General features: G+C 32.4%; 11 protein-coding genes and 4 pseudogenes across 19 annotated transcripts; 7 read left to right on the forward strand and 8 right to left on the reverse strand.

Annotated features, from left to right (window-relative positions):
- The first annotated feature begins 41,985 nt into the window (after positions 1–41,985).
- Positions 41,986–49,104, forward strand: LOC149516579 (DExH-box ATP-dependent RNA helicase DExH18, mitochondrial-like). Of its 3 annotated transcripts, XM_089766984.1 has the most exons (13): positions 41,986–42,300; positions 42,867–42,997; positions 43,336–43,418; positions 43,538–43,636; positions 43,851–43,917; positions 44,235–44,310; positions 44,427–44,493; positions 45,117–45,334; positions 45,447–45,514; positions 45,715–45,794; positions 46,123–47,339; positions 48,015–48,080; positions 48,805–49,104. In XM_089766984.1, the coding sequence occupies exons 1-12, from the start codon at positions 42,143–42,145 to the stop codon at positions 48,067–48,069; spliced, it is 2,319 nt and encodes a 772-aa protein (XP_089623110.1). In that variant the 5' UTR covers positions 41,986–42,142; the 3' UTR covers positions 48,070–48,080; positions 48,805–49,104. The 3 variants fall into 3 exon arrangements, with proteins under 3 accessions (XP_089623110.1, XP_089623109.1, XP_089623111.1); XM_089766983.1 differs by lacking the exon at positions 48,805–49,104 and having other exon boundaries at positions 48,015–48,592; XM_089766985.1 differs by lacking the exon at positions 48,805–49,104 and having other exon boundaries at positions 42,871–42,997; positions 48,015–48,592.
- A 357-nt stretch (positions 49,105–49,461) lies between these two features.
- LOC111293397 (uncharacterized) lies at positions 49,462–55,307 on the reverse strand. Of its 4 annotated transcripts, XM_089766980.1 has the most exons (13): positions 55,181–55,307; positions 54,209–54,672; positions 53,919–53,985; positions 53,350–53,754; positions 52,766–52,896; positions 52,582–52,690; positions 52,312–52,457; positions 52,108–52,181; positions 51,877–51,976; positions 51,509–51,708; positions 50,248–51,395; positions 49,903–50,168; positions 49,462–49,795 (listed from the first exon to the last, which is right to left on the reverse strand). In XM_089766980.1, the coding sequence occupies exons 1-13, from the start codon at positions 55,187–55,189 to the stop codon at positions 49,747–49,749; spliced, it is 3,168 nt and encodes a 1,055-aa protein (XP_089623106.1). In that variant the 5' UTR covers positions 55,190–55,307; the 3' UTR covers positions 49,462–49,746. The 4 variants fall into 4 exon arrangements, with proteins under 4 accessions (XP_089623106.1, XP_089623105.1, XP_089623108.1 ...); XM_089766979.1 differs by having other exon boundaries at positions 49,522–49,795; positions 52,582–52,896; XM_089766982.1 differs by lacking the exon at positions 55,181–55,307 and adding an exon at positions 54,830–54,860 and having other exon boundaries at positions 49,522–49,795; positions 52,582–52,896.
- Positions 55,308–56,781: 1,474 nt separating this feature from the next.
- On the reverse strand, positions 56,782–65,264 carry LOC111291716 (uncharacterized). 2 transcript variants are annotated; one of them, XM_022883640.2, is made up of 5 exons: positions 64,237–64,374; positions 61,700–63,874; positions 61,171–61,442; positions 60,170–60,763; positions 56,782–59,422 (listed from the first exon to the last, which is right to left on the reverse strand). In XM_022883640.2, exons 2-5 carry the CDS (start codon positions 63,860–63,862, stop codon positions 56,986–56,988), a joined length of 5,466 nt encoding a protein of 1,821 aa, XP_022739375.2. In that variant the 5' UTR covers positions 63,863–63,874; positions 64,237–64,374; the 3' UTR covers positions 56,782–56,985. The 2 variants fall into 2 exon arrangements, with proteins under 2 accessions (XP_022739375.2, XP_022739374.2); XM_022883639.2 differs by having other exon boundaries at positions 61,700–65,264.
- Positions 65,265–66,202: 938 nt separating this feature from the next.
- Positions 66,203–69,377, forward strand: LOC149516580 (uncharacterized; annotated as a pseudogene). The gene is made up of 2 exons (XR_016345859.1): positions 66,203–68,515; positions 68,855–69,377. The product of XR_016345859.1 is annotated as an uncharacterized LOC149516580 (transcript).
- Positions 69,378–69,589: 212 nt separating this feature from the next.
- Positions 69,590–71,435, reverse strand: LOC111293391 (cullin-3A pseudogene; annotated as a pseudogene).
- Positions 71,436–71,706: 271 nt separating this feature from the next.
- On the forward strand, positions 71,707–79,871 carry LOC111291767 (uncharacterized; annotated as a pseudogene). The gene is made up of 6 exons (XR_016345860.1): positions 71,707–72,247; positions 72,359–73,418; positions 74,994–75,050; positions 76,156–76,509; positions 76,682–79,063; positions 79,406–79,871. The product of XR_016345860.1 is annotated as an uncharacterized LOC111291767 (transcript).
- Positions 79,872–80,083: 212 nt separating this feature from the next.
- LOC111293392 (cullin-3A pseudogene) lies at positions 80,084–81,889 on the reverse strand (annotated as a pseudogene).
- A 5,799-nt stretch (positions 81,890–87,688) lies between these two features.
- Positions 87,689–88,667, forward strand: LOC111291923 (uncharacterized). Its single transcript, XM_022884055.2, has 2 exons — positions 87,689–88,270; positions 88,472–88,667. The coding sequence occupies exons 1-2, from the start codon at positions 88,013–88,015 to the stop codon at positions 88,592–88,594; spliced, it is 381 nt and encodes a 126-aa protein (XP_022739790.1). The 5' UTR covers positions 87,689–88,012; the 3' UTR covers positions 88,595–88,667.
- Positions 88,668–89,365: 698 nt separating this feature from the next.
- LOC149516581 (uncharacterized) lies at positions 89,366–94,004 on the forward strand. Its single transcript, XM_089766986.1, has 7 exons — positions 89,366–90,517; positions 90,637–90,767; positions 90,911–91,095; positions 91,330–91,457; positions 92,032–92,309; positions 92,695–92,932; positions 93,188–94,004. The coding sequence occupies exons 1-7, from the start codon at positions 90,451–90,453 to the stop codon at positions 93,766–93,768; spliced, it is 1,608 nt and encodes a 535-aa protein (XP_089623112.1). The 5' UTR covers positions 89,366–90,450; the 3' UTR covers positions 93,769–94,004.
- Positions 94,005–94,439: 435 nt separating this feature from the next.
- Positions 94,440–96,782, forward strand: LOC111291922 (small ribosomal subunit protein uS4y-like). Its single transcript, XM_022884054.2, has 3 exons — positions 94,440–94,597; positions 95,511–95,892; positions 96,351–96,782. Exons 1-3 carry the CDS (start codon positions 94,570–94,572, stop codon positions 96,532–96,534), a joined length of 594 nt encoding a protein of 197 aa, XP_022739789.1. The 5' UTR covers positions 94,440–94,569; the 3' UTR covers positions 96,535–96,782.
- Positions 96,783–98,351: 1,569 nt separating this feature from the next.
- On the reverse strand, positions 98,352–100,473 carry LOC149516582 (tubulin alpha chain-like). Its single transcript, XM_089766987.1, has 4 exons — positions 100,141–100,473; positions 99,809–100,043; positions 99,331–99,701; positions 98,352–99,236 (listed from the first exon to the last, which is right to left on the reverse strand). The coding sequence occupies exons 1-4, from the start codon at positions 100,231–100,233 to the stop codon at positions 98,583–98,585; spliced, it is 1,353 nt and encodes a 450-aa protein (XP_089623113.1). The 5' UTR covers positions 100,234–100,473; the 3' UTR covers positions 98,352–98,582.
- A 7,911-nt stretch (positions 100,474–108,384) lies between these two features.
- On the forward strand, positions 108,385–109,908 carry LOC149516583 (ABC transporter B family member 19-like). Its single transcript, XM_089767324.1, has 3 exons — positions 108,385–109,021; positions 109,156–109,210; positions 109,646–109,908. The coding sequence occupies exons 1-3, from the start codon at positions 108,776–108,778 to the stop codon at positions 109,681–109,683; spliced, it is 339 nt and encodes a 112-aa protein (XP_089623450.1). The 5' UTR covers positions 108,385–108,775; the 3' UTR covers positions 109,684–109,908.
- A 1,839-nt stretch (positions 109,909–111,747) lies between these two features.
- On the reverse strand, positions 111,748–113,114 carry LOC149516584 (ribonuclease 1-like). Its single transcript, XM_089767323.1, has 2 exons — positions 112,751–113,114; positions 111,748–112,396 (listed from the first exon to the last, which is right to left on the reverse strand). The coding sequence occupies exons 1-2, from the start codon at positions 112,985–112,987 to the stop codon at positions 111,974–111,976; spliced, it is 660 nt and encodes a 219-aa protein (XP_089623449.1). The 5' UTR covers positions 112,988–113,114; the 3' UTR covers positions 111,748–111,973.
- A 6,854-nt stretch (positions 113,115–119,968) lies between these two features.
- LOC149516585 (F-box protein CPR1-like) lies at positions 119,969–121,286 on the reverse strand. The gene has a single exon (XM_089767326.1). It carries the CDS (start codon positions 121,152–121,154, stop codon positions 120,030–120,032), a length of 1,125 nt encoding a protein of 374 aa, XP_089623452.1. The 5' UTR covers positions 121,155–121,286; the 3' UTR covers positions 119,969–120,029.
- Positions 121,287–122,765: 1,479 nt separating this feature from the next.
- On the reverse strand, positions 122,766–126,405 carry LOC149516586 (F-box protein CPR1-like). The gene is made up of 4 exons (XM_089766284.1): positions 125,195–126,405; positions 125,040–125,114; positions 124,924–124,986; positions 122,766–122,916 (listed from the first exon to the last, which is right to left on the reverse strand). Exons 1-4 carry the CDS (start codon positions 126,403–126,405, stop codon positions 122,766–122,768), a joined length of 1,500 nt encoding a protein of 499 aa, XP_089622410.1.
- Positions 126,406–143,019: the final 16,614 nt, after the last annotated feature.

Here is a 143,019-nt window from a genome sequence, read left to right on the forward strand (position 1 = left end):
GATGGATTTAATTGGTTTTATTTGATATTTAATTTACTTTCTTTTATTTTAATTTTTCAAAAAAAATATATAGAAGTTAATAAATTATGCGTTACTAATAATTGATGGATTTAATTGGTTTGGATTTTGTGCTTATGATTTATTTATGATATTTTGATTAATATGTCACTTTGCACACTTTTGCATATGCATTTACATGCACAAGCTCTAGACTCGAGCTCCATCCTTTTTAAGAGGAAGTGAAGTACTATGTTTTCATGAGGTGATAACCTCCGTATTTGCTAGCGAAACACTTTCACTCATATCGAACCTTTTTCATTAGTAGCCTACAATGGGTGAGGATCGATGAGTCTTACTAGTCTACAATGAATGATGATGTAAGGAATAGTCTAGGAACCTTAGATAAATAAATCCCAACGTAGCATATTGAGAGCCATAGGAAGCCTACTTAAGGTAGAGCCATGCCACCTTTTTATAAAATTACCAAAAGATAGGACATTATATACATTATATTATTTCGTATGGTTGTTATATTGTTTATATTAATTGTTTGTTTTGAATTATTAAGTCATTTCATTTTCTTATATATTATTTGATTGTGTTGCTTACATTGCATAGGCATTATATTTTAAAAGGTTGTATTTGTTTTAGGTCAGTCATCGACAAGAAAAAAAAAAAGAGTTGTCATAGAGCCATTAGTGATGCCGACCTTTTGTAAAAATTATTTAGAAGTCCAAAGCCATGCCATTTTTCTTTCATAAAAATTACCCAAATTAGGATATGTGGGGCACTTTGATATAGTTTGTGTTTAAAGGAAATAATAGTGCAAATAAATTTAGGATTAAAAAAAAAAAGAAAAAAAGATTTAGGATAGGTAAGAAGTTTTTTTTTTTTTTTGGAATTTAGTCATTCCATTCATTATTAGGTTGGTTTGTATATTTTTAGGTTATTGTATTTTTGTATATATCTTTGCATCATTATCATATTCAAGCATTCATAAATATGTCATATGCAACTTAGGAATTGTGTCATTTATTCAGCAAGAATAATAACATAAGCATTGTTGGTATTAAACCCTTGAGATAATGTTTTTGTTAATGGGTATAAGAAGCCAAAAATATGGAAGATCAATTAGAGGCTTAAATTAGTGCATTAGAACAAAATCAAGAGGAGTTTGGTTATGACATTCAAAAAGCGACAAAATAGCTCACTGAGTTAACAAAAACCATGAATAGATTCAAAAAATTTATTTTGATGCCTTCTCAAGAGTCCTTACCAATTTTAGCCCAAGTGAGTCCTATGAATTCATGAAGTCATGATCAACCGATTCCTCATAAGGCCAAGTACACTTTTAGAGCATGCTAAATCATTCAATGATTTGAGCAATAATGAAAGTTTGGACAAGATCATGAAAAGGATGAGTGATCTAACCATTCAAGTGTTTGAGCTTTAAAATTTGACTTGCAGGATGGGGTTATTAAGTTCTATATAGCCTTCACTAATTGTTTCAAGCTCAACTTGCATTCAAATCCTTCTTATAACTATTTTTGACCTATTTCCAAACATCTACGATCAGGCCCAAAAACTTCATACAATCTCTGATAAGTCCATATTTGAACCAAAATCTTCGACCTTTCATAACTCGACCATCTGTTCAGCCAATTGCTTAAGTCTGAACCTTTGCACCACCATTGAGTCCTAGAACTCCTAGTCAACCTATTACTTGAAATTACCCAAGAAAAAGAAATAATTAGATCATTTCCCCATTTTATATGGAAAACTTTTTCCCTATTTGTTTGAGAGACACCTTATTGTCCCTATGCCTTCAGAGCCTTTGAAGCCTCCATACTCAAAATATTTTAACCCAAATGCAAGATACGAATACCATGATGGGAGTACGAAGCATTTTATTAAAAATTGTTAGGTCTTCAAGCACAATGTGCAGTCACTCATAGAAGTGAAATGATTTGATCCAACTACAATAGGGGATTAAAAGATCTAGGAATAATGAAAAGAGGATTGCAAGATGATTAACATGGATGGGACTTTTATTTAAAGAGAGTCTTCAAGTGATAGGTTGTTTAAAAAATAAAATGCCTTATGAATTTCTTATATTTGAAAATGTTTTTTTATGTTAACATGACCTTATCTATTGTACTTTGATATGTGAATTATGGTTCATCTTTCATTCTCGCTCTTCTGCCAATTTTCATACTTTTCACTAAAGAGCTTTGTCATTTGTGCATTCATTCATTCATTCATTTATCCATTTATGTAATCATTCAATAGAATGCAATTTTTATGTGCTCTAAAAGAAGGAATTTCTTCAAGAATAATCTCTATGATTTCTTCTAACGATCTGGAGAATATTGATTGAATAAGAGAGACAGAAAATATTATTGACGGACTTTGTGCTCAAGAAAATGATTAACCCGAAGGATCGAGTTTAGGACCCATAAAGGAAGAGTCAGGGAACCTAAATGAAAAGAGAACGTATAACCTCTTAGAAGAAAGAGTTTGAGCTATTGAAGGTAAGGATGAATCTTGAGATGTAAAGGAATCCCAGCTAGTTCTAGATGTGGTTTTTTCACTCAAGTTCAAGGTTTTGACATTTGAAAAATATAATGGAATCGAATGTTTTGAGACACATTTGACTCAATACTATCACAAAATGGTTAAGTATAGTAATGATGAAAAGCTGTTTATTCATATTTTTCAAGAAAGTTTGATTAGGGTAGCTACCAATCGGTATTATAGTCTAGAGAGCAATCAAATTCATATTTGGAGGGATTTGTCATGAGCATTCTTGAAGCAACACCAGTATATGTTGGAGTTGGCTCCAGACTGATTAACCTTTCAAAGTATAAGAAAGAGCCCTATGAGAGCTACAAAGAATATGCTGTTAGATGGAAAAAGATGGCATCTCAAGTACGACCACCTTTTACCAATAGGGAGCTGAAGTCCTTGTTTAGGGATACCCTTTCTTCTTCCTATTCTAATAAGTTGATCAACAATACTTTGTTAGAGTTTACAGATTTATTGTTTGCTGTGAGCAGAATTAAGGATCGGATAAAAAGTGAAAGAATTATAAATGCTAGTGATGAAAGAAAGAGAGATATTTTTGCTGAACAAGCCCAAGAAACATTGTTAAAAGGTGAAATGAGAGAAACATCACCATGATATAGGAAGATTTAATGGATGACTATTCACAATGGTTACCATATTATCCCCAGTCGATATTTCAAACTGGTGATTTTCCTCAACCACCATATCTATGTGCTCAAGTTCTTTCACCATAAATATTTACAGAACCAAGAATCAACTCAAGCCATTCACGAAACTGTAAAAAAAAGAGAGTCAAGGTATATTATTCACTTCCAATGCCTTATGCTGAGCTCTTTAAATTACTTATCAAAAATCATATGATCTCTGTTGTTCTTATAAGACCAAAAAAACCTCTCTACCTAAAGTGATATGATCCCAATGCTAAATGTGAGTTCCATGATGGGGTCGAAGGGCATTCCATAAAAGATTATACTACCTTCAAGGATATAATTCAAGCTTTGAACAATGCATATGTTGTAAAGTTTAAAAAGTAGGTTGATGGTCTTCATAATTGATAGCAGTAGAGTTGCAAATTAGTTGAAGCATCAAGTGGAAAACTTTTATTTATGTAACATCGAATGTCATCTTAAAAGTACCATTAGGATGGTAAATTTTTGGGTCAAGTCCTAAGGTTTGCATAACATGAGTGAACATCATGCATCATAGTGTTTTATGGATATATTATCATTTTTCATTTCGTATAAATTTTAGATATATTATAGGTTTTCTCTTTAAAAATTAGTAAAAAAATAGAAGATGTTATATATGAATAACGCCCTATATAGTTAAGTACTGAGGCTATAGAAACACCTTTTGAAAAAAACAAAAAAAGGTAAAAAAGTAAAAAAAAAAAAGACAAAAAAGAGAAAAAGAAAAGTTTTGAGTCTATGATGGTTTGGCGATCTCTATTAAGAATTTTTCAAATACCTAAACACTAACTTTCTTAAATCATTCAGTTGACCCCATTCCTCAGCCATGACCCCTCAATAGCCTTGAATTTGAATTTGTGAACCTTGCTTTCAACTAATAAAGTTATGATACCAAAAGGTGATATTCTTTTCCAAGGCAATGAACAATGAAATAGCCATGTAAAGAAAATGTGATTCCTAGCAAATCAAGTATATATGACATTTTTAAAAATTCAAATGCGATAAATTAATGTGTCAAGATTATACTATAGTTCTAAAATTTCCAAACCCAAGTTTTGTAAAATGAACTTAAACATAATGACTTTTCAGCTCTTTACCTCAAAATTGACCTGATCCTTTGTTTGTCAAAGAAGAAAGACGTCATTACCTCTAAGACAACTTAAGTTATGATCAACCCTTTTACTTTTTTTTTTTTGTGGAGTAACTTAGATCATTTGAGACCTTAAATAGGTTTACCTCACATGATCCTTTTCTTATTCATTCCATGTGACCATTTTCTTTCATTAAGAGTGGTTTGTTAAAATGGGGCATCTTCCATGAAATGCATTACTAGCAAAATAAATTTAGGTATGAGTTATGAAGGCATGTAAAAAAAGCAAACAAAAAAAAACAAAAAAAGAGAAAAAAGAAAATTGGTTATGACATCATGCACTTGAAAATTTTGAGTAAATCCAAATAAAGTCCTGATAAAGTCAAAGTTTTGAAAAAAGGACAAGAAAAAAGCCCAAAATAGAAAAGGCCAATAATTCAAAAAAATAAAACAAAAAAAATACAAACTTTTGAAATGAAAACTTTTCTTCAAGTTCATTTTTCCTAAAGGGAACTGCTCTTCAACTTAAGTGTTTATACTTGAAATGACAAATGATCATTTTTCATTATCCCTTCACAAACATAAAAATTTATCCCTAGTTACCCTTTTGAGCCTGATTGAATTTTTTCAAAATAAACTCTGACTAAGGATCACCCTTCACATTGGAGGCAAAAAAGAACATATTTAGAAGGTTAAAAATGGAGCTATCCAAAAGAAATCCCGTATGATGGGGGCAAAAATTGAATATAAAAATTCATAAAAGTTTTGAATCCTTCAATGAAAGAATGCAAAAGAAAAGAAAAAAAATGAAAGAAATTGAAGAATAAAAGAAAGAAAAAGAAAAAAATGAATAGGTGGAAAGCAAAAAGGAATAGAACTCCTTCGAATGAAAAAATGATCATTGGTTTTAAATACCCTTAAATACTTGTTTTGGACCTTTCTATCCTTTTCTTTAACAACCCTGAACCTTAACTTACATTACAATCTTTGAAAAGTCCATATTGGATCAAGCATAAAGGCTTAAAATTGAAGAGTTTCTCTTAAAAAAATAACCACAAATCTTTTAAGTCCCCATTTATTACATAATGTCCTATTTGGACCGTTAACCCATTTCAAAAAAAAAATTTTCCTCTTTCAGATTAGTTTTGAATTTTTAAGTGTATGGTGTGTTAATAAAAAAAATAAAAAAAAAAGATAGAAGAAAATAGAAATAAGTGTGGCTTTAGGGTGAAAACCCTAAAAATAACAGTCTAGAGCAAACCTTGAAGGCCACTCTTAATGCTAAATATGGTAGATACTGAACAAAGGTAAAGCAAAACCTTTTTGAAAGGTTTGAAATATCAAAGTCATAGAAGTCTAAGATAGGTTGATTTCAAAAATCTCAACTTTTGTCCATTCTCAAATAACCTTTCAAAATCTTAAGCCCTTGTAGCTAACTTTGACATATATTAAAATGTCACATTTGTAGACTAAGGAAAATGTTGAATATGTTTGGTTTTCAAGGAATTCATGTTTTTAAAAAAGCTTATGTTTCATCTGTAAGCTTGCATGAAAAATTATATGCCTCTTTTATTCCCTTCAAGTGTTGAAACCTTTTTGAATAAATAGAAATCCCCATCTACAAAACCATTCAACCCATTTGGAAAGAAAATTCTTACCTCTTTCATTTTTTCTAAGGATTGCCAAATTTTAAAAAAATTCAAGCCCAATTTAGATGGCATCAATGAAAAATTAAGCACAAATCATCTAACGTCAAAGGAATCTTAAGCCCAATTTAGCTGGCACTTAAGCCTAGTATAGTTGGCAAAATAAGTCTAGATTAGTTGGTACAACAAGCCCAAATTAGTTGGCACCTAGTAAAATTTTAAGCCTAGTTTATCTGACACCCAATTTTAAGCCTAATTTATCTAGCTCTTAAGGAAGTTTTAAGCCTAGTTTAATTGGTACCATAAAAATTTAAGCCCAGTTTAGTTAGCCCCTAATAAAATTTAAGCCCAATTTATCTGGCATCAAAAACTTTTAAACCCAGTTTATCTGGCCCTCAAAAAAAGATTTAAGTCTAGTTTAGCTAGCACTCAAAGAAATGTTAAGCCCATTTTAGTTGGCTCCAAATGAAGTTTTAAGCCCAGTTTAACTAGCACCATAAAAATTTAAGCCTAGTTTTTGTGGCATCCAATCTCAAGCCTAGTTTAGCTAGCCCCCAAAGAAAGTTTTAAGCCTAGTTTACCTGGCACCCATATTTAAGGCCAATTTATTTGACCCTTAAGGAAATTTTAAGCCCAGATTAGTTGGCATGCAATTTAAGCCTAATTTATTTGGCCCCTAATGAAATTTTAAACCCTGTTTAGTTGGCTTTCGATGAAAATTTAAACCTAATTTATCTAGTTTATCTAGCACTAAATAAAAGTTAAGCCCAATTTAGTTGGCACGTAAACCCAGATTAACGATCATTCTATTTGACATGAGACGTTATCCTAGTGATTCTTTACTTTTTAACTTACAGTGTTGTCCCTATCTTTATTTATAATTCGACTTGTGATGCTGTCCCAGTCGATTCTTTATTTTTTGACTTACGGTATTATTCCCAATCGATTCTTTATTTTTTGACTTATAGTGTTGTCCCAATCAGTTTTTTCATTCTTTAACTTATAGTGTTGTCCTGTTCAACTTTTTGTTTTTCAATTCACGGTGTCATCTTAATCATTTTTTATCACTTGACTTGTGGTTCAAGCCCAAAAAAAAAAAACAAACAAAACAAAAAACTTTTGAAAAATCCACGATTTCCTTCTAGATAAAATTGTTGTCTTTGTCTTTGGCCTATTTATGATTCTTAACAATGTGCATCAGTCCCTCTCACTACTAAAGCCTCGACCTCCATTAAAACACTCAAAGCCCTTTAACACCTTAGAGCCCTAGCCCATCATTTTCCTTTCATTCACACAATCAGTCACTTTTCATCCCTGACACCAAGCTCTATTGATCAAACAACACCTTGTATTTTCATAGCTAGTGCCCAAGCCTTCACTTGTGTGAAACCAAGCTTTCATGCACCCATGTTCCATAAACCCAAGCAACCCAGTGCCATACCAGCCAGGCACCAGCCTTTATACTTCCATACCTGTACCTACAGAGACACCGACTTTCAAACTTGGCTTTTTCTAGATCGAAATTTATCCTTTTGATAAACTTTAAACCCATTTTTATAATTTATTTAAAAAATAAACTTTTAGGTGGCCAATCATACCCTAAAAAAGATTGGTGGTGACTCTTTCTATTTTTCTTGATTTTAAAATTCTTTTCATCTAATGTTCCCAAAACCATTGTGACATGGCTAAGTCCAAATCATACTGTTTTCTAACTTCAGCTTAGACCAAGTTATTTTCCTTCAACTTTGGCTAAGACAAAGTCATTTCATTTTTTTACTTTAGTTAAGTTCAAGTTATATCATTTTCTAATTATGGCTAAATCCAAGTCATCAAGTTTCAATTGTTGGCTAGGTCTAAGTCATTTATTTTTACTTTTGGCCTTGTCAAAGTTATTTCATTTTGATCTCTGGCCATGTCCAAATAATTTCATCTTCAAACTTGGACATAATTGATGTTTATATTTTTGCAGAATTCTTGTTACACAAAAAATGTGCAAAGATGGATAACTATTGACATCCTATTTTGTCTGAGGTCCAAACCCATATGTTGGATTTTTTTATTTATTTTATTTTATTTTATCTTTATTGAATTTATATGTACATATGTGATTTTTTGTTTCTTTATTCATTTTTATTTTTTTAGTTATTTTTAATTTTTTTTATTATCCTTATCTTCAAATTCTATTTATATTTTCTTTAAATTATCTAATTTATTCAAAAATAAATAAATAAAGTAAACCGAATAGATGAAGTCTGGGTGAAGTTATCTTAGGTGACAAATGATAAGATTGATTTTGAGAGATAATCTGAGCGTTTGTTTTAAATAAATTTAATCCTAATTGAATTGGGATTTTACTAAATCTCCCCCTATAAATAGACTTGAAATCATCATACAACAATTACACACACAGTAGCAAGCACAGAGAATAATAAGAGATGGCATTTTAACAACAAACACAACAACAACAAATAGAGAGAAAAAAAAATAGCATCAATAATTTTGAGAGAGAGAGAAAAAAAAGTTTTTACCAGAAGGATTTTTTTGGAGTTTTGGAGTTGGGAGAATTTTATCCAGTACCTTTTAGGGATTCCAATAGCCAAAAGTTTGATTTGGTGTTTTGCAGCGAATTTTTCTAAATTTTTGAAATTTTTTATAGAAATTCTAGAATTCAACGAAGATTCCAACATACTTCAAAATTTTCAATGACTCTTCAATGATTTTTTCCAATTTCCAATAATATTCTCCAAAAACCGATGAAGCTATCAATTGACATTGATAAGCTTTAAAGAGAAAAGCATCAAAAAGGGAAAAAAGAAATTTGAGGAAAAAAATTAGATTTGAAAACTTTTATTATGTCCCAAAACAGTGTTATTTTGAGTAGGGCTAAACCCCAGGATCTACGCATTTTGCATTGACCTAACCCAAATTGTATCGCATAACCTAATGATGTGCAATACTCTTAAGCCAAGTCAGTTACCAAGCTAAGCCAACTAGCCTTGAGCTGTGCCACATCCTGCTATCCTTTGTGCCTCTAGTCGTACCTTTTCAACCGCCAAATCGAGAATATCCTTTTAGTATATTTTCATGTTTTTGATTTTTTAATTTGTTTATTTGTTTATTTTAAATTTATTTGTATATTTTCTTTATTAATCTATTTATTTTATTTATTAATTTGTTTATTTTTTCTTCTTAATTTTATTTATGTTATTTGATTATTTATGTATTTATTTGTAAATATTTTTTATAAAAAGTAAAAAAATATATGTTAATAAAAAAGAACCCTACTGATATATTGGAAGGTTCAAAAAAATGAATTTTCGAATAAAAAATGAACCTTACTAATATATTGAAGGGTTCAAATTTCCAAAAATGAACCTTACCAACATATTGGAGCGTTCAAGTTCCCAAGAATTGAATTTTTCAATACAATAAAGTCTTACCGACATATTAGAAGGCTTATGATTTTAAAAACAAAGTCTTACTAACATATTGGAAAATCTTATAAATTTTTCAAAAAATTAAATTTCAAGGTAAACAAAGAAAAACAGTCTTCAAAAAGCCTTACCAACATATTGAAGAGCTTATGATTTTAAAAATAAGGTTTTACCAATAGATTAAAGAAACTTATGATTTTTAATTAAGATTTAAAAGAAAAAGGAAATGGTTTTTGTAAGATCCTACCAACATATTGGAGAAAAAGTTTTGATAAAAAATTTTACCAACGTATTGGAAGATATTTTTGAAAATAAAGTGATTTTACAAAAAAAATAGTTTTGAATCTCTGATGATGGAATTACAAATAGTGTTGCAAATAGCAACTTCTATGTAAATTCCTTGGTAAGAAATTCTTTCTAAATTTTAGCAACATAATAGAGATTTTAGAAAAGATTTTCAATATCAAGATTCTTGCAAAAATTTCATTTACACAAATAAAAGTATTTACATAAATTAAATGATGCCAATGTATATTATGCAAGATGATGAAATGAATTTTTTTTCAAAATGGATTCTTAAATATAATGAGACCACCTTAACTCTCCAACATCTAAGCAAAGTTTAAGTGCGACTATTTATATTTAAGATCCAATTTTATTAGTATACTTGTTATTTATTAGTTATCATTTCATTGTTAAAGCGAATTAAAAACTCATGAGAAAAATTTAATGGAATAAAGTTTCTTAAATACCACTTCATTTAAGCGACATTCGAAAACAAATTACTCTATTTTGAGATTTATGCACATATCCTTAAAGTCTCAGAATGGTTTTGAACCTGGGTATAGATCGAGGTTTTACAGTTATTGACTTTTGAGTGACGATTCATGATTATGTACCAAATTTATGGTTTTAGGTTTTGAGGTTTGGAATTTTGGATTTTAAGATTTTTAAATTTTAGGGTTTTGAGGATCTATGGTTTTTAAGGTTAGGTTTTCGAGGTTTAAGGTTTTGACATTTAGGGTTTAAAGGGTTTAGAGTTTTAATTTTAAGGTTTAAGGGGTTTAGGTTTTTTTTATTTTAGGGTTTATGATTTAACGTTTTGATTTTCAGGGTTTAGAAGGTTTGGAGTTTAGGATTTTGGTTTTAGGATTTTGAGGGTTTAGGGTTTCAATTTTTGAGTTTGAGGTTTAGGGTTTCGATTTTAGGATTTAAAAGGGTTTAGGGTTTTGATTTTAGGTTTGGAGTTTGGGGTTTTGATTTTATGGTTTGGGGTTTAGGGTTTAGTTTTAAGGTTTGAAGGGCCTAGAGTTTAGTTTTAGGGTTTAAAGGGTTTAAGGTTTCAATTTTGGGGTACAGGGGGTGTAGGATTTCAATTTTGGGGTTTAGAGGATTTAGGGTTTACTTTTTTTTTAAAAGTTTAAAACAAGAATATCTCTAAAAAATCTCCAACATCTAAGCAGACTTTCGAAACAAATTCGATTTTTATAATTTTCAAAAATTAGTAAAAAAAATTTCACATATCTTTTTGTTGTAACAACTTATTATTAATAAAATTATTAATTTATTTAGTGATTTTTTACAATAATTCCCTAACATCTCGGTGAAATTATTATTATTTAAAATACGATTGTATTCCCTCCAACATCTAAGCAAGAAAATTTTCCTTATTACTAGTTCATTTTATAATTATTTTTATTATTATTTAACACTTGGGTTATTAAAAAATATTAAAAGGATTTAAAAGTTTTGAAATCATTTTTATTATTATCATTATTATTGTTATTATTAATAATATTATTATAAAACAACAAATATTTATTCTAGTAAATTCTAAAAGTTTTAAAACATGCATAAATATCAATAATAATAAAGTTAAAAATGATATAACTAATATATAAAAAAATAAAATAATTTTTTTTACCTAAACCAGACCGATCAAAGATCTGGTCAATGTCAGTTCGACTGAATCGAAAAAAAATATGGTTTGGTGAGCAGTTCGATTGAACTGGATGAGGCACAGTTCGACAAGCGGTTCAGTTGAACAAGTTCAAGGCTGGTTGAAAGACGGGTCACCAAGTTGGGTCGCACGGATCCCAAGTCGAGTTCAGTTTCACATGTGGATCCTCTTTGGCCTAAAACGGCATCATTTTGGGCTTTAGTTTTCTATATAAAACCATAAATTCTTTTTGAGCTCATTTTATCCTTTTCACCAAAAAAAAAAACCTCAAAAAAATTTCTCTAGCCTCGCCAAAATCCAACATTGTGCCATCACGTCAGTCGCCAGTTGAGGTCATCATCGACAGTCATTACCAATGGTCGTCGGTGGTCAAAAAATGCAAAAATTCTTTAAGAAATTCTCCTCAACATCTTCTTTCTAGATCCAATCTCCTTTTGTCAAGATCAACTCTAATAGGAGCAAATAGAGGCTTGAAGTTTTTCATCTTTTTTTTTTTAAATAAAACCAAAATTGATGACTTTTTTTCTTTTTTTTTTTTTTTGCAGACAGCTCTTTGGCACTGGTGGTTCCTCCTTATGGGGAGAATTATCTTTTTTTTTATTTCAAGTTTTTTCTAGCATTTTTTTGGTTTTCTGGTGGGTGGAGAGTATGAATTTTTAGGTATGGAATAGCTTGAGGTTTCTGAGTGTGGGAGCTGGGGTTTATTGGGTATAAGAGTTGGGGTTTGCTGGGTCTATGTCCGAAATAGTGGGTGGAGTAGGTGGTGGTTGTAGGGGCTGTAGAGACAGCTGGTCTGGTGGCTGCAAGGGTGTCTAAAGGTATGGCTAGGGTAGGCTATAAGGGTGGCTGTATGGGGTGGCTAGTCTGGTAGCTAGTGCCAGTGGTACCATGCACGACACTTAGGCATTAGCCCCTTGCCCCCTTTTTGTTATGTCCTTTTTTTAACAATATTAAACCAATATTAATATTTTATTATTAAATTTTTCTACTATTTGTTTCTTTTATAATTATTAATAATTTTAATATTAATAAACAAAAAACATAAATGTGATTTAAAGCTTTGATAGACCCGGATAAAATTTAATGCCTACAGCTGCCCTTCTTTGTATATTTTTTAAAATCAAGAATAAGGCAAAGATAAAGATAATAATTTTGTCTTGAAGCAAATCAAAGTTTTTTCAAAAGCTCTTTTTGTTTTTGGATTGAATCACACGTCAAGTAATAAAGATTGATTGAAATGACACTGTAAGTTGAAAAAATAAAGATCGATCGGGACAACACTGTAAGTTGAATACCAAAGAACAACCAAGATGACACCATAAGTCAAAAAGTAAAGAATCAACCAAGACAACATGACAAGTCAAATAATAAAGAAAAAGATCGGGATAACACACAAGTTGAAAAGTAAAAAATATACTGAGACAACACTGCAAGTCAGAAAGTAAAGAATTGACCAGGATAACATCGCAAGTTGAATAAAAAAATGATCGGGACAACACTGCGAGTCAAAAAGTAAAGAATATACTGGGACAACACCGTAAGCCAAAATTATGCTTAAAGGTCTTAGAGATTATGCCTAGAGGTCTTAGAGATTATATCTGGAGGTTTTAAAAATTATACCCGGAGATCTTGAAAATTGTAAAATTTTTGAATGCTCCTCTCAATCAGTGGCAATGAAACTTTAAAATATTTTGTTCAGAGGTCCTGAAAATTGTGCCTGGAGGTCTTAGAGATTATGCCCGGAAGTCTTGAAAATTGCAAAATCTTTGAATTCTTTTCTCAATCAAAGGTAATGAAACTTTAAAATGTTTTACTCGGAGGTCTTGAAAATTATGCCCAGAGATTTTAGAGCTTTTAAAATCTTTGAATGCTCTTATAATCAGAGACCATAAAACTTTTAAAATTTAAAATATTTTTGCTCAGAGGTCTTGGAAATTGTGCCCAGAGGTCTTAGAGATTTTAAAATCTTTGAATGCTCCTCTAATCAGAGGCCATGAAACTTTAAAAATTTAAAATTATGCCCAAAGGTCTTAGAGATTTCAAAATCTTTGAATGTTCCCCTAATCAGAGGCCATGAAACTTTGAAAATTTAAAATAATGCCCAAAGGTCTTGAAAATTATGTTTGGAGGTCTTAGAAAAATTTTAAAATCTTTGAATGCTCCTCTAATCAAAGGCCATGAAACTTTAAAAATTTAAAATTGTGCTCTAAGGTCTTAAAAATTATGCCCAAAGGTCTTAGAGATTATACCTAAAGGTCTTAGAAGTTATGTCTAGAGGTCTTATAGATTTCAAAATCTTTTAATGTTCTTCTAATTAGAGGCCATGAAACTTTGAAAATTTAAAATTGTGCTTAAAGGCCTTGGAAATTATGCCCAGAAGACTTAAAGATTTCAAAATCTTTGACTACTCCTCTTAATTAGAGGCAATGAAACTTTAAAAATTTAAAAATCTTTTTTAAAATGGCTTTCCCCTGATTAGAGATTTTTTAAACTCTAAAGGTTTTGTTTGAAAAGGGTTCTTCTAAACAAAGGCTTAAAATCTTGTTTGAAGATAGTTCCTCTTAAATAGAGGCTTTGAAGCTTTAAAATCTTGTTTTACTTTTCTCCCTTTTTCCTTTTTTATTTTTTCCTTTTTTGAAATATTTAAAAAGTTGATAAATGCAATCATGATATAACTATCTATTCTCATCAAATGATGCTAATGGAAATGTTGATGTGAATGCAAATGTCAATACAAATGCAAGAATGCAAATGCTTGATACAAATAAATTTGCTTTTTTCACAATGCAAACGACAATGTTCTTTTCATGTAAATGCCCCTACAAATACCTTTTCTTAGGATGCAGATGCCATGATGCAAATGCAAATTTTTTTTATGGTCCAAATGCAAATGTCTTATGCAAGTGCAAATGTAAGTGATGCAAATACGAATGTTTTTCTTATGATGAAAATGCAAGTGATGCAAATGCAAATGTCCTTTTCATGATGCATAGACAAGTGATGCAATTACAAATGTCTTTTTTTTTTGTTTTTTTTGTTTATAGGTCAAATGTCTTTCTCATGATGCAAGCGATGCAAATGCGAAAACCTTTTTTACCCCTTTTCTTTTAAAAAATCTCTGTTCAAATTTTCAATGTTTAATTTTCAATAAAAAATGATCTCAATATTATGTATAAAGTGCTCAAATAATCTTTAAACTTTCAAAAGTATCACAAAATTGCCCTACATAAAGTATCTTTGCAATCAATAAGAAAATTTAAAACTTAACACTTCTAAATCTCTTGGAAATTGATTATTACTATTTAGAATACTTGTGGATGAGGGGTAATTGACAATTCAATTATTTTCACTAGTAGGCAAATCTTACGAAAAGCTTAATGAGGGTTTAAAGATTTCTCTTAGGCTCACGAAAAAGATAATTTTCTAAAGTACTTTTCTTTTATTGAAAACGTGATACTTCAATGTGTGTCAAAACTAGCGATTATTTTTTTTTAACAGATTTGGAAAGAGAAAAAAGCTGGCTTTTTTTTTTATAAAATGCAAAGTCTTTAATGAGTTATGATCTTTTAAAAATTTTTTATTCTGGATAGCACCTTCGAACTCTACAAGTTTTTTTGGGGCCTTAAGAATGACTTGAGCTCTAAACTGCACTTTTGGGATTTTCATCTTAGAGCTATATTTTCTATCAATGAAGAACTTTGTGAATCTTGCTAAATACCAACAAGTATATACAAACTTTCAAGTACATTGCTCTTTAATCCAAGAGTCCACATTTGATCAAAATAGACTTTTTAAGGTATGTAATGTAGGTCGAGGTTCGAGCTTATGAAAAAATGGATAAATAGGCTCAAAATATGTTTTTCAAGGGAATTAGCCAAAGATCCTAAGGAGTATTCTCTGGCTTTCTTTCTTTGCTTTTTTTTTCTTTTTTTTTGAAACATCCGGCTTTAATTTCAGCAACTTTATCCACTTTTTTTACCCTGAATTTTCATTTTCAAGGTATATGTTTTTTTTTCTGTATTTTTTTGGATTTTTTTTGGGATTCTAACTAAAGCTTCAGATTTTTATCCCTAAGATTTCTTTGCTCTTCCTTGGAAATACCAAACTTCATCTTTAATTGTTTACTCTTTTGAATTCTTGGGATTCCAATTAAAATTGACCCAGACTCTCATCTCCGAAAGGCATGTTAGATGCTTTTAATATCAAACACTTTCATTGAAGTTGGTTTCTTGAAGGTATCCTTATTTTGCCCTCCAATATAGAAAATGATCCTTGCCAGGGTTCATTTTGGAACAAAAATTTTAACAGGCTCAAATGGGTAGTAAGTGGATAATTTTTATGTATGAAAAGAATAGAGAAATATGGTCATTCGTCACTTCAAACATGATCACTTGGTTCAAAGAGTAAGTTATTGAAGGATGAGATAAAAGGGATCTTTTATGGTTTTTTTTTTCTTCATTTTTTTGCTTTTTTTTTCTCTCTTTTTTTTTTATGCCCCAAATGGTTTTCCATTCAAGGTTCTCATGATAATAAAAATCAAGTTGTATGGGATTGATTGCATAGTTCAAAAAGGCTCTTCAAGCTCTAAATTGTTTAGCATTTTCTTGGTGAAAAGAAGAGAAAATGTATAAAGGTATGAAACAAATTGTCTTAGACAAAAAGGGATTCTATTTTTTTTAATCAATGTGCCTTAAGACATGAAACAAGGGTTACTTAAGAGAAAAAGTTAAGGCATTTTTGTGTTTATAGTCATAGTAAAATTTTGACACACATTGAATTACCAATTGAAAATTTGAAAGAGCCCCTTGCTTATTTATTTTTTAAAACTCAAAATAAATTTTCAAAATTGACCTTTTTTGCTCATTGCCCAAGAAAAGATTATCACCCCTTTAAAGTATGAATTCAAACTCACATTCCCTGAAGGGTTATGGTTGATGAGTCAAATCATTTAAGTGATCAGGGGCCTAACGTATTCAAAAAGGTGTAAAGGTATTTAAGAAACTTTTTCTTAATAGTAATCACCATTTCCTTCAAGAATCCATCGATCTTTATTATGGAATAAAACTCCTTCTTTTTTTCTTTTTTTTTATTTTTGATGTATTTTTTTTTATCTTGAAAATTATTTATGTGGGACTTTTTATTCAAACAAATGCATAAAGAGAAAATTTCATAAAAAGATCCAAATAGTTAATTCTTCGAAAATAAGTTAAATAACTCCTAGGGACACTATACACATGTCATACATAAATAGTGAAAAGATTCAAAAAGAAATCATCCTATCTTGATTTTTCAAAACTCAAGACCTCATTCTTCATCTCAACTCCTCACATTTGGCAATTGGATGGAGTCAACTTCCATTATTCTATCACCTTTGGAGTCAAAATATCACTCTTGATAAGATCTTCAACCTTTTTTTTTAACTATCTGTATTTTTTAGTTGAATGGTCGATTGTTCTCATATGATAATCACACTTACCATAGGGATCATAACTCCTTGTCAATGGATTTGGTGTTATTTTTAGAGGCACAAAAGTGAGATACTAACCTTCTATTAGTAAAGATAAAAGGTGAGGAATAGAGATTGACAGTTTCTCTATATCATTCTTTAGTCTTTTTCGGCTCTTTATTGGTCGGATGGTAGGTTCAAATGTAGGGACAAGATCATGGATGGTTATTTGAGGATGGAAATTTGCTGGAAAGCCCAAATGCTGGCTTAGTTGGCAAAGATATGGGTTTCGAAAGATATTGCTTGTTATAGGATAATAAGGTTGATAAACAAAATAAAGATTGTACGGAATGAAACTCTTGGGTAAATGCCCTTCCATTGTGATTGCTTGCACTTCTTTTTCATTCTTTTTTTATATACTTCTTTTTTTAATATCTGTCACATTTTTTAAATTAATCCTACCATTCTTAATTGCATTTTCTATAATCTCACCAAAAATTACCATGTCAGAAAAGTTTTTGGAGACATTCACGATCATTCTTTCATAATAGAAAATGCTCAAAGAATTGACACACAGAACAATGACTTCTTTTTTTAACAAGGGTGGTTGTACTTAGGCTACTATGTCTCTCAATTTGTATACATATTCTTTAAAAAATTTTATTGACTTTTTTTCATGTTTTGTAAGGACAACCTATCTGGCGCTATATCTTCAACATGTTTATATTGTGATAAAAAGGCCCTAGCCCAACCATTCCAAGAGCAAATCTTATTTCGGTCCAACTGAGCATACCATCTTACTGTAAACCGAGTGAGACTATCTTAAAAGCAATGGATCAACAACTTATCATCATAAGTGTGGCCTATCATCTTTTGACAGTATATGGTAATGTGTGTTGAAGGGCATTTCACTCCATCATACTTCTCAAAATTTAGAGCTTTAAACTTTAATGGGATGACAAGATTAGGCACTGAACTAAGCTTATTGGCATCAGCACTCTTGTATATATCATGGCCTTCAATTGCTTTCAATCTCTTTGTCAATGTATCATATTTATCCTTCATCATCATATCTTTTGATGGATCAGGCATTTTTTCAATTCTTTATAATCATCCACATTAGGCATAGCAATGGAGTCAAAAAAAGTAGGCTCGAGATTGACATTTGTCTAACTAATGATAACTTGGCAGAAGGGCCAATATAAGGTTGATGGTTTGTTGGAGGTGTTTATGGCATATGGGGGTCTTGAACATATGTAAACCCAGATGAATATGATGGTGTAGTTGTTTCTTTCTTTGTCCTATGTGTTTCAATAATTCTTTTTTCTTTTGTCAACTCTACTAACATCTACTTTAATTTTGCCAACTATCTATCCATGTTCTATTGTATTCTTGTGACTGTTTTCCTTATCTCTCCTTGGGCCTTTTCCACTTTGTCCATCCAACTTGCATTTTCATTTTTCATGATTTTGGTATAAGCTCGAGTGTTATAAGTGTGCAAACTTATCTGATCTTACTTCTTAGAATGCACTATCCTTCAACCTTTTATTAATTACCAGAAATTAGTAATACAAGGCATGAATTCTATTATAAAAAATATCTTTTTGCTTCGAAGGTTTGACGAAAGTATATTTACAATCATCATTCCTTGCCTTAGCTGGTATGAAAACAATGAATTCACATATATGATGCATGATATGCAAGTTAGATTTGATTATTATTGTTAAAGAAAACTTGAGTTTCATCCTATATTAGGTTGGGTTATCTAAAGACATTCATTCTACCTCAAAAGTTTGGTGAAAACATATTTGCAACCATCATTCTTTCTCACACTATTTTAGGCACAGCATTATTAAAAAATAAACAGAGGCATCAATTCATAAAAAATTAAGGTCAAAAAAGGTTTTCATTCATTCCTAAAAGTATCAAGTTTACACATCATGAACCATTCCAGGGCTAGGGCCAAAAAGTGTTAGACTTGCTCCCACTCTCTTTTATCTTGCCTAAGAAATTAAAAAGCAGTTGACTATGACTACTGGTAAGGATAACCCTTTGTTTTAAGGCTTTTTATTTTCATTCATCATTTTGGCCAATTTGACTACTACTAACAACACTACTTGGTATCTCAGCATGGATCGATGAAAGATTCTTACAAATATCTGGCTTCATTTTAACATGAAAATCTAAATATCTGACTTTTATCAGTCCTTGTACCCTATGTTTCAAAGCCATACTGTCTTTCAAAGAATGGCCCATGACACCAAGATGGTATTCACATCGAGCATTAGGGTTATACCATTTGAGGAAAGGTGGTTTACGAGGTTCAGCAGGGATAGAGGCAATAAGTAGTTTTCTATGAGCAATGGGTATAACTCTATGCAAGACATGGGTATTGGGTTGATAAGGATTTTTCTTTTAGCATTGCGAGAGTTTTTTTGTTCTATGGTTAGTTTGCTTTGCTAAAAAAATGGTGGTATAGTTAGTCTTGAAGTGAATTGAAAAACTTTGGGTCAAAAATTAGGTTCAGAAGGTGGTGATGGGATAGTGTGCTAAACAAGTGATTGTGAAATGTGAAGCGGTGAGCATGACTTCAAATGTGGAATTCTCGAAGTTTGCATAAAGTTTAGGGGACGAATCCTAAGTGCTTGGCAAGGAGGTTGAAAATAGTTATGAAAAGAACTTAAGTGTGAGTTTGGACTCGGGATAGCTAGTAATGGTTGTTTGAAGCCGGGTGACTCCTTCTTGGAAATCAAACTTTTGAGCCTAGTCATTTGTGTGGCTAGTTCACTTATTCCTCTCTTAAGTTCACCTAAACTTTGGTCATTATTTAGATTACCCAATTTCTTAATATGCTCTGGAAAAGTGCTAGAACTAACAAGAACCGATTGATCTTGACTTGATGGAATCGAAAGTTACAACGATCCTTGAGGAGCAACAAACTCAACCATACCGTTAGTTGTAACCATTTCTATCAATTGAGCAATCTGTTATTTCATCTCCTAAAGCTTAAGCCAAAATTCCTCTTAATTCAACTCCAAAGCACTAATCCTTGCTTTCAATTGATCTCCCATTTTTGTCACTCTAATTCCCACCAAGACAAACATTTTATTCCAAGACTTAGACCAAAAATTCTAGATTAGTACCCTTATTGAATGAATGCCATAAAAACAATTTCTAACTTACATGACACACAAAGTATCTTTATGAATACATAAATATGATGACTAAAGAATGTCATGAAATGCATATATGCTTATGACAATGGATTTTTATATGTACAAGGACCTAAATGAAAATTTTCATCAACCATGAATGTGTATGCAAGGAATGTAATGTTAAGGATGGTGTGATATTAGATGCAATGTATGTTCTATAAAACCATACCATTCATGAATCCATATGCACGAAATGTTATATGAGTCATGAAATATATACGTATAATTAATGCAACATACTTGCATGGAATGCATAAACCTATCAAGTGCACATTATATTTTTACATGGAATGCAATGCTTGTGTTATGTCAACCTAATGAAACTGACACTACCTTAAAATATGTAATGAAATGGAATGTGTGAACTACCTATTAAGATGTATATGGAAGGCATGTATCATTTATCAACATGTGCATAACATGGGATGCATGTACTATCCATTGACGTGGATAAGATGTAATGTATCTATTATCTTATTATGATGCAAATAGGATGGGGTACATGAAAGATGAAACAATATTCAAAAAAAAATTTAGAAGGAAAAACACTTTTTTTTTATCATATAGAATAACTAGAACTTGAAAATTAATTTTTATTTGGCCAATAAACAAAGAATTTAAGAGAAACCTTAATTTTTGAAAATTTTATCTTTATTTTTTTGCTTATTCGATAATGCTAAAAAAAATCATTCTATTCTAAAATATTTTATGAAATGAAAATTTTGGACAATTACCAAATGAATAAACTACATGTTCAAAGAAAAAAATTTCTAATACAATGCTTTTTTTTTATTGTCTATTTAAAAAAAAACATATTTAGGTTATTTCTATAAAAAGGTCAGTAGGGCTCTACCCTAGGCAAGCTTCTTATAGCTCAAGATATGCTAGGTTAAGATTTATATAACTAAAGGTTTCCAGACTATTCCTTACATCAATGTTCGTTATAGAAAGTAAGGCTCCCACATTCTCACGCATTACAGGCTACCAACAAAAAGGGTTCAATCTGAATGGAAGTATTTCACTTGCAAAAACGGAGGTTATCAACTCACAAGAGCATAATTACTTTACTTCTTCCTAAAAGGAATGGAGCCCGAGTCCAGAGCTCATGCATGTAAATGCATATACAAAAGTGTGCAAAGTGACATATTAATCAAAATATCATAAATAAATCATAAGCACAAAATTAAAACAAAATAATAACTAACATACAATTTATTTTATTTATTAACTTGTATATATATATAAATTATAATAAAGGGAATTAAATTAAACATCAAGCAAAACCAATTAAATCTAATAATTATTAATAGCACATAATTAAAATTTTTGAACTGACTCTCAAACTGTCTCCATTGGAGTCACCAAGCTATTGTAATGGTTTTGAGACTGCCAGATGTAAATAATTTTAAAATTGAGAAAAAACAAGAGAATTGCAACCAATCTTTTTTAGAGTGTGATTAGCCACCCAAAAGTCTATTTTTTAATAAGACTATAAAAGCAGGTTTAAAGTTTCTCAAAAAGATAAATTTCGGTCTACGAAAAATTAGGTTGGGCTTAGGAGTCGGTTACGTGTAGGGAAAGATTAGCACCCCCACAACACCCATAAAGTGGTACCAATTAATCATGCATTATTTTTTATGTTGGATAAAATGGTTTTGATTTGAAATCTAATACTAACTCCTTTCATAAAAAAAATAAATTTTTGTTAAAACTCTTTATTTAGGAATATTAAGGAAATCCTTAAGTTAGAGAATTATCTTAAAATTCTCTAACATCTAGGCATAATTTAAAATAACTCTTTTCGTTTAAGATTTAACAAAATACTCCTTAAAATAAGAATAACACTCTTGGTGGAAGATAATTATTGGTGACTCTTCAACATCTAGGCAGAGTACAAAGAATTATTTCCTTTGGAATGTTATTTTTGTTTTATTTTATAATATCACAATTTTAAAATATGTATTTTCTGTTTTTTTTTGTAAAACATTTTATATGAGAAATTAAATAATGGCATTATTAGGTAACAAATAAAAATTAAAGACAGAGAAATGCAAAATGAGTGCCAACAATAATATAATGATGCCAATGTATATTATGCAAGATGATTAAATGAAATTTAAAAAAAAAATGGATTCTTAAATATAATGAGACCACCTTAACTCTCCAACATCTAGGTAAAGTTTAAGTGGGACTATTTATATTTAAGATCCCATTTTATTAGTATACTTTTTATTTATTAGTTATCAATTCATTGTTAAAGTGAATTAAAGACTCATAAGAAAAACTTAATGGAATAAAGTTTCTTAAATACCCCATCGTCTATGCGGCATTTGAGAACAAATTACTTTACTTTGAGATTTCGCAATCCTTAAACTTTCAGAATGGTTTTGGACTTGGGTATAAATCGAAGTTTTAAAGTTTGGTGACTTTTGACTGATGATTCGGGATTGTGTACCAAAGTTGGGGTTTTAGGTTTTGAGGTTTGAGATTTTGGATTTTAAGATTTTAAGGTTTTAAGGTTATGGTTTTGACATTTAGGGTTTAAAGGGTTTAGAGTTTTAATTTTAGCATTTGAGGGGTTTAGGTTTTTTTTTAAGGTTTAGGGTTTTGATATTAAGGGTTTAGAAGTTTGGGGTTAAGGGTTTTGGTTTTAAGGTTTGGAGGGTTTAGGGTTTCAATTTTCAAGTTTGAGGTTTAGGGCTTTGATTTTAGGGTTTAAAAGGTTTAGGGTTTTAATTTTAAGATTTGGAGTTTGGGATTTTCATTTTAAGGTTTGGGGTTTAGGGCTTAGTTTTAGGATTTGGAAGGCTTAGACTTTAGTTTTAAGGTTTAGAGGGTTTAAGGTTTCAATTTTTTAGGTTTAGAGGATTTAGGGTTTAGTTTTTTTTTTTAAGTTTAAAAACGCAAACATCTTTAAAAAATTCTCAACATCTAGGTAGACTTTTAAAACAAGTTGGGTTTTTATAATTTTTTAAAATTAGTAAAACAATTTTCATATATTTTCTTTTTATAACAACGTATTATCAATAAAATTACTAATTTATTTAGTGGTTTTTTATAATAATTCTTCAACATCTAGGTGAAATTATTATTATTTAAAACATGATTGTATTTCTTCCAACATCTAGGCATAAACTTTTTCCTTATTACTAGTTTGTTTTATAATTAATTTTATTATTTATTATTTATTTTTATTTTTATTTAACACTTAGGTTATTAGAAAACATTAAAAGGAATTAAAAGTTTTGAAATCATTTTTATTATTATCATTACTGTTGTTATTATTAATAATAATTATTATAAAACATTAAATATTTATTCTAATAAATTCTAAAAGTTTTAAAACATGCACAAATATCAATAATAATAAAGTTTAAAATGATATAAATAATATAAAAAAATAAAAAAAATTTTATCTGAACTAGACTGTCAACGTCGATTCAGCTGGACCAAAAAAGGGGATGGTTTGGCAAGTGGTTCAGTTGAATTAGGTGAGGGGCAATTCGACAAGCGGTTCAATTGAATTAGTTTAGGGCTGGTTGAAGGATAGGTTATCAGGTCGGGTCACGCAAATCCCAAATCAGGTTCAGTTCCACGCGTAGATCCTCATTGGCCTACAACGACATTGTTTTGGGCTTTGGTTTTTTATATAAAACCAAAAATTTTTTAAAACTCATTTTATCCTTTCTACTAAAAAAAATTTAGAGATAAAAAAAATCTCTCTATCTCGCACCAACCGCCACCTGAGGTCGCTGCCAACAGTCATTGTCAGTGGTCACCGATGGCAAGAAAATGCCAAAATGCTCCAAGAAATTCTTCTCAATGTCCTCTTTTCAAATCTGATCTCCTTTTCACCAGGATCAGCTCCGATAAGAGCAAATAGGGGCTTGAAGTTTTCAGTCTCTTTTTTTTTTATAAAACCAAAATTGATGACTTTTTTTTTTTTTTAGGTAGCTCTTTAGCATTGATGGTTCTTCCCTATGGGAAGGATTGTGTTTTTTTTATTTCAATTTTTTTTTGTTTGGTTTTTTGGTGGGTGGAGAGTTTAGATTTCTGGGTATAGAATGGCTTAAGGTTTCTGAGCGTGAGAGCTTGGGTTTCTGGGTATAAGAGCTAGGGATTGCTGGGTCTATGTTTGGGATAGTGGGTGGAATAAAAGATGGCTGTAGAAGCTATAGAAACGGTTAGTCTGGTGGCTGCAAGAGTGACTAGAGGTATGGCTAGGGTAGGCTGTAGGGGTGGCTATAGGGGTGGTTGGTGCTAGTGGTGCCATACACTGCACCTAGGCATTAGCCCCCTACCCCCTTTTTTGTTATGTCCTTCTTTTTTTTAACACTATTAAACCAATATTAATATTTTATTATTAATTTTTTTTCTATTATTATTTTTTCTATTATAATTATTAATGATTTTAATATTAATAAATAGAAACCAAAAACATGATTTAAAGCTTCAATAGACTCGGACAAAATTCGATATCTATAGTAGATATGAATCTACCTTTTAAATATGCCTAAGTCAAATTTGAGACTTCTCTTTAAAAGAGGATAGATTTAATTAGGTGGCCAATCACACCTAGATTAAAAAAAATTGGTGGCTACTCCTTAAAGTTAAATCTAGCAATAGATTTACAGATCTATATGTTATGATAGTAACTTATCATAAAATGAACTAAATAACTATTATAATCATAATAACATTTATTTATGATATTTAAAGCAATTTATTACATTTTAATTATTTCATTTATATGTTAAAATAAAATTTTTAGTTACAACTCAAATTAATAAATATATCCGACATGTTCATTAATATATTCATAAATTTATGGATATGAATGTTATAAATACATATTTAATCTTATTAGGAAAAATGATGATGAACATAAAAATTTTCTTTTATAAAATATGACTATTGGGGTTAAAGGATTAAAATATCTTCCTTGAACATAGATCCCTGTATTTTATCATTAAATCAAATACACAAGTGCAACATTTTAAATAGTTAATTAACAAAAATGTTAATAATATCAAAATCATATATCATATTTTATATATATAATTCAAATATTTTGTAACAAATGCCAAGTCCTTTTACATAAAGTTTAAACCTATATCTCTTACTTTTATCACATTAAACACAATAGACTTTGGTAATCTAATTTTTTATGGATTTTTGCACTTTTGATTTTCTTCTATTTATGTTCTTTGAAATCATTTTTTGTTAAAATTTATTAAAATTTTTAGTTTTCTAATATTAATGTCTTTGACTATTGATTTTCTTGTGATTTATGATTTTTCATCAAAATGGACTTTGGATTGTCTAACTTTTTTATGGATTTATTGCCTTTGATTTTTTTTTCTATTTATATTCTTTAAAATCATTATTTGTTAAAATTTATTGAAACTTTTAGTTTTCTAATATTAATGTTTTTTACTATTGATTTTCTTGTAACTTATAATTTTTTTTATCTTGTTTTTATTAAGAGTATTTCATGCTTGTATTTTTATAGATTTTTTACTTTTGATTTTCTTCTATTTATGTTCTTTAAAATCCTTATTTGTTAAAATTTATTAAAATTTTTAGCTTTTATAGATTTATGACTTTTGATTTCTATTAAAGTGGTGTTATCCTACATTTAATGGATATCTAATTTTCTATAATCTGATATTCAGGTTAAGCCCTTCCATTTATAATCACTTGGTTTTAAGTTAGATGTTTAACATGGTATCAAGCTAAGATTTCTTTCTGTTGCTCTTTCTAAATTTGTAACTTACGATCATTTTGTTGAACATTCAATTAAATGCTTACCATGTTACTTTTTTATAATTTATTATGAAATTTTGTGTTTTCGTTTACTTTTTTAAAATAATTTTTAATTTAATTTTTCACTAGATATTATTTTTGTTGTTATTGGCATAGTTTTTTCTCATCATCAAACTATTGATAACAAGTCCATAAAATATATCGCATTATGCCTTCAAGATTTAGGATATTGTTTTTGTTTTAATATTTTTTTTATATTTGCAATGTTATAAAAGGGATTATTTATTTTAAAAAATAAATTTTATTATTATTGTTGGAATTAAATTTTATTTAATCATTTTTCAGTGAAAGGTTTACAATCTTTATTTTGTGGGACAAGTTTGTTTCTGAATTTGAAGAGAAGCATTTAGCTTTGGGAAATAAACCTCAAATTGTTATACTTACTTCTTTGATTGCTAAGAGTTTTTAAGGTTAGTCAGTGTGTAAAAAATTGTGAAATTAATCTCTGGTAGTTATAGTTATTTATATGATTTTTAATAGTCTATCTAGGTTTGTTAAAATTTAATAATTTTTTTCTGATGTGGCATCATTTTCTTTTACAAAGTCAAATAAAATTTACATGGAGAACACTATTTATGAAATAGTTCAATTTAAACTAGGTTTGATGTGAGTCTTTTATGCCATTTTTATTATTTGATTTTGGTTTGTTATTGTTATATTTTTTTCAAAGCAATTGGAGATTTTTAATTTTTTTTTAAATTGTTTTAGCAAGATTGTAATAAATTGAAGATTTGAACAAAAGTCATGAGTTGTTAAGTCGATCCAATCTTCCAAGATCAAATAAATAATTCTTGAGATGAAACAACTTTGTCAATCTGCTACCAGTAAGGTTACCAATTTGTATTATATCTTATTGTTAATAATTATAGTTTAATTTCTATAGTGACAGTGATACTTTTTATTTTAAACTGGTATTGTCTTTTTATTGCTTTTCATGGTGAATCTTATTTTATTACAACTTCAATAGTTTAAATACGAATGCGGGATGTATGGTGGTATGCATCTTGTGGTGTTACATGTAAGAAAAAAGTTGTCCTTATGGATAGTTATATGTCGTGCCTTAACTGCAACAAACTTTTTAATATCTTAAACCAAGGTAATATATTGAAAGTGTACATTTAAAAAAAAATTCACATTGTCCTGATTGGTTGTTAACGATATAGTTTTATAGATTTCGTATTTATATCGATGTTGAAGATTTGAATGGGTCTACAACCTTTCTCTCATTTAATGATGTTGTTTCCAACTTTTTGAATGTCATTGTTGATGAATTAGTATCTTCTCAATCAAATGTAAAACATGTTTCATATTTTTAATCTCCTAAAATTTCTATACTTATTTTCTTTAGTTCATTTGGTAAATCATTGTTTATCATTTTGAAAGGAAAATACTAATGATTATGTCTTATCTTTTACGTCAATCACATTGGATCTAATTTTTTTTTTGACTAAAGAGCTATACGTCAAAGAGATTATGACAATTTTGAGTATTTTGTTATTAACGAAATGAAAGGACCTACAATTGCATCTATTAATTTGGAAACATTTATAAGTTTGTATATATATTAATATAATTTTATATATGGTAGTTGTTTAAATGTTTGATCTTGAAGTGAAACACTATATAAGAAGCAAATGTTTCTAATTTGTTGATGGATGGTTCAATTGTTAAGCATGTTGGTGAAGGAGAAATTTATGAAATCAATTCTAATTCTAATTGAATGGCAGATCCCCAATTACATGATGTTACTTTTATTGAGCAAAGGATCATGAAGAGGATGAGGTAATGGATTCCTTTCTTTATTACATATATATTTTTAAAATTTATCATGTTTGCTTATTTATTTTTTAGGAAAAAAAAAAGGATTGTTGATTCTTTAACAATTCTCTTACTTTTAATGATGCTAACTTAAATGATGGATAAATTGTTATTTATTTTATTATATTTTAAAGCATTTTGCTCTATTTTTGTATGGTTTCATTTGAATACTTTGGATACTTCTCTTACATTTGAGGATACTTATTTGAATACTTAAATAATATATATATGCATAAATATGTGTGAATGTATGTTAGCCTTGAATTGATCCTTATTTTGAAATGACAAAACATTAAAGCAAAATAAACTTGATCAAGATTTTGAAAAAAATTTATTTAGTACATGTTCTTAAGTTTTATATTTTGATACTAAATAAATAATATGATTTTCAAAGCTTAAACAAACCTTTCTTTGTTTTCATATTTCTCAAACCAAATCTATCTTTAAAGATTATTTATTTGAGCTTAAATGAAAGTCTAATTATTGTTTTTAAAGTGAACTTATTCATTTTGGACTTAATACAATTTTGATAATATTGGTTTTGAGAAATAGATTAACTTAAGAAAGCTATTTTACAAGAACAAAGTTTTCCTACATTGAACTTATTTTATTTTTCTGTATTAATTCACAAAGTTTTAATATTTAAATTTTTTTATGGTTGGAAAGCTCTTTGAGTCTACTTTCTAATGGATCAAACAAAATCCAAATCCAAATTTTTTAAGAAAAGATTTTGAATTTTTACTAGATACTCTACAGTTGTTAAAAAACTGCACAAGAGGTAAATTTATAAATTCACTATAATTCGCACTCAAGAAAGCCCTTTAAGTCTAGTTTCTAAATCTTCAAACGGTTTGTAATTTGGATTTTTATAACTCAAGTTATGATCAAATTAGTAAGTAGAGTGCAAAACGGGAAACTACCACCCAGCATGGACAGTTTTCAAGTGAAAAATGGTTCAAAACATGAACCAATGATCCCCTCAAGCAAGGGATCGATCGATTCTAGGCACAAACACTTCCAACGGCTATTTTATCAAGGATTCAATCGCTACTTTCACTTCCCAAGCTTCCCCAACGGCTACTTCTTCAATTTCTCTATAAATCGGGCACTCCAACACACCAAAAGGATTGATGAATCAAGAGAGCAAGAGCCAACTAGCCATATTTTCATTCTCTCAAATAATCAAGAGTTTTTAGAGCTTCAAAGTCCATATCTTTATATTTATTTTATCCAAATTATTTTTATTGTTCATTCATTATTTTCTTGTACTTAAACTTAGCAAACACTTAGCCTTAGAAAGGTTGTTCTATTGTTTGCAAAATTACCTTTGATATACAAGGGTGAAAGAGAACAAGAGGTGAGGTATCCTCTTGATATTGTAAGGGTAGAGGTTGCTATCTAAGCCTTGAGAAAAAGATATAGATTTAGTATAAGATAGGTTTGTATCTTGTAAGAATTTTTTTTCAATTAATGGATTGAAACCTTGGTGTGGACAACCAAGAAAGAGGATGTAGGTGCCTTGTGAAGAAGGACCGAACCTCTATAAATTATTGTGTTTGATTTCTCTATCCCTATCTCCTTACAATTTATTATTGTTTATATTTGATTTTAAGTTCATTAATTGTTATTGTTAGCATTATATTTTCATTAAAAGTGCTTATTATTTTAATTTCCATTCAATTATATTGAAATCATTTGTTTGGGAATAATTTTATTAAAACCAATTCACCCCCATCTTGGTTTATTCCAAGTCTTTGAGCTAATAATGTATGTAAAATATGTATAAGTTTTCTAAATTCTAAAAGTCTCCCTTTATAAAATTATATAATACTTTCTAGATTTATACACTATTTTAGTATTATTTTATTATCTTGAATTCTTTGCTTTTTTATTTTAATTAGAATATTATCTTTATTTTTTATATTTTAGTATAAAATATTCCTCATTTAAAGTGTTTGATTTGAATTAATTTTGTTGGACAAAAATCAAATTTTATGATGAAAGAGATTCCGAAGAATTAAGGATAAAAAAGCTCTTATTAAATGACAATAAGGTATGAAAAAACTATTAATAATCACTTAAGACTATTGATAATTGTAAGAATATATATATATATATATATATATATGTGAGACAACCAAAGGATTATAAAAAAGTTAACAAATAATTGTAGGTAATCAAAAGTTTAGTAAGTTTTATGTAATAAAATTAAGAAATTTAGGTTTATAATTTATGTAAAAAAAATTTGATGTAACCAAACATCATTTCATTTAACTTGATATTTAGGGATACTTGAACCATAAGTCAAAAGAAAATAAAAAATTAATAATATATATGTTAGATAAACAAAAGTTTATAAAAAGTTAACAAATTAAGGTTTTAAAAAGTATAAATACAAAGTCTATTGGATTTAATTTAAATTAAGGGAAAAAGTGATTTCTCACTATATGTAATGAAGCCTTTTATATTTCACCAGAAATGTTTATTATTTTTATTATATTATTTAATTTAAATTATTTTTTAAAAATACAAAAATTAATATACCTTAAATCGTAATTTATATCAATACATTTAAATTAGTTACATAGAACTTAAAAAATATAAGTTTATGAATGTGGACTCCCCTTTTAGTAAATGAATGGGAAAATAACTTAGAAAACATTTAAGTAGTAGGAAACATGTAATCAACATAAATTACCTGAAATTAATTTGTTACATATTTGAATTTATGCATTAGAGATTGACAAAGAAAAAAATAAATATAATTAAATATTAAATAATAAAACATCATGTTTTATTTGTGTTATCTATTAAACAATGAAACAAAATTTGGTAAATAATAAGAAATATTGATATTACTAAGATAGATGCTACTTGATAATGTGATTTACAATCTTATAGAGTTCTAGCAGTGCAGCACAATTTGAACATGCGATATAGTTCTCAAAATGTGCTGGTGCAATTGGATCATCCACTTGCCAATGCTGAACACCAACCTCTTTGACAAAAAAGAAATGAAACAAAATCAAAATGTATAAAAGGTTCCAACCTAACCATTCTAACTAAATCAATACTTTCTAATTTTATCTCTTAAAATTGAGTTAAATAATTGTTCCAATAAAAGGGATCCATGGCTATTATGAAGAGATAATAATTAAATGCTATATCCATATTGGCAAAGTTTATCTCTTGCTTCATATCCCATCGCAAGACATGCTATTCCTTCAAAAAACTTATCTTCATAGCAAAAGGAATGCAAACCAAAACTAAAAAGTGTTGTCAGATGCTTTAACCTCACATAAAATGATTATCTTTGGTTGACATTTTATTCACTTTTCTAATACAAGTTGTAAGATCCACTTGGGAAACAAGCTTGGACAAATTCTCCCTATCTAGTAACCTTTTGTTGATATATTTTTCAATAAAGAATGATTGAAATTTACTTGGCATGTTTGTAGGTTAGTTAAATTCTTCTTCTAACATTGTCTTCTATTTCCTTTTTATCTTAAAAAAAAAAGGTCTTTAGTTTTATATAAACAACCTTTTGCAGAAATTTTAATCACACATTAATTTTGGAATGGTGTAATAGGTCAAAAGTTAGAAAGTATTTATTTAAATACTTAACTTAGGGCCTTGATAGAATGACTATAGTTATTAAAAAGAACATTATTTCTAGCCAATCTTCAAGTAAAGAAGATATAATTAATGTTGATGAAATAAAGATGTTTTTGGGTTGTCACTATGTGTTTGCTTGTGTAGCAGGTTGGAGAATATTTAAATTTAACTTACATTATTGATCTCCTTTAGTTATGTGCTTATTTTTACTTTTTCCTAGGGAGCATTCCATTACATAAAAAGATTCTAATAAGTTGCCAAGTGTTTTACACTATCCTAGAATTGATAAAACTATATTCTCATAATGGATGTTAGTAAATTCCAATAGTATAGTTGCTCGTGGATTGACTTATGCTAAATTTCCAACAAGATTTGTTTGGGTTGAACATGATAAAGAATGGGTTCCTAGAAAATGTGGACAAATAAGTGGAAGAATTATTTATAGCCACCCAGCTTCTTGTGAAATATACTGTTTAAAAATTTTACTGAATGTAGTGCGTGGAACAAAAAGTTTCATAGAAATAAGAGTGATTAATAATCATGTCTATAGTAGTTTCAATCATGCTTGTTATGCGATGGGTTTAATAAATGACGACAAGAAGTGGGATGATACAATTAAAGAGGCAAGTTTTTAGGCCACTAAAGGTCAATTGCGTGAATTGTTTGCTACAATTTTGATATTTTGTGAGGTTACTATTTTTTTTTTTAAAGAAACAAATTGGAAATTTCTTATGATATTTTGTATACAAGAAAAAGGTTTTCAATAATCAGAAACTTGTTTTTTCAAATGGTCAATTGAAAATTTATTATTTGATTGAAATTCAAAGACTCTTGAATAGAAATGGTAAGTCTATGTTTAATTATGATGGGTTGCCAAAATCAGATGAAAGGCTATTATATGTTATAGGGAATAAATTGGTTGTAGAAGAACTTGGTTACAATGTACAAGAATTAGTAGAAGAGCACGATAGAGATTGGTAGTCTTTGAAATGGATCAACACAAGGTATATGATTCTATTGTTCGGCTGTAATAAACAACATAGGAGGTGTTTTCTTTGTGTATGTTCATGGTGGCACCGAAAAAATATTTTTGAACAAAATAATATTGGCAAAGTTAAAATACCATAGAAAAATTACATTAGCTGCAGCTTCTTCAAGTGCCTTTTTATTAAAAAATCAATAATTGTGATGCAATTTAGTACTAAATTATTGTTTTGCATATTTATATTTGTTTTCTTAAATGTCAATTCTTTTTTTTTTTTTGTACAAATTGCATCTTTAATATTACCAAGTGGTAGAACAACACATACCGTATTGATATTCCATTGAATTATTTTTAAAATAGTACATGTAGAATAGAGCAAAATACAAACATTGCTCATTTATTGTCTAAAACATGTCTTATTCTTTGGGTTGCGGCCCAATGATGAAAAGATTTGTTTTTGAAGCTATTGACAGAACACTTAAAAAGACATTATTGGATTTAAGGATGAAAGTGCAAAAAAAAAAAAAACCCTTTGGTGGAAAGACAGTGCTTCTTAAAGATGATTTCAAGCAAATATGACCCGTTATCCCTAAAGGTAAGCATCAAAGAGCGGTAGATTCTTATATTAATAGATCATGCTTATGGAGAAATTGCTTTATGTTCACTTTGAAATCTAGCATGCAAGTATCAAATTATAATGATAATGGTAATATGAATGAAGAGAATGTTAAATTCAAATGTTTGGTTATTAAACATTGAGAAGGAAAAGGTACAAGCAATTTGTAGATATGAAGAACTTGATCCATGTTGGATTGAAATTCTAAAAGAATTTATAGTCAACATGAACGAAAAACCAATAGATGCTATAATTGATGCTGCTTATCCATATTTTTATGAGAGACAAAATCATGGAAACTACCTTTTTGAAATGACGATTCTCACTCCTCTTAATGAAACTGCACATGAGAATAATAAACATGTAATAAATTTATTGGAAGGTGAAATAAGAATTTATAGTAGTGATGAGATATTCAAGGGTTCCACAAAATGAAGAACAAAATGATATGTATTTGATTGAGTTCTTTAATAGTTTGAATTTTCTTGGTATGCCTTGTCATTTGTTAAAGTTCAAGATTGGTATGCATGTTATGCTGTTAAAGAATGTGAATCTGACCTTGGGAATGTGTAACAATTCACGCTTGATTATCACTCACTTGGGTGACTAGGTGGTTGAAGGTAAAATAATGTCTGGAACCAATATAGGTCCAAATTATTGCTTCCAAAGATATCAATGACTTCTCAACAAACAAGATGACCATTTATTCTAAAATGAAGATAGTGTCTATTGAAGCCATGTTGTGCAATGACAATTAATAAAAGTCAAGTACAATCATTGAAATATATTGATCTGTATTTGTCAAAACCAATTTCCAATCATGGCTAATTGTATGTGGCCCTTTCTTTTGAGACATCAAGGTTAAGAATTGTGATTTTAGAAGACGTTGATAGGTTTAAATATCATACATAAAACATTGTGTATGAAGATGTTTTTAATGGTATATTTTCATAGATAACTTAGTTTGACATTTTCATGTTACAATTTCATGTACTGAAAAACAAATTATTCTAAATTTTAATAAATAAATTATTATACTTTTGTTGGTAAAATTCTTGAAACCATATTGCCAATTCCATATGCAAATTTATTGTGATTTTATGTTACAAAATTAACCGTGAAAGCACTGGCATAAAAACCTAGTTATATAATAAAATTAATTCTTTTAAATTAAATAATTGTACATGTATTAAATTATACAAAATTAAATTAACTAATTAAAAGTTAACATTCCTCTTAAAATTTCATTTAAATCACTAAAAATTTTCCAAATATCCATTTTCCATCCATATTTACTTTTCCCTTAAATCATTCACCTAAACCAAAAAAAAAAATCAATTTTAATCTTTAAAACTACGTGACATGTATCAGCCTTCATTTTGTAAACCAAATTCTTCCAAACCCATTTTCTTCTCGTATCGCCAGTAGTAGAACATGCCAGCATGGTTTTTAGCTTTCCATATACCCATCCCATTTTTCTCTGTTTCTTGTTCCTCCTTTATCTCTACTATTCTTCCTCATTTTGTAACAAAGTCACCAAACACAACCAACCACCATCATGTCTTGCTCAAATCCTCACTGTCTCTCATTCGAAAGATTTTAAACTGTCATGTCTCATTTATCTCTCTCAAAAGTCAAAATTGGAGAAGACAACACAGAGCACAGCCTAAAGTCGACGGGTATGGGGGTTATATGAGAACTCTTTCTTCAAACCATCCACAACTCAAATTTTAAAAAATGGGTATATGTTTTTTTACCATGAATTAATTTCTTGCCTTTTTTTTAATTTGATTAAGGCTTAAATTTGTTGGATTTTGATTTAATTGTTTGAAGTTAGGATGGATTTTCTTCTTTGATTTAATTTTGTTTATTGTATGATTTGATTCGATAAATATGAAAAACTACTTTAACGTCTACGTCATTATTTACGGCTACAAAGCTCTGCTATGAGTGTAATTACCATTCACAACCCCATCAAAGATGAATAATGATGGCGAAAGGTGCCGTTACTGCTAAATAGAAGCCGCTATTCTTTTAATAAAAACAATACCTATCTCCTCATCAAATATGAGAATTATATATAGAGAAAGACTATGATCCCTTTTATCAAAGCTCATTTAAGTGACTAAAATGGGGAAAAAATAGATATATTCTAGTAGGGTGGAGCCTATAGGATTTTGTCATATTCAGTCTAATTAAACTCGAGCTAAGGCTGTTGGTGCAGGCCAACTGTTGGACACTATTGTAAAATAACCTTTTAATGAGGTATTTATTATGTAATCTTTAATAATGCATATAAGTGTAACCCAAAAAAAATAATAATGTATATAAGCTTTATATAGAACCTTTTTATCTAGATATATATTTGGAATTAAAATATGCAATTATAAATCTTGGACCATCTAATTCTTGGTGAATAGCTTGTTACTAGAGATCATGTAAGTACTCTTATTGGGAACTCTAAAATTTAAACATCATTTATATATGTTAATACTAATGACTAGTAAAATTATTTGGCAAATTTAGATTGATGCTTTATTTAATGAGCTACTCTTTTGAAACAGTGTGGAGCAAAAAATTACACCTTAATTAACATCACAATACGTGCATTAACAAAGCAAACTTTTTATTCAAAAAGAAATTAATCAAAGCTAATCTATTCACTCTATTGATCACCAAATTAAGAAACCTGATTTAAAAGTATGAAAAGAAGTGGGGAAGAAAAAGTATGCCTTTTCTTCTCTATCTTCCCTTTTATTGTTATAATCAATAGTATTATACCTAATTTTAACCAATAATAGTAAAAAAATAATAACAATTATTTTGTATTTAACTTTGACAAAGAATAGTAAAGAGATAATAATAAATTATTTTGTACAGATATATATCCATCTTTTTAGCACCAAGTGTTAACTAGTATATAATTTTTAACTCGTTGTCTTATTTATCAATCTTGTTGATTATTTAGATTTATAGCTTCTTCATTTTTTAGATTAAAAAATGCAGATGAAACTATTCTTGACTTGTTCAATTATTTCTATTCTTTTTTATACTAGAGTAATTAAGAAAAAGGATAATCTAAATCTTTCATTCTATATAACTTTTTTAGAAATTTGATCGCTTTAGGCTCCGGCTATAAATTTTTTCCATCACAAAATTTTTTCACAAAAATCTTTTTACCATTTGTAGTAGCAGTGATATAAGGAGTTTACGAATTTAGTAAAATTTCATTTAGCAATTGTTTTGTTTTTTCTATAATGACGATTCCGGCTTGAAAACTGTATAAACTTACTATATTAAATTATAAAAAGGGTAAATTTTATATTTTCTTTATCTTTATTAGGTGCTAATAAATCTAGTCCATAAAGCACTTTTTTTTTACTTTCCATATTTGATAGGGTTGAAAACTCTTTTTCTGTGAAAAAATCCTACTAAACTAATTATTTTAATATGCACATAAAAAAAATATTCATCGTTTTTAACAAAATTAAATATTTTTTATTTAATAGAAGTACGAAAATGCCTTATTAAATGAAAAGATAAACTTTGAAAAATAATTATTTCTACAAAACCCATTTTGATACTAATTATATCATTAGGGTCATGATCTAATATGGATTTAATTTTAGGAAATCCATTTGAAATTCCCTGATTTTCTAAATATATAAAAAGAAAATATTCATGAAAATTTTCATAAAGTAGAAAATCTACTTCATCCCTTATTGAATTTTTTATTCTATTAAAATGTTCATTGGGTAAGACTTTATTAGCCTTTTGATACAAAAGAATTTTTTGAATTTTTAAAAGAAAAGAAGAAATGATTTTTTCTTCTATGAGAAAATCATAAATATTTAAGAGATTATTTATCCCTTTAATAGAGTATTCTTTTTCATCAAGTTTAAAATTTTGCAAGTTCTCCCAATCTCTTAAAGTTAAACTATTTAAAATAAGATTTTGAAAAGTTTGAAATTTATTAACCTATTTGGTTAATCCTTCAGCAAGCTTAGTCATGTTTTTTCTAAAAGCTGATTTACTATCTTAAAGTTGGGCTTTCCAAACTTCATTTATGAGATTATGTAACTCAAGGAGTAATCTAGGTTATAAAAATCTTTTATTTCTAAAAAATATTGTTGTGGTTTCAACAAATTTTTTGTTTTTTAAAGAATTTCAAAATATAACATTAGAGTTCATTAATTTGGATCCTAAGAAAATTAAGATAATCTATAGGGTTCCATTACTTGTTGTGATGGAATTCCTGTCATTTTCATATATGGTTGAGGATAAAAGAAACATCTTGAATTAAGATATGGAACTAATGGTTGGTTAAAAGACTGAAATCTTAACCCTTGGTTAGGATTAACATTTGTAAGAGAAGAACCTTGTTTGGGTTGATTCTTTTTTACTGTTATCCATTCACCAATTTGTTCTAGAGGTTTTTTATCTTGATTCATTAAACCTGTTTAAAAAATCAATAAGAATATTATTAGAGCCTTTAATGAATTTAATAGAAAAATTATAATGACATAAAAAAGTGTTACCATCTCTAGGATTAGTTTCTAGTTTCTTTTTTTTAAGAAATAATTAACTACTTGATTATTTGTTTTAATAATAAAATTTTCTTGTGCTAAATAAATATGAAATTTTGTTATTGCATTTTTTTATGCAAGTAACTTCTTTTCAAATGTAATATATTTTAATTCATTTGGTTTTAATTTTCCTGAATTATAGTAGTAAATTAATTCTTGATTATGTGCCTTTGATTTAATGTACATTCTCAATGTTGGTCTGAAGCATCTGTTTGAAGAATAAGTAATTCTCTTAGTTTAGGAAGATATACCTTGAGTATAAATTTAAGATTTTTATTTTATTTATTTAATAATATCATAATCATCTTTTGTCCAAGAAAAAGGTATATCCTTTTTTAGATTTTTTTGTAAAAATCTTTTTAGTGAGATTTTTAATGAATTGTTTTCCTTAATTAAGAAGACCTAGAAAACTTTAAAGTTGTTTTTTTATCTTCCATTTATTCTAAAAATTCTTTGATTTTTACTATAATATGATCTTGTAAAATAAGATTATCTGAAGGTAGGTTTAATCCTAAGAAGTCTATATTAGTTTTTTTATGATCTATCTTTTTAAGGCTTAATATTATACCATGTATTATAAATTTTTAAACTATAAGATTTAAGCGTTTCCTATCCTCATTTAATGTTTTAAAAAATATAAATATATCATCAATATATATTACACAAAAATCTTTATATTTCTCAAAATTGGTGTCCATCCATCTTTGAAAAATTTATGGAGTATTATAAAGTTCAAAGGGCATAACTTTCCATTGATAATGACTTTTTGGTGCACTAAATATTGCCAATGGTTTTAACTCTTCGGTTAGTGTTATATGTCAAAATCTTGATTTACAATCAAATTTATCAAAATATTTAACATTTTTTACTAAGTGTATTAATACATCTTTTCTAGGGATAAAATATCTATCAAATATTAAATTTTGGTTAAATTTTTTATAGTTGATTATCATTCTAACTTTTCCTTTTTTTGTTCAGCATGATTTCCTACTATTGGTTTCTTACCATTATTTTGTACCTATCCATCAAACTGCCAAGCCACCTTACCAACCATCATTGCAACTGAAATTAAGTTACCAATAACCTTCCTTCTTACTCGCCATTTTTCTTCCTATTTCTTAGTTTTTTCCATGAACCTAAAATCTGAAACTGCTTATAAAAGTGAAAAAAAAAAATCAATAGATAGGGAAATTTCTTTAAAAAAAAAAACTTTGAAAAAAAAAACTATTACCATCAGCAGCTATTACCCTTCTACAACTAGTACACCCACTTAGCAAAGAACCCTAAACTCCTCACCAATTTCATCTAAAAGCCATCAAAGCTAAAACTGTGACCACCCTTATCCACCCAAAAACAAACACAAAAAAACTCTTAGCCCACCGCCAAATTGTGACTGCTCTTCACCCACCGGCCACCATCGTGAGCCTAGCTTACCACTACTTTCAAATAAAAAGAAACCAACTCACTGGCTAGCACAAATTGAAGTAGCCTTCACTGCCCCCACCGAAACAACCACCACAAGCACAAAAAAAAACAAAAACAAAATAACAAATCAAACACCTTCCTCTTAAATAAAAAAAAATCACAAAAATAAAAAAGGAGTTTCTTCTTAAGTCCAGATTTTTGAATGAGAGGGAGCTTAGAAAGAGAGGAAGAAGATAGTTTGAGGCGGAGCTATTTGGAGTCGCTAAAATCATCATTTTAGAGAGTGTTTGACACTGCCGATTACAAGATCTGAAAAGATAAGAGAGTGTTTTAAGTTAGAGATGAGTGTGTAGGAAAAAATGACTTAAAAAATTGAAGCTTTTATAGTTGCTAAAAAAAAATTAGATGACCTGCTCTTCAACCTGACTCATGACTTGATCTGCACATCAGACCCACTTTTACTCCTATTGTTTAAGTTTGATTAGCTCATTTGACGAGCGTTGAACAAATTCTTTTTTGGATAATTTTTTAATTTAATTTAATTTACATTTTATTAAGTTGTTTCTTTGTTTGTGAATTTTTTGTGCTTATTTAAATGTTAGATTGTTAAAAATAAATACATTACTTTTTAAAAATAAAATAATCAGCGTTGATACACATAAAAAATTAATGTTTAAAATTTCAAAAAGTAATAAATTTAATTTCATCACAATTATTTTTTAGAAAAAATTTTAAAATTAAAAAATAATTAAAATATTTTTGATAATGAGATTTAAAGAAAATTTGCATAATAATTCTTAAAAAATCTTTTAAAATCTTTAAATATAATTTTTTTTTAAAATACTACCAATGTATTAAATATTTATAAAAAAATTTTAATATAAAAATGATTTCATATCTCTTATACTCATAAAAAGAATTAAAAAAAAATCAACAAGCAAATCCCTTTTTAAAAAATAATGAATAAATAAATAAATAAATGTATGTATTTTTATGTATAAATATTATGTTTCATTATCTGTATCTCATGTGCATCAATAATTATGAAAAAAAAAATAAACATGAGCTCTTGAAAATGGGATTTTAAGAGAATCCACAGTGAGAGTATTTCAATAATAAAGTTTTAGTTTATTTTTCAAATAAAAATATAATAATAAATGTTTTTTAAATTAAAAAAAGAGAAAAAAATTGTGAACAAAACAAAATGTTATAAAAAAAATTATAAAAAGAGCTAAAGGAATTATTGTTAAATATTAAAATGAGTATCATTTTTTCAAAGTTAAGTGATAACATATAATTAATTGATATATTTTTAAAACAAACATTCCTAAACCCAAATTATTTTCGTAAATTCAAAAATTATATTTTTAATAAATTTTAATTTATTTTAAGATTTAATAAAATGATAAATTTTATTAAATGATCAGTTACGTCTAATAAAAAAAAATTGATGGCTAACTTATGGTTTTTTTTTTTTTATCAAAAATCATCTAACAAACTCAAAACTATGACAAACAAGTTGGATCCAAACATGGAGTTGGGGTTGGTTCCAATTTTGACATGATATTGATATCACTAGTTTATAGTTTATACACTAACATCCTTAAGTTGAGAAAATTTGGATCTTTCCCACATGATGGAATAAACAAATTGGGTTATACCGGATTTTGAGTAGGGGTTTTGATAGATTAATCTAATACAATATATAAAGGATATGTTTGATACATAAAATTATAATAGGATAAAATAAAATAATATTATAAATAAAATTAAATTAAATAATATCTATTTTCTTATATAAAAATTAAATGTAATATATGATAATTATCATCTTATCATATTCATTATTTTATGTATGAAACTTGATCGAATATCTTAAATAAGAACTCTTTTGATATTGAAATTGAAAGTGATTTTTAACTTTAAAAATTGTTTTTATTCAATCTAATTGACTGCAATAATAATCAAACATAAACCATCTACGAGCATATGGTGATGAAAACATATATATCGAAGATAGCGATACAACATCATTGTCATGTTTGTGCCTTAGTTTTGCTAAAAGTAAAGTGAGCAGAAGTGAATTTAGGACTTTGAATCAGAGCTTGCCAAAGATTTTTGTACGCATTGAAATCGCCTTAAAGACTTCACCGAAAATCTAGTTAGAATATCAAATATTACATCCTCAGTTAAATTGACATTAATAATCATTGAGCATCTTTTAATCTGCTTCACAAATAAAAGAAAGTATAAAAAATGGATTAACCTCTTCATTTTTTCCCTTTCCTCTTGATAAAATAGTGATGTGGGTCAATTTATAAATAGGGATGAAGAATTAAATGTCAAAATAAATCAGTAAAAATAAAAATGTGATATTCATCAAATTAGAGAAATGGATGTTTGCTTATCTTAACAATATTCAATTTTTTTTTTTTACATAATTCATTGTACCTTATGATTACCTATTACCAAAAAAAAAAAAAAATCTGGCATTAACTCGTTAAGCAATATTTTGATGAAAAGAAAATAAAAATAAAATAAATTAAAATCCATATTAATCACATGTGAAATAAAAATTTGATCTTATAGATAATGAAACACCTTCGGTTCTTTGCATAATGCACTTTATCTTATAAATACATGTTACAAAAAGCTAATTTGGCATTGAGTTATCCAACAAAGGTGATTGGTGCCAATTTACTTTTCGGGCATTGACAAACCAATGTTGATGAAAAAGAAAATAAAATCCAACTTAATCATATGCCAAATTAAAATTTTGATTATATAAATAATGAGATATATTCAATTTTTTGTCGACTTAGCATAATTGATTGATTAATATTATTTATTATTTTTTGTTATTAATTTTATTCATTTATTCAAATTAATAAAAAAATTTTAATTTTATATTAATAAAAAATTAAAAATTGTATGGTGCATCCAATAGTAATGAGATAAAAGGTACTGGTGTAACAATACAAATAAATGAAAATTAGGGATCAAATTGGTAATTTGAGCATAAATGTGGTTTTTTTTTTTATGTAATTCTACATTTCAAAGCACAGACCTGAAATTTAGTGGATTATCATCTACTCCCACCATTTCCGCTGCAACTGAGCTTCAGAGAAAAAAAATTTTGATTTGATTTGTTTTTTTTTTTTTGGTAATTTCTATAATTTACTATAACTCACAATAACCCACCAAAAACAAGAAAAAAACCACAAAAATGCAAGTTTTAGTTTGCAGCAATTCTTGTTCATTAAACCTTAACATGAACAACGTTAAGAGTCAGTTGTTCATGGGTCGTCGCGAACTCTTGTCTACTTTATGTTCCAGTGGCTCCCATAATGACATCGTTTCTCACAAACCCATTTCCGTTTTAAGGTTAGTTTTCACATTTCTTTCATTAAACTCTGCTAATCTTTTATACCCATTTAGTTTTTTACACGTCTTTGCTTGGTGAAATTAATAAAGTTTATTTTTTTACTTTCTTTTTAAAATTTCTTTGCCTCATTTTAATGTGGGTGTAATTTTTTTTTCTAGTATTTATAAGAGAACCTGTGCTTGTGTTTATATTTACATAGGAGCATCATTATAAGGTCAGTATGGGTGAATGTATGTATCAATATAAGCATCATTATGTATGTGAGTATACGTGTGTATCTGATTCTGTATGTCTGTGTATGTGGTTATTTATGTATGTGTGCATGTGTGGATGTCACTATTAAGTAAAAACACATGTATGTTATATACCCATTAATATATATATATATATATATTCGTACTTATGAAAAAATATCCGTTTTCTATCCAAAAAAATCTGTTTTTATTGAACAAAGTGAATGCTATTATATGCTAGTCATTGATGTTGCAGAAAATGATTTCAACTTTCATGTTTTATTCAGTTTTGTTATAGTATTATTTTAATGTTTGTTGATTGGTGCTTTTAGGAAGGTTGGTGAACGAATGGTGGATTTGGGTGAAATAATAATAGGAAAAAGTATTCCATTAGCAACAAGGAGGGTGTTGCTCGCAAGTCTTGTTGCCTGTTGGAGTTACCATCCTTCGTGGCACTTATCAGGTCGGCACATTTCAACTCTGGTTCTCCTTTTATTTAGCAGATTGCATTGTAATTGATTACCAAACTTACTCATGTAAATTAGTTTCAATCTGGTGTCATCTATTTGAATGCACTTGCCAGTAAAATTTATAGCAGTAGTAAACTAGCAACTACAGATTGGTGGGCAGCTAAGCCTTTATTGTTTTGAAAAGGTGCAAAGAAGTTATAAATGGAAACCGTTCTGTTGAAAGGATATGGTGTAGGTGGCCACTTCAAGTTTAATGTTATTCCTTCCTTCCTAATTCCTCGTTATTTTTACCAATTTGCTTCTGATGATGGGATACATTGTGGATTTGCAGCTCAAACATTGGGGGATCCATCAGTGACAGTTGAAGATGTAACTCCTCCTGTTTTCCCTTCTGGAGCTCTCTTCCCTTCTGAGGTTCATTTTCAATAAATCATTGTTATCCTCCCTTTGGAATTCAGTGATTAGTTTATAGTTCTGAGCTCTTCCGTACTAGTATTCATCATGTGTTAAACTTATACATGCCAATTTGGCAGGAAAGAACTGTTGAACTCTTTGAAAAGAATACATACTCTGTTGTCAACATATTTGATATAACATTGCGCCCTCAACTTAATGTAACTGGTGCTGTTGAGGTATTTTTCTGATTTTCATTGATCTATCATTGTCTGTAATCTTCTAATTTACACAAGCAAGCTTATGACAGGAAGGTTAGAAACTCTCTCTCTCTCTCTCTCTCTCTCTCATGAATACACTCAGAGCTATCCATTAAGTATTTTGCTGCATTAACTTAAAAATGCCCTTATGCTTATTAACTCATCAAGGGTACTGCAAAATGTTTACTGGCAGATTCCAGAAGGAAATGGTTCTGGTGTTGTCTGGGATGAACTGGGACATATTGTGACAAATTATCATGGTAAGAATAAGAGCTAGTACATGAACTCAAATAACTATATATTGATCACGGACATCCAGAGTTCCAGTAGACTATCTGTTTCCAATAGCAGTTATCTGCTCTGATGAGTGCTAATATATGATTATACAAGGAATCTCCATTACATGAGAATCCTAATTGATGCCTCACTGAAACATCCTCCTATGTAATGTTAATTTATAATCAGTATCAGCTATATCAGATAAAGATTCTTATTTTATATTTTTCTTCTATAAACTTTCCTCTGTCCTTTCTCTCTTGTTATTTTTCCTGGTTAACCATTCCCTTTGCATGTTCAGTGATAGGTAATTCCCTCTCAAGAAATCCAAGTCCTGGGCAAGTTGTTGCACGAGTTAATATCCTAGCATCAGAAGGGTGAGATTTGCAGTACCTTTAGCCTTTGCTGGTAAATTGAGTTGCATTATCTAGTATTAAGGTTTTGACTGCTGCAGCTTTTTCTTTAATTGTCTAATCTAATTGCTGCTTTATAGGGTACAAAAGAATTTTGAGGGTAAGTTGATTGGTGCTGATCGGTCTAAAGATCTTGCTGTTTTAAAGGTATCTTTTCTTTTTATTTTCCTGTAAAGTACTGGCTGAACTGCCTTGATTGTTTGGTCTGATTATATTACAGGCTACACCAATGTATGTGTATCTCTTTGTTTGCATTTTCAATAAACTTAAACCTTGTAGATACACAAATAGACCATTGATTTTGGTTTAATAGAATTTATATTACACCAAATTAATCAAAATGATGTGTAACCATCAATAATTGTATACAAAGATGTAAGCCGATCATAACTTGTGTATATACGCATGTTCACATGGTTGCATATCAATTTAAGAATTAGTCTCCTCTTCAAAGGGAAGTTATGTGGGCCTATTCTATATCGGAGACTCAGTTGTTTGTCACAGAACATTTAATGAATAATTTTGACATAGAAACTCCAATTTCCTAAACAATGAGATGAAGGAAATTATCCATTCTAACTCAAAATTAGAAACCAATGTATATCTCCTTTTACCAAAAAGGAAAAAAAAAATCTATATTACCTGTAATGGCATAGGCTTGATCAAATTATCCATCCAGGCAATGCTGTTCTAATTGTGCATATACTCTCTAATATTCTAGTTTGCTGAAAGTTTATGAGCAACTGATGCTGATCTCCTCAACATGCTAGGTAGAAGCCTCTGAAGATTTGTTGAGGCCAATTAAGGTGGGGCAATCATCTTCTCTAAGAGTAGGACAGCAATGTCTAGCAATTGGAAATCCATTTGGTTTTGATCATACCCTTACTGTTGGAGTTATTAGTGGATTGAATCGAGACATTTTTAGTCAAACTGGAGTCACGATTGGTGGTGGAATTCAAACAGATGCAGCCATCAATCCAGGAAACAGGTTTACCAAATGATTTGTCTAATCCTCAGTATCCTTCTTAAACTTTAAAGTTAATGTCTTTAAACAAATTGTTCACTGCTTTCTACCTCATGGCTTTCTTTATTTGTTGCAGTGGAGGCCCTCTGTTGGATTCTAAAGGAAATCTGATTGGAATTAATACAGCTATATTCACACAGACAGGTCATTTTATGTTCCATTTTTTTTGTTGCATATGTCATGTGCCATAATCTGAAACAAAGTAGTTATCTGATATTGATTGCTCTATTTTGATGGGAAGATATATTTCATGATTAGATGTTTCCCGTTGCCAAAAATAATAGTAGTATTAAAATCTAGCAGCTTCCTATGTATTGCATTCTGATTTGTTATTTGTATTTCAGGTACATCAGCAGGTGTAGGATTTGCAATCCCTTCCTCCACGGTGCTTAAGATTGTACCTCAGCTGATCCAGTTTGGCAAAGTAAGTTTCATTACTGGTCAAATTCTTGCTTTCCTCCTATTTTCTGATTTTGGCTAACCCCCTTTTTCTCCTCCTTCTCAGTAAGGACCTTTTACTTTCACCTTCTCTGCATTTTAACCATCACTAAACTCATAATTCTGCAATATTTGGGTATAAAAGGATGGGTGTTATTACTAAGAGTTGAGCATCTGAACGATTTTAACCTATTGTTACTCTGAATGAACAAGCTCTAGTACTTCCTATCCCATTTTCGAATCATGTTGCCTGCACTGTGGAAATGGTGTCAACAGAGGAATTATATGATATAGCTGTGATTGATGAAATCCAGATGATGTCAGACCCGTATAGAGGTTATGCATGGACACGTGCATTGCTTGGATTGAAAGCTGATGAGATACATTTGTGTGGAGATCCAACTGTTCTCAATATTGTCAGAAAGATATGTTCTGAAACTGGAGATGAGTTGCATGAGCATCATTATGGCAGGTTCAAACCATTAGCGGTTGAAGCCAAGACTCTGCTGGGAGACCTTCGAAATGTTCGATCTGGTGACTGTGTTGTTGCTTTCTCAAGGAGAGAGATATTTGAGGTGAAAATGGCTATTGAGAAACACACAAGTCACCGCTGCTGTGTTATTTATGGTGCTCTGCCACCAGAGACTCGCAGACAGCAAGCTAACTTGTTTAATGATCAAGATAATGAGTTTGATGTGCTTGTTGCCAGTGATGCTGTGGGAATGGGATTGAATCTTAATATTAGGAGAGTTGTCTTTTATAGTCTTTCAAAGTACAATGGTGACAAGATTGTTGCAGTCCCAGCATCACAGGTTAAGCAAATTGCGGGAAGAGCTGGTCGTAGAGGAAGCCGTTATCCGGATGGACTGACAACAACCTTGCATTTAGATGATCTGGATTATCTAATTGATTGTTTAAAGCAGCCCTTTGAAGAAGTTAAGAAAGTGGGTCTCTTTCCTTTCTTTGAGCAGGTTGAATTGTTTGCTGGGCAATCCCCAAATGTTACTTTCTGCAAGTTGCTTGAAAAGTTTGGTGAAAATTGCCGTTTGGATGGGTCATACTTTTTGTGCCGTCATGATCATATTAAGAAGGTGGCAAATATGTTGGAAAAGGTCCAGGGATTATCTTTGGAAGATAGGTTTAACTTCTGTTTTGCTCCAGTTAATGTTAGAGACCCGAAAGCAATGTATCATCTCCTTAGGTTTGCTTCGTCTTACAGTAAAAATGTCCCAGTAAGCATAGCAATGGGCATGCCAAAAGGTTCTGCTAAAAATGATGCTGAGCTCCTGGATCTTGAGACTAAACATCAAGTTTTATCTATGTATCTGTGGCTATCTAACCACTTCAAGGAGGAAACCTTTCCTTACGTGAAGAAAGCAGAAGAAATGGCTGTTGATGTTGCTGACTTGTTGGGTAAGTCTCTTGTTAATGCATGCTGGAAACCAGAATCGAGACAGGGAAAGAAACCTAAGCCTCAAGAGAAGGAAGAAGGATATCAGAGACGCAGGTCAATTATCAGGTTACATGAGAAGTAAGTTTCTTGCTATTAAAATAACCACATGGCTTATTGCAGAATAAGAAATTTGGCATGGGATTCCAGTTTTAACTGTGTTTTGTTGTTATTTGCTTTCTACTTTTTCTTTCAGCTAAATGTAAAACTTTCTGTGTATGTATGTGAGGGATGGATGGACCCTCATGATAGCTGAGTTGTTTTAAAATATGTGATTGTTTTCTTATGCTAAAACATTATTTAAGGCTCACAGTCAAAATTGCACCTCCCCAATGAAGATAGAGATATGGCAATGAACCTCTCTCATCTCCCCTGTGCTATTTCACATTTAAGGCAATTAGGATTAATCCCTGGTTGATTTCATTGTCGAATAATTTTCTCTGTTCTAAATGTTATGAGACACCCAAACCCCCACACCCCCCCCCCCCTCTCCCCCTTCCCTAGGAAAAATGGAAAAAAAAATTTAAAGAGAAACCAAAATGAAAATTTTACTTGACAATAATTATCAACCGCAAGCAAACATGAAACTTAAGTGGATATAAAAGACATAACTGTGGACGATGTTGATATGCTATTTGCATGAGGGTTTTCTTTTTTTTTTTGGAGAGGGGGGGGGGGGGGGGGATTCAGTACCATCTATAGGTTTTACCTTATGATTAACCATCTATGCTAACAATTTTGGTGTTTTCCCTGCAGGAAAAGGCAAGATAAATCTGCTCTTGCAGACAATTCATCAAAAGTAGCAGCGTAATCATATTATAGGTACCTAATATGCGTAGTCAACACAGCTACTGTTTTAGCTTTGCTGATAAATCTTTTCTTATTCGAATTTGCATTGGAAGAGGATAGACAAAAGCAAAGAAAGATATGAGAAGGGTGGGAGAAGAAAATCTCTGCCATAATCTTTTTAGACCTTAGGTAAAACCAGGCATAGAGAAGCACCCGTTTGCTCGCTTTATAATGGCCCCTTTCTGTTATTATGGTGGCAAAGCATTAGTTATTTCCGAGAATCAAGGGAAAATCTCCATTTTCAGATGAGTGAATATAAAATTTGAAGGTGAGAAAGATGCTTGAATGGTAATGTTGTCAATTTAGGGGCTCATTTTAGGATTAAGTTTGTGAAGCACATTGTATTTTGGAGGCAACAAAATGCATTTCATTTGTTGGGGGACTTATTTGTGTGTTGACCCTTAGGGTTAAACTCTGTAATTGGTCCATTCTTCACTTGAGTTGGTATTCATAATATGTAGGCTTATTGCTCTTTTGTTTTTTTTTTCTCCTTGTTTCACTGAATCCTAAATCTGCTGTATAAGGAATAACTTTATAGATTAAAAGGTGCCGGAATGTCTTCTCTACGCTTAAACTGATTTGGTGTGGTTTCCAACACTGATAGCAGGTTTCTTCACCGCCTTGCATGATTGAAGGTGGTTCCTATCTCTTGAAAAATTTTCAAATGTTTCTTTTTTTTTTTCATCTGATATTGCAGGTGAGATCTGGAATTATTATGCTAAAGTGATCTTAAATCAAGTTTCAGACGTCTGATTTCCCGACAAAAGTTTCCAAAATTACCGTGTCCTACGGCTTGCGGCCTATTTATAAAGGGATAAAGGAAAGAGGGGAAAAAGCACTACTACATCCTGTGATATGTAGGGAATAAGAGAAATTATTAGCCCCTAATGAGTTGTAACGAAACTCAATGAATGTTTTTTTTTTCAATTTAGATTGTAGAAATTATCAGGACGTGAAATCTGATTATTAAATTAAAAGCACTCTTTCAACTAGCTAATCTTTGTCTGGCTGTTTGGGATTTTTATCAATCTGAAAATTACTGATATGAATTCATTTAGGAAGCTACCATGTCCATGACCATGGTCAAAGGGTAATAACTTAAGAATTAACTGTTAAAATTGTGTATTGAGTTTCCATAGAGGATCAAGCAGATTTCTATAATCAAGATGCTTTAATGCAGCATGCTTTGTACCGAATTCTTAAGCATTCACGGTGTAATGTCAAGAGAGTTCTCATCAAAGAAATCAGCAGCCTAAGAGTTACCTTTTTGTAATTTCCTATCCGCAATTGAGTTTGTGATACAGTCGATTGTCGATCCATCATCACCATGAGAGCGGGAACAAACGAAAGAAATATACAAAATATCCAAAAGGTCTCATATATCTGATTCTGTTTGATTCAACATCAGCAGAAGAGATGGAAAATTTTCTGAAAAACCTTTTTAAGTTTGCAAGAGTTAAGCATACTTACAAGTTAGTGCCAGGCAGATGGCTTTCACCACACAAGAAAAAAGTATGGACATCAAGTCCCAAGTAAACTATACGAGTTTTTGTGCAAAATATGCAGGTGGGAAATCTTTACCCACCCTTACCACCTATTTTTCCTATTTGTCTGCTCGTTCCAAAGCATTACTGTACTACTATGCATGCAGAGGCTTAACAACCAAAGGAGAATCCTTCTTCGAAGCACTGCAAAGAAAAAGGGCAATAAGAACATTAGGATTTTTTCTTTTCTTTTAAATTGACAAAAAACTGAAGATCTGTTTGCGAAGATGCTGGCTTTGGGGAAGACTTACTTTTGTATATGGAAAGGAGGAAATTCCTCATTTTTGAGGACCTTTCCATGTAAAGACTGAGGGTATCTATCCAGTGTAGGTAAGATGAACTTTTGCACTTTCACGTCACATACCACACATCTATGATCGAAATCACCAGCTGCTCGCGCAGCTTCTATTTTACAGTCGCCACACCACAGCAAGTGTTGGCAAGGAAAGTTGGCCCACAAAAACTTTGGCTGGTTGCACCAGAAGCACTTTCCCTGCTTAATGCTTGCCTTGTAATTCTGCACACATCAAACCATGATTCTGTTATTGTTGTGAAATGTTTGACATAAATTCATGAAAGTGTTGTTAGCTGCTTACGTGATAGAAATCAAATTGACGAAGAAAGAATATGGATGAGTTGTTCCTTTTTCTTAGAAGAGCCTCCAGAACCAAATGCCTTCCTTTATGACTGAGTTTCCTCTCATTAAACCCCCGAGTCCCTCCTTCATCATTGGCATTTGCTGTCCCACTTTTTCTTTCATTATATAGCTTTGTTTGAGTAAGGCAAAAGTCTGACTTTAAGAATTGCATAAAACTTGAGTGAACAACAGGCAATTTATTCTTCGGAGCTAAATTCTCTTGCAGAACGTTTTTAGATGGATCAATCTCGCCACTGCTGATGCTAACATTTTCACAAGAATTTGAGAGAATATCCTGAGGATACTTGGAATCATTAGAATCAGTATCTGTATTGTCATCAGGTGGTGCAGCACAAGAGGGTGGGTAGTGCACGGAGAGTGGCTGACGCAATTTCCAATCAGGCATAGGTAGGAAAGGCATGAGCACCATGTGATTGGGAGATCCACATCCTCCTATTGGCATGACCTTCATGCGACAAAGATCAGGAAAACATCTCATAAAATCACTAAGCTTATGGTAACCAAGAGAAACATGGTCAAGTTCTAGGCCAAATGCAGCCCTGAAATCTGCCTTCAATGATGACAGAGGGTATTCCCCTTCCTTTGGTTTCTTTGATAACTCCTGTAAGAAACTGGGAAGCCACTTCTTGAAAGTTCTCAACCATATTGGAATATTGCAGTTGGTGGAGGTGGTGCTAACGAGTACTTGAGATTCAGGAAACGTCTTCGGTTGGCCATGGAGTAATTTATTCACCCATGAGATTTGATCAGCTTTAGCCTCTTCCAAGATTTTCCTTCTTGGCATCTCTTCCTCACTCTTTTCGCTGGATGTCTCCAATTGTGGTTGATATTGATCATTGGGATCCTGTTGATGTTGAGGTGATAGCTTCAAGGACTCATCCCATCTCCCAACAGCACTTTTGATCTCAACTTGCTTGCCCATGATGGTTACATAGCGTGCTTGAACAGCCTTTGAAACAGACTTACGGTGTTTAAAAGTGACAAAGCCAAAGCCACGAGAGTGTAATTCATCACCTGTTCTAATTGTAACAACATGGGCATCTTCCACAGACCCAAACTGACCTTCAAAAAACTTGCTCAGTGAGTCTGCTCAAGAAAAAAAGGGGGGCCATAACTTATCCTGACTGATCCAGTACAACATTAGCAAAAGTGCATACAAGTCTAAATGCAACTAAAAAAGATTTTGACAAAATTCTAACCAGAATCCAACAGAGGATGGAGGCCGCCTACAAAAATTTTCCGTTTCAGTTTCTCTGCAGCAGGAGAATGAATGACGTGCATTCCCTGTTTCACCTGTCCAAGCTCCTCTTTACCATGAGCATAAAAGCACTTAGAACCTCTGACACATCCTCCAGATTCAAAGTACTTACAGATCTCTGTCTTTAGGCTTGTGTTGGTTCTAAAAAAACAGGGAAAGTAGAAAATTAAGAAATAAAACAAAAGGCAACATACTCAACCACCACACACAGAGAGAGAGAGAGAGAGAGAATGTGATGGGGAGATGGATGTCAGGGATGACAATTCGCAGGATTTTTTATGGTTTTAAGTTTTTGAAAAGTTTAGTCACCTTTCAGTACAGCTGTCTTCATCCGCCATGGTTAGAAGAGTTTCACATGTATCAAAAATAACTTCATCACCTTTGAAGCGAGGAGTATATTTCTGTTCAACTGGGGAAGTACGATTCACCGCACACAAAAATATCATGAGACTGGATGAGTTAAATTAGTAATAATTGAGATTTATGTCTTTATGTTTGTTAACTATGCCATACATTGGAATGTTTTTAAACACCACTTACTGAGAGTACTATAGGTTGTGTTTAGTATGAAACGTATGTCCTGTGACTTAGCCAAGTCTATCGGCCTTTCTCTACTGGGGAGCACAAATGTAAGCGATGTTAACTATTAAAGTTAAATTTCAATGGCAAATTTCTAGGAAACAAATAAAAGAACCATTATAACATGAAGATGACTTTAAAAGAAAGGGTATTATTTTTTCCAACCGCAAGTTGAGGACTTCACTGTTTGCACCCCAGCGCAGAAGAAGCTCTGCACAGTCAATATGATCATTCTTCACAGCAAAAAATAACGGGGTTTCTTTCATTATAGTTTTGTAGTTGATGCCATCTGGGTCTTCTAGTAGAAGTACCTATCAGAACAATTGAAAGGAAAATGTCAAAGATAAAAATTGCAGATTTTGGAGTATAAGAACCTCTTTAAGCTTGCTACTGGCATGTGGCGCTTAAATAAGAACAATTTTAAAGAAATTATACCTGGAGTGCCTGTGTATTACCATTAGCAGCAGCAATGTGAAATGCTGTTAATTCCAATTTGTCTTTTTGGTTTACTCGGGCACCATGCTTCAAAAGGAGCCATATGATTCTGGCAACAACAAAGCGATCATAAGGAAAAAAAAAATTTTCATGTATGGAGAGAGAGAGAGAGAGAGAGACTGACTTAATCTGCTGTGAAGATGAACTCCAGGACATTCTAAGGGACCAATGCAGAGCAGAGTTTCCTTCAGCATCAGCATCATTTACGTCCATGTTGGTCTTCAGAAGCAGCTCGATTACAGCTTCATCTCGGGCCTATGACAACGTAAAGCCCAAAAATAATGCATGAGATGAGATCAAAACATTAAAGTGACACAAAATGATTACTAATTAGAACTCCAAATTTTCATTTCATTTTCCTTTTGAGAATCTTTTCCGACTACAACTTTGAAAAGTAAGGTTTTGTTAGAAAGAAGTAATCAAAGGAAAGCGAATGGATTATTGAAGAAAATCAAAGTACAATCATCTTAGAGCCCCGAAATGGTCCCATGTTGTAGGTCCCCGGACTTTACCAAAGTACCCACAGTTCATTAATCAAATGATTAAACTATCACATCTGACACCCACTTTTTGACAAGGACACAAAGGTCCATTTGCTTACAATTCCAATTCCCCATAGATATCATAAAAAAAAAAAAAAAAAGTATCCGCATGTTCTTAATGCCAGAGCAAATCATTATCAAAATCGAGGTTAACACTAAACACTACCTTGACAGCACGGATTAACGGTGATGTCAGCTTCTTGTCTCCGCAACCGTTACGAGCAACGGCTCCAAACAGCTGAAGCAACTCGATCTCGCAAAGCAAAAGCTTCCGTTTCGTATCGAACTCGACTTTGGTTGGGGATGTATAGTTCCTTTTAGCTGTTCTCGACGGCGACGTATCACGGCGGCCAAACGATAATGCCTCCCTGATAACGCATTGGTAAACGGTGTCTTTCTCCTTTAACCCCGAATAAGCGTCGCGTAGTAATACAATAGACTCGTTAACTTTCTCTGCTGCTACGATAAGAAGAGCTGCTAAAGCTACTATTTTGCCTCCCATGGCTATGGAATACGCCACCTCGCCTATTGCTTTCGTTCTTTCACTCAGAAGTTTCACCGCAGTCAAATCCTGCCAAACAAGTCTAATATTCAGATTTATTAATATTTACTAATAAGGATTTTAAACAACTGATTAGTCAAAATCCGAATGACGTGAAAATTTTTATTAGTCAAAATGCGAACTCCTTCATATTAGAATGATTTTCCCGAGAACCAAACAATACTTAAGGAAACCTTTTCACTAAGCAGAACCACCAAGTCGTCGACAGAGTAGTCATCCGGATTCCAAATCATATCCATCCTGAAAATCACAGAAAAAAGCCAAAAATTTTCATTATTCTTTTCAATTTAAAAAAAAATAACAAAAAGAATTATTATAATATAAAACGAGCCGAGAATAGAAAAAGAAACATTTCCAAAAAAGGCCATTACTTTTGCGGTCTTGCTTAAAAACATCACAGCTTTTGCCTTCTTGTAAAACAGAAAACGACATTTTCTTTCCTTTTTATTTTCGATTTTTTTACCTGCTACTAGACAAAGCCATCTCCAGAGCAAGCAGACTTCGTCCATCTTTACTCCTCGCTTCCGTACGGGCGCGTCTCTTTAGTAACAACTCTACACAACGCGCCGCGTGAGCCTCCGACGCCGCCTGCAACGCCGTCACCTTCGTCGCCATATCCACCTCATTCACCATCGGCAGAAAATCGGTTTCCACTTCGCCGTTGAGCAGCGACGTGGCGCATTCAACAGCGTCGAAGTAACAACACAGGAGGAGAAGTTTCAATGCCGCGCTTCTTCGGTTCGATGGATCATCATCGGAGTCGTGGATGAGTTGACGCGAGTGAGTTATGAAGCGACTTCTGTCGTCTTTTGTGATCGAGTTGATGAGGGCAGTTTCTAAGTTGTTGAGTAGCGATGCTTTTATTGGCGTTAAGTTTTCAATATTGTTCTGTTTTGAGATATCACCGACTCTTCGATTTTCTTTTTCCTGCGATTATTATTCAAAACAAATAATAATATCTCAGTATTTATCACAAAAAAAGATTGAAAAGTAATAAAGCAGAAAGGAAGATGAAAATCGAAAGAGGAAAAATAAAAGCAAAATTTTAACATAAAATGAAATAAGAAATGAAACCTTTCCATACTTGTTTGGCTGCTGAGAGAAGAGAAAACGACGTTTTTCTAGACAAACAAGCAGCAAAAATGAGCTTCAGCCATTATTTTTCTCATAAAACTTCAAAAAGGAGTCGAAAAGATGTGTTAGAGAAATCCTTCAAACTTGATTTGTTTTTAAAAATATACTAATTTTCTAGAGAAAAGGCGAAATTTTCGTAGTAAATTCAAAAAATCCACCGGGTAAATTCTAATCTTTTTCCGAAATTTTCCAGATTGAATTTTTTGGACATTTTTCTTAATTGCAGAGAAAAAAAAGCGAATACAAATAAAAAAACGAAGCATTTTTACGATTAATTTAAGCTTAAGAGAAGGTATCGCACCAGATCCATCAGCAAAAAAAGAAGCCCTAACTTTTCAGCTCCAAAATCAGTTTCAACCACAATGCCTCCATTTTCAACACCAAATCGAAGCTGATTTTCATGTAGAATCCAAACAAGGCATAAAAAGAGCCAAAAATTTTCAAGTTTTCAAGAAAAAAGATTTTGAGTGGAAAAACGCTTCTTTGTCTTTCTCGCTTAATGCAACAGGTGAAACAAAAGAAAAAAAGAAAAAAAAGTAAGACTATGAGTGATGGAGGTTAGTATTTATAACGACGGACTTGGGATTGTGTTAATTAAATGGATTTAAATGTGCATTTTCAAGTCCGCGTTTGATTATGCGGTTTGACTAAAATGACCTTCATTTGACTGGAGTTGTATGGGAAATGTGAACGGGAATAGAAAGAAAGGGGAGGGTAGTAAGGGGCATGAAGATGTTGCAAATAAAAGCGTGCTGAGTCGTTGTCCAACGTAGAGGAAGTACAAAATGTAGCAATGGAATATTGACAGGTGTAAGTCTGTGAGATGTAGACAAAATGACTACAACTTCCTTACCATGTTTTTCCTTGAGTTTAAGGCGCCGTTTGGATTCAGTCCCACCACTCTTTTTGGTACGATTGGACCAATCCAATTATACTGAAAATGATATATTGAGTAAATCTTATTATTTATGTCATCGTATTATATAAAATATTTTTTTTATATTATAATTTATATTAATATAAAAATATAAATAATAATATTTTATTTTATTAAATTTATTAATAATTTTTTTAAAATTTTAAATTATATTATTTTTATATTTTATATTTATATTATTTTTATATCGTATTATTATATTAAGTTTTTAATTATCAAATTTAATATTGAGTAATACCAATATGATACGATAAAATTCTTTTTATTATGTAATTCAAAATTTTTTTATCATTAATTTAATTGTTAAGTTATCTAAATTATCGAATTAAATTCGACATCATTATTAATTGAATTAACTTTAATAAATCATTAAAAAATTTTAATTTACATGAATTATTATATTAAAAAGATTAAATCTCCAATTTTATTAGAATACAGGAATTAATTTCATAATTTGATGTTAATTTATAATGTATGCACTTGAATGTATCAATGTCATGGTCTATGAACATCGGGAAGGTTTAAAAAATATGAAGCTGCCGGAGAACAGTAATCTTCTGTTCCTCTAGGATTAACTCATCTAAACTCTGCCACGTTAAAACTAATTAGGGTGTAGTTAGTGTTTTTTTTTCCTTTTTTAACTCTCACTGCCACAATGTTACTTTGAGATGGGTTATGTCATTAAAGGCCAAAAACACTAGAGAGGCGTGGTTTGGCTTGTTTACCTTTGTATGTTTTAAGACAAAGCTTCTGTGCAGAAGATGCAGCTTCCATCTATGATCATAAATGGATTACACTTTTGGAAAATGTGTTTATATGCACTGATTTTATTTATTTATTTTGAATAATTCTTGTTATCAGGAGAAAGCTGATGTTGATGGTGACATGAACAATGATCAAAAACACATACAGTGGCTTAAAGTTATCAATGACAATAAAAAAGAGCTATCATTATCAGAAAAGGGTAAAATAAAAGGTAGATCTTAACATATTCTCATACAGGCCTTCAAGCATTAAACTTTGAATACAAAGTATTCTGGAGGAATGTAGCAGCTCTAGGTAGTATAATACAATCAATAATGGGGAAAAATTTTTCTATATTGCCTCTAGTTCTCAAGGCCTCCTTGAATCACGATTATGATCTACGATGCTATTGTACAAGTACAATCCTATCTAAGAAGAAAGCAAGGATCAAAATCATCCCAAAGATCATCTCTGAACCTGGTGTTTATGCAGTTGGTAGCTGCACCGATCTTCATCTCGTGTAATCTAACTATTAACAAATACAGGTTAGAGATCAAAGGGTTCCTAAGAAATGGATCAATAGCTTTTCCCAAGTCAACAACATCAGATAGTAGATGCATACCATCCATGACCTCCAAATTGAAAATGCACTTTGAGAGGACATAAAATCCAAGCAAATTTGCATATAGTGGTAAAAATGCATCCTTGTGGTTACCCACACCACCTATCCAATCAACTCCCAGTTCTCCAATATGGTCGTTAGCAAATGATATCAACTGATGGAAAAATCTCATTCTCCAATCAAGTAGATAATTCAGGACCTCTTCTTTATTGAACAATTCACCTGCCCAAGATTTTGTGATTGGAAGCTTCACCAAGTGGGAGCAACATATTTGACTAATCAACAGCTTCTCTTCATGATGATTATCGACTTCCTTGTCAAAAACCCGTCTCACAAGATCACCTTTGGATATTACGTAGTTTGAGTTTGCTGCATCTAGTACCCATTGCAAAAGATAATCAAAGTATACAATCCAGTGGCCAAAGATGGAAGACAGATGGTCAAAACTCAGTTCAATAACTTTTTCCACTTGCGTTGGAGCCCCACAAGTTTCAAACTTTGTTCCAGAGTTTTTGGGGGAAAGGCACTTCTGGATTTCTGTGGCAAGCCTTTGTCTAATTCCATCATCTTCATCCTCAAGCAGTTTGATACATGTGAACCACATCTCCAGTATTTGATGGGCATATATAATAACAGCATCTTGGTGCTTGAAACAAGTAAATGAATTTTTGGAAGAAATTTGCTGGTTGAACACAGAAGAAGCAATCACCTCAGCTTGTTCCAATAAGCCAGATGCTAACATAGATTCTGCTGCTGCACTGCGCATGTTTACTGGCTCAGATGAGGAACTATGCTGCTTAATTAGGTCAATGAAAACGGTAATGCATTCATAAAAGCAGGCTGATCCCTCCGTCTGATCAGATTCATTATATCCAGTAGTTCTCTGCCCCTTATCAGTAAGAATAAAACTACTAAATAACCTTACAAACTGCTTCACACATATTGCCAGGCAACAAATGAGTGTTTCTCGAGTTTTAGCATGTCGTGTGATCTTGTACAAGGATATCAGCCTATCCCATAGCTGAGATATAGAATCACAATCCAATGCACCAACATAAAGTGTTTCATCACTCTTTTCGTCGCTTTCATGAAACTTCAGCAAGTTCCAAGTGAAAATAATTCTCAGAACGTAATATGTACATCTATGATTCTTCTCCAGTTCCAAGAGCTTCATCAGTGTAGCCTGAAGGTTAGCTCTTGTCCAGTTCTTAATAATTCTGGTCTCACTGCTAGACAGATAGTTAATCTCACTGCCAGATTTAGACTTCAGGAACTTAAGCAGCCACTTCAAAGTTACTAGTCGAACTTCATATGATGAATCTGATAAAGAACGAATCAGCCTTTCCAGGAATCCACTATTCTCCACTTCATTGATTTGCGACAATATTGAATTCGATGGAGATCTTAGTGGAATCTGAAGAACCTCTTCACTATCTTCATCAGATGCTTGAAACAGACAACTAAAATAAGATGCAGCTGCTTGTTGACGAAGTTCAGCTATTGTTGGATCATAATATGGAAGCCCGTAAGAAGCTTCTACATCTAAGCATTCTGTAGATAATTCCAAAAGTAGGTTTCGGATGGCAAACAAATTTTTGCTCATATGACGTGATCTTGCAACACTAAGCATGTGATCCAGCACTTGCAGGAAAGTGCAATTGAGAATGGGACAAGGGCATCTTTTGGGGCTAGCAACCCATGAACGCATTGCAAGAACCTTCATCAACTCACCAAGAATCTGATCTTTCCTTGAGAAATCAGCAAGATTTCTACAATTTATATCAAGAAGAGAACCTAACTGCAACAGAAGCCCATGAATTAAATTAAAGGAAGCAAGGTGGGCTTCATTGGCTGGATGTAATGAGATCGATGCAGAAGGAGCTGCTGTGATTTGGTTCTCTGCATGAGGCAATTCAGAAGCAATATTAAGGAGAACAGTTGGCAATTTCTCATTAGATACCAGTCCTGTCAAAGCCCGTGAAGCAAGAACACGAACTCGCAGGTTGCTTTGTGTTGAGCACTTCCTAATGAATGGCATGAAGAGGAAAGGATCCAGGTCATCCCCAGTCTCACTTGCAATTGTTGAAGGCTTGAGCCTGGATAAAAGAATCAGCATAGGGCACAAACTTGGATGCACAACTTTTGCCAGGTTGGATTCTGATTGTCCAGACAAAGCATCACCAAGCAACTCCGTTGCAACTTTCAGTTCATTGGACAGGAACGGATGCAGCAAAGGATACCTTCAGGATAAGATTTAATCAATAGTTAGTCAAGAAAAAATATTGTTGCATTCAGGCACAGATAGAATGTAAGGAAATCCATAAAGATAAGGCTAGCAAAGCCCAGATGATAAATCCTACGCCATCTCTAAATAAGGGTTCTAACCATCACTCCCTAGCAAACCAGATTTTAAGCTTGCACGTCTAATCAGCACCATATGAAATTAAATAAGCAAGTTCTGTGATTTCAGTTAGACCTTCAAAAGAAGCTATCAGAAGGCATAAAAGATAAAAAATAAATAAATAAATAAAACGGGAAAAAAAGAACATCAAAAAGCCAAAAGAGAAAAGAAAAAAGAAGTCTTGTAAATCTACCTTTCTGTGTCAACAAATATGCAAAATTGTAACAATAGCCAAACAAAGGGTCATAAAATGAAGACACATGGATCTTGCAAAGCAACAGCATACTTATTAGGACTTGATTATGCAATAACAAATATTTTAATGGACAGATTTACCCACAAACTGAAACAGTGAATAGTGTCCATCCTCCTCCCACCCCCTCTCTTACTAAACCAGCAAATGTGCCATTCACTGCTGAGAAGTTTCATTTAGTAACTCTGTGAAGGACTTGGCTTATAATAACTTGTGGGAAAAATAAATTTCCAGCTTCAGTATACATAGTTTTAAACTTTATAGCAGGGTTACATAGTTTTCCATTTATGAAATACACAAAAAGCAAGAGACAGTTAGTGAAAGAACATGCACCTATGAAAAAATTCAAGCCCAGTTAATGCACGTCGGGCAGATTCTCGTTTATGAACATTAAGGAACCCAATCATCCGACGAACCAAGGAAGTGTATGCCAGACAAGCACTGTTTCGAACCTCCCAGTATGGTGAAGAGAAAGAGCGAATTGAAACAATCAAAGCCTCAGCAGCAAAACCAGAAGTATCAGAAGCAAGGTTAGTGTCATTGAAAGCAGCTCTAAGGACATTAAAGGCATGCACTGTTGGAACAACACCTTCATCTCTAATCTTTGAGGTTTTCTCAGTTGCAATCATCTCAGATATCAGTGCTGAATTGGTCTCTTGGCCTGACTTTGTTGATGAAATCTGGCATGAGATACTTGTGCAATTGGTTTCAGATGGACTCAACGAAGACCCATTTGCTACATCTATAAGCCACCTAAGTGCTCGCGGGAGGAACTTCTTTGGAGCACCTTCTGGTTCTGAGAGGAAAAGAGCAGTGAATGCTGCAGGTATACCTGCACTTCTTCTTAGCAAATCATCAACAGTTTGTCCTTTTGCTACTGTTCTCTCCATAAGCTGCTCCATCCAAGATTCTGTCAGCTTACAAAGCCTGCAAAAGAAGGCACCATTATATGGATTTACAATGTATATCTTTTATCTTACAAATAATGCTCCAATTAATATCTAATGCAAGTCATTTCGTAACACAAGCTTGAACTAATTAACTGAGAAACTTTGAAACAATTGAATAAACATATTGCATTGCTCTCTCTCTCTCCTTTTCTTTTTTCTAAAAAAAGAAATAAAAAACTAGAGTATACAGAAGCATAAGCTCTCTCCTTTCTTTCACCCATACTCCCACATGGCAAGATTTGATCCTAGATTTTGGGTAAACCACATACTTTCGGTACCAGCTAAGCTAGTTGGCACTTCACAGATAGTTGTGCAGTGTGCTAAGGCAAAGAAGAGAAATAAGATCATACAGCAGTAGCTAAGGAACACAGAGAGGACACTTACATTGGATCATTTGAACAGAGCAGACGATTGCAAAGGGCTGTAAAACCTGCTCTTGTCTTATCAATTGCACCATTATGTTTCATCTTCAAAAGAACTTCCAAGAAATGGTTCCCAATTTTCTCTAATTGTTTTAGATCCAGCACTCCTTCAGATATCACTCTCACCGAAGCATCAATTGAATCATAACTGGGGTGTCCAGATTCTAATGAACGTGAATAACTGTGACTTGGCAAAGGTATTTTCCTTATAATGGTCCCCAAAAGAAGACTTAGCTGGATTCAAGAAGAATTCAACTGTTAGTACTACGGTCCTTATTTATATAAGCCAAGAAATCTAGAAATCTGGGGTTTATATAAATTATACAACAAGGATTTCCTAAATTTTGAGGGTGTTTAATATTGGAACTATAAATTTGCTAAAACTCATTTCTTTGGTCTTAATTTCAACAAAAAGCAGAAATCATGAGTATATTATTTTCAACAGCATAACAAGAAATAAAATGGAATAGCATAACAAACAAGCTTAGTACCTCTTTCATAGCTAGCCAGCAACCAACCATAACAATCTGATCTGATGGTCTAACAACCTGAATAGATTGGGAGCTTTTGTCTTCTTGATCTATTGAAGGTACAGGAGCATCCATCTCATCAGGACCATCCAACAAGAAAGCATCACCATCAACCATATCATCCATATCCTCAGGCAGGTACCAAGCATCTGCAGAAACAACCCATAGGGCCAATGAAGTTATTCGCACAACCAGCTCCAAGAGTTTCTCCAATGATTGTTTCATATCTGAAATACCATAAAAGACTGCATTGGAATTCCAATCCAATTCCTCAAAAGTATATCGTAGAGTAAGTAATACACCATGAACAAAACTATTCTTGCATGCTTCAGCAAGATCCTTCTCTCCTTCCTCCACAGCAACATCCAACCAATGAATAAGAGATTTCACATATTCCATCACAGGATGAGCAGAGGTACATTTCTGATAATCCCCATTTAACGGTGAATACTGTGAATGAGAACAAGCAACATTAACTGAAGTTCTGACTCTCCATCCCAGGTCCAGCACATACTTTCTAAATATGAGCCGCAAAGTTAGAGCACCAGCGTCACTCTCTCTCACACGTGGACTGCAAACCAATTTCTTAGCCCATTTAATTACTTTCTGGACCATTTCTTCACTTGAAATGCCAGGAAGCGGAGTGGGAAAATGCAGCAATATGCGGAAAGAACTTTCTCGCAGCCTGTCCCAACTATCAATTATGGATCCAACCAACAGGAAGGTCGTGTCAGGTGAAGTAATTCCTACACTGTAAGGATAAAGACAGCTCTCAGGAGAAATAGAAGCTGATCTTTCTTGAGAAGAAGGTATGACAGACCAAATATTGATCATTATCAGTATTAGCTCCATGGCCATTATTTTTCTCTTATAAGGAGCAGCAGGATAACAAGAGAAAAATAGAAAACAACTCAACCACCTCATAAAATTAAATAGCTCCTCTGCTCTGCTAACAGCATTTTCCTCAGTTCCCTTACATAGACACAAGTCACTACCTTCATGGTTCATGTGAGGCTGCCAGCTGCCCTGCTTAAATTGCCTCTCTAAGGCTGTGCGCACACGAGAAAAGAACTTCCTAAACAAGCTGCTCCATTTCATCTGAAAACCTGTTGAAGAGGACCTCATGTTCAAAGGCACAGCTTTTTTCATTAGAGAAAGTTCCAAACAGGAAGGCAGACTAGATGTCTTGGGGTTTAAGAAAAGAAACTCTGCAGCATCTACACGAAGTGATTCATCAATGTGTGTCAATGCTAATACAAGCCACCCAACAAGGATCCTAACTTTTATCCCCTTTATGCAGACAAGTGCATAGACATTAAAGCTTTTTGTTTCCACCATACCGTCCATATCAGATGTCATAGAGTCATCATAAAAATCAATATCCCCTTCAATCAAAGCAAGTGAGCGAGACACCTTAAGCAAGGAGATCAAAACAGCCACTTTTTGTTCTACCCTTAGTTCCATGTTTGTGCAACCAAGCTCAGGATATAAAAGCCCATTTTCCACCTCACTTGGCCCAATAGAGATACAGTTAAGCAGGGGAAATATACCATCAACATCTACTTCAAGTAAAACTGGAAGAGCATATGTGTTCAAATTTGAACGAAGCTTTGAAATCCCAGAAGCAAGACCGTTCAAAAAGGGGGGTAAACAATGTCCTCTATAAAGCACATAGCCTCTTTCAATGCCATAACTACTCCAGCACTCATCACGCAAATATTCAAGGAAACACTTCAAGAATGATGTGGCAGCACAGCATACATCATCATCAGTGTATGCCTGTACTATTTCAAACAGCAGGTCAGGACTCATATCCAGCATAGTCTTTGCTCCAAACCTCTTGGTCAACAAAGCTAAAGGAACATATCTCCCCTTACAACGTGACCCTAAACGAAGAAGATCTGAAGCAATCTTTCGTAGGAATGACTTAATTTTCTCACTATCCTCTGCCCCACAAAGTGAGGACTGAATGTCTAAGAAAAGATCAAAAATAAGATGAACTTGTTTGACTGTTTGACTTAGAGGATCTTCCAAGTTATTCCATATTATTCTCAGCAGTCGGGTTCCCATATCTTCCGGCAATGGATTGTAATTTTCAGATGCTTTTGCAAGGTTTGCCAGCATAGAGGTCTTAATCTGTTGCAAACAAATTTGCATCACAGTTAATGCATGAAAGTTAAAATGGCTATCTATGGGGTTCTCACAGTAATTACACAGCTCAGGCAAAATCCCATCATACAATATAGTCTTCAGAGAACTAGCAGCATTTCCATGAAACTCAAAATCATAAAAAATTTCCCTAGATACAACAACATGTGCATTTAGAACCATTCTCGGAACAGCAGTAAGAATGCCTCTAATCATACAAAGCCTATTCAACCCAGAGAGATTACGTATATCAAGACAAACATCTCCCTTATATGGAACCTTGCTAATAACATTGTTAAAAGAACCCTCACTATTAGTGCCAGAACTACAAACAATTTGATCAAATATACCTTCAATGATGAACAAACCAAGCTCTTGATCACTGAGACAAACTTGCAAAGCAGCAAAAAAGCTCACACCAGCCGCCACAAAGCAGTCCCTCGAAAATGCCACTGATTTCAACAGACTTATCAAAATCCCCAAAGCCATCTCCATCACATTAGAATCTACACCACCCAAGTTAAATTTCCCTGGAAACTTCTGAAATAAGTAATATAAGCAAGACAGTGCCTCCTGACACTGCTCCAGAACTATAGGAGAAGGTCTAGCCCACCCTTCAGTCTCCAAAACCACACTTTTTAACCCCAAAACAATATCCCAACAAACCAAAACAGCAGAATCTTCAATCACATCAACTAAAAACCCCAACTTTGGCATTCCCATTACTGATAAAGCCACACGTGACACAGAAAAACGCTTCTTCTTACTACTAATTGTACCATACTCATTACAAAGTAACCTGAAACACTCACCAATAACAGGTTGAAAAACATCCTTGGTTTTAGCCAAAACTGACAAAAGGGTTCTATGCAAAGGCATTGAATTTTCCAAAAACAAAACTTCCAAGTAAAAAGCTGCTGCCGTTGAAACCAAGGCTTCATTTTTTTCACCTTTTTTTACTAAGAGTTCATTGAAAGAAGAAGCCACCTTTCTGACATGATTAACTTGGGAATAAGTCGAGTTTAAAGAGATGAGATGTTGAAGCTCATTGTAGAAGGTTGGGCCTGAGGCTGAGAGGGATGATTGGTTCAAGGAATCTATGAAGGAAGATGGGAAAACGACGGCGTTGTAAGTGTAACGGTGGCGATGTTGTATAGCTCTCCACTTCGCCGACATTTTTTTTTCTCTTTTTGAGGTTGGAATTGTTGGTTTTGGGAAGGTTTACTTCTGGGGTTTCTGTCTGTCTCAGAGAGAGAAAGTTGGAAGTGGCGGCTTGTTTAGGGGAGGAGTTCTAAAGTTAAAACTGGTTTTTATTACAGGTAGGACTTGGGGAGGTAGGGCAAAGCTAGAGCTTGAAGGAGAAAGCTAGGTCCAGGTTTTTTATTGGGCCTAGATTTGGGAGATTGAAGAGCCAACCCAAGATTCTAGCCCTGGCCTTCTTTATATTTTCTGGTTGTCTAACTCAGTACAGGTAATAAGTATTGTTAATCAGTAAAAGTTTAGTCACAAGTCCACTTTCAAGAGTTCATGTTAAATTTATTGTTCGACTTGCACTCTTTTGCTTGATGATTGATTGATTGGGGCTTGTCCTAACAGGAATCAAAACATAGAATTGAAAATCTATGAAGTTGTTACTTGTTATAGACAAAGTGAACGCTAACTGATCACTTTTCCTGCTTTCTAAAGTCTAGAAAGCGGAAAAAAAAAAGTTATAAAGTCTAGAAGAACACGCACCAAAATACGGTAAAATGAATCTTTCTCTACGCCATCAAGGCAATAATTCTCCAGTATGGTCCAATCTATTCTGTTTTCTATTTGCAAATAAGCATTCAATGAACGTAATAGACAAGTATTTCCTGTAATTACTCCTGATTATGATTACAGCAATGCTCGAAGAAAGTTAGATTCAAAATGCTTCCTTGAGTCTGCTCTTAAATGCTTGATTTGGATAGTGGGGGTCAGTGCACCTCCCAGTTCTCACCACAGTGGACCCCATCGAAATGAAGCCTAAGAAAATACAGCAGCCATTGACAGTGGACTGAGTTTTTTTATTCACTTTGGATCCAAGCGGCCAGGACGCATCCTGGAACTACATTTGCTAGATTAAGCGCGTTAGATAGAATGGGTGTATACGGTAAGAAGATTCACAGAAAGTTTTACAAAGAAGACAAATTGAAGTAAAGACCACGGAAAAAGCTGAACAATACATGGAAAACGTGTTCCCTGATCCCCTTCGAAAGGTAGAAGACCTTGACTTTGGAATTAACGTCTTTAAATTCGTTAGTCTGGAAATTAACATTCAACAAAAAGGAACAATTCCTCATATTTGAACTTAAACATGGGCTCATCTAATAGTACAGCTTTCATACTGATAATGGTATGGACTATCGTCCTTTTTTCCTATGCTGCAGCTGAAGTTGCCACAACTTCGTCACTAGAACTAGAGGCAAAGGCTCTACTTGAGAGTGGTTGGTGGAGTACCTACAGCAACGATACTTCCCAGCGTTGCAACTGGGCAGGTATCTCATGCAATGACGCTGGTAGCGTCACCAAAATTTACCCACCTTCTGATGTTAATAAGATTGGCGCTGATAAATTTGAAAATATGAACTTCTACTTTCCGAACCTTGTTTTTCTCAGTCTTAGTGGTCAAGAAGTCTTCGGGAGCATGAATGACGATGGGGTCATTATGTCCAAAATAGGCCATCTATCAACATTAGTGCACCTCAACTTGTTCAACAATAGTTTATTTGGTGAGTTATCTCCTCAGCTTGGCAATCTCTCCCAATTAGAGTTTCTTGATCTTTCATATAACAGATAAATTAAGGGTTCCCTCCCTTTGGAGCTATGGGATTTGAAGAATCTCGCCATTTTAAATTTGACTGGGAACCAAATTGAACAACTGTTTCCGCCATCTTTTCTTCTATTGAACAACAATCTTACCCACCTGCATATGAGCTCAAATCAATTAAACCATTCCATTCCCCCAGAATTGGGAAATTTGGAGGCTTTAATGACTCTGTCTCTTTATGGAAACCATATCAATGGATCCATCCCGATAGAGATTGGGAAGATAAAGAATTTGGTGACTCTAGATCTGTCCGGTAATAGGCTTGTCGGTTCAATTCCTTCTCTTGGTCAGTTAACCAATTTAGTGACCCTGAATGTGTCCAATAACATGCTTGATGGCTCCATTTCTCCCATTCTTGGTTCATTAACCAATTTGGTCACCATCGATCTATCAAACAACGTGTTTTTGGGTCCATTATCCAATTTCAATCATTTGACAAAACTGAAATATCTTAGCCTTGCCATAAATCTAATCAATGGTTCCATACCTTCAGAAATAAAAAATCTTGAGAATCTGGTTTACTTGTGTTTGTCTGGAAACAACCTCATTGGGCCAATCCCCTCCACTTTTGGTTATTTACACAAGCTGGAAGAATTGCTTCTTAGCTTCAACGAAATCGACCGGTCTATACCTTCAAAAATTGGAGATTTGTAGACTTTGCGTGTTTTCTCCCTTAATTCAAATCTTTTAGAAGGTGCAATGCCGGAGAAAATTGGGAACTTGAAAGCATTGACTTTGTTGGACTTGTCTCAAAACCAGTTGAGTGGATCCATTCCGCCCCAAATTGGTAATTGCCTGGATTTAGAAGAGTTAAAGCTAAGCAGCAACTATTTACAAGGTCCCATTCCTGATCAAATTGGAAACCTTTCTTCTCTACGTCGAGTAGATCTCACAAACAATGATCTCTCAGGAGTTGTTCCCTATAGTCCTCGTTGGTTAACAAATATTAATTACTTCAACTCTAACTGTTACGAAATTGATGCCAATGCGTTTGGTGGCAACAAAAATTTAGCACCCTACTCATGTTCTCCACCACCCCATTCTTCAATGAAGAAGAGTTACAATCTCCAACTCCTAATATTTCTTCCCGTTTCCGTATTCATTGCCGTTTGTATTTTTGGGTGTTCATGGTTGTTAAAGGTATAAGGCCACGGTCAACCCAATTACAGTGCAAACACTTAAGAATGGAGATCTGTTCTCGATATGGAACTATGATGGAAAGTTAGCATATGAAGACATCATAACAGCAACAACTGATTTTGACATCCGATACTGCATTGGAACTGGTGGTTATGGAAGTGTTTACAGAGCACAGTTACCTAGTGGCAAAGTGGTGGCTTTAAAGAAGCTTCATCGTCTTGAAGCAGAAGAACCGGCTTTCGATAGGAGTTTCAAAAATGAGATAAAATTTTTGACAGAAATTCGACATCGGAATATTGTGAAGCTACATGATTATTGTCTACACAAAAGATGCATGTTTTTGATTTACCAATACATGGAAAGAGGCAGCTTGTTTTGCGTCTTAAGTGATGATGGTGAAGCTGTGGAATTGGATTGGACCAAAAGAGTTAACATCATCAAGAGCACAGCTTATGCTTTGTCTTACTTGCATTATGAATGCACACCAATAATAGTTCACAGAGACATATCAAGTAACAACATTCTTTTAAACTCATACTTGGAGGCTTTTGTCTCTGACTTGGGCACTGCTAGAATCCTAGACCCTGATTCTTCAAATATAACCAGACTTGTTGGCAATTGTGGCTGTGTAGCTCCAGGTGATGCTATCTCTACTACTTCATTTACTAATTGTCTTAAGGATTTTTTTTTATTTATTTTATATATATAAGAGGCCATAGGCTCAGATAAAAACAAGTGCTGCAGGTGCTAAAATTCAAATTTAGATTTGTTGGATATCAATTGTCTTAGTTCTTAAGTTATTGTCCCACTTGTTTAAACTCTATAGTTAATTTCAAATTAAATTCATCTTCATTATTAAATTTCTGTCATATGATTAATGATTGTTAGATATTCTACTTGTGCACATTCCCACTTTCATTCAAAATAAATGCATTTTTTTTTTTAGATATTTTAATGTGCATTGTTTGTTTATGCAGAACTTGCCTATACAATGGTTGTAACAGAAAAATGTAATGTTTTTAGCTTTGGTGTTCTGGCATTGGAAACATTGATGGGAAAACATCCTGGACAACTTTTATCAATGGTGTCAAAACCATCATCTTTGCAAAATATAATGCTATCCGATGTATTAGATCCACGTCTCTCACCTCCAACAAGCCAGATGGTCGCGCAGAATATTGTTCATGTTGCTACAATAGCATTAGCATGTGTCCATACCGATCCAAAATTCCGGCCAACGATGAAACAGGTCACCTGAGAGTTTCTTTCTTGTCAAAGATCATTAAGGAACCCCTTCGAACAATCTCTTTGCTGCAACTGGTGAACAGTGAGATGTACAAGGAAGGTGCATGACAAATTCCGTCACATTGTTGATGTCTAGCAAGTCATGTCTTGTTTCAATAAACTGATGAATAAGATGCATTTCCGGTTTCATCTTTTTAGTCCTTATTTTTTTTCCTTTCATATTCAGCAATTGAGAAATTCTCCAATTTGGTAAAATGTGTTTTTTTTTTTTTTGATAAATCTTTGCCGTGAAGCAAAATTGGGGACACATTAAGAAAAACATACATACAACATTAAGTTAGATCAATAGTCCTATACCATTAATGTCACCTTTCTCCTCTACCAAAAAACTTGCTGGGACCGAGTAAAATTCAGGAACCCTTTCTGCTTAATAAAAAAAATTCACCTGAACTGCCTATAATTCAAGAAACAATCTGTCAACTTATAAAATGGAGGTAAGATTACACAGACCCAGGCAGGAACTCGGAGTGAAATTAAAGCAGGACTAATAAAAGGAGACAAAATCCTGACAAAGAGAAGACAATCACACATTCTTTTTAAGCAAGGTAGCGATATAATTTCCTGTCACCTTTATCCCTCCCCAAAAACTCTCGCTCAATAAGAGACACTACTCGTTTTTCAATTACAACGGGGTTGGGCGGAAACCGAGACTGTAGCTGTTTTGTGACCTCAGCAACAATGTTATTATGATTCATCACACTCCTCGCTTTCGTGATCCCCACTATTGCTGCCTCGATCTGTGGTTTCCTATCTTCTTCCACTCTCTGCCTAGTTTCTTGATTTTCAGGCTCGGTCTCCCTTTGTGCAACCACAGTGCCTATCTTGACCTTGAAGAATTTGCTTGTAAACTTGTCATTGAAAAGAAAGGTATCAGTGTCAGCTATATCCTTGCTTATAGGTTCCTTCCGCAGCACATTTTTTCCCTTATCACAGGCAAGTGACTGCAAGCACCTCTTTAAGTCCGAGGCTGGTATCCCTGTGGCCTGCTCGATCTCCTTATAGCTCAGTTGACCGGCATTATTGCAGAGCATAAGGACACACATCTGGTATGTGGAAACATTCAGTTCATGCTTCTGACCCTTACCAAATGTTGCCTTCAAATCAACCGTGCCCATCTTTGTTTGCAAAGATAATCTCCGCCCATTATTGGTCCCACGGTAATAATTACGGAATTTCTCACTTTTGCCCAGAATTTCAGCAGGATGGTTGCATGCAGTAATGGGTTGAGCTGGCCAGGATCCAGTAGTGAGGCCAGGAAAGTGTGGGGCCATCCCATATATCTGAACCATGACTTGGGTGGAAACCTGGCATCGTATCCTATGATGTCTTCATGTCTGTGAACATACCCTCCAATTTCGAAGTAAATTGATACCCACACTCTGTTTTGAGCTTAACAATCAATCTTCTTTCCGCATCATCAGGGCTTCCCTGAAAGAAGCCTTTTGGCCAAGTATTGTTTGTAATACTTGTCAAAAACATCTTTCTCTTGAAGGTAACGGAAGAGCATCATCACCTTGTCAAGTGCCAGCTCCAAATCCTCTTCAGTAACTCCCCTCAAACCTTTTCGAAGCTTGTCATCTACAAACAAAGAGTTGAACTCTGGAGACCTAGAATTCAGATTGGTGAAATATTCAAAAGAGGAATTTAATGCATTTTGAAAAGTCTTGTCATTGCTAATTGCTGAAGTGATAATCTTGTCATGTTTATCCTTTAAATCCAACAGAAGTTGCACAAAATCCGGATCCTTTAGCCTTTCTTGATCGGTAACTAGCTGCTTACCTGTATCATGAATGCATGAAGTCATGGCATCTCTGATTAAAACAAGCCCATTGGGTACCCGACGAAACAAGCAATCCATCCTTCCTAGGTCTTTATATTTGTCATCAACAATCATATTAACCAAGCCCGAGTTCTCCATTTGCACAAGCCTGTGCATATGACTCATCTCCTTTTCTACCACATTTGTTATTTTGATTTCACTTCTGGTGTCCAAGTAATGTGAGACAGCTATCAAACTCAAGCTCTGTTTGCTAGGGTCATCAGCCTTCAGCTTCTGGATGTACAAGTCACACAATACCATTAATGGCAACACTTTCCACACCATTTTCAAATTTCAATTTCCAAGAAGGTAATGCAAAGTTCAAATTCAGAACCCAACTGCTTACTGTACCACCGATAATTCATCACTCCAATTACTACCAACAAGCTACTTACTACATATTTTTTCCATATGTATAGATGTTGCTGGCATTTGAACACTAGAGCCTTAATTCTATAGACAATAGAGTAAGAAACTTAACAATTTCAGTGTCTTGGCAACTCGTCATTGCCTAATATGTGGATTACTCAACTCACCTTCCTTCTCAAGAGTTACATTTAAATTCTCAATTATTCAAAACATTATTACCAGCAATTTATCACAAAATTAAAGTAAAATCTAACAATAAACAATGTTATTTTTATCTGCAGGATCTTGTGCCACGTGTATTTTTTGTTTAAACTTTTGTTCTTTGAATAAAACTTCTTTTTAATTGTGTAAAAACTCAAACGCCCTTTTTCCATTTTTAATTCTTCTTTTTTCCCCATTTCTTCCATTAAATCAATCGTTTAAGGAGAAGAATTTTGCATCTCATTAAATACCTTCTACCTTTTAGCTTCCCCATATTTTGTTGAAAATTTTCCCTTGATTTCCTTCCGATTTCAATTCCTTTTTTTTTTCCCTTCCATTCAATAAATCATTCAAGGGGGAAAATTTTTGACTTCATTTAAAATCTTGGATCCTTTTGGCTCCCATCTTTTATTGATTTTGTAAATTTTCTTTTGATTTCCTCAAAAAAAAAATGCTGAAACGGATTTATTTCACAATTAAGGAAGGGTCAGCTTACCAAAAACTCTTTCAATTCCCTTGAAACAAACTTATTTTCGATCTATTTTCCAGTTCAGTTTGTTGATTTGCTTTCATTCCAGAGAGACCCAAAACTTTCTTCCTTTTCGTATCGAGTTAATCAGCATCATCACAAATAAAGTTTCTTCGATTATTGTAAATATCGGAGTCTTTGATTCACGTAAGTTTTCTTACCCAATCCATTTTAAATCATGTTTTAAAATCAAATTATATTTGTTCCATATTACTGAAATTTCTTGATTTTTTTTTTTTTATTTTCAATTGATTACAGCGGAAAAATGACCAAGAAAAGCAATTCCAGCTAATTCACAATTTTATCCTTTTAATTCCACAAGTTTTTCCAAATTTTTTCTTATAATTTTCACGTTTTACGGCATTCCGATGATGATAAATGAGATAAAAGTACTTCTTTTGTATGATGACTCTGTTACAATATCATCTAGGTTTTTTTTATCTCTTTCTGTTTTCGATATCCTTTATAGTATAATTTTCTATTGTTTGTTTTCATTGCTTGTTACTATTGTATCGTTTACTCATTTTCAAATTGTCATGTGATTAGCAATAAAACGAAAAAGATTGATAATTATGCCGCCCTTCATGTATTCATTGGCTGACCTGTAATCTATTCTATATTGGCATTTTAAGGGAGAATTTGGATCTTGTCTTTTGTAAGATACATAATACAATTTCTTATCTGAGCTTGGGCCTATAGTGTCAATGGATGTGGAACATAAAGAAAGGTACAACTGCTATTGTGATTAAGGCTCTTTGAAAGATTTTTGAAAGAAATTTGAAGAGGAAGTGAAAAAGATAAAGATGCAAGTCTCGATTTTAGAAGCATTAATTTGATGTGATGAGAGAGATGACTTGCCTTAATAATAAGCTTGAGCTTCTTGGTAATCAGGATAAGGTTCAAGTGAAAAGTTTAAAGGCTAAGGGTTCACGAAAAGCGAAAAGGGAGATGTTTACAGGAAGGTGAAAGTTTTGGCAATTCCAGCAATTTCTCCTTGAAGGTTGAAGAAGCATGTACAATCAAGCAGCCCTACGATGGGGATTTAGAAGATGATGGCAGTCATTATGTTGAAAAGATGATAAAGAATCATGAGACCATAATCCGAAAAAGAAAAAGTGAAAAGCTAAATTTGTTGACTCGAAACCTTCTTCGAGAAAAAACATTTCCACCCCTACGGAGAGAAAAGGATTCTGTCAATCTGAAATGAAGAATTCAAGAAGTTATTGTGAGTTTGGGGAGTTTAAGCAACTGGAGTCCTGGGATAGAAGACATTTTTTGTGACAGTAGGCATGATTGTGGGGTGGAAAAGCATCTTGAGGTAAGGTTATTTATAGATATCATATGGATATAGAAATATTAGGCAAGACAATATGGAAGAAGTATGGGCAAAAGTGAATAAAACCTTAATTTCTCAAAAAGTAAATGAAAAACCATGAGGCGAAATGAGGACGTCTAAACAAGAAATAGGAGATGTAAATCTGCAAACCATGATGATGGAAGAGACTTATTTAACTATTTTCAAAAGTGTGATGGATTTTACGGAAGTCTATTGTTTCCCTTCATTTTAGAAATTTTTTTTTAAAAAATTGCAATTGAGATTGATTTTGCCCTGTTAAGAAATAAAAATATTGTTATGTTTTCTTTGATTCTTTTAATTTTGCTTTATTTCTAAACTTTTTTGTCAAAGTAACATTCTAGGAGATCTCAATGATTATAAATAAGATAAAACTACTTTTTATCTTAATTTTCATATTGTTTGTTTTCAATTTTAACCAGAATTGCATTGCGTACTAATTTTCAGTTACTCATGTGACTAGCAATAAAAGAAAAAAGAATTAGAATTATACTACACTTTATGTTGAAGTATGATCTTCTCTTTATTGATAGAATTATTTTTTCTCTTTATAATTTCCTGTACAAGCACTTATATTTCTTAAAAATATGCTTGAAGATGACTTTTCACTTCAATGGTTGGTACCTACATATGGATTAGATGGCATCGAATTCATATCGTTTGTAAATATAGATATCTTATAAGCAGTACATATGGTTAGTTAGAACAATTGTTAAAGAACTTAAGATAGTTAAGGTGAGAGGTAATTGAGTATGGCTTCATGTTTTAAGGTTTTAATATAGTTCTTCATGCTCTTTGACTGTAAATGAATCTTTGAGTAGCTAAAATCTATTTTTTGACATTCAAGTGAAAAGAAATTTTGTTTTTCCAATTGTTAAACTATTTATCATAGTCTATTATGGCAATTTATTTAATATATGTGGAATACAAATTAATGTTTTTGCTTCTATTATATGAAAGAGTTTCTTTCCCACCCATCTAATGACCCAATTCTAATTGGGATTATCTTCAATTTCTCTGTGTAATTGAAATGACTTCCTCAATTTACATGTTTTAGATTGCAGAGATTGTTGACTACATACATAATCATATAATGAATTTTATTTTTTAAACTATATTGAAACCAGTCTATATTAGTTGATTTTTTTAATAAGCTTCCCTCCAAATTATGTAGCATTGCAATATGTCATACATTTCTTTTATCAAATGATCAGGCATGTTGCAATTCGTTTCCAAAGAACAAGTTGTGATTGCAAAATTAAGGTACATTCCTTTATAACCTTAATTGATTGATTAATGAATTATTATTGATTGTTGAAAAGATAAACTTTTTTATTTTGTATTGTTCAAGTTATATGGATATGAGAAGTATCATTATTATGATTTTTTTTTACACTTTTTATTTTGATTTTAAAGTATACTGTAGTATATCATTCATTTGAAGAAAATCCTTAAAACCTTAATTCTGTTGCATTTGCAAATGGCATTGATTCAATGTACAGGTGCTGAAATATTGCTGATGCTTTGGCAAAACTACAGGTGCTGAAAGAGTCTCTCTCTAGCAGTCCTGAGCAAAAGAGGCATTCCTAGCATTTGGTTAGTATATTACCCATCAAAGATGCAATTGACATATGGTTTGCTATTGCGTGATATGTGCATTGTTGATCTTTTGATTTATGGATATGGTGACGACATTATCATCTTTTTGTCCTTTTTTCTTGAACCAAACAAGCAATCATTGATGCTGCTGATTAATGTGCCACACCCCCCACCCATGAGGAAAAGAAAAAACTCACAATTATGTGAACTTTTACTTATTATTCTTAAATGACAATTTGTTATTATATTTTATTCTGTTTTTTATATTTTAATTTTTTAAATTATGCAAAAATAATAATAAAATTAAAACTCGCAGCATCATTGGGATCTTGTACAAATAAATTTCACCTCACAATCAATATACTCAACCAATAGAAACATATATAAAACAAAATCACATCAAAAATTCTAAAAATAGAAAAAAGGAAAGAAAAAAATCCAACCTGTAAAGATCTTCAAAGCTAAGTCCGGTAGCATTATGATTATAAATTTCATGAATCGCATGTTCCAGAACAGTCCATGACTTGTCTGCATATGTTGGATCAACCACCACCCTATGCTTAAACTTTGTCTTCTGAGCACTCATTTTTTTCCTTTTTTGTCAATTTTCTTTTCCAAAATCTAAAAATCAAGCTTCAAAATCAAAAACTCACCGTGAGTCTGACCTGATTAATCATTCTGGTTGTATAACCCCAAGAGGCAATAAGCATTGTTAATCAGTAAAGTTTAGTCACAAGTCCACTTTTAAGAGTTCATAACAATTTTATTGTTCGATTTGCTCCTTTTGCTGGATGACTGATTAATTGATTGATTGATTGGGGCTTGTCCTAAAGGAACCAAAACATAGAATTGGAAATCTATGAAGTTGTTACTTGGTATGGACAGAGTGAACACGAACTGAAAAGTCTAGAAATAGGAAAACAAAAGTAATAAAGTGTAGAATAATATGCACCAAAACACGGTATAATGAATCTTTGTCTACGCCATCAGAGCAATAATTCTCCAGTGTGATCCAATCTGTTCTGTTTTCTATTTGCAAATAAGCAGTCAATGAAAGTAATAGACAAGTATTTCCTGTAGTTACTCCTGATTATGATTATAGGAATGCTCGTGGAAAGTTAGATTCAAAATGCTTCCTTGAGTCTGCTCTTAAATGCTTGATTTCGATAGTGGGGGTCAGTGCACCTCCCAGTTCTCACCACACTGGACCCCATCGAAATTAAGCCTAAGAAAATACAGCAGTCATTGACAGAGGACTGAGTTTTTGGATTCACTTTGGATCCAAGCGGCCAGGATGCATCCTGGAACCACATTTGCTAGATAATGTGCGTTAGATAGAATGGGTCTATACGGTAAGAAGATTCACAGAAAGTTTTGCAAAGAAGACAAATTGAAGTAAAGACCACGGAAAGCTGAACAGTACATGGAAAACGTGTTCCCTGACCCCCTTCGAAAGGTAGAAGATCTTGACTTTGGAAATAAACTTCTTTAAGTTCGTTAGTCTGGAAATTAACATTCAACAAAAAGGAACAATTTCTCATATTTGAACTTAAACATGGCCTCGACTAATATTACAGCTTTCATACTGATAATGGTATGGACTATCGTCCTTTTTTCCTATGCTGCAGCTGAAGTTGCCACAACTTCGTCACTAGAACTAGAGGCAAAGGCTCTACTTGAGAGTGGTTGGTGGAGTAGCTGCAGCAACGATACTTTGCAGCGTTGCAACTGGGCAGGTATCTCATGCAATGACGCTGGTAGCGTCTCAAAAATGTACCCACCTTCTGATGTTATTAAGGTTGGTGTTAAATTTGAAAATATGGACTTCTCCTGCTTTCCGAACCTTGTTTTTCTCAGTCTTAGTGGTCAAGAAGTCCTCGGGAGCATGGACGACCTTGGGAGCATTTTGTCCAGCATAGGCTATCTATCAACATTAGTGCACCTCGACTTGTCCAACAATTATTTATTTGGTGAGTTATCTCCTCAGCTTGGCAATCTCACCCAATTACAGTCTCTTGATCTTTCATATAACAAATACATTATGGGTTCCATCCCTTTAGAGATATGGAATTTGAAGAATCTCGCCATTTTAAATTTGACTGGGAACAAAATTGAACAACTGTTTCCGCCATCTTTTCCTCTTTTGAACAACAATCTTAGCCACCTGCATATGATCTCAAATCAATTAAACCAGCCCATTCCCCCAGAATTAGGGAATTTTGAGGCTTTAATGACTCTAGACTTGAGTTATTGCGGACTAGTTGGTCCAATACCACCTTCTTTTGGTCGGCTAACCAATATCATGTCCTTGTCTCTTCATGGAAACCATATCAATGGATCCATCCCGGTAGAGATTGGGAAGTTAAAGAATTTGGTGACTCTAGATCTGTCCGGTAATGTGCTTGTCGGTTCAATTCCTTCTCTTGGTCAGTTAACCAATTTAGTGACCCTGAATGTGTCTAATAACATGCTTGATGGCTCCATTTCTTCCATTCTTGGTCCATTATCCAATTTGAATCATTTGAGAAAACTGAAATATCTTAACCTTGCCACAAATCTAATCAAAGGTTCCATACCTTGAGAAATAAAAAACCTTGAGAATCTGGTTTACTTGTGTTTGTCTGAAAACAACCTCATTGGGCCAATCCCCCCCACTTTTGGTTATTTACACAAGCTGGAAGAATTGCTTCTTAGCTTCAACATAATCGACGGGTCTATACCTTCAAAAATTGGAGATTTGCAGACTTTGCGTGTTTTCTCCCTTAATTCAAATCTTTTAGAAGGTGCAATACCGGAGGAAATTTGGAACTTGAAAGCATTGACTTTGTTGGACTTGTCTAAAAACCAGTTGAGTGGATCCATTCCGCCCCAAATCGGAAAATTGTATGCACTGACGTCATTGGACTTCTCAGAAAACCAGTTGAGTGGATCCATTCCGCCCCAAATTGGAGAATTGAATGCACTGACATCATTGAACTTCTCAGAAAACCAGTTGAGTGGATCCATTCCGTCTCAAATTGGTAATTGCCTGGCTTTAAAAGAGTTACAGCTACACAGCAACTATTTACAAGGTCCCATTCCTGATCAAATTGGAAACCTTTCTTCTCTACGTCTAGTAGATCTCACAAACAATGATCTCTCAGGAGTTGTTCCATATAGTCCTCTTTGGTTAACAAATATTAATTACTTCAACTCTAACTGTTAGGAAATTGATGCCAATGCATTTGGTGGCAACAAAAATTTAGCACCCTACTCATGTTCTCCACCACCCCATTCTTCAATGAAGAAGAGTCACAATCTCCAACTCCAAATATTTCTTCCTGTTTCCGTATTCATTGCTGTTTGCATTTTTGGGTGTTCATTATTGTTGAGGTATAAGGCCAAGGTCAACCCAATTACAGTGCAAACACCTAAGAATGGAGATCTGTTCTCGATATGGAACTATGATGGAAAGTTAGCATATGAAGACATCATAGCAGCAACAAATGATTTTGACATCCGATACTGCATTGGAACTGGTGGTTATGGAAGTTTTTACAGAGCACAGTTACCTAGTGGCAAAGTGGTGGCCTTAAAGAAGCTTCATCGTCTTGAAGCAGAAGAACCGGCTTTCGATAGGAGTTTAAAAAATGAGATAAAAATTTTGACAGAAATTCGACATCGGAATATTGTGAAGCTACTTGGTTATTGTCTACACAAAAGATGCATGTTTTTGATTTACCAATACATGGAAAGAGGAAACTTGTTTTGCGTCTTAAGTGATGATGGTGAAGCTGTGGAATTGGATTGGACCAAAAGAGTTAACATCATCAAGAGCACAGCTTATGCTTTGTCTTACTTGCATTATGAATGCACACAAATAATAGTTCACAGAGACATATCAAGTAACAACATTCTTTTAGACTCAGACTCGGAGGCTTTTGTCTCTGACTTTGGTACTGCTAGAATCCTAGACCCTGATTCTTCAAATATAACCAGGCTTGTTGGCACTTGTGGCTACGTTGCTCCAGGTGATGCTATCTCTACTACTTCATTTACTAATTGTCTTAAGGATTTTTTTTTTTTTTGTATTATTTTATATATATAAGAGGCCGTAGCTTCGGATAAAAACAAGTGTTGGAGGTGCTGGATTCAAATTTAGATTTGTTGGATATCAATTGTCTTAACTCTTAAAGTTATTATCCCACTTGTTTAAACTCTATAGTTATTTTCAAATTAAATTCGTCTTCATTATTAAATTTCTGTCATATGATTAATGATTGTTAGATATTCTACTTGTTGCACATTCCCACATTCATTCAAACTAAATGCATTTTTTTAGATATTTTAATGTGCATCGTTTGTTTATGCAGAACTTGCCTATACAATGGTTGTAACAGAAAAATGTGATGTTTTTAGCTTTGGAGTTCTGGCATTGGAAACATTGATGGGAAAACATCCTGGAGAACTTTTATCAATGGTGTCAAAACCATCATCTTTGCAAAATATAATGCTATCCGATATGTTAGATCCACGTCTCTCACCTCCAACAAGCCAGATGGTCGCGCAGAATATTGTTCATGTTGCTACCATAGCATTAGCATGTGTACATACCGATCCAAAATTCAGGCCAACGATGAAACAGGTCGCCCGAGAGTTTCTTTCTTGTCAAAGATCATTAAGGAACCCCCTTCGAACAATCTCTTTGCTGCAACTGGTGAACAGTGAGATGCACATGGAAGGTGCATGACAAATTCCGTCACATTGTTGATGTCTGGCAAGTCATGTCTTGTTTCAATAAACTGATGAATAAGATGCATTTCCAGTTTCATCCTTTTAGTCCTTATTTTTTTCCCTTTCATAGTCACCATTTGAGAAATTCTCGAATTTGCTAAAATGTGTTTTTTTTTTTTTTTTGATAAATCTTTGCCGCGAAGCAAAAACAGGACACATTAAAAAAAAGCATATATACATGCATACTAAGTTAGATCAATAGTTATATACCATTAATATCACCTTTCTCCTCTACTAAAAAACTTGCTCGGACTAAGTAACATTCAAGAACCCTTTCTGCTTAATAAAAAATTTTCACCTTAACTGCCTATAATTCAAGAAACAATTTGTCAACTTATAAAATAGAGGTAAGATTACACAGACCCAGGCAAGAACTCGGAGTGATATCAAAGCAGGACTAATAAAAGGTGACAAAACCCTGACAAAGAGAAGACAACCACACATTCTTCTTAAGCAAGGCAGCAATACAATTTCCTTTCACCTTTATCCCTGTCCAAAAACTCTCGCTCAATGAAAGACTATTTGTTTTTTAATTACAACAGGGTTGGGCAAAAACTGTGATTTTAGCTGTTTTGTGACCTCTGCAACAATGTTATTATGATTCATCACACGCCTCGCTTTCATGATCATCACTATTGCTGCCTCAATCTGTGGTTTCCTATCTTCTTCCACTCGCTGCCTAGCTTCTTGATTTTCGGTCTCAGACTCCCTTTGTGCAACCACAGTACCTATCTTGACCTTGATGAATTTGCTTGTAAACTTTTCATTGAAAAGAAAGGTATCAGTGTTAATATGTCCTTGCTCATAGGTTCCTTCCACAGCACACATTTTCGCTTAACATATGCAAGCACCTCTTTAAGTCTGAGGCTGGTATCCCTGTGGCCTGCTCGATCTCCTTATAGCTCAGTTGATCAGCATTATTGAAGAGCATAAGAACACATATCTGGTATGTGGAAACATTCAGTTCATGCTTCTGGCCCTTACCAAAGGTTGCCTTCAAATCAGCCGTCCCCATGTTTGTTTGCCAAGACAATCTCAGCCCAGTATGGGGTCCCAATCTAATAATTACGGAATTTCTCACTTATGCCCAGAATTTCAGCAGGAAGGTTGCATGTAGTAATGGGTTGAGCTGGCCAAGATCCAATAGTGAGGAACTGTTCAGAAAATGTGGGGCATCCCCTATATCTGAACTATGACTTGCGTGGAAACCTTGCATCGTATTCTGAGATGTCTTCATGTCTGTGAACATATCCTCCAATTTCGAAGTAAATTGATAGCCACATTCTGTTTTGAGCTTAACAATCAATCTTCTTTCCACATCATCAGAGATGGTCTTCCCTGAAAGAAGCCTTTTGGCCAAGTGTTGCTTGTAATACTTCTCAAAAACATCTTTCTCTTGAAGGTAACGGAAGAGCATCATCACCTTGTCAAGTGCCAGCTCCACATCCTCTTCAATAACACCCCTCAAACCTTTTCAAAGCTTGCCATCTACAAACAAAGAGATGAATTCTGGAGACCCAGAATTCAGATTGGTGAAATATTCAAAAGAGGAATTTAATGCATTTTGAAAAGTCTTGTCATTGCTAAATGCTGAAGTTATAATCTTGTCATGTTTATCATTTAAATCCAACAGAAGTTGCACAAAATCCACAGGATCCTTTAGCCTTTCTGGATCGGAAACTAGTTGCTTACCAGTATCTGTTAGTGGTTGAAGCATGCTAGTACTGAAGCATGTTAGTGTGTTAGTGGTTGAAGCAAGTTAGTATGGCATTTCTGCTGAAACTTTCTGGCAGCAGATTAGTTTAGGTAAAATGATGGGTCTGTGCATGGTGACCCATGCTGTTAGGCCAACAACTTTTGTATTTTTGAAGCCTATAAATTAATGAAATGAAGCTCATGATCAAATGAGCCAATTTATTTCAAGTGACAGATTAGTTTCTGCTGTCTTTGTTTGTTCTTCCTCTGCTCTAAATCCTTCAATTGCTATCAGAGCATTCTTTAAGTTCTTAGAGGATCTGTGAGTTCCAAAAATTGAGTGAAAAGCCATCAAACACTTTCCAGCCAGCCTTTGTCAACCTTAAATGGCCTCAAGCAATTGCTCCTTACCTCCACCTCCTATTTTTTCTGGTGAAAACTACCAGATATGGGCTGTCAAAATGAAGACTTATTTGAGTGCTTTTGATTTGTGGGAAGTGGTGGAAAATGAGAAGGAACCACCACAACTTCCTGCAAATCCAACAGTAACTCAAATGAAAAATTATAGTGAAAAAAAGGCAAAGAGGTACAAGGCTAAAAGCTGTATTGAGTCTTCAGTTTCTGATGACATATTCATTAGAATCATGACTTGTGAAACTACAAAACAAGCTTGGGATGTGCTCAAGGAAGAGTTTCAAGGCAGTGACAAGACAAGACAAATGCAAGTGTTGAATCTTAGAAGAGAGTTTGAAGTCTTAAAGATGAAGGAGTCTGAAAATTTAAAGGAGTACAATGACAGACTCATGAAGATAGTAAACAAGATTAGATTACTTGGTGAGGAGCTGTCAGACAAAAGAATTGTAGAGAAGGTTCTTGACAGCTTACCAGAGAGGTTTGAGTCAAAAATCTCATCCCTTGAAGACTCTAAGGACCTGACCAAGATAACTCCAGCAGAATTGTTCAATGCTCTACAAGCTCAAGAGCAAAGAAGGGCTATCAGACAAGAGGATTCAACAGAAGGTGCTTTTACAGCCAAGGAGAAAGGCAAGATGCAAACAGAAAGCAAAGGCAGAAAACAAGGAGACCAAAGAAACCAAGGTTCTAGAAACAGTGAAAAGAAAGGAAAATTTCCACCATGCTCTCACTGCAAAAAGACTACTCACTTGGAGAAATATTGCCGGTACAAACCTAACATACAATGTAGGTACTGTAAGCAGCTTGGTCACATGGAGAAGGTATGTAAAAGCAAAAAACAGCAGCAGCCAGATCAACAAGCCAGAGTTGCTGACAATCAACAACAGCTAGAAGAGCAAGTTTTTGTTGCAACTTGCTATGGAACCAGAACCTCCTCCAGTGCATGGCTCATTGACAGTGGTTGCACACACCATATGGCATCTGATATCAACATATTCAAAGAACTAGACAAGACCTGCACCTCTAAAGTCAGAATAGGTAATGGTGATTTCATAGAAGTCAAAAGAAAAGGAGTAGTGGCAATTGAGACACCAACAGGTACCAAACTCATTTCAGATGTGTTATTTGTGCCCAAAATAGATCAAAACCAGTTAAGTGTAGGACAGTTGCTAGAAAATAACTACTCTTTAGTCTTCAAAGACAAGGCATGCATAATTTATGATCCCACTGGCCATGAACTCTTTACTGTTAATATGAAAGGAAAATGTTTTTCCTTGAATTGGCATGAAGCAAACTCCTCTGCATATGCTACTTCACATGATGAATCTTCTTTATGGGATAAAAGGATGGGACATTTCAACTACAATGCATTGAATTTCATGCATAAAAATGATCTTGTATTAAACATGCCTACTGTTGAAGTCAGTGTTGGAGTGTGTGAAGTCTGTCAACTAGGAAAACAAAGTAAGTTACCATTTGCAATTAACAAAGCATGGAGGGCAACTGAAAGATTACAACTTGTTCATACTGATGTTTGTGGTCCTATGAGAACCTTGTCCTTGAATGGCAGTAGATATTTCATTGCTTTTATAGATGACTTTACTAGAATGTGTTGGATTTACTTCATGAAACAAAAGTCTGAAGTTGCAAATGTATTTTGGAAGTTCAAGGCTTGGATTGAGAATCAAAGTGGTTGCAAAATCAAGATCATAAGGTCAGACAATGGTACTGAATACACATCTGACAAATTTAATGAGTTTTGTGAAGTTGCAGGAATTGAACACCAACTGACAGCAACTTACACTCCACAACAAAATGGAGTCAGTGAAAGGAAGAATAGAACAATCATGGAGATGGCAAGATGCATGCTGTTTGAGAAGAATCTTCCAAAGAAATTCTGGGCAGAGGCAGTCAATACCTCTGTCTACTTGCTCAACAGGCTGCCCACAAAAGCTTTGAAGGGAAACACTCCTTTTGAAACCTGGAATGGAAGCAAACCATCAGTGCACCACCTCAGAATTTTTGGCAGCATCTGTTATGTGTTTGTTCCTGATATCAAAAAGGACAAGCTTGATCAAAAAGCAGAAATATGTATTTTTTTGGGCTACAGCAACATCACCAAAGGCTATAGGACTTACAATCCACTTACAGGCAAGATGATTGTAAGTAGGAATGTGAGATTTAATGAGCAAGCTGCTTGGAATTGGGAAAAATCAAAGGGAGAATCAGTCAAGCAAATTGCTGCAGACATGATAAGCTTCCAAGAACAAGAAGATTATATGTTTGAAAATGAAATCATTGATCATGAACCAGTGAGAGGAATCAGACCACTCACAGATATTTATCAAAGATCAAATGTTGCCATTCTTGAACCTGCAAGCTTTGAAGAAGCTGTCAAATTTTCAGAGTGGAGAAATGCCATGAAGGAGGAGATTCAAATGATTGAGAAAAATCAAACATGGATGCTGGTTGACAGACCAAGTAACAAAAACATCATTGGTGTCAAATGGATTTTCAGAACAAAGTTGAATGCTGATGGTTCCATCAACAAACTTAAAGCTAGATTGGTAGCTAAAGGCTACTCCCAACAGCTTGGTGTTGATTTTTCAGAGACATTTGCTCCAGTTGCAAGGTTGGACACTATAAGGCTGTTATTAGCCTTAGCAACTCAACAAAGTTGGAAAATATACCAACTTGATGTCAAATCTGCCTTCTTGAATGGTTATCTTGAGGAGGAGATCTACATTGAACAACCTGATGGTTTTGTTACCAAGGGACATGAAGGCAAAGTCTATCTACTCAAGAAGGCTTTGTATGGATTAAAACAAGCTCCCAGAGTGTGGAATTCCAGAATTGATGATCATTTACTGAAGTTAGGATTCAAGAAAAGCCTCAGTGAAGCAACATTGTACATTAAAGTTTTTAACAGTAATGATCTGTTGATTGTTTCTTTGTATGTTGATGATCTTCTAGTGACAGGTAGCAAATCAGCTCTTGTGGAAGATTTTAAGCTCCAAATGCAGGAAATTTTTGAGATGACAGACATGGGAGAAATGTCTTATTTTCTTGGAATGGAGATTCATCAAGACCAGCAAGGAATCTTCATTTGTCAAAGAAAATATGCAAATGAAATCCTGAATAAGTTTAGGATGGAAAATTGCAAACCAGTCAACACTCATTTGGCTCAAAATGAGAAACTTGTTAAGGAAGATGGAGCTAACAAAGTTGATGGCTCTATTTATAGAAGCTTGGTTGGTTGCTTATTGTATTTGACAGCAACCAGGCCAGACACCATGTATGCTGCAAATTTACTCTCTAGGTTCATGCAAAATCCTAGTGAGTTGCATTTTAAGGCTGCAAAAAGAGTGTTGAGATATGTCAAAGGAACCAATGAACTTGGAATTTGGTTCAAGAAGAATGACAGTTCAAGATTGGTAGGATTCACAGACAGTGACTGGGCTGGCTCTCATAAAGACATGAAAAGCACTTCAGGCTATGTGTTTTTCATTGGATTAAATGTGTTCAGCTGGAATTCAAAGAAACAAGGAACAGTGGCTCAATCAACAGCAGAAGCAGAGTATATAGCTGTTGCAGCTGCTGTTAATCAAGCAATTTGGCTAAGGAAAATTCTGTTGGATTTGAGTCAAAAGCAAGATGATCCAACAGAAATTTTTTGTGATAATCAGTCAGCAGTTGCAATGGTCAAGAACCCTGTGTTTCATGGAAGAACTAAGCATATTAAGATCAAGTATCACTTTATTAGAGAAGTTGAAGCTGAGAATGAAGTGAAACTGGTGCATTGCAAGTCAGAAGATCAGATTGCAGATATTCTGACCAAAGCCTTACCAAAGGCAAGGTTTGAAACATTAAGGAAAAGTCTTGGTGTTTCCAGCAGAAATACCAAGGAGGAGTGTTAGTGGTTGAAGCATGCTAGTACTGAAGCATGTTAGTGTGTTAGTGGTTGAAGCAAGTTAGTATGGCATTTCTGCTGAAACTTTCTGGCAGCAGATTAGTTTAGGTAAAATGATGGGTCTGTGCATGGTGACCCATGCTGTTAGGCCAACAACTTTTGTATTTTTGAAGCCTATAAATTAATGAAATGAAGCTCATGATCAAATGAGCCAATTTACTTCAAGTGACAGATTAGTTTCTGCTGTCTTTGTTTGTTCTTCCTCTGCTCTAAATCCTTCAGTATCATGAATGTATGAAGTCATGGCATCTCTGATTAAAACAAGCCCATTGGGTACCCGACGAAACAAGCAATACATCCTTCCTAGGTCCTTATATTTGTCATCAACAATCATATTAACCTTTATGTGGCCCTTTCTGAAGAAACAGTCGTGGCATCTGCATCAGCCAGTTACTTGGCCATCCTCACAACAACTTAGACAACTCTCAAACTCAAACTCTGTTTGCTAGGGTCATCAGCCTTCATCTTCGGGATGTTTAAATCACAGAATACCATTAATGGCAACACTTTCCACACCATTTTCAAATTTCAATATCCAAGAAGGTAATGCCAAGTTCAAAATCAGAACCCAACTGCTTATCGTGCCACCGATAATTCATTACTCCAATTAGTACCCACAAAAAATTCATATTTTTGCTTCCTTATTTACAGATGTTGCTGGCATTTGAACACTAGTGCCTTAATTCTATAGAAAATGGAGTAAGAAACTTAAGAAATTCAGTGTCTTGGCAACTCATCATCGCCTAATAAGTAGATTACTCAACTCACCTTCCTCAAGAGTTACTTTTAAATTCTCAATTGTTCAAGAATATTATTACCGGAAAATTCTCAAAAAATTAAACTAATATTTAGATAAATTTCAACTCACAACCAAAACACTTAACCAATAGGCACATAATGAAAACAAAATCACATCAAAAATTCTAAAAAAAAAAAAAAGGAAAGAAACAAAAATCCTAACCTGTCAAGCTCTTCAAAGCTAAGTCCACTAGCATTGTGATTATAAATTTCATGAATAGCATGCTCCAGAACCTTCCATGACTTCTCTGCATATTTTGGATCAACTACCACCCTATGCTTAAACGCTTCTATTTGAAACGCTTTTTTCTTCTAAGCATTCTTTTTTTTTTTCCTTGCTTTTTGTCAATTTTCTTTACCAAAATAAAAACCCACCTTGAAACGACCTGATTAACCTTTGAAACCCGGAATTTGATATGAAAGTTTGATATTGAGTTTCAGTTCTTCTCTTTAACTCTTTTCTTTGTTCTTTATTTCCACTTTATGGAGTTTTTAAATTACCTTTTGCATAATTGCTTCTTTTACCCAAAAAATAATAATAATAAAATAAAAAGAAATACGAAGGAAAACTTTTGTAAGTTACTAAGTCATTATTTATATTTTAACACTATACACTTTAATCAATGAAATTCATTGAATTTGTAAGAATTGAGTATTTGATTTATTAGATTTAAGTTTGATTCAATAATTTTTTTGATAAACAATTTATAAATTAAATATAAATCACTTGTGAGGCATGCAAAACTCTTCTTTTTTCTCCCAAAATATCCATTTTTCGACCTTCACATTCAAAGTGATTCATGAATCTTTTCCTTCTTTCTGTTTTGAAGAAACTTTTACTTTAATTGAAAGTATTAATCAATAAATATATTTAATATAGGTCAATGTAAAAAATTTTTATTAGAATTACTAAAATATTCAGAATTGAACACATAAGAAACTTGATTCCTTGCTCAATATAATTGCATGAAATCATGTTGTCAAAGATTCATATCCTTTCAAAAATTAATTCAAGGTTTGTTGCATTTGCAAGAATGCATCAACCGAACAAAATGACAAAGGAAGTCCCCCACTCATTCTTCCAAAAGTCCATTTTATTTTGCTTTTGCATAATCACCACAACATTTGTCAGAATCCAGACAAGCGTTACATAACCATCCAATGACACAAAAAACCATGACATAACACGTAACTGCTCTCACTTTCCTGGCTACAAAGCCCCAAACTAGAAAAACAAGACAAAACATATATCAACTTCAGGTTCAAATTTTTCTGACAATTTCAGCTCAAGTATCTTGATTTGTTTTCAATGGAGTACCAGGATGTTTATGATGTGGAGTTGAAACCTAGGATACTAGCGTACTTGATGAATGACCAAATTCCTAATGAGACTGACCCTTCACTTCAACACTGTGATTTGCAGAGAATTGTGAATGCCATCAGGAATCTTGGGTTGCTTTCTGAATCATTCCCTGAAGAAGCTAATAACTCTAGGATTGTTGAAGATTGGGCTATTGCTGTTGATTCTTGGGTTGATCGAGTACTCTCCCTCGTGTCTAGTCCAAGGGTCAGTGTTATTTTTAGTTACAAAACTATCATAAATTGCTCTTCTTCTCAATGACTCTATGCTTTTTCTTTTCGTTTGACCTTATTTGAATATCATCATGCTAAACTTAATTCAAGAAATTTTGGTTTTACATTGACAAAAGTTTTATCAAGTTGTTCTATGAATTACTGTTTCTTATTGGATTATATAATTCTTCCACAGTCACGCAAATGTTGGACAGGCATATGTTTACTGGGGGTGACCTGTCAAGAATGCAGCTCCGACCGTTTACTAGCAGAGTACCCTCTTTGGTTCGATAAACTCAAATCAAATATCCAGGCATGAGCTCTTTTTCTTACACTTCTCTACCATTTCCAAGAACTATATATATGAGCTTTACTGTTTGGAAAGTCATAGAGTGGATTATCTTGCATCGTCTCATCTTACTGTGAATTTCAGGACGTGATCTTAACTTTGCTGCTAAATTTGTTATTTCTGGAGCTAGTAATGAAATTACTGTCAGGAAAAATTCTTAATAGTTTTTGTGATTGTGTTTTGGCATGGTTCTTGATTTTCTAACATGGCATGTGGTTTCTTGTGATTTTTGCAGCCAGCATCAGATTATATTTCTGTTAGGGTGGCCACTTTTGCCTCCTTGTCGAATCTGTTGAAAAGGTTTTCATCACTCTTTTCTTCCCATTGAAAATTTCTTGTTTATTGTACTATTGTATATAAACTCTATAACTATACTTTCGAATGTAAATCGCTTTTCCTACTTCAGGCTGGGTAGATATTCGGACGTTAAGAAAGATGCTACAGCGCAAGCTGGGAAGCTCATTCAACCTGTTTTGGAGCTTTTATTAGATAATGAATTTTCAGAGGTGGTACTGGTAAGCTGTAATTGCTTTTGCTTTCATCACTGCAATGTTATTTTAGCTAGCCCCTTGGAACCGCTTTATTTGAATTTGAACTCAGTCAATAGGGAAAGCTTCATCAAAGGCTTTAGTACTGTCAAATGCACCGTTTCCATCTGATAGTCTGCATCTACTCTGCATTTGCACTGTTGCAGTTCAATGGTGTTGGGAATTGTCAGCAGGACATTTCGTGTGGGAATAAAGGAGATTGGATATCCAAACAAAAAGTTGAATGTTCTAAAGTCCTTTTCTTTTTTTTTTTTGCATATGGGTTATTCTATCTGGTGCATGGTGAAGGTAGAATTATATCTGTAATAACAGTAGACTGCAACCTTGCCATAAATTAGCCTTTTCTAGCTTGTGTCCTAGTGATAACGATAGGGCTTCACTTACCTAGTTACTTCAACATGTATTTCTTTCTTGCTACCTGGTATAGAATACTACTAGGGATAAAGGCATTGCTGAGTTCCATCATCATTTCGGAGTTTTGTTTGTACAGGAAGGAGCACTTGCAGTGCTATGTACCATAATAGATTTCTTTCCAGCATCTTTTCTCCCTCATTATGAAAAGGTGAGCTAAGTTTACATGTTTCCTTGTCTGTTCAAATTGCTTCAACAAAATTGTTCTTTAAGCTTGACAATAATGTAATAGACTCTATCGTTGTAGAAAAAGATAATTGATGGGCTCCAGAGTCAGAATATGTAATGAAGATTCATAACTGTGAATTTGTGCTATCTCTTGCTAGCTGTAATGAATACCTTATGATTATGGAATCCAAAAAATAGAAAACAGATTAAAGAAATGTTTGACACAAGCAGTCTTTTATGTTTCTTTCCAGTATATATATGATAAGATCAGTTAATCTGTGATCAATGATTGTCATGAGTGAATCTTAATTTTTCTGAATTGACTATATCAAGTCTAGATATAAAAATTAAAAAAAAAATCATAGTTGGCTGTCTAATGTGTAAATGACTGTTAAGTATCGTTTACAGGCTGAAGCTATCATTGTTTCAAAAATTATTTCAGGCCGGTGCAGTTCTAGTATGATGGAGGTGAATGTAGTCTTTACTTCTTTTCTTCCTCCCCTACCCTTTTCCCCCACTTTCCATTTTCCTACATAGCAGTTTCAGATGCGCCACGAAATAACAACTGCATGAATATGTGTAAAATCTATTTCATTTGATATATCATTCTGTATTTTGTTGCTTTTCAATGTATAGAGCTATGCTTATTTCTTAGCATCCCTTCCAAAATCAAGAGGTGACAAGGATAGCTGGTTTGTTATGATGCAAGATTTACTAACATCAATAGAAATTCACTTGAATGATGTCTTCACAGGTCCGGAACAAGGTAAGTAACAAAATCATCTTGTTCTAGCTACTGCTGTCTTTAAAGTGATCCGACTCCTTTGCATATCACGCAGAACATAACCGTAGCAAATTTAGTTGCTAAATTACTGTTTATTCCAGGGATAGATCCATTAGCTCCAGAAAGAGCACCTTATCTAGAAGCAAGAAAGTCCAAGCAATTGTTGACATGCATAATCCCAACACTAATGCTTTGCTGCAGCACAATGCTGACAAATTCTTATCCTGTTGAGGTAGTCTAACATGATAGAATAAAAGCTATTAATTTATTCTAGAAATTTTTAAAAAATGACAACATTTTTCGGCTCTTGTTTGATCACATTTCTAATTTAATAGGTCAATCTGAAAAGAAAATTTCTCATTTAATGTTAAATAGGTGACCGTTCCTGTTCATCAATTATTAACTGTTGTAAAGAGAGTTCTGATGCTGCCTGGCTCCTTCCCCCAAGCTTCATTGCGGTCGATAGCAATCATGCAGGAAGCATTTGTTTGCACTGAGCTTCCGGTTTTGCAATCATATGGTTTAGATCTCCTAGCTGCAATCATAAAAGGAACATCCAGGTGAAGGAATTGAAACCTGTATACAATCCAATTAGCCAATTATTTTGTTTTCTACATTTTAACAAAGGCCATGGGATGAACTCAAGGAAGCTATATAACCATATATCACATCAGTACTTTTAACTTTATACTTGAATTTTGGGAGGGAAGAGGAGATTTCATCCATTTTATTTTATAGTTGATCGATATTCTTATAGTTGTTGATAACATTTTGCTTCTATGATAATGTTGCAGCCAACTGTTGCCCCATACTGGACATATTATCCGACTCCTTAAAGATTGCTTCCAAAAATGTGCATTGCCAGTGCTAAGGACAAAACTTTATTTGATCATAAGGACTTTGCTTATATCTATGGGCATTGGTATGAAACAAATTTTCTAGAATTCTACCAGATCTTATTTATTTGCAATACTGTCTTACAACTACAGTGCTTTGATAGATCGTAAACAGGCATCTTTAATGATGAAAAACCATTCTGATAAGTATAAAATCACAATACATGCTAAATCAGAAAAGTGGGAAACAGGGTTGTCAAAGCTTCTATTTTTACTTTTGTCCCTACTTTTTAGTATTGTGGAGTTGGTTTGGGAAATGGCGTAATTTTTTACCACCATTTATAGTCTTTGGTTCTAATGACTGCATTTTTTTAAAACAAATTAGATTCAAGGTGAAATAAGCTGAATAATGGTGTAAAAACCTGGATGTTTCCTTACTGATTTAGGTATGATCACATAGAAGGCTGTTTGGTTTACTTTTTTGTTTAGACAATATAGTTTTCGGCATTTTTCGCCTTTTCCTCTTTTCCAGACTACCCATCATTTCTGCTTTGGCATATGTTAGATTCTACTTTTGCTAGGGTTAGGTTTCTATTGATATATCTATACCATGGAATTTAGGTCCACTAGTATGCATAAGCAAAGTTGTATACTGTGCAGGAGCAGCCTTACACATTGCTGAAGAACTCATCAGCAATGCATTTATTGATTTGGATGCCCCTCAGTATGGAAATAGGAAAGAGGTATACAATCTAGACTCAAAATTCGCTACAGTTGAAGCATCAATGCAGCCTGCTCACAAGAAAAGGAAGCATACTGCAACTGACTCCTTCAAGGATAGGGACTGTTTGGAAATGCAAGTGCCAAAGAACTTTTCAACCTCTCCTATATCTTTGAAGATTGCTGCATTAAAGGCATTAGATACTCTCCTCACTATGGTATGCTACCTTTATTTCTTTTTTCATGGAGAATGTTGTGCAGATGTGCATGAAATTGCTTATAATCTATATGCCTGTCAATAAAAATTATATGATTCATATTGACATATAAAATACAACAGACCTCTTGTTGTAGCCTTGTTTATTACATTTTCGTAACAATTTCCTGTTTTTTGCTGCAGCTAAAACTATGCAATTTCTGCAAGAATTCCTTTAAACCATAATTTTATATTTCTGAACTGATTTTGGTAGCAATTTTACTCTGTGCAATCTTATAATTGACTCTACATGATCACATAAGAGATCACTTTTAACATCTTATTGTGTTTATTCGGCTTTTATATTATTGAAGAAAAATATAGGGTGATTACTAATTATGCTGCAGGGAGGAGTCTTCAGATCTGAACTACGACCTAGTATCGATAATCTGCTAATAAATGTAGCAGTAAATGCTTACAATGGTAAATGGACTAGTGATGAAGAGAGTGAACTCATGTCACCCAATGGACCTCCTTATGCAGATTTCTTGCTTGCAGCATTTCATGCTCTGTTGGCATCTCTACTTTCCCAACCTTCAGTTTGCCAGCAACATCTGGCTAAGGGACTTGAACTTTTCCGTAAAGGTAGAGTTAACAATAAAAAATCTCATTCTCTTTTGCTTAAAGGAAAAAATTTTACTAAAATGGAGAAGATATATACATGTTGCTTCCTTATTCAGGCCAGCAATGGTCCAAAGAGCCTAAAGATTGAAATCAGAAGTTCATATTACTTGCTATTTCTTTGGAATCTGGGTCAAAATCTAAAATTTCTTAGGAAGTTTTTTTCAATATGATGCTCACAACAGCTTATGCTAAGATCCTTATGAATGTCTTCTACAGGCAAACAAGAAGCAGGAACAAAGATTGCCGATTTCTGTGCACTTGCTCTTTTGGCCTCAGAAGTGCTTATGCATCCAAGGAAAGTTTCAGCCGCTGCAATTCCATCTACTAGCCATGGCTGCTTCAATGAGGGAATTGAGCATGAAATGTCAGAGAATTTATATTTGGTTCCTAATGAAAATGAGACTCCCAATTCACCTCCAGCAGGGATGATCAATCCAAATCAAGATGAAGCTCTATTTAACCATTTGCTTAATAGTTACAATGACATTGAAGCTACACTAAGCAACCCTGATAAAATCATTGACATTGCTGAAGAACCTTCCAGGATGGATAGTCAGAAAGCTGTTGAAGATTATCAGGTTGATCATATTCCAATACTTGGTTACACTGGTGTTAGATTTCCAGGAAAAGAAGACCAGCAAGGAGTTGCATTCCTTGTCGATGTGGAGATGGAAAGAAACTCGGATGACATCATGCACAAGAAGCAATTTCCAGGTCCATTGTCAGTAGCAGACATCAAGCCTTTTATAGATATGAAAAAGGGTCCTGAAACAGAAATCAAAAAAAGTTGTTTGTGATAGTAGTGATTGTGATTTCTTGGAGACAGTTGAGTTTGGTAATAGAACTGAAACCGATGAACTAGCAGCAACACCAGACAGGGAGAGAGCTGAAGAATCATATCCTGGAAAATAATCATAATTAGGTTCAATTTGCACTTAAAAAGACCCAAACCATAATAATAGTCTTTTAACATTTTATTTTACTGTATTAAGGTCAAGATTTTCACTATATTATATCTCAATATTGAATTTTATCCCTATATATTTTAATTTTATTGAATATTTTCATTATTTATTAATTATTGAATAAAAAGTAACTTAATTGGAATATTTTATGAAATATTCTGTTTATACAAGTAGCAAATTTAAGTTAATTTTGTTATTTTTATTTAAAAATCAATAAAAATTGAAACTATAACGACAAATTAAATAAAATTGAATATTTCGTAAAAATTAGACATTGACCAATTATATTAAAAATTTTAACTTTAATCTTATTTTAAAGTCAACAAATTTCTCATATACAATCATGATATTATTTATTTATTTATTTATTTAAAAAAATCAATGTTTAATTTAAATCTCAAAAGCCCAAAATTAAAAGACCCAAGGGTCCAGATTCTCCAAAACACAAACCCAACGGGCCTAACTAAAAAAAAGCCTATTACAAGTCCTGAAATGAAAGAAGAAACATTTGGGTTTAGGGTTTCCCTGTATATAATGATCAGGCTTCGTCTCATTTCTCTTACCTACCTCATCTGCTTCCCTTTTCTCTAGTCTTTTTCTCTTTCTCGCCTCTGACGAGAAGCTGATGCTTCCATGGTTCACGTCAGTTTCTACCGCAATTGTAAGCTAACCCCATTCTCTTTTTCCCCACTTTACCCTCTTTCTTTCTTCTAGGTTTTTTTATTGCCTAATCTGTAGTTTCAACTGAGTTCGTATTATACTATGAAGGTTTTTGTTTTCCCATTTTTATTTCTTTCATTTTAATTGTTTTTGGGTTCTCACGAATGGGTATTTCTATTTAGCTATTATAATACCTTTTAAGCTTCTTTTTAGTTAACAATGTAGCTGGGTTATTTTGTTTGATATAGTTTAGGATGTTAGAAATGATATTTATCTATGATTTTGCTTTTTTTTTGTTTTTATTAGCCATTTTGATCTATTTGTTACCTGTTGGTTACTCAATTTGAACCCTGTTTGGTAAATAAAGAGAAGATTATTGTATGGTTGACTTTGCAGTTAGAAAGATTCCAACTTTGAGGTCTCGGGTTTGAATCTTGGGGATGGCAGGGTGGGATTTATGAGTGGGAGAGTGTTGCTTGTTTTGTAGCACATATGTATCAAAGCAACAGTAAAGTGTTGCTTGTTTTGTAGCACATATGTATCAAAGCAATAGTAATTGGTTGATCAGTTTCATGTTAGTCTTGGATCCTAACTGAGAAATGTGCTTCTTAAGCTTTATGGGTTTTGCTGTTCATATGTGTCAGAACAATAGTATAATTGGTTGATTAGTTTCATGGTAGTCTTTGATCCTAATCAAAAAATACTTTTTTAGCTTTATGCGGTATGCTGTTTTTGTTGATTTTGCTCAAAAGTTAAAAACGAATAAGCTTTATAATTGTTTTGGGCTCATTTGAGTTTAGGTTATTCGACTCTGACTTACTAAGTAGTTGAATCAGAGTATTATTATTATTATTATTATTATTATTATTATTATTATTATTATTATTTATTGGTGAAAATATGTGTGGTTGTAGATGGGAAGACCTTTAAGAAGCCAAGGCGTCCATACGAGAAGGAACGTTTGGATGCTGAGTTGAAGCTTGTAGGAGAGTATGGGCTCCGATGTAAGAGGGAGTTGTGGAGGGTTCAGTATGCTTTGAGCCGTATCCGAAATGCCGCTAGGGACCTTCTCACTCTTGATGAGAAGAACTCTCGTCGTATTTTTGAAGGTGAAGCACTTCTTCGTAGGATGAACAGGTATGGACTTTTGGATGAGAGCCAGAACAAGCTCGATTATGTCTTGGCTTTGACTGTTGAGAACTTCCTTGAGCGCCGCTTGCAAACACTTGTGTTCAAGGCTGGTATGGCCAAGTCAATTCACCATGCTCGCGTCTTGATTAGGCAAAGGCATATCAGGTAAAGGTTTACTTTTTTTCTAAATATACAGTTGGTGGCTGTTTATTTTCAAATCTTGTTGGACAAGCGAAATAGTATATATACTTTTCAATATATTGAAACTTGAAGTTGGTAGTTGTGCTTGTGATTACTGTGTTGATGTTTTGACATTTATGTTGTTCTTAGAAGGTGCAGTTATTATCTTGCACATGGTATATCTGTTAATTATGTTCATTTCCACATTTACCAGCCAACAAGGAATTTATGTGATTAGCTGTGACTAGTTCTGTTATAAATTCCTTAGCTGCTTGCTGATGTGCCAATTTGGCTTCAGGTTTTCAAGTTGTTGCAATTTATTGCCTTGTGCTTTCCTGCCTTTGCATATTCCTATATGTGATTTCTGGTTTGCAATTTCTTGTCTGAAAGATGTTATAGATCCTCTGAATGTTGTATCAAGATGTCTGCTCTGTCATTGATAGGGTTGGGAGGCAGGTTGTCAACATCCCATCGTTCATGGTGAGGGTTGACTCACAAAAACATATTGACTTCTCTCTAACAAGTCCATTTGGAGGTGGCCGCCCTGGAAGAGTGAAGAGAAAGAACCAGAGAGCAGCTGCCAAGAAGGCTGCTGGTGGAGATGGTGATGAAGAGGAAGACGAGTAAACCTAAGGCTACTACCGCCACTAGGAACCCTTTAAAAGGCTCTGCGTGGAACTTACCATCTCCTTCATTATTAGACATGGTTTGAGTTTTGTTTCCACACCTTTATTGTAGTGGATCTTGGTATGTGTTTTTCATTTATTATTATGTTTTTTCCTGGATTAGAAGTGAATTGAGCATTAATTTTGTTGGTCTAAGATTAAAATGTTTTAACTTTGGTCATTTATACTAGTTGCTCCACCATGATGTCATCTGATTTTACCCAAAATCTTAATCAAGTAGCCATATTTGGTGTGATGTGGTCACTGGTTCAATTAAGAATTCATGGAATCATACCACTACCAAATTTGACTTTATAGTCATAATATGCCTAGCATTAAAGATTTTTGTTGTGAACCTTTGACCCTTTAGGGATTTGGTTGGTACCTTCTTAACATTGAAAATTTATCATATAAATCTATTTTGGCCAAGTCATATTGTTTATAATCTTAATTTGCAAGTAATTTCACCTCTGGATTATTAATCTTTAGCTATTAATCTTATTATAGATTCTGCCTTATGCAATATTTGTCCTAAAGTGTAAGATGTTAGTCCAAGGAAGCAGTTAGTGAAGAATAGAAAAATAAATGCTGTCTCTGCTTAAACTTTGAAATATTGAAAATGCCTTGCACTCTTCATGGAAAATGACCTGATTTTGTATGAATTTGCATTAAAAGTCAGAATAAGCCAAGATCAGGAAATAATTGTTCTTTGAAGCAAACTTAACAAACCCTTTCTGGTTAGGAATGGAGGATCAAAACGTAGCCCTTTTTCCCTTGGATGGAAACAAGGAAAAAATTTGTTGTTTACAAAGGAAATTCTAAGGAATGTTTGCAATAACTATCGATGTCTACATTATCTTTCCGATATGCCTGTCTCATCCAGAAGCTATTGTTTTAGTTGATTCTTTCCAGACTGGAAAAGTGGAAGAAAACCATGTGCCTCGTCTTCTTCATGTTAGTTGAAGAAACTCTCGAAGTTTGATCTTTTTGATCTTTTTGCAGAGTGGAAGAAAACCATTTGTCCAAAATCTGCTGGACCAGTTTGTCCCTTAATGGTTGAAATAGGCCTCAAAAAGTAGTAGCAAATTGAGGAAACAACAAAAAAAAAAGGCTCCGTCAAAGCAAGTCTTTTGTTGTCAACAAGAATGCAAGTAAAAAAGGAAAGATTCATAAACTTGTTTTTTTGATACTACAAGGGAAAGATTCATAAACTTGTTTTTTTGATACTACAAGGGATAAAAAAGATCACATTAGCCGACCAATGAGTCCATTGGCAGAACCTTCAGTCTTTCCACACTATTCTATCACATTAGTTGAAGAAACTCTCGAAGTTTGATCTTTTGATCTTTTTGCAGAGCACACAAGGAGTCTTTTGTGGGGTTAGGGGCCCATTTGTCCAAAATCTGCTGGACCAGTTTGTCCCTTAATGGTTGAAATAGGCCTCAAAAAGTAGTAGCAAATTGAGGAAACAACAAAAAAAAAAGGCTCCGTCAAAGCAAGCCAAGTTTGTTGTCAACAAGAATGCAAGTCAACAAGGAAAGATTCATATATACTTGTTTTTTTGATACTACAAGGGATAAAAAAGATCACATTAGCTGACCAATTCCATTGGCAGAATCTTCAGTCTTTCCACACTATTCTATCACATTAGTTGAAGAAACTCTCGAAGTTTGATCTTTTTGATCTTTTGGCAGAGCACACAAGGAGTCTTTTGTGGGGTTAGGGGCCCATTTGTCCAAAATCTGCTGGACCAGTTTGTCCCTTAATGGTTAAAATAGGCCTCAAAAAGTAGTAGCAAATTGAGGAAACAACAAAAAAAAAAAGGCTCCGTCAAAGCAAGCCAAGTCTTTTGTTGTCAACGCTGATATTCCAATTGCTTCAAGAATGCAAGTAAAAAAGGAAAGATTCATAAACTTGTTTCTTTGATACTACAAGGGATAAAAATGATCACATTAGCTGACCAATGAGTCCATTGGCAGAACTTCTTCAGTCTTTCCACACTATTCTATCCTAGTACTCATCACCTTCATCTTCATCCCCTTCAGCAGATTCTGCGCCAACTTCCTCATAATCCTTCTCAAGAGCAGCTAAGTCTTCTCTAGCTTCTGAAAACTCACCCTCCTCCATACCCTCACCTACATACCAATGCACAAATGCACGCTTGGCATACATCAGATCAAACTTGTGATCAATCCTTGAGAACACTTCAGCCACACTTGTAGAGTTAGAAATCATACAAACTGCCCTTTGAACTTTGGCCAAATCGCCACCAGGCACCACAGTAGGAGGCTGGTAGTTGATACCACACTTGAACCCAGTTGGGCACCAATCGACAAACTGGATAGTCCTCTTAGTCTTGATTGTTGCCACAGCAGCATTCACATCCTTAGGCACCACATCACCTCTGTACATCAAGCAGCAGGCCATGTATTTCCCATGGCGTGGATCGCATTTGGCCATCATAGAAGCTGGTTCAAAAGCACTGTTAGTGATTTCTGCTACCGATAGTTGCTCATGGTAGGCCTTTTCAGCAGAAATGACTGGTGCATATGAAGAAAGCATGAAATGGATTCTAGGGTATGGGACTAAATTGGTCTGAAATTCTGTTACATCCACATTCAGAGCACCATCAAATCGCAGAGATGCAGTCAGGGAAGAAATAACCTGTAAAACAATCAAAATATTATCAATATCAGTATACCTCAAAACAATCAAAACTATTTGTCAATTATTGTTTGAGAAATTCCAAATTTTGTACCTGAGACACCAGCCTGTTGAGATTGGTGTAAGTAGGCCTCTCGATGTCGAGAGATCTTCGGCAAATATCATAGATAGCTTCATTATCAAGGAGAACTGCTACATCAGTGTGCTCTAAGAGAGAATGAGTTGACAGAACACTATTATAAGGCTCTACAACAGATGTAGAAACCTGAGGGGAAGGGTAAACAGTGAAACCGAGTTTTGATTTCTTGCCATAGTCGACAGAGAGCCTTTCAAGAAGCAGAGAACCAAGACCAGATCCTGTTCCACCACCAACAGCATGGAATACCAAAAACCCTTGAAGTCCAGTACAGTTATCTGCTAGTTTCCTGATCCTGTCAAGGCAGAGATCCACTATTTCCTTGCCAACTGCACAAATAATTGCCCTCCAAGTTAGTTTAATTGCCCTCCAAGTTAGTTTATTGTAGTGACAGTTGATTCAAGGGAAAAACATTTCTTAAACACTTTTTTCTTACTTGTATAATGGCCTCTGGCAAAGTTATTGGCAGCATCTTCTTTGCCACTAATGAGCTGTTCAGGGTGGAACAATTGGCGGTAAGTCCCGATCCTGACTTCATCAATAACAGTTGGTTCCAAATCCAAAAACACAGCACGAGGAACATGTTTTCCGGCTCCTGTTTCACTGAAAAATGTGTTGAAAGCATCATCTCCTCCTCCAACTGTCTTGTCACTTGGCATTTGTCCATCAGGCTGCACCAAAAAAACAGAACTACTAAAATACTTAATACCCAACAAAGAAAAAGAGGAAAATTTTGAGTTTATATCGAAAAAAGGAAGAAGGAACGACCTGAATGCCATGTTCAAGGCAGTAGAGCTCCCAACAGGCGTTGCCAACTTGGATACCAGCCTGACCAATGTGGATTGAAATGCACTCTCTCATTTTTGTTAGTGAAAATAAAAAAGAAGATTGATTAGAAAAGCAAAAGGGGAGGTGCCAAAGACGTATACAAAGACGCCCGGAACAAGAAATAGAAGAATGGGTAGTGAAGGAAATGAGGAAATGGGAGAATTCTTGAGGATATATATACTGGAAATAGATTGAAAAAATGGGCCGTTTGAAACGGCTATAAAATTGGGAGTTTTCCAAGGTAAGAAAACGGCTATAACTTTTGAATAAAAGAGATTGGTGGTGGTGGGAACTGGGACGCACGTAGTGGACCGTTAAGGGATTTGAAATTTGAAAATTGAATGGCGAACCGCCTCGAGAAACCTATTCCCTCTGGACTGGGCTTGTGGGTGTGAACCAAGTTGGACGCTTACCATGGATTTTGAACCCAATATGAAACTCTGAACCACTTTTCATTGCCCAATGCCCACACTGTAATGAAAATATGTGCATTGAATAACTCTAGTTTTTGGGTCCAGAGTCAATGTTTTGATGGGTACTCTTAGTGTTGTTTGGATCCAGATTCAGGGTCTATCGGGGAGCTCGATTGAAAGATTCTCACCACATTGGAGGATCCATTTTATAACTGGATCTCTCCAGTTATGAAAATGCACTTTCCAATCGGACTCTCAAAACTCTCAAATGGATTGTTTTGATGTGATGGGCACTCTAATATTAGTCGTTTGGGAGGCAACAGGCCAACTGATGACTTCTTCAGGTATTCCGGAAGGCGAAACCGAAACCCAAAAGTTCATGGGTAGAAAGAACATGGTGGTGGAAAAGCAGTTTCTTACTCTTCGGCCATGGCCATGCCTAATAATGACTGCTAGTAAAAAAAATTTTAAAAAAGAAAAGACGAAATGAAACCTGAATATTATAACATTGTATTGTATGGGGGATCTCTCTTTTGCCTTTTTAGGTCCATTTCCATTGATGTTTTATCATACACATGCATTGTTTTTTCTTTTATCCTTCTCCGTACAACTTTATCTCGGCCTTTCAATCTGTTATAATAACTCAAGTGGCAAGCAGAAAGTTCACAAAAGGCCTTTAAACACTACTTTTACTTATTTTGTTGGGTAAAGGGGTTGATGCTGATGCAACTTACCAATAACTTGGTGTTATTAGAGATGTACATGATTCATATATAAATAAATTTTATTATACTTGTGATTTATTTGTTTAATTAAAAATTTTTTAAATATTAGTTACATTTATTTATTAAATTTAATAAATAAATATAAATCTGTCTATAAATTATTTGTTAAATGTTTTGTTCATTTTATATTTCGAATATAAATAAATCAAATATAAATAAATTTTATTATATTTTGTAAATAAATTTTAAAATATTATTCACAACTATTTTTTAAATTTAATAAGAAAATTAAAAAAAATAATAAAATCTATTCGTGAATTTTTTTTTTTTTGGTTTATATTGTATAATTTTTTTGGGTTTATATAGTATAATTTCATAATAAATTAACTAGTAGTGATTTGAAACTTTTATGCAGTTGTCAATGGTGGCAACCGGCTAAGGTTTGCACGGCTAAGCCCAAGGTTCATAGGATAGGCTTTTGTTCATACTTGTATAGCCCACAATGGAGCCTAAACCTTTAAAGAAAGTGGACAGAGGCCTGATAAATGCTCACCCGAGTGGAAAGGGTTTTCCTTTCCCCTCCCTCCGAAGATCAAATAATCAATTTTTCCAACAAACCAAGAAACACCACCTTGACTTGGAGGAATAGCCATTCATGAAACTTACCAAACAAAAAAGCCTGATCACATGTCAAAAGTCACCTAATTATATAGTTCGATGATTATTCATTATTTGCTGTTATTGAAAGTAATAATTTTCAATTTCAAAGAGCCCCAAAAGATTAAGCTATGTGTGGTGAATAATTAAGATTATGACAGCTGAGGACCCCCTTCCAAAATTGCCAGTGGGTATGGGGGATTCATTTCCCTATTGAAGATGGACCGAAAGAAGGCCCAGTAAATTTCCTTTGCATTTTCCTCTTATGGCTACCATAATTCACCACATCATTTCACTATGAAATCTGCTTTTAGTTGGAGAGTAGTCATTCTACTGATTTCATGAGGATGTGCCATTATTATTTTTTTTGTACTTTCATCAATTTGTCAGGAAAACTTTTTCTTTTACCTTATCCTCTTAAAGATCAATTTTTGCATTAAAAAATCCTTTAAGGACAGTTACTGGTCAGATCAAACTATGTTCTTAGAGCAAAGGAGAAAAAAAATATGGTAGGTTTTGTATAATGACTGATTCAAAGGAGACATGAAAGCATTCTCCTGGTTATTGGAAAAAAAAAAGCGTAGACTAATCATTTCATATTTACTTGTGAGATGTGTAGGCCAGTTTTAGCTTAGGGCTCTTCTCCATATATCAAGCTGTATCAGCAATGATGAAAATGATGATGGATTAGTTGGGATTTCTCAGCAAACCAGGTATTCATCAATTTTATTTATCTTATTGCATACAAAGTTACAGCTAAACAGACAGCCAAGAGATAACCAAGATTCCCAAATGTGGTCCTTAAACTTTCAGACCATAAGCTTAGACCCTTGACTCCCATAATGTGGTCCATCACTTTCTTTCTGTTGCATACGATGCCATTTCTGGCTTCAAGCTTTGGTTCTATTCTTTTTTCTATTTTATTATGAACTAAATGATTTTATAATGAAGCCTACTTGTAGCTATCAACAGCTCCACCTTCTACTTAACTTGATTATACATAGAATGCTAAACTCCTAGTTTTAATAATTAAAATTTAATTTTTGATAATTTTGAATCTATGATATAAAACTAAGTGATCGGGCAAAGATGCCTCATAGATACCTTTGAGAAAAAGATAGCTTTACAAGCTTTCAATACGATGAAAATGAAATTGACATGAAACGAGGTATAATTATCGTGTTCGGTTCAGATAGTGATTGATTATTGTATCTGTATGGTTGATAGAACAGATTGAAGGATTGTTAAATGTATATCCAAGCTATGAAAGAACATCCGAAGATAAAACCTAAAACCTAGAATTATTTGAAGAAAGCATATCACATGTCTATACAATACAAATTGTTATTAAAACATAAACAAGGACCAAAATTTCTCACCAAAATGGATCTAATGTTCCCAAAAGAGCCTACAAAACAACCAAAGGCCACTTCATTTCATTTATAAATCCTTATGGCTCCAAAACAACTTTGGCTTTGTTTTTATTATATCACTAATAATAAAACTTTTTAACCCTAAGGGTTGGAGCCATTGGGGGCCAAAGGAAGCATACCAAGAACATTCAAGTTTTGAAACATTAGCCGACCATTTTCCTACTCTTGGTCTCTTAGTGACCTTTGATCATGACATTTAAATCACCAAAGCATCTTCTTAATCAAATTTCTTCAATTTGTCATTGTCCTTAAACTTTCCTTAAGCATTTTGATAGATATAAAAACATTATTTGGATAAGAACTTAAAATATTAAAATACGACAAAAGCATTCATAATTTGAATTCAAGGCTTAATTCAATTGATTTATGCAACTATCTGAGAAATTAATATCTAATAAGTTTAAAGTTTAAATTTTAACACTTTCTCTATCTTCAAACTACCATCTCTTTTTGTATTAAAAATTCATAATTCTTTTAAGGGATAACAAAGCTTTCGTAATTTGACGAGATAATTTAAGACTTTCAAAGTGATCAAAATTATAAATAAAATTATCGTGCAATTAATTTATATATTAATCCATTTACACTAATTAAGGGTTAGTTCAAGTCCTAAGATGCTTGACAATGTTTGATGCTATAATGTTAAATAATTAGATAAGAACTCAAAATATTAAGATCACCAACAAATCATATGATAATTTGATGGGATAGTTTGGGCTTTATTATATAATAACAAGACGATGAATAAAACATGATTATCATATTATATAAAATAGTTTGCTACTATATTTTACATTAACTAAGGGTTAGTTCAAGTGCTAAGATGCTTGACTTTGTTTGATACTAATCATTTCATTTTAGAATTCAACAAGTCCATGGCTTTGAGCTATGCAATGTGGGGTTAAACCAAACCCTACAATTATAGGAAATTTGAAGCAAAAACAGCTTTGAAGCCGAACCTTTATGAACTCAATAATATAAGGGAAACATTTGGAAGCCATTGGGGCCATTTAAACCTTTAGACGGTTGACTTTTTTCTTTTTTCTTTTCATATTCAGAAGCTTTTATATCAGCAAAACAAACATAATTTATAAGACTATGAAACTGACATTACCTGTTTAGACCACAACAAGTCATGGGATTATAATTAAGACAGGGCCTATTTCTACTTCTATGGCTTCTTACACTCTGGTTATTGAAAAGCATGCAATTTTTAATTTGGTCGAAAAACAAGAAGAAAAGTAATGCAACTTCCATGGGATTTTGCCTGTGTTTTCTGATACAGGCTAGGCCATGTTGACCCGGATTCAAACCTGCTTAAATCGATATCTTGGGCTACCCAAAGCAGGTTAGGGCCTGAACAAGCAGAAGGACCAAGCAGGCAAGCCAGGTTGAGTTTCTGGTCTAGCCCAACAAGCTAGCAAGCAAATACATTTGAGATCGAGGAAAGGACGGAGGATGAAATGATTTTATTTTGATGCCAAAAAAAAAAAAAATAGCAAATGATTTCTGATTTCACCCCTGGGATGTGACATGAAGCACGATTGTGAGAATATTTTAGGAGCGTTTCACTTTAGGACAAACAGATGGTGATGTAGATTTGCATTTTCATCTGTGACATGTTTTATAAAAGATTGCAAATTGAGGTGAGGAGAAGGAGAAAAGGTTTCCCATTTGATTTAGCCACCTTACCTACTTTTCTCATGGCAATTTTCCTCTCCTATAATTTTGCTTTGATTGTCAAACGGTTCATCTCCCTTATCCTTAAAACACTTTGTACCATGCAACTTAGAATGGAAGAGTTCCATTTCTACACGTATATTCATTACTTTTGTTTTTATAAAAAAAAAATGAATATAAAAGGAAACAAAACCTATAAAATTGAATAAAAATATGTCAAAAAAAATTAGCAAACATATAAGATGTAGTATATAGTTTTTTTTTTATGAAGAATTATATGTATCAAAATTGAATATTAAATTTGTTAAATGTTATTTCTTTAAATGATTATATGAATTGATTAAATTAAATATCAAATTTTGTAATAGATAATTTTATTATGTAATATATACTAAGACAATAATTTTGAAGTCGAAATTATTTAAATAGTAAATGTAATTTTAGTGGAAAGATAAAATCAATTATTTTCTACAATTTATTTTTTTAAAAAAAGCCCATAGTTTTGAAATATATACCATTCCCTTGTTGATATATCTCATATCTCACATCTAACATATACATATGGAGTATTTGGATTAAATCTATACTTTACATTTTCACAATAATTTGAAAATGTGGATTTGACTTGAAAACATTCTCTTGAAGAAGAAATGTGTGGCTAGTTGCTACCAATTTGAATTTGTCTCAATTATCAATAGAAAATGCTAATGTATTGCTAGTCATTACCATCACACATATCATTTTTTTTATGAGAAACATTATCCTTTGTATTTTCATTATAAATTGTCACATTGTTTTGAATGGTACATATAACCACCCTTTTGAAATCAAAGGGAAATTAGACAAAAGGAAATAGGTTTTATATTAGAAGACACCCAAAAAAATTGTGAAACTTCGTTCAATTTGTTCATGTAATCATCTTTAAAAAATAATATCTAAGAGGACCGAGAGTTAAATCTTAACATATGCAATCTGTGATATCTTTTGTAAAAACAACACATCCAAAACAAAGAAGATATCCTGTTTAGTGATCTAAACAGAAACAGTATCCTTTCTGAATCTAATTCCAACCCTGCTAATGCTCCCAAAAATGTGATATGAATGATAAATTCTCCAATTTCCCAGGCTATGTTCTTTAGCCAGGAAGATAATGAAAACAAAAAACCTTTTGTGACACTTGAATTGTAATAGTAACTGCAGGAATAATGAGGAAAAACTAACACATTTTTCCCCGGAAGAAGATTATTTTTGGAATTAGGATACAGTAAAAAAAAATGGCCAAAACCACAAGAATGGTAGCCAAGTTTCTGAAATCTGAACCTTTTCTGATGGCATTCATACAATATTAGGAGCTAGCAATTTATCATGGACTTCCAGGTTTATCAGAACTAAACTATATATATCTTCAATGTTCAGAAATAATGATGGCTGAATTGACTGTGTACCGTTGGGGTTCAGGAAACTACTGTTTCCCCGCTGAAGATTTGCGTCATCCACTGTATAAATGCTTCCCAAAGATTATTTTCAGGAAGCTTTGAATTTGCTTGTTGTTATTTGAAACAAACTAGTACAAAACACTACTTGGGTCTTTTTTTGTTCTTCATTTTGAAAATAATTGAAGCATTATTTTTGTTGCCATTTGGCCTATGTCATGTCTAGTTGGGTGATTTGTTAGCTTGAAGAAGATTTGATGAAGATTGTGAAGATATGATCTACATGCTTTTTATAGAAGGTGTATTATTTTGAAGATTTTATGTAGCTCTTGGTATTGGATATCACAATTAATTTATTTCAAGTTCATGTTGGTATAAAATTCAATTATTACCAGCTTCAAAAAAAAAAAATCAATTATTACCAAGAACCTTCCCATATCCTACCTTGTTAGAATACTTTATTGTTTTAATTTAATGCAAAAAAGCATATGAGTCATATTTTCCTCCATATATATATATATGTTTATTCCAAATAGAATTATACCAAAATAAAATTAAATTGATTAATCGATTGATTTTGTTGAGATGTTAAGTATTAACTTGTTTAATTGATGATTTGATTGATATATTAAAAACAATAAATTAATTTATTGAAAAAATAATTTAAAATTTAATTTAATTAATTTATATAAATAACTTTAAAAAATGACATTTAACAACTCTGAATTTTTTTTTATCTCCTTTGTAAAAAAAGTTATGGAGACAAGTTTTTTTTGCACAATTAATTAGCATAAAATTAAAGGAAAATATGTTGTCCCTTCAAAAAAGTTTCTTTTTGCCCTATGATGAGATTCTCATATGCTAAATTTGTGCTAAAATTCAATATATTTAAGTGCAATCTGATAGAAATTTATTCACAAACTTAACGGTGGGTGAATCTATGGCTTTGGCAACAAAATCTAGTGTTCACAACTCATTGGAGAAAATGCTTCAGGTAGCAAACAAATACCAGTGGATAAAAAGAAGTAATAGAAACCAAAAATTATGAAGGCTGGCATCCTGAGAAAGGAGGCTGCCAACGACACATGCACATTGTCAGTAAATGAAAGGGCTTCTGCAAATGACTCAGAAAGTAATTTTCTTTTTCATGGCAATTTAGAATCAAAAGACAAAAACTTTACACAGACAACCAGAAGGGAAAGCAGAAATAAAGTTCACAGAAAATACAATGAAGAGCCAATCAAATCATGACAAGTAAATTACCTTCATTTAATGCCGTTCAACTTTGTATTAATTCTCAAAGGGTAAATTTTCTTGGCAATACCAACCAAGGCAGAGCAGAAAACACTGACAATTTTTGCAGTTAACCAGATTCTCTCATTCTAGTTAACCAGGATCAGAAAACTAACTTCCTAGTTTGCAACCACAGTTAAAGTGCCAGTTCAAACATGGCTTTCATTTTTTTGGCAAAATGGCATCTTTCATTTCATTTTTACAAAAGTATAGTTTCACTTGGTGAAAATTTCTTTTTCAAAGTAAACTACAACTTAAAAGAAGGATTTAATTTAGTTAATTTTAACATTCTTAAAAAAATCTAATAATAAATAAATATTTATTAATAAAAATTTAATTTTGAGTTTGAATCATCTCAATAATTTTGTATCGGTGTTAATAACAAATGTATGATCCTGAAATTGAGAATTGAATAATCTGTACAGTTCTTAGTTGAAGAAAAAACAGGTTGCTCTGTTTTTATTGAATAAAATCAAAGTCAAAATAGTTATTTTTTGGCTGAAAGTCTTTTGGTTTGACCAATGGTCTTAACGCATGCGTTCTCTGTCTTTCTGTTTTCTTACTTACAAGTTACAATAACTTTGCGATTTCTCTCTCTACATATGCACTCACTCTAACACACTGTATTTGTGCTGCTTTGCCCTTTATTTTTTCTGCCTTCTCTTCAGCTTAGTTCTCGAACTGATAAACTCAAAAACGACATTGTCAGATTTTGGAGACCTTGAAAAAGAGGAAGAGAGAGAGAAAAAGAAAGGGTCTTTAGATCTCTCATTTCTTCTTTCACCCTCAGATCTTCTCCCCTTCTTTCTCTTTCTTTCAATGGCTATTCTCACTCAAAAACTTTAACTCAAATTCCCCTGAGCTAACTCATTGAAGCTTTTCCTTCCTTCCTCTCTCTCTCTGCATTCAGAAACTGGGGTTAGCTTTGGTTTGAGTTTACTATGGCTGAAACACCAGAAACAAAGGCAGTCCCAGAAGCAGAGAAGAAGAAAGAACAAAGCTTGCCATTTTACCAACTTTTCAATTTTGCTGACAAATATGATTATTTGTTGATGATCTCTGGTAGCTTGGGAGCTATAATCCATGGTTCCTCAAAGCCTGTTTTCTTCTTGTTATTTGGTGAAATGGTTAATGGCTTTGGCAAAAACCAATCTGATTTGCCCAAAATGACTCATGAAGTTTCCAAGGTCACTTTTTCCCCTTTTTTCATCAAAAAATATATTAAAAACCAGAACTTTTCCTTTCACTGTTCTATTTTAAACTTTATTATAATGTTTTTAGATCTAAGATTTCCTGTTCTTTTTTGGTTGTTTTAATGCAGTATGCCCTCTATTTTGTGTATCTTGGTCTTATTGTCTGCCTATCATCTTATGCAGGTATATTTCTATTCCTTGTTCTTATTTGTTTTTTGGGTTAATAGTTAGACTTTTTTCTTTTAAATGTATACAATCTTCGGAAGGAATCGTTCAGGCAACATTACAGTTGTTGCACCGTGCATGGTCTCGGTCATAAGTGACTCGTGTAGTGTAGCCAGTTCAACCAAATTGGACTGGTGGGTGCGTGCCCTCGTGGTCTCAAGGGTGTCTCTTTGTCTTTTTGTTCTTCACTTGTCAATCCCAATACCCTTTTAATAAAATTCTCACTTACATTTGTTTTTATAATTTTATTCAACACTATCTCCCACAATCGTCCCATCTCTTTCATTGTAAGTACATTTGATTCTTAATGTGGTGGGTAGCTGTTAATTTTATCTGTTAAACAAAGTTAAATTTTACCATTTTTTTCTTTTTTTTTTTTTTTTTGGTTGCCAGAGATTGCATGTTGGATGTACACTGGGGAAAGGCAATAAGTACATTGAGAAAGAAGTATTTGGAAGCAGTTTTGAAGCAAGATGTTGGATTCTTTGATACTGATGCAAGAACTGGGGATATTGTTTTCAGTGTTTCAACTGATACTCTACTTGTCCAAGATGCCATCAGTGAGAAGGTTGGTCGGTTTGGTTGTTTTTGATCTTTTTGCCTTTCTGGAATTTCTTTTGCATTTTTTTTTTTTCTGTTTTGTGGGTGTAATCAGATTCTGGCCATGGCGTTAGTTTTGCTTATATGGGTTTGTTGGCTATACATAAATGCGGGTTCCCAACCTTATTATTTTGGGTTTGAACATTTGACCGTGCACGTTAGCACCTTATTATTGTAGGGTGGGGTCTATAGAATTTTGTCTAATTTTATCTAATTAAACTCAAGTTAAGGCTACCTACAAAATTCAAGTTTTACCACAAAATTACAAACCATCAAGAGCCTTCATCTGTGTATTTATTAGCAAACCAAAGTTCATTTCACCAAACAAACTAGGGACAAAAGCAGAAGAAAAAAAAGAGACAATTTTTAGTTTTATAATTCCAGGTTCTAAAAATATTAAATTTATATTAAAGATAATTCTGTTATTCAATACAATTAGATTAAAGTTGTCCTGGCTGTAATTTGGTCTTTAATTTATAGATAAATCAGTTTTGAGAATACTTTTAATTTGAAAGTTGATTGTGGAAGTAATGTATATATGTGGGGCTTGTTTTGGGAGGAATGTTTGCCTTTGGGGCTAAAAAGGTCTTGATGATGGTTCGTTATAATTCTCATAAAATAATAATTCGGACTGAGCCTTAGCTCGATTGCAATCCATGGAAAAGTAATTTTATACATAGTGCAATTGTAAGGTATTCTTTTTCGAAAATTTACTTTGATTCTCTAAAGCAATATTACCCTACATAGTGATAAGCGAATTTATTGATTCACTTATGAAGTATAGTAAATAAATATTAAACACACTCTCTATCAAATTACTTACGGTTGCAAAACTAATTATAAAGTTCATGTTTTATCACGAAATTTGGGATATAGACAATTGAACAAAATCAAAAAAGGCCAAAGTTAGATACTAATTAAGCACCACCAGCAATTTTTTTTAATCAAAGCCATCAAACTTTAAACATAAAACAAAAGAAAATAGATGTATTAACTAAGAAAAATTAGGCATAACCAAGAAATTTGTACTTAATCCCCCAATTTATTCGAAAACAACAAAACCTGTTGTACTGTTTATATTGTCAAGATGCACATGTGAGCTTCCTTTAATCAAATTGGCTCTTTTCTTTGAACTCCAGGTAGCATTGAACCTTGTAATGGCCATGAAATCCATCTAAAAATCACTGACGTTACCATCTTAATGTGAAAGCAAGAAACTCCATTGGCCTTCATCTATATATTCATTAAAAACCAGACTGAAAATTAAATGCCATGTAAGAAAAAATAAAAATTAGAGAAGAAAGTCCAACAGATGCTTCTCAATACAAAGGTAACAACACAGTTTATCTTGATAGTAAAAGGTTGAACATTGAATAAAAGCATAACTAAATTGTAAGTATCTGCAAATGAAAATCAAAGGTTGAATGCAGTTCCTCCCCTGAGAGAAACCAGGCTCTCTGCATAATTGCCAGCTCTAAGGCAAGCCCTAGAAATTGGAGTGTATTTATTAAATCACTGTGATTTTGATACTGATCACTTCATATCAAACACTCTCCAAATGAAAAGCACGTCTTCAATATATTGATTCTCTAAATCAATATTCCTAAATGTTGCAAAGTTAACTATGAAATTCAAGTTTTACCATGAAATTCGCAATCTAGATAAACTCAACAAAACCAAAAGCACTGATCTCTATAATAGCCATAAAATCCATCTAAAAAATGCAGACATTACCTTCTTCATGCAATATCAAGTAACTCCATCAATGGCCTATATCTATATATTCATTAGCAAACCAAAAGTTCATATCACCAAACAAACTACGGACGAAAGGAGAAAAAATAAACAATTTTTAATTTGACTACGAAGATTAAAGAGAAACATGGAAAAATTGGAAGCCAAGTGAATTAGGGCCCAAAGATATATAATTGCCACCGAGATATCTCCAAACCGAAAATTCTATTTGATAGTTTTATTACACCAAACAAGAGCCAATAAAAGGCTGCATTTATTGCAAGAAACTAAAAAGCTTCCGACTTATAAAATACTAAGTTACTTGCATAACTATATGCAAAGACATCATATAATTACCTAATTCAAATTGACACCCTCCACATTTTATTAAGGATAGATAAACCCTGGCCCATTTTTACATAAAAAAACTGGATTATCCGTGCTTTGAGGGCAATCGATGAAGTTAATTCCATGGTCATCCATACACAATACAACCTCATGCAATTGAATGTTATTGTTGTACTTGTTGCATCGAAGTTCAGGATCAACATGTATCTCATTCTTTATAACCCTCGTAATAAGTTGCCAAGAATATGTTTTAGAAGAATTCCGAGTGATTCCAGCATTGATAAGCACTTTGAAGATATCCACTCGATCCTTGCTATCTAAAGTCAATTTGAAGTAGGAAAATTGATCAAAATTATATTCGGAACAGGTCCCATGCGTTTTCCACTCGTGCTCCCAGAAAATATCATTTCGTGTAAATAGGCTCGGCCAACTTACCATCATGCGTGGCCTTAACGTTGCGATCTATCAAAGAAAAAAATTTAAAAACATTAATTGATATTAGATTTATATTTGATGCACTATTAGTATATAAATTTTATATATTATCAATGAATAGAGTGATGCCCTATTACTCAAAAAATAAATCAGATGATACTACATAATTAATGAGTAAGCTTTAAAAAAAATTAATTTTTGTATATTCATTTTAAGGGCTAATATTTACTCATTAACAAAATGACATCATTTGATTTATTGACTGTGTATAAAATTTATACATTGACAGTATATCAAATACAAACTCATTGATATTACTTAATAATATAACATAATGTAGGAATGATTATAAATATGATAAATATTGCTCATTAAACTTACCAACTTGGGATCATATGGAGTGTTCCCACAATTGACGGGATATGGCCTTGTCTTATTAGTGCCCCAAAGACCATGAATAGTAAAGTTTAAAGTCGGAGGGACAAACGAACACCTTGCACCATTGCAGGTTGAGGGAGGCCATTGTTCTACCAGTTTAAAGAACTGGTAAGTTGCAACAGAATAATGAATGTAAAAGAACAAAAGAAAAGTGAAAATAATCGAAGTTGTGGTCGGCATGATACGTCTAGAAACAAGCAGGAAAAAGAACCTCGGAATGGTAGAGAATGAAGTTTACACTTAGATTCAATATATACTAACAAGAGAGGACCAAGGAATTATCAATTCAAGACAGCTGAGATAGGAATTTAATTTATACTAACATGAGAGGACGGAGGAATTGTCAATACAAGACAGCTGGGATAGTTGCAACAGAATTAGTTCGACTCAAAAGCACAAGAAATTAATAAGCCAAGAGCAATTAATTGAATGCTGGTGGGACCTTCTTGAATTAATTGGTCATTTAAAATATTGATTTTGATTCCTCAAGAAAACAATATTGATTTTGATTCCCTAAGAAAGCAATGTTAATTTTGACTTGGTTCCCAAATATAGTTGATATTGTTTTTTAATTTGCAACATTTTAATTATTTTCATCAGCTTCTTCACCCATTATTTTGTTTATTGGACCGTATGTGATATGCGTTTAAATAATTATTATTTAACTTTTACGTTTCTTTAATTCACATTTTATTAATCAATTTGGGGCAATGCTAGCGCCAGCTGAATTGCCCGCTGCTTTTAACACCCGAATTATTAAGGAGCCACGTTACCCCACATTTTTAAAGTTCAGACTGGTAACTTACAATAGCATGTTACTCTTCTCAAAGTTATTTATTTTATTTCCATTTGTTGTCTGATAGATTGACAGTTTATGTTATCTCTTTCGCTCTTGATTGCATCTTCTTTCACAACTCTCTCTTAAAATTACCACTATTCAGTTGCTAATCAAGAAAGATAAATGCTTATGTATAAAAAAATAAAAGAAAAATATAAGCTTTAATTCCTTTACCAATAAAAACTCAACAAAATTATTGATTCTCTCTCAAAAATTTCTTTACAATCACCCTTTAAACTATAAACTCATCTCCTCTCTTTCTTTTTTTTTTTCGTCACTTTTTCAAAAATTGTTACTTTCTGCTTGATTCCTTGTATTTTTGCTGGGTTTTCAGAGATAAAAGTATATTTTAGGAGTTTTGCTTTTTCATTTTTTAATTTAAAAAATATTAATCGACTAGAAAAGAAGATTGATGTTGACATGGTTTATGGTTGGCGCCTTGCCAAGGTTACTACTTTTATAGCAAGCCATATGTTCTCTGAGAGAAAAAGTTACCAAAACTCCACTTCTATTTTCATGACTCTACCAGCAGCAAAAACACCGTTGCCTTCAACAACACATCGATATACTCGATAACGTTCATATTTGGCAAGTCATTAATGCTATATATTGTCCAATTTAATCCATTTTAGTATTTGTGGTTTAAATATTTGGATGCAAAAAGTATTGAAAAAGTTATTTGATTTATATAAATTAAGAGATATAATCAAGTTGAGTTGAAATATTGTTAATCTTAAGCTTAAATTAAACTTTAAAACTTGTGATTTGAAAATAATTTTGACTTTCTCAATTATCAATAGCATTATTATCATATGAGTTTAATCAAATGAGTTCAATTTCTAACTTAAATCACTTTTTGAGTTATAAGTTTCAAAATTGAACTAAAAAAATTAAACATTAATACAGGTCGCATGTACCAAGAAGCATTCCAACCATTATGCATTATTGATTTTTAATGCAAATTAGCATATTTTTTAGTGGGATTTGCAAGTTGTAAGAGAGAAAGAAAATGACAATCAAGTTGAAAGTTCATTATCAGCACAAAGTTATCTATACTGCACATGGACTGCCTGCCTAATTGATTATACTTACCATATATAGATCAATCAGATATGATCAGGAAACTTTATTCTTTCACAAACTGAACAATAGTAAGAGTCCAAAGAAACTTTCTTTCTTCACTTCATTGAATCATTAATCAAGATTGTTGCTTAATTGATTATACTTACCATATCCTGGTCAATCAGATATTCTTATCCTTCACATCTGAACAACCTGTTAAAAGAGTCCAAATAAACTTTCTTTCTTCACTTCATTGAGTGAAGATTCTTGTAAGTTTGGTTCATGGGGACCTTCCTGTCGGTGGGTTCAAATAAGTTGCATGACACTATTGTAATTATCATTTACACTAGAAGAATGACTCGGCTGCGCTCGGGTTACAATTTTTTTAATTTTTATAAAATATAAAATATATAATTTTTTATTTAATAAAAAAAAATTAAAATTTTTTAGTATTTTTTAAAATTATGATCTTAAAACAAAAATAAAAATCAGATATTTGAATTGTGTCATTCAATCGTAATTGAACAGGTATAGGTTTCTATTTTTAATAAAAGAAACTGCTTTAAAAAATTATATGAGGTGTATTTTTATAATTATGGTAAAAAAGGTATTTTATTAATTTTAATCAATTTTGGTAAGGAAAAAAAGAGACATAACATACTATCAAGTGGCTCATAGGGAAAAATTAAACCTAAAATTTTTTTATAAAATATTTTTTTAATATTTAAATTCAAGAAAAGTAGAAAAAAGTAAAAAAAAGAAAAAAATTTATATAACTTGCTCTCAAATAAAAAAAAAGAACTTTAAAAAAATTTATAATAAAAATTTTATAATTTTTATATGTATTTATTAAATAAGTTTAAAGAAAAGTAAAGAAAAAAAAGTAAAATTTAGAAAATGACATGCGATAGCAAAAGAAAACATAAGAAATATTTCATCACAATTGGTTAGAATGTGTTTGAACAAAATTAAATGTCTACAATGATTTATGATTTTTTTTATAATTTTTATAGGTTACATATAGAAACGAAAATATTTCATGCAAAAAAAATAGGAAAAATATTAATTAAAAAAACAAAAAACCAAATAGATGGTTTGTTTGCACAAGAAATGTGTAAGACATTCAATTTTGTCCAAATTGTCTAAAATGGACCTCAATTTCAATTGAGTGGATATTGACCCCAAATTTTATTTCAATTGGGCTTAAGACTAGAATTTTATCTTTGGCCCAAAGTTGTGGCCCAAAATCCAATTAAGGGCCTAAGTTTTTATTTTTTAAAAAGGAGCAAATAAAATAAAAATAATAAAAAGTAATTAAAAAATTAAAAAAAAAGAAAGGCCTATGACTATGGGTGTCGTCCATGGCACTAGCAACCCACGAGCCACCCTACCTTTTGCCTATACCCCTTTCCCCTTTCAGCCATGGCAGATAAGGCCAAGTCTTCAAAAAATCTAGTTTAAGCTAAAATGGAAAAAAAAAAAAAAGGTCACATCAACAGTTGTCCTGGGCTATCGGTGACCCTTTGAAAACCCTTCAAAATCTCAAAAATTATGAGATTTCATATCCCCTCATAGTTCTATAAATTTAGAGATCAAGCACAAAACAAAAAGGAAGAAAAAAAGGAGGGAAAAACTTCGCCAAAAAGGAAAATCCAAAAAAGAAATCTATTGTCAAACAAAATAAAAAACTTTTCCTAATATGTAAAAATCAAAAACAAAATCCACATCCCTTGGAACAAGTAATCAACACCAGAAAAAAAAAAACAAATAATAAAAAAAGAAAAACCAAAAAAAAAAAAGAAAAAGAGTTTTCAACTGAGACTTTGAGAATAAATCTAGGTATTTGGAGAGAGTTTTTTGAAAAACAGGGCTAAAACGAGAATCAAGAGGCTGAGAGGAGTTTTTTGGTGACTTTTGGAAGTTTTCTGGTAATTGGCGACAATGACGACGAAAGAAAGTGCATGACGACAACCCACCATTTTGTGAAGAGAGTGGAAGAAATTTTTTGGTTTTGAGGTTTTTTTTCTGTAAAAAGGGGAAGAAATTAGTTGAAAAAAATTTTGGTTTTCATAGGAGAGGGAAGAGTTAAAATGATGTTGTTTTTGTTAGGGAAGGATCCACATGAACTTGTTACCCAACTGTAGACACCTTATTTAGTTTAAGGCTCAAACTAATTGGACCTAAATCCGATCCAAGCCTAATAGTTTAATTTCCTACACTTCTTTTTTATGCCTTGTTAGTCTTATTTATATATTTCTCTTTTTTTATATTTTAGTATTTTATATATTTGGTTCTAAATTTTTATCATAAATCATAAAATCATTTGGAGTAATATGAGCACTAATCAAGGATGACCTCAGTAATTACATGATAACTTTAAATATTAAAGGAGGATTGAAAAGAAACAAAATCAAGGAATCAAAGTTAGATTTAATTTGGAGAAATTTTAAGGGATTCTAAGCATCAAGGAAAATCAAGACAATTCTAGAAATTAATTAAATCGGTTTTAAAGAGAATCAAGAAAAAAAATCAATTCAGAGCATAATCAAATTTGCAATCTTTTCCATTCAATTCAAATCCCTAAAATTCTTAGCAAAAAGCCCTATATAAACACTAATTAACCACACACAAAAGGGGGGGAAAATATTAGGGATCTTAGTTTTCTGTTTTTAATAGGAATCATTCAAGCAAATTCTAAGATTTTTTTTAGGTTCTGTGAATTTATTTCATTTGAATTTGATTTGATTTTTAAGTTTCCTAAATTTGGGTTTTAATTTTTAAATTTGATTCCATATTCTGTTGAGTTTATGAGTTTTTGCTGGGGTTTTTTTTTTTGGCTATTGATTTTGGGGATTTCTATTAGGTTTTCAATAATCTAAAAACTTTTCTAGGTTTAGGATGAATTTTTCGATTGAAGTTTGAAGTTTTTGCTTGAACCCGACAACCCGAGTAAAGATCTATGCTTCAAGCTTAACTCGATCACGGGTTTTTCCATTTTTTTTGTCATCTATTTTCTATTTTGATTTGATTTGCTTTTTTTATTTGATTTTAATTTTTTTTAGATTTTTTATTTTTACTTATTATTATTATTTTCATCTTTATTTTTTTTACTCATTACTTTAAATTGAAATTTTATTTTTTATTTTTCAAAAATACCTTTATGAATTTTATTTTATTTATTTAAAAATAATAACCGAAAAATATTTCTAAAATAAATTCATGAATCTTACCAAACTATTGGAGAATTTTTTCTTGAATTTAAATTTTTATGAATTCTACCAAATTATTGGAGAATCTCATAAATCAATTTTATAAAAAAATATTATTAATAAAATATTTTGTTTTTATCCTACCAAACTATTGAAGGATTTGCATCTTAAATTAAGTCTTACTAAATTATTGAAAGATTTATTACGTTTTTAAAAATAAATTTACCAGGAAATCTCATGAAACTATTAGGAGATCTACATCAAAGTAAATCTTACCAAACTATTGAAAGATTTTATTAATTATTTTCTTGAATAAAAATATATTAATGAACCCAACAATAGAACCTCTTTAGAATGTGACACTAGTTTCTATGAATACTCTTAACGTGAGAAAATTATCTTAAACTGCTATCACACTATTAGAGCAAATTTAGGATTAGTTTCTAATAATTAAATGATTTGGTAAAATTATAAGAATATTTTAAGGTTCGAATAATTTAAAATTAAACTAGTACCATCATTTGGATGGGTGCTATAATGGTGCTACAACCTTCTTCATGTGTAACCGTATCTTGAACTTAGCATCTAATTTTTTGGACTAGAATTTATTATTTAAAAATACCTAAGTGAATTTTCGGACTCCTCTTTAAATATGACATATTCTATCAGGTGGTCAATCACATTTAAATAAAAAATATTGGTAGCGACTATTTTAATCTATATCTAACGATAGGTTCACGAGTCTATATATTATGACATCAGCTCGAGATTTGCCTGACTCGACTAAAAAATGTGACAACTAACTAGATTTTGACCAGTTCAACTGAATCAATATTGAACCGGATCTGAACCAGCTTGAACCATAAAAAATAGCTCTAAACCACTTGAATCACAGGCAACGACTATAGGCTGTTGAACTTGAACTGCTTTAGACCGTTGACCAATCTAGTTTAGGTATTTTTTTTGTATTTTATATTTACTTTTTTATTCTTTTATTAATATTTTTTTTAGTATTTTGTTTATGTTCAAAAATATTCTTTATATTAAAATAAAGTTTAATTTTTTTTTATAATTTTAAATTTCGTTAAAAAATAAAACTAAAAGTTTTTTTTATAATAAAAATGAAAAATGAAAGAGTAATAAATAAAATAATATGAAATTTCCTTTTTTCTCTATAAAATAAAAAAGTTTAACTAAAATTAATAATAAAAATTGAGGAAAAAGAATCCGACAATATGATTCTACGAAAATTCATGATCCTAGGCTTCAAAAATATTAAACTTATATTAAAAATAATTTTTAATATAATAATAATTTAAACTGGACCTGAGCTCAAATTGTATTCCAATGAAAATTAATTTTATACACAATGCAATTGTAAGGAATACTCATTCGAAAAATTACTTTGATTCTCTAGAGCAATATTACCTTACAAAGTGATAAGCCAATTTATTGATTCACGTATACTAAATAAATATTAAACATATACAAATATATTGATTCTCTCAATCAAAATTACTTACAAGTGTAAAACTAATTATAAAGTTCAAGTTTTACCACGAAATTTTTTATATAGACAACTCAACAAAACCAGAAAAGGCCAAAGTTAGATTAATTAAGCTCCACTACGAATTTTTTTAATCAAAACCATCAACTTTAAACATAAAACGAAAGAAAATGGATGCGTTAACTATGACAAATTAAGCACAACCAAGAAATTTGTACTTAATCCCCCAAGTTTATTCGGAAACAACAAAACCTGTTGCACTGTTTATATTGTCAAAGATGCACAAGTGAGGTTCCGTCAATCAAATTGGCACTTTTCTATCGACTCCAGGTAGCATTCACCCTTGTAATAGCCATGAAATCGATCTAAAAACCACTGGCGTTACCATCTTTAGGCAATAGCAAGAAACTCCAATGGCCTACGTCTATATATTCATTAGAAAACCAAAGACTGAAAATTGAATGCCATGTAAGATAAAAGAAAATGAGAGAAGAAAATCTAACAGATGTTTCTCAATGCAAAGGTACCAATACAGTTTATCTTGATAGTAAAAGGTTGAACATTGAGTAAAAGCATAACTAAATTGTAAGTATCAGCAAATGAAAATTAATGGTTGAATGCAGTTCCTCCCCTGAAAGAAACTAGGCTCTCTGCATACATTGCTAGCTCTAATGCAATTCCTTCAAATTGGAGTGTCTTTATCTCTTTGTTATCTCGATGATGCCACGCCAGAAATTTGCTATCTTCGTTAACAAGGAAGATTTCACCATCGCTGCCGACTCCTAATGGTATAGTGGCAGGAGGAAAAGATGCAATGGTGAATAATTTTGTCCAAGAGTTCTTTAGACCAGGTTCACCCAACACCCATGCATCATAGCAGCCATACCTCACATAATAATCATGACAAAGTAACATACCAAGTGATCCGTTGATTTCCATTAAATAGGTAAGATAGCGTGTTGTTCTACAGTTCTTACCCAATCTCCCATCAGGGAATGGTGTTGTAACGAAAACTTCATTACTCATGTCAAATGAGAGGAGCAATTCTTCACTATCAACAACTGCCAAACAGTGATAAAATCCGTTGGAGTAGACTTGATCGATCCCATGACAATTGAAGAATTCAGCAGTTAAGTTGTCATTGAACTTTCTCCAAGAATCAGTAGTTAAGTTGTACAAAGCAACTCGGTTACCTCGGGGGACTCTGTCGAAATCACCCTCCCAAAATGTGTCAATCCTAATTACTTTATACTCATCTCTCTTGGAATCATAACCCAGACCAGCTACATCAATGGTATTTTCAGAGCTTGGCGGACACTCAAAAGGACACATAGGGAGAATTTTAAATTCCTTAGTCGCAATGTTCCACAAAAGAATACCACTAAAACGGTCACAAAGACAAATTATGCCATTGCAATGACCTAGGATATTTATATGTATCGGATCATCAGTAAAGGATGGTATATCAAGATTGGCAACAACATCAAGAGTTTGATTGGAAATAAAAGAGACCATAGCCTTTCTCGGTGAAAAATTCACTTGTTTCATGAGGAGACAGGTCTTGTTTTTACTAAAAGAATAGTGGGCCGTAATAAATTGAGGGCTTTGAATCAAGCAACACCAAGACTTACCAAGACACCTGAATCGCTTTAGAGATTTGACAGGCAATCTTGCCAGAATATCCACCACAATATCTTCAGGCAACGAATGGGTGATCGCTGCTGCAGCCATTGATGATCTTCCTTGACGGTGTCCCCCTGTGCGTGTGTAAACGAGAGATTTGAGTATATGCAATACTTTCGAAGGGATGGGAAAACTTATGTGATTTGATTTTATGCAGCGTAAATGGTAACTGACATTTGACAGGCAACACCTCTTGCAAGTCGTCTGGCATTCTATTGGGTTATTTATTGTACCAACTATTAAATTTAAGAAAAGTGACGTCATTGCTTAACTGTTAAGTAAGCGGTTGTTTAAACATCCGGATTAATTAAAATGGATTTCGAGTTTTTAATTTTGATTGTCTGAGCTTTTTAATCAGAGTTGTTTGATATTGGACTTGTGCAAACTTCGTAGTCTTGAGTCCAAATTTTCCAATCTAAAATCACATTGGCCGAAATTTAATTTCAATCCACTTCTGCTTAAATGGGTCTTTTGTGCTTAAAAGTTAAAAAGCCTATGCCATTCGGAGCTTAAAAGCCCAAATTTCCAAATTCATGCTATTAAATTAGTGTTTTAATTAAATGAAAGGTAAGGGGCAAACTCCGGTGTACAAAGCTAATGCTCTCCGTTTTATGAGAGTTGATGTGAAATCTATAGTATTTTAATTAAATAAATAATTTAATTAACTAATTAATGAAAATTAAATAAAAAAAGGAATAAAAATTCTAATAAAATAAAAATAAGAAAAAATTGAAAAATAAAATAAAATTAAACGCGAATGCCATGCATGAAACCGCCAGCAACAGTGTCTGCCAACCCTGCAATTCAGCCACCCTATCCATCGAACCGCCAAGCCACCCTCTAGCCATCATTGAAGTCGAAATTAAGCTGCCAACAACCCTCCTTCTTGCTCGGCATATTTCTACCTACTTTTTGGTTTTTCTCATAAACCTAAAATCTGAAACTACTTATAAAAGTGAACAAAGAAATCAACAGAAGCCATGCTACGCAATGACAATTAATAAAAATCAAGTACAATCATCGAAATATGTTGACCTATATTTGTCGAAAGTTTTCAATCATGGCTCATTGTATGTGGCCTTTCTTGTGAGATTTCACCATAAGAGTTAATAATTGTGATTTTAAAAAACGTTAATAGGTTTAAATATCATATATAAAACATTGTGTTTGAAAACGTTTTTAATGGTATATTTTCATAAATAATTTAGTTTGACATTTTTCATGTTACAATTTCATGTATTAAAAAACAAATTATTATAAACTTTAATAAATAAATTATTATGTTTTTGTTGGTACAACTCTTGAAACCATATTGTCAATTCCATTTGCACATTTGTTATGATTTTATGTTATAAAATTAATCGTGCAAAGCACCGACATAAAAACTTAGTTACATAATAAAATTAATTTTTTTAAATTAAATTATTATACATGTATTAAATTATACAAAATTAAATTAACTAATTAAAAGTTAACATTCCTCTTAAAATTTTATTTAAATTATTAAAAATTTCTCAAATATCTATTTCCCATCCATATTTACTTTTCCCTCAAATCATTCACCAAAATCGAAAAAACAAAATCAATTTTAACCTTTAAAACCATGTGAAATATATCAGTCTTACCAAATTCTTCCAAACCCATTTTCTTCTTTTCTCGCTAGTAGTAGAGCATGCCAGCATAGTTTTCAGCTTGCCAAATGCCAATCCCATTTTTCTCTGTTTCTTGTTCCTCCTCTGTCTCTACTTTTCTTCCCCATTTTGAGTCACCAAACACAACCAACCACCCTCTTGTCTTGCTCAAATCCTCACTGTCTCTCATTGGAAAGATTTTAAACCGACATGTCTCATTTATCTATCCCTCTCAAAATCAAAATTGGATAAGACAACAAAGAGCATAGCCGAAAGTCGACGGGTACGGAGGTTATATGAGAACTTTTTTTTTAAACCATCCACGACTCAAATTTTTAAAAATGGGTATTTGTGTTTTTGCCATGAATTAATTTCTTTTTTCTTAAAGTTTGATTAAGGCTTAAATTTATTGGATTTTAATTTAATTGTTTGAAGTTAGGGTGGGTTTTCTTTTTTGGTTTGATTTTGTTTATTGTATGAGTTGATTTAAAAAATATGAAAAATTACTATAGCATCTCGATATAATTATTATTGATCGTTATGCCATTATTTGATGTTACAAAACTCCATTGTGAGTGTAATTACCGTTCACAACCCCATCGTAGGTGAATAATGATGGCAGAAAGTGTCGCTACTGCTAAATAGAAGCCGCAATTCTTTTAATAAAAACAATACATGCCTCCTCATCAAATATGAAAATTATATACATGGAAAGACTATGGTCCCTTTTATCAAAGTTCATTTACGTGACTAAAATAGGGGGGGAAAATAGATATATTCTAGTAGGGTGGGGCCTATAGTCTAATTAAACTCAAGCTAACGCTGCTGGGGGAGGCCAACTGTTGGATACTATTGTAAAATAACCTTTTCATGAGGCATTTATTATGTAATCTTTAATAATGCATATAAGTGTAACCAAAATAATAATAATAATAATGCTTATAAGAATTATATAGAATTTTTTATATACATATATATTTGGAATTAAAATATGTAATTATAAATCTTGGACCGTCTAATTCTTGGTCAATAGCTTGCTACTAGATATCATGTAAGTACTCCTACTGAGAGCTCTAAAATTTAAACATCATTTATAATTTATATATGTTAATACTAACGACTAGCAAAATTATTTGGCAAATTTTGATGGTGCTTTACTTGATTAATGAGCTACTCTTTTGAAATGACGTGAAGCAAAAAACTACCCCTTAATTAACATCACAATATGTGCATTAACAAAGAAAAATTTTTATTAAAAAAAAATCAAAATTAATCTATTCACTCTATCGATCATCAAATTAAAAAAACCTGATTTAAAAGGATAAAATTATTGTTTTTTATAGTAATTTACTCATAGTGCAAGCCTACGATTTCGCTTGTTTGAAAATGATTTTAGATATCTCAATTATCAATAGCATTATTACCATACATAAGGTAATTATTACCACAGGATTTATATTCACCCGGTTGCTTGCTTCGATAGCGATGCAAATAAATCCAACCTTTAGCACCAAATAAATAAATAAATCCAACCTTTTTAGTTTCATGATCCTAGGCTTCAAAAAGATTAAACTTAAATTAAAAATAATTTTTAATAAATTATTATAATTCAAACTGAACCTGAGCTCAAATTGTATTCCACTGAAAATTAATTTTATATATAATGCAATTGTAAGGAATTCTTGCTCGAAAAATTATTTTGATTCTCTAGAGCAATATTACCTTAAATAGTGATAAGCCAATTTATTGATTCACGTATACTAAATAAATATTAAACATATACAAATATATTGATTCTCTCAATCAAAATTACTTACAAGTACAAAACTAATTATAAAGTTCAAGTTTTACCACGAAATTTTTTATATAGACAACTCAACAAAACCAGAAAAGGCGAAAGTTAGATTAATTAAGCTCCACCACGAATTTTTTTAATCAAAACCATCAACTTTAAACATAAAACGAAAGAAAATAGATGCGTTAACTAGGACAAATTAAACACAACCAAGAAATTTGTACTTAATTCCCCAAGTTTATTCGAAAACAGCAAAACCTGTTGTACTGTTTATATTGCCAAAGATGCACAAGTGAGGTTCCATTAATCAAATTGGCACTTTTCTATCGACTCCAGGTAGCATTTACCCTTGTAATAGCCATGAAATCGATCTAAAAACCACTGACGTTACCATCTTAAAGCAATAGCAAGAAACTCCAATGGCCTACGTCTATATTCATTAGAAAACCAAAGACTGAAAATTGAATGCCATGTAAGATAAAAGAAAATGAGAGAAGAAAATCTAACAGATGTTTCTCAATGCAAAGGTAACAATACAGTTTATCTTGATAGTAAAAGGTTGAACATTGAGTAAAAGCATAACTAAATTGTAAGTATCAGCAAATGAAAATTAATGGTTGAATGCAGTTCCTCCCCTGAAAGAAACTAGGCTCTCTGCATACATTGCTAGCTCTAATGCAGTTCCTTCAAATTGGAGTGTCTTTATCTCTTTGTTATCTCGATGATGCCACGCCAGAAAGTTGCTTTCTTCGTTAACAAAGAAGATTTCACCATCGCTGCCGACTCCTAATGGTGTAGTGGCAGGAGGAAGAGATTCAATGGTGAATAATTTTGTCCAAGAGTTCTTTAGACCAAGTTCACCCAACACCCATACATCATAGCAGCCATCTGTCACATAATAATCATGACAAAGTAACCCACCAAGTGATCCGTTGATTTCCATTAAATAGGTAAGATAGCGTGTTGTTCTACAGTTCTTACCCAATCTCCCATCAGGGAATGGTGTTGTGACGAAAACTTCATTACTCATGTCAAATGAGAGGAGCAATTCTTCACTATCAACAACTGCCATACAGTGATAAAATCCGTTGGAGTAGACTTGATCGTTCCCATAACTATGGAAGAATTCAGCAGTTAAGTTGTCATTGAACTTTCTCCAAGAATCAGTAGTTAAGTTGTACAAAGCAACTCGGTTACCTCGGGGGACTTTGTCGAAATCACCCTCCCAAAATGTGTCAATCCTAATTACTTTATACTCATCTCTCTTGGAATCATAACCCAGACCAGCTACATCAATGGTATTTTCAGAGCGTGGCGGACACTCCAAAGGATACACTACATCAATGGTATTTTCATAGCTTGGCGGACACTCAAAAGGACACATAGGGAGAATTTTAAATTCCTTAGTCGCAATGTTCCACAAAAGAATACCACTAACACAGTCACAAAGACAAATTATGCCATTGCAATGACCTAGGATATTTATACTCATTGGATCATCAGTAAAGGATGGTATATCAAGATTGGCAACAACATCAAGAGTTTGATTGGAAATAAAAGAGACCATAGTCTTTCTCTGTATAAAATTCACTTGTTTGATGAGGAGACAGGTCTTGTTTTTACTAAAAGAATAGTGGGCAGTAATAAATTGAGGGCTTTGAATCAAGCAACACCAAGACTTACCAACACACCTGAATCGCTTTAGAGATTTGACAGGCAATCTTGCCAGAATATCCACCACAATATCTTCAGGCAACGAATGAGTGATCGCGGTTGCAGCCATTGATGATCTTCCTTGACGGTGTCCCCCTGTGCGTGTGTAAACGAGAGATTTGAGTATGTGCAATACTTTCAAAGGGATGGGAAAACTCATGTGATTTCATTTTATGCAGCGTAAATGGTAACTGACATTTGACAGGTAACGCCCCTTGCAAGTCGTCTGGCATTCTATTGGGTTATTTATTATACCAACTATTAAATTTAAGAAAAAGTGACGTCATTGCTTAACGGTTAAGTAAGCGGTTGTTTAAACATCCGGATTAATTAAAATGGATTTCGAGTTTTATTCGGATGTTCCTAATTTTGATTATTTGAGCTTTCTAATCAGAGTTGTTTGATATTGGACTTGTGCAAACTTGATAATCTTGAGTCCAAATTTTCCAATCTAAAATCACATGGGCCAAAATTTAATTTCAATCCGCTTCTAGTTAAATGGTCTTTTGTGCTTAAAAGTTAAAGTCATTTGAGGCTTAAAGCCCAAATTTCCAGACTCATGCAATCAAATTAGTGCTTTAATTAAATAAAAGGTAAGAGGCAAACTCCGGAATACAATGCTAAAATTTTTCGTTTTACGAGAGTTAGGTTGAGATCTATAGCATTTTAATTAAATAAATAATTTAATTAATTAATGAATATTAAATAAAAAAGGAATGAAAAATTTAATAAAATAAATATAAGAACAAATTGAAAGAAAATCAAATCACAAGCAGATACCGTGCAAGAAACCACCAGCAACAATGTCTACCAGGCCTGCAATTCAGCCAACCTATCCCTTGAATCGTCAAGCCACCCTACCAGCCATCATTGCAGTCGAAATTAAGCTGCCAACAACCCTCTTTCTTACCCCGCATATTTCTACCTACTTTTCGTTTTTTCTCATGAACCTAAAATCTGAAACTACTTATAAAAGTGAACAAAGAAATCAACAGAGGGGGAAATTTTGAAAAAGAAAAAAAAAACTTCAAAAACAAAATCTGTTACCATCACTACCAGTACCCTTGTGCTACTAGCACACCCACTTAGCAAAGAACCCAAACTCGTCACCAATTTCATCTAAAAGCCATCAAAGCTATACCATGACCACCATCATCCACCCAAAAGCAAACACAAAAAACCCCTTCAACCCTTTGCTCACCAAAACCACCACACCCATCTAAATAGCCAAATACGCAGAACCTTCATCAAATTCCATCTGGAATAAAAAAGTCCTACTCTATTTTCATTCGAAAACCATCACAAAAAAACCAAAAAGAAACTAATTTCCCTAAAACCCAAAAATTACACTATCAAAAGTAAAAAAGGCAATAAATGAGAAGAGTAAAAGATAGAGATTTTTGTTGGTTTTGGCAGCTAATCGGCCATGAGTATTCTTGGAATTTTTTGACTTGGATCTAGGTGGCATATAGATACTCAATCTTTCGTTTACTTACACACAGTGAGGAAGATTATTAATGGCTGCAGTAACAATCACCCATTCGTTGCCTGAAAATGTTGTGGAGAAGAATTTTGGTTAAGGTCATGGTTACGTTTTCGGTCACATTAAATTTATTATGATTGTGAATGTAATAATAATTATCGGTGTAACGGATACAATAACAATAGTTACCTTCATTGTGATAGTAATTTTTTTTTTTATTTTATATAACTACAAACATCTTGTTTTACTCAAAGTCCGAACCCATAAATTGAATTTTTTATTTATTTTATTTTATTTTATTTTTATTAAATTTATATATACATATGTTATTTTTTATTTCTTTATCTATTTTTATTTTTTTGTTATTTTTAATTTTATTTAATTTCTTTGATATCCTTATCTTCAAATTCCATTTATATTTTCTTTAAATTATCTAATTATTTTTAAAAAAATCAAACAGATGAAGTTTGGATGATATTATCTTAGGTGGTAAACGATAGGATTGATTTCAAAAGATAATCTAGGTGTTTATTTGAAATAAATTTAATCCTAATTGAATTGAGATTTTGCTAAATCTTCCCTTATAAATAGATTTGAAATCATCACACAACAATCACACTCACAACAGTAAGCATAGTGAACAATAAGAGATAGAATTTTAACAAGAAAGATAGCAGCAACAAATAGAGAGAAAATAAAGAGCATCCAAAATTTTTTAAAAGAGAAAAGTTTTTAGCAGAAGGATTTTTTAGAGTTTTTAAGTTGAGAGAATTTAATTTGGTATTTTTTTAAGGATTTCAGGAGCTAAAAGTTTAATTTGGTGTTTTGGAGCAAATTTTTCTAAATTTCTAAAATTTATTCTAGAAATTCTAGAATCCAACCAAAATTTCGACAAACTTCAAATTTTTCGATAACTTAATTTGGTATTTTTTTTAAGGATTTCAGGAGCTAAAAGTCTAATTTGGTGTTTTGGAGCAAATTTTTCTAAATTTCTAAGATTTATTCTAGAAATTCTAGAATTCAACCAAAATTTCGACAAACTTCAAATTTTTCGATGACTCTCTAACAATTTTTTTCAATTTTCGACAATATTTTTCAAAAATTGACAAAGCATTCGATCGACGTTCATAAGCTTTAGAAAGAGAAGCAAAGAAAGGGAAAGAAAGGAGAGAAAGAAAAAAGAAATCTAAGGAAAGAAAAAACAAATTTGCAAGTTTTACAATGTCCTATAACGGTGTCGTTTTGAGTAAGGTTAAACCCTAAGATCCATGTGTTTTGCATTGACCCAATTCGAACTATACCACACTACCCAACGACTCACAATCCTCCTAAGCTAATTGAGCTTCTAAGCCGAGCCAACTAGTCTTGAGCCGTGCCATATCCTGTTATCCTCTGTGCTTATAGTCGCACCTTCTCAGCCACTAAACCGAGTCAATCTTGTTGGTATAATTTCATTTTCATTTATTTATTTATTTTTCATTTATTTGTATATTTTCTTTATTAATTGTTTATTTGTTTATTTATTTTTATTTATTTAGTGGTTTATTTATTTGTTTATTTTATTTATTTATTTATTTTATTTGATTATTTATGTATTTATTTATTTGTAAATAATTTTTATAAAAAAATAAAAAAAATTCAAATAAAAATGAATCTTATTACATATTGAAGGGTTCAAATTTCTAAAAATAAATTTTTGAATAAAAAATGAATCTTACCAACATGTTGGGTGGTTTAAATTTCTAAAAAAGAATTTTTGAATAAAAATGAACCTTGCCAATATATGGGAGGCTTCAAATTTAAAAAAAAAAAAAGAATTTTTGAATGAAAATGAACCTTACCAACATATTGGAGGGTTAAAATTCCTAAGAAATGAATTCTTCAATAGAATAAAGTCTTACCAACATATTGGGGGGCTTGTGATTTTAAAAATAAGGTTTTACCAATAGATTGGAGAACCTTATGAATTTCTCATAAAAATTAAATTTCAAGGTAAATAAAAAAAATAGTCTTCAAAAAGCCTTACCAACATATTAAAGAGCTTGTGATTTTAAAAATAAGGTTTTACTAATAGATTAGAGAACTTTATGATTTTTAATTAAGATTTAAAAGAAAAAGAATAGTTTCCGTATGATCCTACCAATATATTGGAGGAGAATCTTTGATAGAAAATCTTACCAATATATTAGAAGATATTTTTAAAAATAAAATAAATTAATAGATGGTTTGTTTGCACAAGAAATGTGTAAACACCCAATTTTGTTCGAATTGTCTAAAACAGATCTTGATTTCAATTGAGTGGATATTGGGCCCAAATTTTATTTCAATTGGGCTTAAGACTAGAATTTTATCTTTGGCCCAAAGTTGTGGCCCAAAATCCAGTTAAACTACTAAGTTTTTATTTTTTAAAAAAGAGCAAATAAAATAAAAATAATAAAAAGGTAATTAAAAACAAAAAAAGAGCCTATGACTATGGGTGTCGTGCATGGCACTGGCAACCCATGAGCCACCCTACCCTTTTGTCTGTACCCCTTTCCCCTTTCAGCCATGGCAAATAAGGCCAAGTCTTCAAAAATCTAGTTTAAGCTAAAATGGAAAAAAAAAAGTCACATCGATAGTTTTCTAGGTAGCAGATAAGCCGCTGGTGACCCTATGAAAACCCCTCAGAATCTCAAAAATTATGAGATTTCATCTCCCCTCCCAATTCTATAAATTTAAAGATCAAGCAAAAAACAAAGAGGAAGAAAGAATAAGGGAAAAACTCTACCAAAAAAAAAACCCATAAAAGAAATCTTCTGTCAAACAGAAAAAAACCTTTTCCTAATATAAAAATAGAAAACAAAATCCACATCCTTTAGAATAGGAAATCAACACTAAAAAAAAAAAAAACAAATCATAAAAAATGAAAAAATGAAAAAACAAAAAGAAAAGGAGTTTTCAACCGAGACTTTGAGAACAGATCTTGGTATTTGGAAAGAGTTTTTTGAAAAACGGGGCTCAAAATGAGAATCAAGAGGTTGAGAGGAGTTTTTTGGTGACTTTTGGAAGTTTTTTGGTGATTGGCGATGATGACGATGAACAAAAGTGCATGACGACAACCCATCATTTTCTGGGAAAAAAGTGGAAGAAATTTTTTGGTTTTGAGGTTTGTTTTTTTTTTTTTTTTTTTTGTAAAAGGGGGGAAGAAATTAGTTGAAAAAAATTTTGGTTCTCATAGGAGAGGGAAGAGTTAAAAAGATATTATTTTGGTTAGGGAAGGATCCACGTGAATTTGTTACCCAGCTGTAGACACCCTATTTAGTTTGAGACTCAAACCAATTGGGCCTAGATCTAATCCAAGCCCAATAGTTCAATTTCCTACATTTCTTTTTTATATCTTGTTTGTCTTATTTATTTATTTCTATTTTTTTATATTTTAGTATTTTATATATCTAGTTCTAAATTTTTATCATAAATCATTAATCATGTGGAGTAATTTGAGCACTAATCAAGGATGACCTCGGTAATTAAGACTTAAACACGATATCTTTAGATATTAAAGGAGGATTGAAAAGAAACAAAATTAGAGAATCAAAGTTAGATTTAATTTGGAGAAATTTTAAGGGATTCTAAAAATCAAGGAAAATCAAGACAATTCTAGAAATTAATTAAATCAGCTTTAAAGAGAATCAAGAAAAAAATCAATTCAAAGCATAATCAAATTTGCAATCTTTTCCATTCAATGCAAATCCCTAAAATTCTTAGCAGAAGGCCCTATATAAATACTAATTAACCACACACAAAAGGGGGAAAAAATACTAGGGATCTTAATTTTCTGTTTTTAACAGAAATCATTCAAGCAATTTTTGAGATTTTTTTTTGGGTTCTGTGAATTTATTTCATTTTGAATTTGATTTGATTTGTGAATTTCCTAAATTTGGGTTTTAATTTTTAAGTTTGATTCTATATTATGTTGAGTTTATGAGTTTTTGCTGGGGTTTTTTTGTTGGTTTTTGATTTTGAAATTTCTATTGGGTTTTTAAGAATCTGAAAACTTTTCTAGGTTTAGGATGAATTTTTTGGTTGAAGTTTGAAGTTTTTGCTTGAACCCGGTGACCTACGTAAAAATCCACACTTCAAGCTTAACCCAATCGCAGGTTTTTCTTTTTCTTTTCTTTCATCCTATTTTCTATTTTCTATTTTGATTTGATTTGATTTGATTATTTTATTTTAATTTTATTTTTAGAATTTTTATTTTTACTTATTATTTTTTTTCATCTTTAATTACTATTTTCTCATTACTTTAAATTGAAAATTTTATTATTTATTTTTTAAAAATACCTTTATGAATTTTATTTTATTTATTTAAAAATAATAACCAAAAAATGTTTCTAAAATAAATTCATGAATCTTACTAAACTATTGAAGGATTTTTCATAAATTTAAATTTTTTATGAATTCTACCACATCATTGGAGAACCTCATAAATCAATTTTATAAAAAAAATTACTAATAAAATACATTGTTTTCATCCTACCAAATTATTGGAGGATTTGCATCTTAAATTAAGTCTTATCAAACTATTGAAAGATTTAATACATATTCTAAAAATAAATTTACAAGAAAATCTCATCAAACTATTGAAAGATCTACATCAAAGTAAATCTTATCAAACTATTGGCAAATTTTATTAATTATTTTCTTGAATAAAAATATATTAATGAACCCAACAATAAAACCTCTTGAGAATGTGACACTAGTCTTTATGAATACTCTTAAGGTGAAAAAATTATTTTAAATTGCTATCAAACTATTAGAGCAAATTTAGGATTAGTTTCTAATAATTAAACAATTTGGTAGAATTATAAGAATATTTTAAGGTTTGGATAATTTGAAATTAAACTAATATCATCCTTTGGATAGGTGTTATAACCTTCTTCACGTGTAACTGTGTTTCTGAACCTAAAATATGATTTTATGGACTAGAATTTATTATTTAAAAATATCTAAGTGAATTTTTGGACTTCTCTTTAAATATGATATATTCTATCAGGTGACCAATCACATCTAAACAAAAAAGATTGGTAGCGACTCTTTTAATCTATATCTAACAGTAAGTTTACGGATCTATATGTTATGACATCAATCCGAGATTTGCGCGACTCAACTAAAAAATGTGATAGTTGACTAGATTTTGATCAGTTTGACTGAATCGGTATTGAACTGGCTTGAACCTCAAAAAATCATATCTAAACCAGCTTGAACCATAAAAAACAACTCCAGACCACTTGAATCACAGGCAACAGCTATAAATCGTTGAACCTTAACCGCTTTAGATCATTGACCAGTCTAGTTTAGGTTTTTTTTTTGTATTTTGTGTTTACTTTTTTATTCTTTTATTAATATTTTTATAGTATTTTTTTATGTTCCAAAATATTCTTTATATAAAAATAGAGTTTAAAATTTTTTTATAATTTTAAATTACGTTAAAAAATAAAAATAAAAGTTTCGTTTATAATAAAAATGAAAAATGAAAAAGTAAGAAATAAAATAATAATGAAAATTTCCTTTTTTTTTTCTATAAAATAAAAAAAGTTTAACTAAAATTAATAATAAAAATTGAGGAAAAGGAATCCAACAATATGATTCTAAGGAAATTAATGAACTGATTCTTATGAAATCTCTATGTGATAAGATTTTTTTTAAATACTGCTACAGTATTAGAATATTTATAAAAAAGTTTAAATAATAATAAAAATTCCTTTTTCTTCAACTTAAAAAAATAAATAGTAAATAATAAAAATGCATTAACTAATAAACAATTTTTTCTAAAAGAAAAACTATATTTGTTCTAAAAAAATTACTCGTAAACAAACAGAGAAAAAAGAAAAATTTTTATCTGATGATCAGATTCTAAGATAATTCAAATAATGATACATAAAAAATCTCTAGGTTAAAAGATTTTTTTAATACTACCAGTATATTAGAATATTTATAAAAATAAATTTCAATACAATAAAAATATTTCTTTTCTTTTAAAAAATCTATAAAAATATATAATAAAAAATCAATAAACAAATTTCTTTAAAAAAAAAGAGAAATAAATAAAACATGCACCCTAATTTTTAATCATTTGCATCACTTGCATATCATTTAATTTTTAAAAAATAGACATGAGCCTCCGAGGACAATATTTTAAAGAAATCCAAATAGTGATTCCTAAGAAATCCCTAAGTAAGAAAAATTCTTTCAATGTTACTAACGTACTAAAACATTTTTAGAGTTTTTTTCAATAATAAGGTTCTAATTTTTTTAAATAAAATTTATTAATCTTAAATAATAATAATAATAATAATAATAATAATAAAGAAAAAATTTTAAAAAAGAAAAAGGGGGTGAAATAACAAAAATGAAAATGAAAATAAATTAATAAAGGTAGTCAAGGGAATTATTTTTAAATACCAAAATTTAGACCTTTTTGTTAAAATTAAAGGATAACACATAATTAATTGGTACCATTTTTTAACAGGCGCTGTGGGGGTACTAATTCTTCTCTATGTATAATCAACTTTCAAACCTAAACTGTTTTTACAAACCTAAAAATTATCTTTTAATAAATTTTAATTAATTTTTAAAATGTAACCAATTACATATAGCCAAAAAAGATTAGTGGAAACTCCATTTATTTTTAAATTTGTCAAGTGGCTTTAAAACTATTATGACAGTTTAACAACTTCGTTGGGGAAGTATTTCTAAGAATTAGGCCAAAAATTAATTATGATTTAACATCTTAACCAGTATCTAACATTAACTCCCTTGATTTTGAATTTGTTTAAAAAAATAAAAAACAAAAAAAACCAATATGCTAATAATAATGAATAATTAACATCTTTTTTTAATTATTTTCTTTTATGTATATGATTCTCAATAAATTATAGGGCATTTGTGTTAATTTCCCTCACACAATAAAACTTTGCATCTCATGCATGAGCTCTATACTTGGTTTCTATCCCTTATAAGAGGAAGTAAAATATTTATGCCTTCATGAGGTGATAACCTCTGCAATGGTAAGTGAAATACTTTTACTCAAACTGAACCATTTCCATTCATAGTTGGTAATGGGTGAGAATCGAGATGTCTTACTAGTCCAATATAGACGATAGTAAGGAATAATTTGGGAACCTTTAGATGTGTGTCGATCCAAACCAAGCATATAATACGCCATAAGAGATCAACCATAGGTAGAGCCTCTCCAATCCAATTATAGAAGGCACCAAAGTTTGGAATAATTAAGGATCATAATAATTCTAAAATGTGCAAAATAGAAAAAAAATTGTGTTTCAAACAAACCGAAAAAAATACAAAAAAACAAAAAAAAAGGGCTTTGTTACAAAACAAAAATTTACAAAAAAAAAAATTTTTTTAGAACATAAAAATAACAAGCAATTAGTAAAAAGACTAATATTTTGTTTGGTTATGTAGCACCCTAAATGTTTATGACTAAGGGAAAATTAATTTTTTTTTCTAATCTCGAATAACATCCTTATACTAATTCGATTTTGTTTCCTTTTTTCTTTTTTCTTTCTTTTTTGCATAAACCACATTATGCAATTTTCCATTGAGATATTTGCTCAAAGACATTTTTCTTCTGAAAATCTCTTTTCATAGATCTTGTAGAGCTACAAATTTGCTCATCATTCATAAGTGTCACATATGAGTCATATAAAGAGGTGTATATTTGGTCAAAAAAAGATCAGTAAAAGAATGGAGATTGTTTGCCTATCGGTTATGTGTCAAGGTTGCCTGAAAATGTGCATTTGGATCTTACACAAAACAATTTAAAAGATTTGTCTGTCATTTGGGGTTAACTAAGTGAAGAGAGAAAGAAAAGATTTAGTGAAAAGTATCAACAGATTGCATCCCTAATTTCGGTGATGATTAAGGAACAATTGATTCAAGCAGCTATATAGTTTTGGGATCCATCCTCCAGATGCTTCACTTTTAACTAAGAGGATTTGATGTCGACCATTGAGGAATACTCGATTTTGCTTGGGATAAAACTAAAATGTCTAGAGAAGGTGTTTACTTAGAAGCCGAAATAGAGTTACCGTAAAAAGTTGGTGAAACTTATAAGGTTCAATGTTGAAACTATATATTCTTTCATAAAATCTAAAGGCAAACATCTTGATATCCATCGGGATTTTCTTTGTAATTTTGTTTAATGGCATTTAGATGATGATAAGGGGATAACTATTTTTGCTTTGGCAATATACGGCATGGTGGTCTTCCTAAAAACTTTAAGCTATATTGAGAAAACTGTGGTGGACTTTTTCAAGTAAGTTAAAACCTAAACAATCAATCCTTCACCAGTGATCTTAACTGAAACCATAAGGTCATTAAACTTCTATCAATAAAATAGGAATAAGTGCTTCATAGGATGTGCACTATTGTTGTAAGTATGGTTAAAAAGTTAGTTCAAGTGTGAGAAAAGTGCATTCTCAATGCTATATCTTCGAAGCAAGGAACTGGTTAAAGAATTTTGTAAAAGCCAATGGCCAACATTAAAGACCAAAGAAGAATGGATCACATTCTTACAAAGGCTTACCCAAGATGAAATAGAATGGATGGTGCTTGGGATGCCTCACGTGCTTATACTATATTGAGGAGGAAATGAGCCATGGATACCATTATTGGGACTACGGGGGTGGTGAGCTATGCCCTATTAATGTTGCTAAGGCATTTTGGTGCAAAATAGTTTATTCTTACTACTCACGACCTTGCTAAAGTAAAGTTCAATTATAAGGGCTCCAATGCACCAAGAACATCAAAAAAATTAATCTAAGTATAAAAAAAGACACAAAAGTCGAGACTAGGGCCTTTCCTCAACAAGGTCAACCTTGATTACTAGATTTTGAGGGCAAAATAGCTTAGAGATATGGTACTTCCTCCCTATGATGGCTCACATCAATTAGCTAACCTTTAGGTAGAACCATAATTATCATAATTTGAGCTTGTTAGAAAAGAATTAGAAACTGAAAAAGAGAAAGTAAAAAGAGAAAATTTGAAGCTTCATGAGAAAATGGGACAACTAAGATACGAAGTAGAAATATGAGGGAATAGATTGAAAAAGGTTGGGAAATAAAGGAATGTGGCTAATAATGATTTAAAAGAGTTGTACCAAGAAAAAAAAATCATGAGTCCAACTCAAAACTGGAAAAGTTACCAAATCTTAATTGTGAAATAGATGAGTTCCGAAAAGAAATGAATCATTAGAAAGGCAAGGCTCAAGAAAGGCAAAAAGAGGTTGTCAGAATTTCTCAAGAGTGTCAAAATTGGGAGAAATTATACTTAACCATTTCAACAAGATTAGTGAAATGTCATAAGGAAACGGAAAGGTTGCAAGTCGAGCTTGAAAAGAGAAAAAACAAAAACTCAAAATGTTGAATGAAAAATAGTCACTTTGCCAAGTGATCCAAGGATTAGAGCATCGGTTGCAAGATCACAAGAATCACATTTCAACAATTATGGACAAATGGCAAAGAAGGGAAATAGATTAGAGCTTCACATGTGGCTTGAAAATAGATGTCTATATTAAATGGAAAATAAAAAGCTTGGGAAGGCAATAATGCATAAAGCATCTGATTTCTCATAATTTATCTTTTGTCCCAACCCGTTTTCATATGTCTTTAGTAGTTTCCTTACACGCTTACCTTCAATGTTGTTTGCTTTAATGAAAAGCAAACTATCATTGGCAAAAAGAGATTGTGTTATCCTCGGGCCGCTTACACTAGGTCGCACCTCTTGCAACAGACCGTTGTCTTGATATTTGGTTAACAGTGCCGAGAGGTCCTCAGTGCAAATGAGAAAAAGGTAGGGCAACAATAGGTCCCCATGTCTCAATCCTCTTTTCGGGATGATAGTCTCTGTTAAGCTACCATTAATCACCACTCTGTAAAAAACTGTTCTCACGCAATGCATCATACAAGAATTCCATCTTTCATGGAAGCCCGATTTCCTCGTAGCAGACTCGTTGAAATCCCAATCAACCCTATTGTAAGCCTTACTCATGTCCAATTTCAATGCTGCCCAACCTGTCTTCCTCTTACATTTAAGTCTCAAGGAGTGTATTAGTTCGTAAGCTACCAGAACATTATCAGTTATAAGCCTACCTGGGATAAAAGCACTTTGGTTCTATTAATACAATGGGGTAGAATCTACTTCAATCTATTGGAAAGGGATTTTGCAATAATTTTATAAAGGACGTTGCAGAGACTAATAGGCCTAAACATCGTCATCTTTGTTGGGTTGGGTGTTTTAGGGACCAGAACTATTTGACTATCATTTAACCCTGCTAAGCTATTTCCTTCATTACGGACAGATAGACAGAAATTTGTAACTTTCGATCCTATAGCGTGCCAGTATCTATGATAAAAGAGGGTTGGCGTACCATCTAAGCCCTGGGCCTTTGTAAGGTGTATCTATTGTATGGTAACTTTTATCTCTTCTGGAGTAAAATGCTCTGTGAGTAGAGTATTCATTTCCTTTGCTACAAGTGAGGGGATTGCTTTTAGAATCTCCTGCATGTTCGTGGGCCCCTGGGACTTAATGAGGTTTGAGAAATACTCCACGGCTGCGTGCTCCATTTCATGAACTCCCTCTTGCCACATGCCCGTTCCATCATTTAAACCTTTGATCCGATTTGTTCTTATTCTATGGGTGGCATGTGCATGAAAAAATTTGGTATTCTTGTCTCCTTCTCTTAGCTAGTTCACTCTTCCACGTTGGCTCCAAAATAATTCTTCTTGTTCAAGCTTTTCATTCATTTTTGTTTTGACTTCCATTCTTGAGCCAAGGTCTCGCTGTCCGGCACTTGCCCACTGACTTCCCTCAGCTGTTTGTGTAGGATTTTGATTTCTTCATGTATCCCACAAAACTTTCGCCTCCCCCACAACCTCAGCCTTTGTCTAGCCCCATTCGGTTTTCCATTCAGTGCCTTTTCCCGGTTCTCCTCCCAAGCATCTTCAATGACCTTCTTACTGTCTGGGTCTTTCAACCATATTGCCTCCAGGCACATCCGTCTCCTCCTGGTGTCAACTGCTTTCCTCTTATGCTTGCCTATCGTATCCACCAAAATAGGACAATGGTGTAATATGGGGCTTACTAGGTGCCGTACTATGAAGTCGGTAAATAAGTCACCCCATTCACTGTTCACTAGCGTTCGGTCTAATCTTTGATGTATTACAGACCCAGTTGTTGACTCCCTTGCCCATGTATATTCGGTACCTTCAAACCTAGATCAAAGAATCCCGTATCTGTTAGTATATCCTTAAAAGCTTTCATCTGCCATTCAAGTCTTACATTACCCCCATCCTTTTCACTATCATAGAGTATCTCATTAAAATCTCCAAAGCATAGGCAAGGAAGTAAGCTTTGTTACGTCAACCGTCGAAGTATGTTCCATGCTTGGTTCCTTTCTCTCACATTCGATTTTCCATAGAAACCCGTAGACCTCCATTCCATTCCTTTTTTATCCTTTATCTTCATATCAATATGATACTTCGAGAAACCCAATAATTTAATGCTTTTATCCTCCTTCCATAACATACCCAAACTCCCACTCCTACCCCGTGCTTCCATACCAAAAGCCTCGTACATTTTACATTTCACCCTTATTTTTTCCAGCTTTGTATTATTTAAGATAGTTTCGCACAAGAAAATTACCTCGGTATCTTCTTTCCTCATAATGTCCTGAAGGGCTCGACCTGCTCCAGGTTCCCAATCCCTCAACAATTCTAGGCTGGGCACTTCATTGTTCTCGACGGGACTGGTGCTCAGTCTCCATCGTTTGTTCTGTATTACCCTACACATCCATTTCCTCGATTAACTTGCACTTTTTCCCCACTGTGGCTATTTCCATTTCAGTTTCCTCCTCATGCATATTCTTTTTCTTCCCTAAATCACATGGTTCCCCTACTTGTTCAACCCTAGGTTCTCTTGCCAATTTTTCCATTTATGCTTTCAGTAATCTGCCTTCCCATCTTTGCTCGATCCAGAAACATTGCCTAGCAGTTCTGCCTTCTTCATTGTTTCTGCTTCACCCATTTCTCTTTCCCAGTCCCCGTTTGGCCCTACGACAGGAATGTCCCTCCCATGCAAGTCATTATTAGTTCGCACAAGGTCCACCCATTTCTCTTTCCCAGCCCCCGTTTGGCCAAATGACTCCATTCCACCCTAGGCTCCACCAGACATGTTATGACCATCAATCAAAGTCATTGATTATCTTTATTTTTTGCAGATTCCCTCCTAAGATTTTGCCCGTTTTCATCCTCATCACCCCCATTCTCGGGATAGTATTGACGAGTCCTCTGTTCCATCCGCAGACCGTTACCCTCTCCCCCACGCAGGGATTCAAATATCAATGTTATAGTGGAATAGAGGCCGTGAAATCACGGTAGCGCCACCGCTATTAAGAAAAAAATAATTGAGAAATTTAATCACACTCAAAACGGTGTACAACGGACCGTTATTACCGCTATCCCATTTTTTTCGTTAACACTTAGCACAAATTATAATAATAATAAAAAAAAGCTTTCAAGTTTTAATAGTGAACAACCAAGATTCCCCAAAATTAGAATAAAACAAGAAGATTGTAAAAGCAAAAATAAAGACAAAAGCTAAAAGAAAAAAATCCCTGCTCATAACTCAATCTCGTTCTTTCTTTCCTCAGTTTCAAAATTCATCTAAAAAATCTTAGATACTATTAACCATTCAATTAGTAACTACTCAAATTCAAATTAGCTTCAAATCTTTAATCAATAATCAAAATAAAAAAAGGTAAGAAAAAATTAAGTTACATTTTTTTTATATAAAATTTTTGTAAAATAATGCTAATATTTGTATTTGTGATAATATGATCTGAGTGAGAGAGATAAGAGTATGTGAGAAAGAGAGATCAAGAAAAAATAAGAAGTTTGGTTGAGTTGATTTGAGAGATCGATCGTCGATGCCATCAAAACATGAAGAGGAGTAGAGAAAAATTTAGGGTTGAAAGAGAATAAGGGGTTTCTTAATTTCTTATCTTAGAATGGGGTGAAGGGTGAAGGGTTGGGTGGGGTGAGGTAGGGTGTTTGGGGGGGGGGGGTAAGGTGGGGGTAGGGTGAGGGGGGTGTGGGATTCGGTGAGGTGGGGTGCATTGGAAGGTAAGGTGGAGGGGTGGGGTAAGGTGGGGTGAAGTGGGGTGCATTGGAGGGTAGGGTGGGGTGGGTGTTTTTTATTTAATTTTATAATGAATTTTATTAAAATTTAAATTTAAAATTTTGTAATTTTAAAAGTTTGTTTAGGTAAAATTTAGTTAGAGGATTGATATTTTATAATCGAAAAAATTAAGAGATTAATAATTTAATATGAAATATATAGGGATTTTAGATGAAAAATTTTAATAAATTTTTTTGTGTAAGTTAGATGAAAAATAATTAAAATTAAATATTATAGTTTGATTTCATTATTTATTAATTTATAATTTTATATTTGAAATTTAATAATTTTTTTTGTTATTTTGGTATTTATATTGTTGTCAATTCTTTGCTATTAAATTAATTCTTATTAATTTATTTTTATTTTTGTGTAATTATTGAATATTCTATTTATTATATAATATATTAAAAGTAATTTGTGATAAATTTTTTTTTACATCAATTAGTATATCAAAAATATTAAATTACTTAATAAATTTAGCATTTTATGATCTATTACTTTTAAGATTAAAAACTAAAAATTAAAAAATTTAATATAGATTTAATTTTTAATGATGAAATAAGTAACATTAATATTTTTAAATATAAGTTTATTTTGTTTTTATACAAAATAGTAAGCATACCATCACGTGAAAAGTTCCCAAGCAAAGGAATAGAGGGTGCACCAAGTGATGATATAGGTTGGCATTTTGGAACACCTGTGCCAAATATCAAAGGAAATGTTTTATGCAAACTTTGTGGTAAAGTTGTAAAAGGAGAAATAACACGTTTCAAGGAACACATTGCTTATAAAATTGGCAATGTTGCACCATGCCCTAACGTTACTGGTATGTTATGTTTTTATAATTCCTTTGAAAATATTATTGTTAATTTCTCAATAAAAATTACAAAATTACATAAGCATGTACAACTAATTTTTTCTTTTCCTTAATTATATTATTAATAGGTTTAGTAAGAGAAAGTATGATGAACTTCTTCAAGAAAGCAAATCAAAGAAAGTTGAGAACAAAAGGAGAAAGGATGAATTCTTATCACAATTAAAAGGAGAAGACTATGACTATGAAGGTTTTATTGATGAAGACATCGCTATTAGACAAGCCATGTGAGATAATATCCAATCACAATATGAGTGGCACCAAAGACAAGAATTCAGACAAAGAACTGGTGGTTGGAGTAACATACATGAAGAAGGATAAAGCTATCATGGCTCAGTTGCTGAATATTTTGAGGAAAAAACAAGGAAATCAACTCCAAATGAGTTTGAATTTTCATTAAGAGGGGCTATACCTGAATTAATTAGAAGTAAGAGTTCAAAGCAACCAAAAATAAGTGATTCATTTTTAAAGACATTAATTTCAGTTGGCAAACTCTCCATGGTTGCATAATTTGGTTTCTGTGGCAGCAAAAATTGGCCAACATGCGAAACTTCCAACACCTTATGAAGTCTTAGATGTGTATTTAGAGTTTGAGTATCAATAAATTCATGAATGGGTTAATGGATTAAAAGCTCATTGGAATGAATTGGGTGCCACTTTGATGTGTGATGGTTGGACTAACAGGTTGAATCAAATGCATATCATTAATTTCCTTGTTTACTGTAATAAAGGGATCGTTTTTTGGAAATCTATAAATGTCTCAAATGTTCGTAATAGAAATGCAAACTTCTACAGATTATTGGATGAAGCTATGGAAGAAATTTGGGAAAAATACATTGTTCAAATAGTCACTGATAATGAGGCAGCACTTAAGGCTGTAAGAAAAAGACTAATGAAGAAGAGACAACATTTGTATTGGACAGCATATTCAGCTTATTGTTTGAACTTGTGTCTTAAGGATATTGGCAAGAAAAAAAATGTGGCAAAGATTTTGGATGATGCAAAAAAAGTGACTTGTTTTATATATAATCACATTTGGACTATTAATTTGATGAAGAAATATACACAAGGGAAGCAAATACTTCATTCTGCTCTTACCCGATTTGCCACTCATTTTATATAGTTAGAAGAAATAACAAGGCAAAAGCAAGGTTTGAGAGAGATGTTCAATTTAAAGATTAGTA

Source organism: Durio zibethinus, chromosome 10 (assembly GCF_047325235.1).
Source record: "Durio zibethinus cultivar Kanyao isolate XHJ-2024 chromosome 10, ASM4732523v1, whole genome shotgun sequence".
Lineage (NCBI taxonomy): Eukaryota > Viridiplantae > Streptophyta > Magnoliopsida > Malvales > Malvaceae > Durio > Durio zibethinus.

What these genes read in the sequence shown, in the direction of transcription:
- LOC111293397 (XM_089766979.1), bottom strand. An exon ending in GTAATACACAGGCACTCCAG is followed by an intron (nt 52,458 to 52,581) that starts GTATAATTTCTT and finishes TTGTTCTGATAG; the next exon opens with GTACTTCTACTAGAAGACCC. An exon ending in CCTCCTTTCCATATACAAAA is followed by an intron (nt 49,796 to 49,902) that starts GTAAGTCTTCCC and finishes TTTTCTTTGCAG; the next exon opens with TGCTTCGAAGAAGGATTCTC.
- LOC149516582 (XM_089766987.1), bottom strand. Translation starts at nt 100,233, where the DNA reads ATGAGAGAGTGCATTTCAATCCACATTGGTCAGGCTGGTATCCAAGTT. An exon ending in GCCTTGAACATGGCATTCAG is followed by an intron (nt 100,044 to 100,140) that starts GTCGTTCCTTCT and finishes TTTTTGGTGCAG; the next exon opens with CCTGATGGACAAATGCCAAG. An exon ending in TCAACAGGCTGGTGTCTCAG is followed by an intron (nt 99,237 to 99,330) that starts GTACAAAATTTG and finishes ATTGTTTTACAG; the next exon opens with GTTATTTCTTCCCTGACTGC.
- LOC149516581 (XM_089766986.1), top strand. Translation starts at nt 90,451, where the DNA reads ATGATGCAAGATTTACTAACATCAATAGAAATTCACTTGAATGATGTC. An exon ending in CAAATTCTTATCCTGTTGAG is followed by an intron (nt 90,768 to 90,910) that starts GTAGTCTAACAT and finishes AATGTTAAATAG; the next exon opens with GTGACCGTTCCTGTTCATCA. An exon ending in TAGATACTCTCCTCACTATG is followed by an intron (nt 92,310 to 92,694) that starts GTATGCTACCTT and finishes ATTATGCTGCAG; the next exon opens with GGAGGAGTCTTCAGATCTGA.
- LOC149516579 (XM_089766984.1), top strand. Translation starts at nt 42,143, where the DNA reads ATGCAAGTTTTAGTTTGCAGCAATTCTTGTTCATTAAACCTTAACATG. An exon ending in ATGTAACTGGTGCTGTTGAG is followed by an intron (nt 43,637 to 43,850) that starts GTATTTTTCTGA and finishes GTTTACTGGCAG; the next exon opens with ATTCCAGAAGGAAATGGTTC. An exon ending in GCCATCAATCCAGGAAACAG is followed by an intron (nt 45,335 to 45,446) that starts GTTTACCAAATG and finishes TATTTGTTGCAG; the next exon opens with TGGAGGCCCTCTGTTGGATT.
- LOC149516585 (XM_089767326.1), bottom strand. Translation starts at nt 121,154, where the DNA reads ATGGCTGCAGCAGCGATCACCCATTCGTTGCCTGAAGATATTGTGGTG.
- LOC149516583 (XM_089767324.1), top strand. Translation starts at nt 108,776, where the DNA reads ATGGCTGAAACACCAGAAACAAAGGCAGTCCCAGAAGCAGAGAAGAAG. An exon ending in TGACTCATGAAGTTTCCAAG is followed by an intron (nt 109,022 to 109,155) that starts GTCACTTTTTCC and finishes GTTTTAATGCAG; the next exon opens with TATGCCCTCTATTTTGTGTA. An exon ending in CTGCCTATCATCTTATGCAG is followed by an intron (nt 109,211 to 109,645) that starts GTATATTTCTAT and finishes TTTGGTTGCCAG; the next exon opens with AGATTGCATGTTGGATGTAC.
- LOC149516586 (XM_089766284.1), bottom strand. Translation starts at nt 126,405, where the DNA reads ATGAGTTTTCCCATCCCTTTGAAAGTATTGCACATACTCAAATCTCTC. An exon ending in CTTTGCATTGAGAAACATCT is followed by an intron (nt 124,987 to 125,039) that starts GTTAGATTTTCT and finishes TTCAATTTTCAG; the next exon opens with TCTTTGGTTTTCTAATGAAT. An exon ending in CTTGCTATTGCTTTAAGATG is followed by an intron (nt 122,917 to 124,923) that starts GTAACGTCAGTG and finishes AATGAGAGACAG; the next exon opens with TGAGGATTTGAGCAAGACAA.
- LOC111291922 (XM_022884054.2), top strand. Translation starts at nt 94,570, where the DNA reads ATGGTTCACGTCAGTTTCTACCGCAATT. An exon ending in CGTCAGTTTCTACCGCAATT is followed by an intron (nt 94,598 to 95,510) that starts GTAAGCTAACCC and finishes GTGTGGTTGTAG; the next exon opens with ATGGGAAGACCTTTAAGAAG. An exon ending in ATTAGGCAAAGGCATATCAG is followed by an intron (nt 95,893 to 96,350) that starts GTAAAGGTTTAC and finishes TGTCATTGATAG; the next exon opens with GGTTGGGAGGCAGGTTGTCA.
- LOC111291923 (XM_022884055.2), top strand. Translation starts at nt 88,013, where the DNA reads ATGGAGTACCAGGATGTTTATGATGTGGAGTTGAAACCTAGGATACTA. An exon ending in CCCTCGTGTCTAGTCCAAGG is followed by an intron (nt 88,271 to 88,471) that starts GTCAGTGTTATT and finishes ATTCTTCCACAG; the next exon opens with TCACGCAAATGTTGGACAGG.
- LOC149516584 (XM_089767323.1), bottom strand. Translation starts at nt 112,987, where the DNA reads ATGCCGACCACAACTTCGATTATTTTCACTTTTCTTTTGTTCTTTTAC. An exon ending in CTCCATATGATCCCAAGTTG is followed by an intron (nt 112,397 to 112,750) that starts GTAAGTTTAATG and finishes TTTCTTTGATAG; the next exon opens with ATCGCAACGTTAAGGCCACG.
- LOC111291716 (XM_022883639.2), bottom strand. Translation starts at nt 65,062, where the DNA reads ATGTCGGCGAAGTGGAGAGCTATACAACATCGCCACCGTTACACTTAC. An exon ending in GCTGGCTAGCTATGAAAGAG is followed by an intron (nt 61,443 to 61,699) that starts GTACTAAGCTTG and finishes TCTTGAATCCAG; the next exon opens with CTAAGTCTTCTTTTGGGGAC. An exon ending in CTCTGTTCAAATGATCCAAT is followed by an intron (nt 60,764 to 61,170) that starts GTAAGTGTCCTC and finishes CTTCTTTTGCAG; the next exon opens with GCTTTGTAAGCTGACAGAAT.